This window comes from Maylandia zebra, linkage group LG13 (genome assembly GCF_041146795.1).
Source record: "Maylandia zebra isolate NMK-2024a linkage group LG13, Mzebra_GT3a, whole genome shotgun sequence".
Classification (NCBI taxonomy): domain Eukaryota; kingdom Metazoa; phylum Chordata; class Actinopteri; order Cichliformes; family Cichlidae; genus Maylandia; species Maylandia zebra.
The window spans coordinates 15,544,172-15,688,350 of record NC_135179.1 but is presented as its reverse complement, the minus strand read 5'-3'; the positions used below and the strand labels follow the sequence as shown (position 1 = coordinate 15,688,350).

Below are 144,179 nucleotides of genomic sequence, written 5' to 3'. Positions count from 1 at the left end.
AGGATAAGGAATGAAAATATCACATAAAATAATATTTTAGACTTTTTTCCAGTCTTCACTTTTTATATATGGTATTGTGCAAAAGTCTTGAACTAACGCTCATTTCTTTATATTTTGCTGGAAAAAATGGAAATTAGCAATTAATGTGGAAACATACATAAAAATACGATTTATATGGCAAAATCTAAATTCATAAGTTTATAAGCTTAAAAGTTAATATTCAGTATTACCACCTTTATTTTTCAACACAGCCTGAACTCTCTTAGGTAAGATTTTAGTAATTTAGTGAGTAATAATTCTTCAGGCTTCTTGAAGAACCTTCAAAGCTCTTTTGTTCAATGTCAGTTGCCCTTTGTTTTAAGATGATCATAAACTGCTTACCACTGGGGTCTAGGCTCTGTGAAGGCAAGTATGTGTGTGTTTTTGGCATCACTGCCATGCTGGAAAATTAAAGCCATTTCCAATCAGATGCTGTCCAGATGGTGTTACATCTGGAAAACATAATTTTGACCAGATCCCAACACCAGTGGCTGAAATTCAGCACCAAAACATGACAGAGCTTCCACTGTGTTTTATAGATGGCTGTAAACACTCACTGTCATGCCTCTCTGCTGACCTCGTCCTTAAGTATAGTGTGCGTGAATGATTTGAACCAGATTTTTTCAAATCTAGACTCATCACTCACATCACACCACACTCTTGCTACTGATTTTCAGTCCAGTTCCAGTAATTTGGCATACCTCAGCATTTTCTCTCCGTTTTCCTTCTTTATGAATGGCTTTTTGACAGCCATCCCTCCCCTAAGATCATTTTTGATGAGGCTTTAGTTAACAGTAGATTCATCATCTGAAGGTCCAGATGCCTCTCTCAGATCCTGTGTTGGGTCTTGCTGGATTTTTTTCTATTTTTTAAGGAAATTACTTTCAGATACTCTTCATCTGCTGTAGATAGTTTTCTAGGTCTGTCGCTTCTTCTTTTGTCCTTCTCCTGCCCAGTTTCCTCAATTTTTTAAGGACACAATAGCTCTGTATAAAGCCTTGGCACATAACCTTGGTACCAAACTACCAAACTTCTGTCACACTGTGTTATTGTTGGCATTTTTCAAACATTCAACTAAAGAAATTGGTGCTTTGCAAAGTTATCAGTTATGTCTATAAATAACACTGGTTTATCCCTTGAGTTTCGTGTTTTTCTATGCTTCGATGAGTCATAGGTTAGAGTTAAGCAGCTTAAAAAACAGAAAATATCCCTCTAAAAATGGTCAGGTACTAAAAATGAGTGAAAAAGTAGCCAATGTCCAAAGAGAAACATTGACACACTTTGGAAATCCTTGGAGCACTGTTGCTCAAACCACTTTAAAATATTACAAGTCTGGCTCCTTGGAAGCAAAACATGAAGAAATAAAGAATGGCTCAAGACTTTTGCAAAGTAATGTACATAACTCTTGGTGCTAGCGATGAATACATATATAGCATGCAGCAGGTGTTGATTGCTAACAGGTTTACTTTGGTACATTCAAAATGCAAAACCTAACATCTAGATTTCCTATGCCAACAAGAATTCAGAGGCAGCTGCTCCTGTTGGTGTACCTTTTTATTTGAAAAGAAACATTAAACTAGTTGCACACAGCAGGAACGAAAATGCATCTCACTATATTTCTATTTGCTTCTTTTGTAGCAGTTGAAGTTATTCCGCTGTGTTTTTCTCCTGCCCTTTTCTATATTGTTTACACAGCTGAAACACTTATCGAGTTCTGATGTTGGTGCAGCTCTCCTTGCTTTCATTACTCCAGCTGACAAGTGATGGTATTGTAGAAGCTCTGGCCTTTCCTGATCAATGCTAAATTCATCAAAGCTTTCCCATCGGCTATAACTTGATTAACAGCACTTAAGCGCAATTCATAAACATCCTGTAAACTCCCTGCAGGGCAACACAGAAGCCGGTCATTTTCCTGCTGATCAAATTGGCTCTCACCTTTTCAGTTATGCCTTGCAGCTCATCTGCCTGTTAAGATAACACTGACCTCTTCACATTTCAGCACATTACTGCTTACTGTTTATATTTCCTGTGGAGTGGAGTAAAGTCAAAACTGATTGGAGAGATTTTAAAAGAACTCAGCTGATAATAACTTTTGGAATCCATCTGTGACCCATCAAAGTTTACAAAACTACTCAAAATTAATAATTAACTTCTATGTCTGAGACTTGGGAATTACCACTGAGGCAGTTTTGAGTAGTTTGGCAGGTGCCTACCTATGAATAGATTGTATCAGTCATGCAACTGCGCAAAATATATCATGTTTGTAAACTCGTGAAATACAGAGGCAGGTTATACAAGCAGACAAGTAGCAGTCGTAGGAGTAGTCAGAGCTGTAAGTGTCTCTGACAAGGGATCACAATCAATAAATAACTTTATTATCAGTCTGATGGATAAAAGGTATGGAAAGCTTGTAAGTGTCTGATAATTTATCTGAATGTACTCGAAGTTAATCTGCCAGAGTTCAGCGCTGCAAAATTTCCAAGGATTCACCAGTATTTTTTTTCTTTCATCATTTCTCTTCTTTTAGATTGTGCAAGTTATAAAATTTTAATACATGCCAACGTTATTAAATGTTAATTGTTGTTGACACTCATACACACATAATATTTGATTTTCACAATAAATCAAATACTGTAAAATATTATATTAAAAATGGAAGCAAGACAAAGACGTGACATTGTAATGACTTATAAATATGATGCCTTTTACTTCCTTACACCTTAGTCATTATCTCATGGACTAGAATTCATTTTGGATGAAAGCTATGCATTTAGAAGTCATGTGACGATGCACATAAATATTAAGCCTTTATTGAACCTCATATTATATAAAACCATAAGAAAGATTGGCTCTTTGTTGTAACGTTAAATAACTCTAAGTGCTCTGAAAATGTTTAATTCATTGCGTGTTTTTGGCCTCAAGTGATCCCAGATGTTGTACGCAAATAGCCACAAGATGGCGCCTGGAACTCACAGCTGGGGCTTGACATCTGCCTTTGAAATGACAAGGCAAATGAAGTGATAAAAAAGGTTTCCAATGTGGCTGATAGGGTGGAAATTATACATAATGCAATTCACTGTTATGGTCTCTGGACGTTAGAGGCCCTGCAGCATGACTGGTTATTTATCTTGTGTGGGGTAGTATTTCACTAAGTGAACAAGTGCTGCAAATTTGACCAAAATAGAAATGAAAGTTGTTGTTTAACTTGACAAAGTCACATCTTTTCTCATCTTTTGATGGTTTTTTAATGTCCTTGCATTTTGGTGTATTAAAATTAAGGTTTTTTTTTTGCTTTGCTCTGTATAAATATGGTATATTATTATTGTGTGGATCAGTGGCTTTTTGCTTCCAGCGCCTACCTAATTGGTAAACATTTCTTTTATACTGATCATTTTCTGCTCCCTTCTTTCTGACATGTAGAAAACAACACATCACTCCTATTTTCAGCGAGCAGCGCTTAGGCAGAGAGTAGAAGTCCATCATCATCTCCTCATTTCCTGAAGCTATTTAAGACTGTGCCTCTCCAAAATAGGTGCCCAATGACCGCAGTCAGAGCTATCTGGGGATGTGCTTTCAAAATAATTCAAGGATATTAGGATGTCTCCGTTTTGTTTTGACTTTTCTATACCTTGGTCGGCCGTTGTGTGCGCAAAGCGTGTGCCATCTGATTTAATGCCATTTCAGAAGTCATCTCGAATGCTTTTTGGTTTCCATAACTATATATTGTACATCTTGAGTGCTTTATAATTTCTGTGCTGCACATTGTTATTTTGGAAATGTACTCAAAACCCAAAGTAAGGTTTAACTGACAGACAGGTCACACACACACATACACACAGTGCAGCTCAGTGAGTCCGGTCCTATGACATCCCGCCCAAAGGTTATATTCTCTCTGAAATGTTGGGTGTGTAGTAAAATACATGCTCCACACTGTCTGGCTCTACTAATGAAGGGGTTTATGAGTGGCAGTCCTGTGTTTGTACCATGTATCATGCGCTGCTCTATCACTGGATACAAGGTCAGATCACATCCTATATATGCCAGCTACCTCTGATCAATGTCTATGCCACACTTGGACATCATTCGTGGACACAAAGTAACGATTTAAATGTGTTTTTGATAGATCTTGAGACACAGGAGTGGATTCTAATGCAGTTTGGAGGCTTTTTCTGCTTTTATTGTTGGTATTTCTGGAAAAGGCACATAATGGAGTTTTCACAAAAAAAGTCTCCCTTTTGTTATTGTGAATCAGACGTATTTGAACGTGGCTAAACTTGTCAGACTGCGAGCTTTCAGCACCCACAGTGTTAATGTATAATGTCAACGCAGGAGGGAGCCTTGTTAAAAAGCAATTAAGCCAAAATGATTTAAACATCGTGTGGTTTGGCCACTGGCGAGCCTCGAGGTACACACTGTGTTGTTGTCTTAAAATGAGAATTTCACTGTCTGCTCACACAGAAAACCGCTATTTGTGTGAGTGTAGCTCTAACCACACTTTCCCACACCCGCCAAACCATACCAAACCACAGACTTCAGATCAGCACACACACAGACACACACACACAGACACACACACACACCGAGTATTCACATGAAGAGTAATTGAGGGGTTTGAATAGTTTTTGGTGCATTAAAACAGTAGCTGTCTTAAATGACAGGGGCTGAGACATACTTGCATTGATGTCTGCAAGGCTGGTAAAGATGGCTGATTACTCAAAGAGGACGTGGCATTCAGTAACTCTTGTTATATTCCTTTTTATTCAGTGGAGTTTGACTGAATCGCATCATTTAAGCTGTTCCTGACAGTAATACATTCTTAATCCATGGCTTTCTTGCTCAGTACACTCATTTCTTGAGTGATTTCAGCCACAAGCCTTTCTGCAAACATTGTTATACTTGGTCTTATTTCTGATGATCAAAACATTACTGCTGAGAGTCTTCAGCAGGCATCCATGAGGTATTAAGTTGTTCGCCCTGTTTCCAAAGCAACAGCTCATCCTGTATTCCATGTGATAATTTGCCATTATAAGTGTGTGTCTCCCAGTAAGTCTACCAGAATTACGTAAGCAGCTTCAATTTTAGTTCCAGTGGCCGTTGTCTTAGACAAAGATTAGTGCTAGGACATATTCAGACACATTTTAGCTGTTGGCAGATTGTTAGCTTACACTATGTGTGCAAATGTGCTCATCACAGCCAGACTGCTTGGATGTGGTTTGGAACATCTGTGTGGTCCTCACTCCAGAAGAAGACAGACAGGGGAGAGACAGAGGGAGAGGAAGAGGAGATGGGGAGGGGTTGTGGGACCCCAGGGCTGTTCAGAAAGAAGCCCTCAGTTTTTCCATCACTGCTGTCGCCACCACCATGGTGGTGGTGTTGTCTCTGAGCAGAGCCCGGGGACAGTGTGAGGCAGATGCAAAATGTGTGCGTGGGAGAAGAGGAGAAAGAAAGATGGAGAAGAGAAAGCAAGACGGGGACAAAGCGACTGTGTGGGGAGCTGTCAGTCTAGTCGATGACTTATGAAGTTGAAGGTTACGTCTGGCAATCATGGAGATGCTGGCGGGGGTGGGGGAGAGGGGCATTGAAAAGAGTTCTGGTCCAAACCTGCGGTCAACTCCCCCACTACTAGCAGCAGCAGCACCACAGCTCAGCTCCCTGCCTGTATGCCTGTGGTGTTTATTTACGAGCCCGTTTAACCACGGCGCGGTCCCTGTGGTGGACTGACACAAGATGACAGCAGCCTAAATGTCTTGCCCTTTAAATCCAGCCTAATGGTCGCTTAGTGCTGTGGAGACAGGCACTGGGATAGGCGCCTGGGGTCTTTTCATAGGGGCCCTCTGAGTAACACATCAGCTAACACATCTATGGGCCACCATCCAGAGCCTTATTACTACCTGCTTCTGTGGCTGTGGCGCCACTGATTTAGCTATGGTTGTGTGTGGAGGGACAATGCGAATATGGCACTATCCCCCTATTTCATGCTACTCTAACAATGATTTTGGATGTTGATGTCTTTTTAATATCTGCATATGTCGCCACTGCGCGGCTGGTTATATATAGAGTTAACGAAAACAACTATTTAATATGATGTTTTGGATGTCTGCGTTCCACGGGAGCTGAATTTTATAATTCTAAACCTACAATTGAAATTTTCGGGCACAAAAACTGCAGCGCTGTGTTGCTGTTGTTGTTGTTGTTTTTGCCGTCCAGACTACAACACAAAGCATCAAGCCCTTGTGTTTTTGCCTGAAGTAACTCTGTGGTAAGTTAATAGCAGATGTGAGTGTTATTGGGCAAATTATATGCAATATGAGAGCAAACATACACTTCACATGAAAACGACCTGCGTAAACACACCATTCATAACTGCATACCATTCTGTGTGGGCTTACCAGCCAATGCAATTAGATGCTTTCTGAGAGGAAGAAAAGATTATCATCCAAAACCTTGTGCCTTGCTCAATTCATGTGAAAAAGGGAGAGATGTTTATTGTGAGTCAGATTTTGCCTGTCAATAATCCACAACAGATCTTAGCTAAAGTCATTCTGATCACACCTCTGGGATCTGGGAGAGGAAACAGGCAGAGTGGAAAAAAATTGGCCACAAATCCCATGGGAATCCACTTCTGCAGAAGTGTCTACTGAATCACCTGTTGCCCTGGCTCTCTGTTAGTACACCAACCTCAGTGTGTTGCTCAATGCATACACACACATAGGGAAAGAGAAAGAGAGGGGGGAGAGAGAGGCTTTGAGCTTCAATCTACATGTTTCGGTCCTGTGCAAACATAGACCAGACCATACTCATTGGGCCGTGTCTCTGGCACTCATCAGGCTGTTTGTACTGCAATTTCCTCCCTGCTCTTATCCGTGTTTTGTCCACTGCCATTCCAGCGGGATTATGGGATGCTTTCATCATGCAGGAACATCAACTGAGGCAGTGAGAGAAATGCAAAGAAGGCATGTTGTTTTGTGCCTCTCATCAAGCATAGTGTTATCATCACATGCTGCAGTCTGGAGTTATCCTCGGAGCTAATTATTATTTTGCAGGTGCTCTCCTGTCCATCTAAACAAGTACAGTATTTAAAGGAAAGCGGTTTTCATTCCACTTCTTCAATATTGCAAATATTGCACACAACATATGACTCAAGGGCCAGTATATGTACATCTAATAGATGGTATTATAACAGCTCAATGTGAAATACTGGAATAATATTATAATCTCAATAATCGGGCCTCACTGAAGTTTGTACATAACTTCTAATATTTTGTGGGATTCCAGCGTGCAGGGGTGGAGAAATGCTGAGTAGTTTTTTTAGTTTGTTTTTTCATTACAGTTTTTATCACCCTTACCATATGTCAGTCTATTAACAATTTACTTTTGCTTAGATTAATTATTTAAGTGACACATTAAAGTCAAATGAGTTAATAACAATCTTATATTAATAATAATATATTTTAATAATAAGAATTAATATTAATATCTTCTATACTTTTGTGACTTATTAAATGTAACCACTTTGATGCAGGCCCTTGCTGATTTTGAGGTACAAATTGTTTTAATAAAAGAAGAAAAAAAGAATTAATTATCCAGCATGACCTAGAAATTTGTAATTGTTTGAAAGCAGATGTCATTTATGGAAAATCACTGCGCAGTCGGCTCAGTTGAGAACTTGAGAATCAGCTTTGAGGTCTGTGTAGTTCTGACACATGCCATATCAAAAAGCTTGAGGGTCCTGAGGCACACCTTTAATAGCCACTAGATTTAAAACAACATATAATCTCTGCTGCACGTCTTTTAAATTAACTGCTTGCAGAGCTCAAAGCTGAACGTGTGTAAAAACAAACAAACAACCGTTTTCTTCTGAAAACTGTTCATTTTTATTGTCAACATTTGTTTTTGTTGTCAGATAGTGTTTTTTCCCTACTTGTCTAATATTTTTAACTTTGCGATCCAAATAAACAGTTTTTTCCCCATTCAAACATATGTGTGCCTCTCGGCATTATATACTTATGAAACTACACCCAGTGATGTCAGTACACTCGTTTGCAAGTCCTTAGAATAAGTCATCAGAGTTGATTAAGGCTCTGTCTAGACACAATCTGTGGTTAGTTTAGTGTTTTCTCTTCTTATTAGTTGAGGTTCAGATTATCCTATTGCTTTGAGGCTTCAGCCGCTCGTGGTTCTAATCTGTGGGGGGACACTTTAGTTGATTTAGTCTTTGATGGGGTGGCCTCCGTCTCCAATACTGATGAGCTGTTAGTCGTCACCACTGCCCAGCCTTGCTGATGTGGTCTAGGGCTGCCGCCTCCCTTCCATCCAAGAGCTTCGTTCATCCCAAGACAAACACAGTCATTACAATTAAGCAGCGCTATTAATGGGACAGGCTACTGGCAGATTAAGGCAGGAGAAATGAAGTGGCTTTTTGTGTTATTATAAGCAGTTGACTCATTAATGGCTGGGAGTTAGGGAAGTTTTGTTTGTTGTCCGTGCGTCTTAACATACTTAAAAGCTTGCACATGTAAATGTATGCACAAAGCCACAATACTGAAAAAAAAGAGTTTTTTTTTTTTCGAAGTTAAAATTTCGTCACTTTTGCAGCTTAGTGTCTGAAGAGCAAATGAAAACAAACCAGACACCGAGGGCTCAGACTCAGTCCCTAAGGGGCCTTGAGACTTGAAGGATTAAGATTATGGGGGAGGTACTTCAAATGACTGATAGCACAGAGAGAGCGAGCAAGGCAGGGCAGGACAGGAGTCTGTGTGGCGGACCAGCAGCAGCTTTACTCTTCAATCAGTGAGATGAAAATTGCCACTCGTCTCAAAGTAGAGGTGTTTACTGAAAGGAGGACAAGGGAGAAAAAGAAATGGAGAGAGACCTCTCAAGAGGGAGAGTTTTGCAACCTGTATGGTCCATTTTCCCGTGGAGTACAGCAGCTAAATTTGACCAATCACCCTCTCCAAGTGTACAGGCAGGAACAGCAGAGGCGTGCAGGATTAGGATTTATATTATAAATATTATCTTGAAATTATGGTTAATGATAGGAAACCAAACTGTACATTTCTGAGCTGTAGTTTTTCTGGAAATAAAAGTGAGATTTCAAAGTGTTGGGCAGGTAAAAATTTATTCTGGACGTCTTCGAGAAAGTAATTTTACAAGAAATCGCTGACAGTGGGGTAGAAACAAGTATAATGTCACTCATGGCTTCAGCTCTTTATCAGTTAAAGGAGTTTGAACATAAGTTTGATCCCTTTAGGAGTTGCTTATGGTTTGGTAGCATGGTGGTCTAACAAGTAATTTATGATACAGTAGGACGTTGCAGAAATGTTGCCCACAGTGCATTTTGTACAGTGTCTGTTCAGAATTCACTGATTGCTCCTGAGACGGAGATGCTGTAGTCAGGCCTGTTTTTCAGAGCTGGGATGTCATTGTTAGGGAACTCCAGCGGTGATGATGATTCGCAAAGTTTTACAACCTCAGTGGCCTTTGTGATTTGTTGTTTGTAAAGTATATATTTAAATATGAGTTCCTCTCAAATTTAAGCTTTCCTACTTATTAAAGAATGTTGTGGCGGCCATAATTCAGAGCATTTTGCAATTTGATGTCACCAAGAAAGGCCGCTACATTAAATGCTCATCCATTCTGCTTTTTAGGGAAAGTGGATCAAATTTTTTGCGGAGTGCATTTTGACATCTTCATAAATCAGCTTAATCATAGGGCTGTGGTACACCCCTGCCTTGTTTATGTCTTTGTTAATGCCATGCACATGTGACCAATGACATGCTTGCATAGATAAGTAAGGACAAGCGCACTGTCTGACCCAGTAATGTGCGAGGCTCGTGCCAGACATTGTTTGGATGTGTGGGTTTTGGAATAAAGCATGACATATGGAAGCTTGGAGGAGCAATTTTTCTATAAAATATAGAATGTGTTTACAAAATGTTTTAGTTTATCTCGCATTTGAATCTCTGACAAAGTTGTTTATTTTTTTTAAATGTTACATATCATGCAGTAGCTATATTCATCGTAAGCGTCTGTTGTGTAGATTTTGCTAAATTTATACAGCTGAATGTGAGTACATCCTGATAGAAGAGCTCGAGGAACACCTTTGTTGCAGTAATATATATTTCTAGGAAAGTTTGGACTTGCTTCAGGCTAAACACAGCTGTGCACCACATGCCTCATATCCGCGTTCTCTGAACCATTCAGAGACAAGATATTGCTTCCCACTTAATTTCACTTCACTGAGCAGTCCAGTCCAGACTGCAAGTGTATGGATATTTGCACTTTTTTATTTATTTATTTACTTAACTTTTTGTTGTTTTGGGCATGTGCTTCAGTAAATTCAGTTTGAAAGGCTTTAATAGGAGTAAGTTAATATCAGTACTGATAGAATTGCTTGAAACATATTAGCATTTTTACACACAGTGGTCAAATTGCAAATTAAAATATGCTAGGTTAGTGATTTTGTTCAAAAAGAGGTCACATGTGGCTCGCCGTGTAGTGAGAGTTTCTGTTTAGATTTGACTGTGCCTGGCTGTCATTATGATGAGGTAAAAGGTGACCATGTAAGAGAACAAGATAATAATGAGGTTCATAGTAAAACACAGCTTGGAAAGGGCAAACCACTTTATAGATTGAAGAAAATGAGTCATATGATGACCGAACCAAAATGAATTAACTGGCACTGTTAAGAAGAAGAAGAAGAAAAACAGACTTAACAGAACCTTGGATTATACAGAACAAGCTGCAAACCAGTGATAAGCCCAAAAAACAGAAAGGCCACACAGCAGTTTGCAAAAAACCCCAAAACAAACAAACATAAAAGAAACAGGTGGGGTTCTGCCACCAACTTATGAAAATAGAAATGATGGAAAGAACAAAATATGTGGAAAGGACTGCAGTTTGAGACCCTGAGCACCGCCTCATCTGTCAAATATAGTGGTGATGCTTATGTGTGTGGAACGCTGGCATTTAATGAAGACCTCATTGCGGACAGAAGCAACACAGTGAATGGAGAGATGTGAGCGTGTGCTGAGATTCAGTCAGTTTTGTCAAAAAGACACAGGACACTTCAATGACCAGCAGGACGATGATAAAACAGGAAAGTAACTAGATGAAAATATTTTTGACAGGTTAAGTCAGTCACCTTACCCTAGGACTCGCTGAAAACCAGATGAAGAGGGAGTGATTCCACATGCGGCTGCGGTGAAAGCTTGGTGCAGCATGCCGTATCTTTCTGTCATGAAAGACACAAAGCTTCTGCTGGTGAAAATACGATGACACTTTAATGTGCCATTCTTTTTTTATTGGAATGTGCTTTTCATAAAATGTCAAACAAGTGAAGTGCTTTTATCTAGACAGTATTAGTGCTGCTCACTCTTATCCTGAGACTTACATTAGTATCTGTATCTCCAGGCTGCGACCATCATCAGACGCTGCATTTAAGTTCGACGTCCCTTTAAAGAGATGCATGCTGTCTAAAGTAGAGACAGGCTTTGTTCAGATAGCAGTTGATGAACGCTGGAATGCTTTTGGTCTTATCATGTTGTCATCAAGATCCAACCACAGCAGACCAAGTTCAGGATGTAGGAGCGAGACACACTGTCTTCTTCAATAGTTTACTGTATGTGAAGTCGTCGTGCTGCATATATAAACACTTTATCACATGCAAGAAGCCCTTGTGAGAACAACTAAGTCTTTTTTCTTTTGTAATTGGATGTAGACTCCTGTTGGTTTCCTGGTTCCTGATCCAGTATGTGAGCTACGTATGCATTTAAAATGTCGTGCATTTTAAGGATATAATCAAGGCATTTTTCCTATGACATGCACTCAACATTCAGTCGAATGTTCTAGCATACTGCTTGTATTTCTCCATTTTTTTCTTCAACAGAATTTATTTTTGTATCTGCATTTTATAGGGGATAGTATTATAATTGCTAACCACATAGTATACTAAATAAAACAACAACAAAAGAAAATCCAGTGGGTGGATACACTCGAACACTACAGTCCACCATCAGCCCAGTCCCTGAAGTATGTCTAGTGTTCCTTGCACGCTCAGAGCACTGGCGGCTCAGGCGACAACGGTATGACTGGCTGGCTGTCAACGTTTCCAGCAGTTTGCAGAAGTCTACGGTGAGCGCAGATCTGGTTGTGATTACTATAACGGAGACAGTAAATCATGACGCAGCATGAAACTAATTTGTGGTGGGAAAAAAAAAAGAGAGAACTGGCCGTCCTTTATGGAGTCACAGTCAACTACAAAAGACACATTAACATGTGCAAAAGAACGGTTTAGTAAGCACCAAGGCAAGGCATGAAAATGAAAATGAAAATTTACTATTGTTTGTGTTTATGAAATATGGGCAACAGATTAAGACAAGCAGCTCCATGCGGCGACTCCATTGGGTAGTGTGGTAGTTTAAGATGCAAAATTAGCTTCAGCTTCTATAATTCCTAAAAGACAAATTAGTCTTCTAAAAGGCATTGTCTCACCTTATTTAAATCTGGATCAGTAATTGCTTTAAGGTTTTATCCCCTGTCTGGTGCTGGTGACCACTGTGGTTTAGCCCAGTTTGGGACCTTTGCTACATATACCCTCCTTTATCTCTGATTGTGTCCTGTCTTTTCATTATCATCTATCCAGTGGAGGCACAAAAAAAATCCCAATTGCCTGCACAAATAGTGCAGCTATGTGTTAGAGCTTTAAAAGATGCAGAAATATGACATGAATGTTGGACTTTCTTGTGCATTTGCATCCCTACTAGAAAAGACTGATGGAAGTGAAGACAACATGAGACACTGAAAGGTGCAGTGAAGTGATTCTTTTTTTTTTCCAGACGTCTAACAAGCACCATTTGTTATGTTCCACCACTCATTTATAGTGGAACATAAGCTGTCCTTTAATTTGCTGCAAAAAACCACAATCCATTACTAGACTAAGTCCACTTAATTGCACTACAAGCAACAAGAAAAATTGGAAAAAATGCTGGATGAGTCATTTTTGTTTCTTACCTCACCTGTGTGGCTGTTGTGTCTTTAAACAGCAGTGTTCCTGTTTCCAAAGCATGCCTAATAGCATTCAAGTCAGAATTTTCCATTCTGGTTGGAGACCATGTGAGTCAGCATCAATAACATTTTTAGGGTAATCATGCCCTGTGTGAACCGAACCCCAGGGCTACAAGCAGAAGCCAGATAAAGTGGCATAGCTTTGAATATCATCTTTCCAGGAGAGCCTAGAACGGGTCACTTACTTTTGATTTGTTTGTTTTGGAGCAAAATGAATTTTCTTTTTTTTTTTTAAACCACAAAATGTTTGACATGGCCCAAATGAGCATCCTTCCAGAGAGGCTACAAAGATACCTTTGTAGGTATGAGGGAAACTAATAGTTGTTGTAAAGACTCTTTATTTTTAAAGTCTCTCATGCAAGACAAACAATGTTTAAAAAAGTGCTTGGTCTGTCCCTTAATCTTTGCTGTTGAGATGTTTTTTTTTTCCACTGGCCTGCTTTTCAGTTTAACTCCTTTGAATCTACCTCTCTGGGTCAAATGATTCCCTGGCTTCACAGCAGTTCTGTGGTGGCTCCACTAATGGCGCTGTAATTTTGCATCTCTTTGAAGTCCTCCCCGACCGTTGTGTTACCTGAAGTCTGCACTTCTCTGAGGTTTTGGGATGGGGCAGGCTAGCTACCCTCTGCAGCCTAATTAAATGTAATTGCTCCATTTTGTAGTGGTGCCCGTGTGGAGAGGGGAAGCCTTGTAATAAGGGAGATTGCGTGAAGGGTCCGAGGATCACAGACGCCAAAGAGGAGCCACGAGGAGACGATCGGAGACGCTTCCCCCTCTGCCGCCTCCTCTGTCCTGAGCAGACCTAGTCATTACCCCTCCACTCATCTCACTCTGGCTCTGTCTCTCCTTTTCTCTGTTGCTCTCTTTGCCTCTGTTTCTCCTTTATCCTCTCTGTCATCATCACTCTTCCTTCCATTCATTGTCATGCAATGTGCACAGAAAGAATGTTTTGTGCAATAATCCACTCAGCTTCAAGTGCAATTACTTTCTTTTCACCCCTGATCTTAAATTCTGACATCTGAAGATGAAACTGCGGGAAGATAAGCCATGAGTATGCACAGGAAGTGTCTGGTATGATCTGTATGGCATTCCCTCAGGTAGCGTCACAGTTGTGGGTGCAAATGCTGGAATTCTTGGAATCCTTCAGGCACCTCTGAGAGTCTGTAGCTGAGTCAGACACTGAAATGGGTTGTTTTGCCCCCCGACACTAACTGGTAGAGGAACAGGAGGCACATTCTTTCCGGGAAAGAGGAGAGGAAAAAAAAAGAGGAAATTACAGAGCAGGAGAGAGACAACATGACACACAGAGATGGAGCGCCAGCTTGACCGTGACCCTGCGGGATGACAGGCTGACAGGAGATGTGTGATGATGTGTGTGCTGTGGGTACAAAGGTGACTTAGATCCAGGGATAAGCATCATGCTCCCTCTCTCTTGTGTCTTTGTTTGGGGAGGTGCCAGAAAATCCAGTGGGGATGATGACATTCCTTCCTGCTGCATAAGCTCCATATAGTCCTCCTGCGTCAGACCGTCGGCCGGTTGGCCTCCCTCATCTTCCTCTGAGTCCTCCTCCTCCACCCGTCTTCTCCACTCCGTGGTGCCAGTGCGTCTGCCACACGGCCCGTTAAGGCTAATGCGACACAGGCTCCATATCACATTTCAGCCTCACATGAACAGCCCCCCTTCTTCATTTCCCTTATCCTCGTCCTACACCCCCCATTTCCTCTCCTCAAAGCTGACTAGACTTGGCCCAGGTTATATACATTTGATCGGAGATCACAGATCAATAAAAGCTAAGGATCCCAAAGCCATCATTTGGTGTTTTATGATCCAGGAAAGTGTCCGCTAAATGATTTCTGTGCTTGTTAAAATAGTTGTGTGAAGCTGGAAATGGGCGGCAGTAGCCAAGCTTCTACTTAGATGGAGAAAGAGCAGAGGGAGTGTGTGTGTGTGTGCGTGAGTGTCTGCTCTCACTGACAGTGAGAGTAAGGGTCTCTCATGGAGCAATGATAAAAGTTGAGGAGAGAAACATCAAAAGTGTGGTGGAGAACGAGTGTGGTGGGATCACACACAGCGCCTGGCCTGCTGTCTTTCTCATGACCTCCCTGTCATGTGGCTTCCATGAGAACCAAACATCCAGCCGCAGTTGTTTCCATACAAAACCAAGCTGCTTTGGTGATCCAAATGCTTTCTCTCTCTTTTTTACTACCACAAAGCTAATCGTTTGGATGCTTCTGCAAGCCTGCTTTTTTTCCCTTTTCATCTTTATCACGTGTGAAAGTCTCAGTATCACACAAACAGTGGCAGATGTCACATCCCCATTTGTTTTAAAGGCAAGATCAAATGTCCTCAGTGCAAACAAATCTATCTGTTCAGCCCCTGTAATACACACTACTCACACATATTCTGGTAAATGCAGTTGAAATCTGGCCCCCAAAAAATGCTTCTTCAAAACATCAGTGTTGTGTCGTGCCACTCCATAAATCTGCCAACCTGATCACACTCCCGTTCTAAACAGGGGGCATAACCAATTAACGAGGCCTACACAGTAATTAGCTGTCTGCATGTTGAATAACTCCACACTCCCAGTTCCCATTAGTGGCTTATAGCTGCAGAGGTTCATAATTATACCATGAATTGTATATGCGCTTGATTCATAATTATACCATCTATATAATTATAGATTCATGCTTCCTCTGCGACCTGTTTTGACACATATTTTGTGAACTCTTGTGATCAGAGCTATTGGTGTGTAAATGTTATTGAGTCAGGGATTGCAGCAGATCTTTTGGCAAATGTTTGTGTTGTTTTCAAACATTCTTAAAAACTGTTTTGGTATTAAAAAGTGGAAACCCTTCAATCCCTTGTCTCAGAGGAGACTATCCATGCATGCGATAAAATCTAATAGTTCTCACTCATCAAGAGGCCAATTTGTTTCATGTATTTTGCTATTCTTAACAAGTACATTGTGTTTTTTTCCCTCCTCTGGGCTGATGCAACGTGAAGTATTCATAACATGAAACTGCATATTTTCTAACCAAGTGCCTGCTCTATGATTAGCGCCTTAAAGTATAGTAGGTGCCCTGGAATTAATGTAATTGTTTGAAGTGTAAAGCATCAGATGGTGTTCATCTATGGACTTATCGAATCCAGATGGAGACATATTTTATTCAGCATGATTCAAATATCCATCTCTTTGAGTCTGCTTGCAATTAAACCATTCAGTGAATGTTCAACAGCCTGGGAAAAATCTGGTCTTTTGGAATCAGCGAGACAAAAAGCAGGGTGAGCTGTTAACATCAGGAAAGACCACCCCTGATTTTGACTGTTAATGATATTAAACGTCCGTCAGGGCTCAAATCCTACATCAAAGGAAAGGAAACAATGCAATTGTGACTGGTTTTTGCCCTGTGTGAGAAAATCAGGAGTGTTTTGAGAGCTGAAGACTTAATCTCATCTTTGGATACACAACAAGGATGGCATTCCTCGGGAGATACACTTAAGAAACACGTCCAATCAGGTGAAAAATAGAGATAGAGCTAGAGGACCAATAAAAAGTGCATTATGGGAAACTCCAGATGTTTGGTTAGATCCAGAATAACAAGTCCCTGTCAGAAATTGCCCTCTGGCAACAAGGGGTTGTAATTTCAACCCCATTAAGATGCATTACTGTTAATTTGTTTAAAGACAAGGAGCTGTTGTATTGTGAGAAGAAGGCCTATTGTGTTAAGAATGGGGTGTGGACAGGGCAAATTAGATTTATCTGCAAATGTTGGCAGATGAAAACATCAGTTCATAATGAATGGAAAATATCTGTGCGCAGTTGATTAAAAAAAAAAAAAAAAAAGCAAACACACAGACAGAATTGATTAAAAATGCTGTGGCTAAAGAGAAGGAAAGCAAAGAAATATGTACAATTTCAATATTAAAGAGTAACTAGATGACAGAATGGGGACAGCCTGTGATACAAATGCATGGTTTAACCACATAATGAGATGGTTTAAATGTTTCTTTGGGGAAGACATGGCTAATCCTAATGACAGCAAATCTATTGTGTATCTTTCTCATGAAGTTCAAAAGGTAATGCTCCCGATCAGGTGATAGTTCCCTCGGAAGCCTGCGCTGAAATCTCTCTTTTATTTTCTTTCCATTACTTTATTTACTCTCCCAAAAGTAGGAAAAAAAGGGTAGATTTACTACAGCATGCATGAATGAATGAAAAACTGACAGTGTAATTTTCCTGTTTTTATCCACTGGTATGATTAGAGAGAAAATAATCAAAAATTATGATAACAGAACCATCAGAGATTTGAACACAGAGGACCGGATAGCTTCGCTTCGGTCAAAAGGGCAACGTCTAAATGAAATAAATAAATATAATGCGTTCTGACCTCTTTCATTAGAGTGCAGGCACCGTGCGGACTTCCTGGGTTAATAACTGGGATGAGGTTTGCAGTACTTTGTGTCTCAACAGCAGGAGAGGAACACAACCCTTTAATACAGCAGCTTCAATTACACCACATCAGGAGAATGATGTCCCCTTAGATCCCATTAACAAAAATAATATTCAAGCAGTTGTGCATGTGTGTGCAAGTGTCTGATGCTCTGTGTGCATTCGTGCATGCACGAACTTTAAGTATCTTTTGGAGGGTTGATCTTCTGCTCCTGGATTTATAAATTTGTTAGAAGTGCCCTTTAGTCTGTGCTGGAAAGACTGATGTGTTTAAAAGCTCTAAATGTGCACTAACATCTGTTAAATTGCTGCCATTGATAATCATCACAACTACTGGCAAATTGCTACATCTTATCTGGGCAATTAACAAAATACGGAACTTCTAAAACACCCTCCGGCTGTCTTTTTTCTTCCTGAAACTCTCCTGTTCTTTCTTTGTCCCTCCGTCAGCTGCTCAGACTTATGTGGCCTCATGTCAAGGGATGCTTCTTCTACTGAATGCCCATTGAAGGAAGCTATTTTGTCAAATGCCAAAGCCATTGGGTTGCTTCATATCCTGTCAGATAAGCAACCACAAAGAGGTCCCTTTTTCCCCCCCCGACTTCTAACTGCTCCTAACATCTTGACATCCTTCTCTCTTCCTCCCTGCTCTCTTCCTACTCCTCTTGTTAGTTGATAAAGAGTGTTGTAATGTCAGGAAGGACACACATTCCTGACAATGTCCTCAAGGATCTCTGAGGAGCTGGGGTTCACTTCCTTGCAATTTCTGTGACAGATCAGAGGGAAAGTGAAGCGGAAGAAGAAAAGGAAAAGGCATGGGATGATGAGAGGAACAACTCAACTTTTTCTTTTCTTTTTTTTAAAGGACTGAACCGCAAAATACAAGTGGTAAAATGAGGGACAGAAACTTGAAATATTGGTTTCTGAGGACAGACTTGTATAAATATAAGAGACTGTCCTCCCTTAATAAGAAAGTAAGTTTGACTGAAGCAAACTAGGAAGATTACATGCTTGTATGGGGGAGGTCCGTGTGGATTGATGGGCTGGCAAAACACTGACTTTAACACAAGAGACTATTTTCACAAAAATACACTCCGCTCGCTCCATTTGCAGCTCATCTCAACATATTATTGAAACATTTTTGGAATTTGGCCTCTGTGCACCCTTTGATTTTAAATCAATCAATCAATCAAGATATGACAGAAGTGGAGAGTTAGCTTTAATTCAACAGTTTAACAAAGGTATTGCAGTATTTGTTTAAGAATTGCCGTCATTTTTGTGAACTGGTTTGTAGCTGTTTGCTGAAGCTCTCAGTATGGGATCCAAAGAGCTGCTGATGCAAGTGAAGTTCATCATTAGGCTAAAAGACCAAAATAATCCTATTAGAGAGATAGCTAAAGCTCTCTAATCAAATCAACAGTCTGAAACATTCTTAAAAAGAAGGAATGCACTGCAACTCCAACTTAGCAACACCGGAAGTCCCAGAGGAACGTGTAAGACAATTAAAGTGGATAACGACAGAATTCTTTCCTTGGCCAAAAAAATAAATAAATAAAAAATACCTTTACAACACAACACCAAACTAAGTCAAGAATACTGGTGAGGAGGTAGGTATGTTATTGTCAAAGTCTGCAATCAACACCTTCATGAATTTAAATACCAAGGGTTCACAACAAGGCACAAAACCAGGAGTAGATTCAGGAGTAGGAAGGTCAGATTAGAATGAAAGAATCTAAGAGATCCTGCATACTTCAGGCTTGGATTCATCGTTGGCCAGATTAAACAAAGTTTAACTTATACCTGAATGAAGTGAAAAGGAAAACATGACTTTAAGCACACCACATTGTCTGTCAAACATGGAGGCAATGCTATAGCATGACCATATATGGCTGCAAGCGGAACCAGGTCACTAGTGTTTATTGATAGCGTGACTGCAAATAGAAGCAGCAGGATGAATTCTGAAGTGCACAAAGCTATACGCTGTGCTCAGATTCAGACAAATGCTGCAAAACATGAAGATCAGTCTTCACAGTGCAATAACCCGAAGCATACTACTAAAGCAACTCAAGAGTCTCTAAAGGCACAGAAATGGGGTACTCTTCAACGGCCAAGTCAATCACCTGAACTCAGTCAAAGACAGCATGCTTTTCAGTTACTGGAGACTAAACTGAAGGCAAACAGAGCCACATACAAGCAACAACTGAAGGCAGCTGCAGTAACAGCCTTGCAGAGCATCTCAAGGGAGGAACCTCAGCTTTTGGTGATGTTCATATATAAAATAGATATAAAATGTATGTAATTCTTAAAGAGTTAAGTTAATACTTTTGTTAAATCCCTTATAATTAAAGCTGAAACTTTGCACTTCAATCACACCTTCATTGTTTGTTTAAAATCAGCTGTGGTGATGTAAAGAAGCCAAACTAGAAAAACTGTTTCTTTGTAAAAATATGTGATGTGAACTCGTAGGTCACCTCATTCAGATCAGAGGACTTGATGCAAAGTAAAACGTGAGAAAGGAAATGAAATGAGAATGAACCTTTAGGTGATTGCACTGCAGGAGTCAACAGTAGCAAGTTTTCTTCGTATATCAGCTTGATTGTAAATTACACATACAGCACAACAAAAATGCCTCTCGTCTCCAGCGAGCCAAAGTTTCCACACCTCTCTTGAGGCAAAATTTGGACGCTTCACAAGCAGAAGGCTCAATAAAAAGCAGGCTTGGTACTTGGCCTCAAACCATTAGCAGTGAGCTGAGGCGCTCAACGCAGTACACAGGCGTTAATTGCCTCGTCGCTTGTAACGCTGAATCCTTTTTTTTTTTAATGCTGGTGTTTTTGTAAACAAGGCCGTTTGAAAACGATTGTTAACACCTGTGTGCTGGGAAATATTGTATGGGAGCAGGACACTTGATGCTGAAGAGTCTGTCCTTGGCTGATAAGAGTAATGCTGCCCATGTGTTTGCTCACAGACTGGTGATCTGTGTTATCTCACACAAGCTTGTGGTTCTTAATGTCCATTTGAAGATCTTTCATCACTTAATACTCTTTCATCTTTTTTGCAAGGCTTTGGTTTCTTACTCATCCTCTCATCCAAACTTGAAACTGGTCTGGAAACTCTCTCCAAATGCCCTCAGCTATTGTCAGTGAAAACCGGAAAACTACAGGAAACTGTGTGATAATGATGACAAATATGAAAACAACAAATCTATTATAGTCTCTTCAAGCAGATTAAAAAAGAGCTTTTTCCCCTTTTTTTGCACAAGAAAAATAAAACTTGTTAAGTAGAATTACTTTTTCTAATACTTTAAAGTCCACAACTGAATTGAGTTTATTTTCATTTTATATGCACATTTTCAGCTTGTCAACATGAAATATGTCAATTTAGCTGCCCTGCTGATGCTGCAGAAAATGCTGCTATATGTAGGACGAACAAAAACAGCGTTGCATATGAAGCCATTCCCAGTTTGGCTCCTATCAAAATGGCTGAGATGCTTGTGGCTTTGTGATTAAGCTGCTGCAAGCCACACAGCCCAGGGAGAGTAAACCCAACATTTAAACCAAAACCCAGATACAGGCAGCCTGGGCAACAACAGTGGCATATTAGTAATTACCCCAAGACAAAATGTCCGTCATTTGTGTGTAACCCACATTCAGGCAATTCAGCTTCTCAGCACATGGAATTATGTCTGGGAGGCTTGGAGGGGAGGGTTGAGGTAGTATTATGCAGCCATTTGACAGCCCTGGATTGTCTGGAGGAATTAAGATGACTTGTTGTAAAACATGCTTCTGTGATTAATGTTAGAAGTTCCAGCTGGGTTACTGCAATGACTTTTTCATGTTTTTCTTTGTGTGTGTGTGTGTTTCACTGCTCTCTCTTCCTTTTTACCCATCTGTCGCTCTATCTCTCATCAATGGTCAAATACAGATCACCTGGTAGTTGGACTTCAAAGAGAGCAACAATTGGATATCAACAACACCATTACTTACCGTGTCCCTGTGAATCCCTTTCTGACCAGTGGGACCTTGTCTAGAGGGGAAAAATACCCCATCTGTCCAGCAAATGCTTCCATGTGGACACAAAGAGCGGGGCACATTCTTGTGGAAATGAAAGCAGGTCCTTTAATCTAAGAGACATAATCAATAATTGATAAGGTCTGTAGCTGCAGGGCAAAGTGGTAGTTTGAAGATAACCTAAGACAAGATTAGTGATGGGACAAAATGGGGTGATGGGGTTTATGCTGAATTAAAACATTATGCATGGAGGATTGGCTTTGTAATCATGGGTTCCTATCAGCTCTTTAAATCACTTCCTGCAACCTTAGCTTACTCGTAGTCAAGTGATCATTGTTTAATCTGGAAGGAATGCTAATTAGAGTGGTGGAGAACCAACCCTTGCCGACGTCACCAAAATACACTGTGGTCAGCTTAAATGAGACACAATGAGATGCCTTCACAACAACTATTATGCAAAGGGGTACCAATTCAGAATGCAATATCTGTCCACCAAATATTTACCAACACCCAATGACAAGCGGAAAAACAAGCCAAAGAGACAGCTAGAATGGGAAATGTGCATAGAGAAGGGCTGAAATGTACATTTCAGAAACAGGAGGCTAGACTGAGGCTTCTGAGCACAATTCAAGCCCCTTGGGAATGTGCTGAGTTGGACCTTTGATGCGCAAGATAACCAAAATATTGTGCATTTTCAATCAACATGTCAACCCGAATTTTAGCAGAGTTTCAAAAATAACACCAAGGATAGAGGGAGGTTTTACGCTTGGTTTTGGTTTCACAGTACTACAGACTTGAGAAATGGGATCACATCTGAGTGCCAGGAGAATTTGTTAATCTCTGGAGCTCTTTCTAAGGATATGGAATGACCCAAAAGGGTGCCACTGCTTTTAAAGTCCCTAAAAATAGAGATGCTTATTTGCAATACCGCACGTGGGCCATGTGTACAGAGAGTGGCAAACTGTGACACCAAGCACAGTTTGCCACAGTTGTTTTTTTTTAACATATAAAAACAGAATGCAATGTAAATCTCATAAACCCATATTTTATTCACAGTAGCCCACAGAAAACATATGTTTAAACTAATTTTTAACTAACATTTTGAGTTGATGGCAGCAGCACGTCTCAGAAAAGTCAAGACACAAGCATGTTTACCCCTGTGTAACCTCCCTTGTTCTTGATTCTAGCTGCTCAGACGTACCGGGTCTTCTTTGTTGTATTTTTGCTTCATGATGTGCCAAATGTTGAACGGTCTGGACTGCAGGCGGGTCAGCTCAACACCCAGACTCCTGTACTCTGATGTGCAAGCTCCCATTTGCATAAGCACTAATACATCCTCATACTATCAGAGAGCCAGGTCTTGTCCTTTGTGCACATCTTACAATGACATTATGAGATATTCACATTTTATATTAGGATACATTATTCTGAATTTATTCACAATTTGTAGAACTGGTGTTTGTTGTTGTTGTTGTTTTGTTTTTTTGCTGAATAGTAACCTTTACTTCTCTGCCTTTCCAAAATTATCTTTTTATACCCAATCATGTTACTGACCTGTTACCAATTAACCTAATTAGTTACTAAATGTTCCTCCAGCTATTTCTTTTTAGTACCACTTACATTTCCAGCTCCATTTATTTCTTAAATGGTGCATTTTCTCAGTTTAAGCATTTTATGTTTTCTGTGTTATACGGTGAGTAAAATACCAGGTTGTTTGATCTGTATTTTCTCTTAAATATTCCCTGTTCATCAAATTAGGGAAAAAGATGTCACACATGCTAAATTTAACTCTTCGTCTTTAGCTGCGGCTGGGAGTGGGCGCTAGGGTGTTTGTATGTCTATGATTTATACCTTTCTCTTAAAGTCAGCTGTGAGAGTGACAGTAATATGATGTTTCCCACCCACAACGGAGGAACACACACAGTCAGCAACCTCAACATGGTTGTTTGCTATATCTATAGGGTGTTCCCAATCATTTCCTTGCCCACAACATAGACAATGAGCATGCTGTACTCTTAAGATTTGGTTCTATGAATGGAGGAACCAGGCAGTAAATAACAAAATAAAGCATATTTGAGGCAGGGTGTAAATTATGGAAATTTTAATGTTTCAAATTAACACTGGGTCTTTTTAACTTCTCCACTCTGGACAGTTTTAATAGTAAAACCTTGCAATGTGGAAGGGAAGAGTTGTCACATCTACAGAGTAAAGTGTACTTAACTAGTTTGCTCATTTACATTTGTTTGGTGTTTCCTTTTGTTAGACCATTTAGGTGTCCTTAGATGTTGGTGTAAACAAATCAACATTTAGATAGCGTACTAATGTGCTGCTGAGAAGAGTGTCTGAAGATAACTACCTTTGATATGGCCCCCTGCCATTCACTCTCTCACCAGCTTAGCCCCACCAACAGAGAGGCAAGACAATCCAATCCATTTGCCCCCTAGAGAGATCAAAGTCTGTACCTCCTCCACATCTTTATCTATTACCAGGGACTCCACCTTTGAGAAGTCTCTACACAAATTAAATTGTGCATCGGCCTTTGTCTTTGGTGGGGTTGAAGGCAGAGTTTTTTGAAAGGATGGAGAACAAGCAGGGACGTTAAAGACTTTGGGTGTTGAAGCAAATGAGATTGACTGGGGGAGCCAGGGTGGTATGAAAGGAGGTGGCGAGTGGCAAAAAGCTCTGAGTAAGGCCTGGCGACTGTTAAAGGGACAATGGTTGAACCACTGGGGTCATTATTGTGCCTTTGTCTGATAAGATGCTTCCCCGTTGAGCAAAAGCATGCCATTACAAAACAACCGAGGCTTTTGATGCTCCTGCTTGGGTACAGAGATATTTTTTCAGGACTCATAAAGACATACTGTTCCCTACTTGAAGATTCTTTATGGAATGAACTGAGGGATGAGAGACATCTATTTCCTGCCCCTCATAAATGTCTGTCTGCTGTGCGCATACTGGATTAGACACGGTCACCAGCAGTACCTACAGTTACCCTAGTACTTCGGTATGCCAGTCACTGGTTAAACTATCTCTCCTCAGTACTGTAATTCATTTTTCAAAGTATGGGGTTTCTGTGGTTACCTTCATTCAATCAGCTGTGCTAATTGACTGTGACTCCATAAGCCTGCCATATTTCAGCGTTATATAACTAGATATAATTTTATTCTTCACTGAATGGCAACTCAGTCTGCATTAATTTTCCACCAGCTCACTCAACTGCAATACTTTTTTTTCTGAATTCTTTAAAAACTTTGTAAATAATGAGTAAATTATATGTGTGAAGCAGCTTTGCACAGTGTGGTTGTGACTGAGGCAGACTGTACACAGCAGCCAGGAGCTGAGCCAGCTCTGGCCCTGGCCCTTGTCCTAGTCCCAGCCCCAGGCCGCCAGCAGCAAGCCTCTGGACCAACCATAATGAAGAGTAGGCATTTTTATCCCCAGCTGCAATTCTACCCCCCTCCTGGTGCATCTGTTCACCGCCTGCTTGTCTGGCAAAGTGGGTAGATATTACATATTGGGATATAATTTGTAAAAACAATGGGCAGATTATTTGTTTACACTGAAGTGGTCACAGCTGCGCAAGCTGTGGATATGCTGCGCATGGGGAGAATGGAGAGTGAGAGAATACATCTGAAAGAGACAGGTGGTCGAGGAACCACTGTTCTTTATTAAACAGCCAGTAGCAAGGGGAAAATAAACATGTGCGTAGGTCCAGAAGGCAGTAGAGCCAAGCAAAAACACTGGGTATTGTGGTCAGGTATGTCTCTTCTTGCTTTGATTCTTTCATGTAGTGTTACAGTTACAGACAGCAATGTAACACAGCCACTTGTTTCTGGTTCAGCCCAACACACTTACAGATTTTAGGCCTTTATAGCTGAAGTCAAAGGAGAGAGGTTACCTTCATGTGGTAAATGACGGACTCAAAAGTAGTATGACTTCATCACAGAAGGACCTGAGACCACAGCAGCAGTAGCAGATGGAAGGAACACCAAGATGGATCAAACTAGTCATCCATTAGCCTCCCTGGTGAGTACACTGTCTCTCACAGCAGTAAGAAACAGGCGCCTTGGTGTCACCACATACACTTGCCTACGCAGATCTCTGAATAAAGTAAAAATAAGCATAACAAAGATATTACAAATGAATAATTCAGCTAAAAATATGTCCCTACCCTAAGAGAACCTTGTTTCAAACCAATGTTTCTTTCTGAAAGGCTGCAACTATCTGGTTAGCTTATGTAAGACCAGCATGGGGAAGCATAGTAGGCAGGTATCTAAAAGTAGGCTACATCATGGCAGTGAAGTTGATCTTCTCATCTGCATCATCGGAAGATAGCTAATGAACCTACTTCAAAAAATGTGAAATTATGACTTTTGGTGTAGAGCTAGGATTTAGCCTAGCTTAGCATAAAGACTGAAGGCCTGAGAGGCTAGGGTGAGTTTTAAAATGGCTCAAAAACCTTGATATTTGAGTATTTAACTTTTTATATTTAACAAAACAGCCGTTTGAAATCCTGTGTTCTGCTTTGTTTTTCTCACTGTTATATGCCAACTGTGCAGAACTTTATGAAGTCACCACAATACCAAATTTAGGCCCACAGTGCTTGTTCAAAGACCAGAAAAAAAATCTGTGTTCTATCTGGAAAATTACACTATAGTCTTTAACACTGCCAAGAATAACTGAATGAATAAGCAATTAAAATTTGGATGAACACATAACTGTTCCTACATTTATATATATGTATTAAAAAAAAAGAGAAAAGCTTTCTGCTCTGTAGACAGACACAGGCTAACTGGTTCCCTTGCATCCACGCATGCTACAGTGACTCTAGGGAAAAGAGTAGTTGGAAACGGCAGCACGACCAAAAGTCTTGTGACCATGTGCAAAAAACGTATGATCTTGGTGTCTTCAAAAGGTTTGCTTTGAAGACATGGATAAGGTCTGCAGTACAGTCAGCCTTCACAACAATTTTAGTGGATCAAAACACCAATAAAATGGGAATAAGATGGACTAAGTTTGTGATGGATCTGCTTTGAGTTTGCAATTGAATGGGGAATTGAACTGAATTAAAATAACAAAGAAAAGTAAATCTGCTTGTGTAATAATGTTAATATTTGTAATAAATCTGCAAAAAATTGCAAATCACAACTCCATACACAGAAAACTTCAGTTCAAGTAATACTGAATTGAATTGAAAAATAGGGACATACAAGCTGCAGGACGTGAATTTAACCTAAAAAGACATAGGCACACTGCAACCTTGCTTTTATATAGTAATATAACTAATTAGGAACCAGTTGAGTTGTTGTCTCCTGCTGCAAAGAGAGGCTCATGGATTAAGATTAGGATTGACTGCAACATCCTGGGAATCTGCATTTGGTCTTCAATGGAAAAACAAAAAGTACAGCAACCACCAATTTTTCCTAGTCGTAAGATAGTCAGTGTCTTACTTTTACTCCAGCTGGACTGAGCCATTATACAGACTGAGCAAATCAGATCCTCACTGAACATTAACATAGCAACGTGAGTAATGGTGACCTTTTCATCTCACTCTCTGAAACAATGCTTATGCTTTTAAATTAGGTTCAAATCCATGCCACGGGGAAGATCGGCTAAGAGAGGTGAAACGCAATATATAAATAAGTGAGCGAGAACAATTGTCTCCGGTAAATTACCTGGAACGTAACATGAAACCCAATCAAAGAACAGCATGTCATCAACTCACTCTGTGAAAACCCTTGTTTCCCCTGCTGTGTTGACATCAACTAGGAGTTAAATAAGTGGAACAAACCTGCTCTCCACCTGCATTCACACACTCACCACATTGTGCTGAATGAGTTGTCTTTTGTTTAATTATTATTTCCCAAGGACAGGGAGATTTCCACTTATTGCTCAACTCGGCTGATTGTCATCCCACAAAGATGAATAGTGAGCATTGTGCTTCTCTCCTATGAAGTGATCAGTGCCAGCACCCAGAAGTTTGACACCTCCCTGTGAAATGTTGTTTACATAAGAGCTTGGGTTTGATCCGAATGCTCATTCCAGAAGTATGCCATCTCTTTCATCTGACAAAATAACATGCATTCCGTCTGTGTACTCTGCTTCATTTCTTTACCCTTTCATCTCTTGACGGTTCACTCATGAGTTTGTTAACTCGGGGATGTCTGTCGATGGTGTTTGGCAGCAGAGCTAGAATAACAATGGTTGATATACCAAATACTCAGGCAGATAAAAGCTTTTCATACTTTTTAGATTGTGACGGTAGATAAGCAAATCATTTCTGTTTTTATTGCCCATGAAGTTTTATTAAAAGACTTGAAGAATGTCTATCTGCCTAGATCATGCTCGAGTTCGCTTTATGTTTGGGTTGTGCAAACACACAGGAACGCGTAAACAGAAATGAAAAGTGTTAATCAGTATTTTCATGAATTGCAGCCTGGATTTGTTCTGTTAAGATAAATGTTTACTGTAGTTACTTGTTTCCAGTTTTTGGAAGCATACAGTAGCATGAAAACGCATGCCAGTGGACGTGCTGATTCATTCTTGTGGTATGACAACAGCAAATGTTGTTGGTTAGGATGCCGCGGCGTGGGCGAGTGTGCTGCTACGCCAAACGTCTCACACCCGAAATTTCACCCCTACAAGGTTTTGCGAGTCTGTGTGTACATGTGCGCTGCTGTAAATGTGTACAAACTGTTCAGCTGCATGTGGGGACATGACTGTGTGTGCGTGTGTGTTTGTGTGTGACAGTGTCTCAGTGCTGCTGACGTTGAGTTTGTTTCTCCGGACTCCACTAAATGTTCCTTAGCTGCCTGTGTAAAGTGAACACACACACAAACAAACACACACAACCTGGCCTTCCTTGAGTTAGGGCACATGCCTGTGGCCTGTGTAAGTCTGTGGTTGGTGTAATGATGACAGGCTCACACACATACTCACAGATTCCAGGACCCCCACAAACATGACTTGGCTGAGCCTGCATGGTATATTGTGCTGCTGACAATGCTACCATTATTCTTAATTACTCTCAAGAATGGACGCTAAATTATTTAAATGGAGTGTGTCTCTCTGAAAGTCTGGCTGCCTCTTGGTCAATGTGCCTATCCTCAGCAGTGGTGGAACAAATACCCAGATCCTTTACTTCAGCAAAAATGGCAGCACCACAAAGTTACTATACCCTAATCATAGAAAATGTGAGTAGTGTAGTTAGTAGGTAGGATTATAAACACTGTTCTCGTTATGCTGGGAAAGTGGCTTCTGGCTCTGTTATACTATCTTACTATTATTAATTTCCATCAAAATGAGAGCTTTCTCGTGTTTTCTGATGTTTTTTTAAATACATAAAAAACTGTTTTCCAAAAGGTTGAGGTAAATCTAAATTAAAATTAAAGTAAATAACTAGAGCGAGCCACACAAATACCTTAGTGCAAGATTTGAGCCCATGGTTTTGTTTTTCCACCACTAATCTTCAATGACAGCCAGAGTAAACCTCACCTTGTCTTCTTTGGACAAACTTCAAGCTAATGTCTGTGGATGTAAACAGATGAAGAGGTTATCTGGCTCGGTCAGATATCAAGAGTGTCTTGTGCGTCTTTTGATCTGACAAGAGAATCAAACAAAAAGTATAGTAATTTCCTCACCATCTTCTAATCTAAACATGTCTAATTACAGGTACCAAGGTGTATTTGAGTGGATTCATAGCCTACATATTAGAGCACATCTATTGCGCAACAGCCAGGAAATGGGGTGTGCTGTGCAATTGGAGAGACTGAGAACTTTTTTTGTTGTTGTTGCATCACAGAAAAAGTGCTGTGGTGCACCTCATTTCATGAAGCCTTGTGTAGATTGAGTAAGATGAAATAATTAAAGGCTTTAACTTGGATAGCCAGCTATCTGCTCTGCTGCACATGAAGGCAGGAGCATCATAATTAGAAACTAGCCAACACCAAAGGTGTAGGTGGCAAACACATTCGTCAGGACACAGATACTTAGTTATTACCTCTTTGTAGGCATCATTTGATATGGTGGGTTGCCTTCATCTGATGATATAGCCTTGATTGACCATTCTCTGCTTTCATAGCAGGACCTGACGTGTTGAGGCTCCAGTAGTAACTCATTACAGTTGTATGTTTGTTGTAAGTCTTTTTGGGTCTGTGTATTTCTTCCTGTAACAACTGTGTTTAGTGATCCTGGGCCAGGTTAAGCACCGCAGACATCCTTCAAACAACTTTTGCTTTTCAGAAGGGGACAGTTGTTACTTTTCTGTGTACCAGCTACTATATGAAGACTAAATCATTTATTTTTTAACTTTTGCAAGAAACCTCTACAAATCCTACATAAAGCCTCCCCCCCCCTTTTTTTTTACTGCAGTAGATTCAAATATAAAAAAGAGGAATATAAAGACTGCGTTAAGATTATCACGTGACATTTAATAAAACAAATATATTCAAATTTTCAATAGATAACATTTCTTATAAAACTTTATATATAACACATTTACAATGCATGCAGCACCATGTCTTTATAATACTGGTGTTGACAGAATGTAATAGCTCATTTAAGTGCCACATCCAGGGAAATATGTACAATACAGTAATTTACTGCAATAACCGTGGCATGAAGTTCCATAAAAAGAGAAACAAAACAGCTCTGCCATTACCAATGACATGCATTGATCTTCCTAATACTTCTGAAATGTCACTTCCTAACTTCCGACTCCTCATCTGCTGAAAGGGAATTGATTCAGTCCATCTTGCACTCTTGTATCCCTCTGGGTGTATCACTTTTCCAGGAATCATGTCTACCCTTTCGGCTGATGTGTTTTTGTCAACAACTTTGGCAGGAAAGAAAGTCTTAGGTGTCTGTGTGCATGTGTGTGTGCGTGTGTGTCAGCATCTCTTGTGTATGCAAGTGTTTGTCAGTGTCTGTGACTGAGTTGTGGGTTTTGCTGGGCGTGTGAATGTGCAGGTTTCTCTTTCTGTGTGCGTCCACTCGTTCATGTCAGCGTCTCTGACAGGTGTGTAGGTTCCGGGCTGCAGTCCTGCTGACAGTGTGATCTCGCTCTCCTTTCTCTGGTCGGCAGGCCAGCCCTTCGCCGCAGTCACAACGCTGGAACAGCTCCAAGCCATGGTTGCCTTTCCTGCGGTGGCGCGTACACACCTGGCCCTCTGTCAGAACAGGCTTACAAATGCGAGACCAGAAGTGTCTGGCACAGCAAAGACCCTCGGAGCAGTCTGCAGATCTCAGGCAGGCATCCCCCTCTTGGCCTGAAGATGAGGGGGGGAGAGAACAAAGCGAAAATATGTTACATGGAACAGACCTCCCTGAAAACTTCCTACTGCTGCTACTTGAACCCAACAGATAAGACCAGTGATTTTTAACAGCACACTTACCTTTGACAGCATGAGGCTGGTTGCTATGGGCAGTGGGAGGCTTCTTGGCTCGATGCTCCATGGTACTGTTGTGTGTGTGCCAGCCAGTTGTGAGGGCTACATCTGCGACATCTAAGTCATTTGCCTGGCAAACACCTGAAAAGGTAAAAGAGGAAAATAAATAACTGCATTAAGGGTTTGCAATTAATACTACAGAAAAAAGCCCTTAGTTAATTAAGATATAAATAATAAGTAAAAAGTGAAATTAAAAACAAAAATACAGATACAAGATGACTAAAAGAAAACCAAAAGTCATTACTGATTTGAAATGAGCTCACCGTTGCTGCAGCGGTTTCCTGCACAGCACATCGAGTCCCTTGCGCAACGCTTTCGGTTCTTACGGCAGGGTAGGCAGACGCCTCGAGCATCGTTGCAGAATTCCTCACCTCCGCACTCTTCATCATCCGTGCAAACATTTGAGGTCTATATATGATTAAAAACAAAAATATTATTTCAGGAAGTATATTGCTATGATTTCTGTGACAACGTATACAAGCGAACCACTATTGTGGTGCACAGACTTGACTTTTACGCACGGCTGAGTTAATTACCTGCAAGGTGTCTGCGGGTAATTTGTGTCCCATGCTACCAGAAGGTGATGTTCGAGGACTCGGACTGACACTATCGGTATCTTTAACAATCGGGGCGCCGGGCAGGTTTTTGATCGCGTTGGAGTTCGTCAGGACTGTGCCCGCGTAAACGTCCCCAAGGTATCCAAACAGCGTGAGATACACAGCCAAGAAGCCGCGGACTGAAGGCATCTTCATGATTCCTTTCTTAAATTCTCCGGCAAACACACGATAAGAATGTTCCTTTTGTTTTGAGAAGAAGAGTGACAAAGTCCAAAACGGCCTTGAATCCAGAATCCTAAAGTTTCCAGAGAGTTTCGGAACGATGTTTGAAGGTCTCCTGACTCGCAGTCCTGGGGTGATCTCTCTTTATACATGTGGACCTGTTTGTCTTCCCGCCCCTCGCTGTGCACTACAAAGGCGGAGGGGTGGAATTTCAAACAGAGACCCACTGTACGGAAATGGCCATCTCTGCTCCCTGCACAGGACAACGTTTCAGTGTTTGTGATGATAATGACCTGCAAAGTCTGTCTGAATACCCATCACACAGTGTCGTACACGGGAAATAACCCCACCACCACCAGTCAGTACTTACTCTATCCAGTCAGTATAAAATAAATAAATAAAAACATAAAAAATACAGATGACAAATAATGTTTTCTTTAATATTTTTTCGATGTGTTTTAAAAATATTACTCATAAATTCATCACTCTTTGTTTAAACAATCACTCAACAACATTTGACAAAATAAAAAAATATATTTTAAACACATAAATCACACATCGGGAAGAGTTTTTTTCTCCATTTTATTGATCACTTATTTTAATTTTCGCAATTACTGTGAAGTTATCAAAATAGGCGGGTAGTATATTTTTCAAACTATTATAGGTATACTTTTAGAAAATAAAAACAATGACGTTTTTCTAAATGTGTAGCACATTTGATTTGCTGTTGACAACTTACCTGCGCATCTTTGTAGAAGCCGTTTGCTTATTCCAGTTTCTATGACATCCTTTGGCTGCCCTTTGGCTGTGTGAATACAGCGATTGAAGTTACTTAAGTCGATTAACTACTTCATTTGATCCCTCTGATTGCAAAGGGGGCAATTATCCCCCAACGTGTGCTTGATTACACCAGTTGCGGACATCAATGTGTAGGATATGCAGACCATTAAGGGGTGTGAAAACTTTGCCGAATTAATGGACTTCCGTGGAGAGGCCTTTCAGGGTTGACTGGCACTTTGAGATTAAAGGGGACTCTGATCTACCCTGCTCTTTGACCCTTTAGGCTCCACCACTTCTAGAAGGAGAAATGTATTTGAGAATATTCAAATTAAGTCTCAATGTTGTTTTTCCACGTGAATCTGCTGATAACCCCACGTCGCAGTAGACTTGTCTCCGTGTTTGTCCTTAAGTTGTTATCTCTCGTCCCTTTCCTGAGAGACGTGAGCTCTTATGATTTATTTATTCACCTTAAACCTTTAGTGACACTGATTTCAAAACTTTTTGCACTCTGTGTGTGAATAGTCAGTTTTCGCTGTGCAAGAAGAGCTCCCTTCAGATGCTGAAGTGCGTAATAAAAAACAAGAACTTAAGTTTCTCCTTGTAGATATTTTAGCACTTGGACGTCATCTGCTGGTCACGGAGCCTTTATCCGAAGTTTGAGTGTGAGAATGTGTCTGCGTATGTAGAATAAGCGATGCGCCATAGACACCTGACAAACACACTAGCACTTTGCGCATTTGAATTGCTGCATATCTTTTGAAGTAGAGCTTTTATCTCCACTTTACTGAATGTCAGTACTGGTAAGGTGAGCTCCTTTGATGCACTTTGATCCCCTTTGATCTTACAGAAGTGTCACCCTGTTGTTATGGCTGAAGCCATTTCGCTGTGCCCCAAACAGATTTGTTGTGCGAACAACACGGAGGCCAGAAAAGCTGAATCATCCGCACTTACCACTAAGTGGATGACATTAAACTCTTGGAGTGATTATTAGATATCTGGGAACTTTAAGCGGTTCACATGAGGCTGAGGCACTTGCGTGAAGGGACGTTTTAGTCTTACCATTAGCTCCCCCTTGTGGCAACTAGAGCGAACTCTGCACAGCACAAGTTTGAAAGAACACAGCACACACGACTCAAAAGTATTGTTTTTACTCTATAATTTTAAAAATCGTACACGTGGCACTCTGCAAAATAACTTACAGCAGAAAAATAACAACACAAGGCAAATATCAGGTAACTTTGCAGAAGGCAGTCAATAAAAACTGAAAACCAGTGGTTTGGTAAGATATGACATACATAAGGCTTTGTGAAAACATACCGCCCCACCCTCCCCCGACACAGTAAAACACTTATGGTTTAGAATTAAGATTTCTTCTTGTGTTTAGTTCTCCATCAATAGATTCATATAATATGTATGTTTGGCTTCCTGGGGTGAATGCACATAGGAGAATTTTGCCTTCAGAACTTTCTGCCTAGAAAGGCTTTGCAATACATGTTTAATATCATCAAAAGGATGAATTTTAACTGTTTCTTCAAGCTTTACCACATAGATTTGCTGCCTAGACACAAGCAAACAATGACCGTAAACTACAACGGATAAGAAAGCTTTTGAAAGGCAAACTTCTCCTGCTAGTGGGGTGAAATGTGACTTGAGCTTTTGAGCCAAACAGTGAAAAGAGAATTTGAATCGTGATGAGATATGATTAATGCTGACATTCTGTCAAAGACTGTCAACAGTGATAAAAATATTTCCATATTTGTATTGGCAAAATATTCATAACTGCAAATCATTCTTGCCGTCTCTAAAAGCTCAAATTTACTGACTGAAACAAGTGATGGATGGTCTTTCTGAGCCATGGTTAATGCTCACTGGTGTTTTGTATCAGGCCAGTAGTGATTGACTTCAAAGGATCACATTAGATATGTGGAGAAAAGCATGTCATTGCAGCTATATCAGGTAGGATAGCTTTTAATCATTTTAAATGTTCCCGTGACATAAATCAAAGGCGTAAGCAGGAAATTTATTTCATATATTTTGTCAGCCATCAAATGACTAGAAATTCTTTGTGGTGATTAATGTATTTATTAGATATAAGAAAGGATGAAAAGCAGCCATCTAAGAGGACACATACGTTTTTGAGGTGTATATGTGTTCATGCAGCATCGAAAAGGTCTTGTGATGTAAATTTTATATGCCATTGACTTAAGGCACTTACATTCCTTTTGACTTCATGTTCTGATTTTTGGACGCAAGAGGTGACGAGCTGGGCGAGAGATCATGGTGATCAAAGTTGAGATTTCACAAAATATAACCTTATTTATTTAGCTTCTTTTTGCCTCTAGGAGACACGTCAAGATTCCCACACGATTATGTTAAGTCAAGATAGTCTTATGATAATGCAAATGTGGTAAATCTGAGTTCCAAATAAACAGAAGGATGATTTTTTTTTTCCATGGCTGAACTCAAACTGGTGAAACCTGTTTAAAAACCTCGACAATACCACAAGTGATAAATCATCGATCAAGTTCACAAATTTATACAAGTCTCCAATTTTCTCTAAAGAATGCTGTCAAGTACGTTACAAAGTAATCAAGCACAAAAGAAATCACAATACAAAAACAAAGAACCAGTACTGTCATCTCAACATCGCTTATTATAATTTATCAACAGCACCAAAGACATCAAAACCATGTTCACAGTTATGTCAGTACTATACAGGAGAGGACATCCGGTTTGGGTGGATTCAAGAAGTGACTGAAAAACAAACTGAAGATGGATGTAGGCAGAGAAGCATTCGTATGCATGATTTTTTTTAAAGCCTATTATAGAACAGAAAAGTGTGACCTCGACTTAAGCTTAAAATGAGCTATAACTGTGGATTTTCTCAGTTAATGGTCTTAAGTGCATAAGGACACATTGCTTCATGGAAATACTAGCTGACATTTCACGTGTGCCGGTGTGTGATTCATTAAAATTTTAAGGAGGGCACTTTAAGAGTCACATCTCTTTCCACTGAATGCACTGTGTTTGTGCTTTTCAAGGTAGATTAATCTCACATAAATTGTACTAAGTATTTGATTTCAGCCCGGTAACGTTCATGTGTGACAACAGATCTCGTAAATTCAAATACTATGTACCATTCATATTGTGTTTTTTCAATAAGAAGAAAAATCTGTGACATTCAGATTAGTCGTGAGCACTTGGTACCAGTTGCACTTGCCATCTGTAGTGTGTAGATGTCTACAAAGCATTACAGATTGCAGAAAGCAGCTGCATGTTGATAACCAGGGACCAACTGCAGTATCATCATATCCCCTCCCAGAGTCCACCAAATATTTCACTAACTATAGCGGAAAAATGAATCTATAAAAAAAGAAAAACCAATAACCATCCCCTTCCTCTTTTGAGCGGTTGTCAACATATAGTTCCTTTTTCTAGTCGTCGAAGCAAAACTTCGACAAACTTTAAAACATTCATCCATCCATTAAGCATCTCTTCATGATACATGGGAAAACCTGGCTCCGTTATCAGCCTCTGTTGTATTTGTGTGTGTATGTGTGTGTTTGTATCCCTGCACTTTCTTTGCCTTTTAGACCCAAGTGTAAAACAACACCGGAGAAGTGCTACAGCAGTCCCGTTATAAATGCTTGATCCAGAGCCACAGTGAAATAAAGGCATATCGGTGACCCAGAGGGTTTGCCATCCAACTATTAATCTTCTTTTCCATATCTTCTCTTTCATTTTTAATGCAGTTTTGTTTTTTACAACACAGCCATGTCCTCCATTAATGACCTCCAAACCATTAAAAGCCAACAAAAGAAGAGTTTCTTCTGGTTTCAAGAGAAGAGAAGGACTTCAAAAATCAACGTCCCAGCCGGAGTTGTCATCAGGAGGTGGGTCTTCATTGTCCTCTGGGAAGCTGTCAAAATTACTTGTGTCAACTGCTGATGTGACCTGGTAGAAACACAAAATAATCTTTCACATAAAGAATAAGCAACAACTGAGTGGCTATAAAACAAAACAAAACGGGCACAGCGTGCACTTACATTAGGGATAATAGGTGGTGTCAGTGTCCCCTTCTTCAAACCTTCCCAGTTAAAGCCCTCAAACCATCTAAAAGAAAAAATAGCATTACTTCATCATTGTGCAGTGAGCAAATTAATACAAATGTCTGGACTGAGTAATGCGTTTTCTCACTTGTGCTTTTGGATGTCTTTGACACCGTTTTTCAAGTTTCCCAGTCTTTCAGAAGGATTATCCCTGAAGTAGAAAAAATAATGTATGATTCAGCACGCAGACCACTTAAATGAATTACTATGTATAAATGTCTACAGGCACAAACACTTACCTGCATAGCTTTTTGATTAGGTTGGCAGCATTTTTGGTAATTTTCTTTGGAAACTCAATCATGTCGATTCCTCTCAAGATGATGTTGTAGGTTTTCATAGGATCAGGGCCAGAGAATGGAGGACTACACAACAGAGGCCAACATATTACTTTGAAGTAAAACGTGCTTAAGTGTGGACAATTATGTAATCTGTATAAATTGTGCAATGAGCTGACACATTTTAATTTTCACCAGGTGACTCAACATTTCCAAAAAGTTTTGCACGTATTACCGCAAAAACTTCATAAACAAGTTTGTTAAGGACAAGCCCGGGCCTGTGAGTACCTGCCAGTTAAGAGCTCAAACATAAGGATTCCTAGAGACCAGTAGTCAGCTGAGATGTCGTGGCCCTTGTTCAGAATGATCTCTGGTGCTACATACTCTGGTGTCCCACAGAAGGTCCACGTTTTCTTCCCAAACCCAATCTTCTTGGCAAAGCCAAAGTCCACCTAAAGAAAACAACGATTTTGTTGTCAGATTGTAATAATCAGGCAAAGAAAAATTTGACTTAAAATCCTTCTCGTGGTATTTTGGTTCCTATCAGATCATGTTCACTCTTATGCATACTAATGGTGGAATGAAAATGGTGGAAATAGTGGCATTGGTGGGTTTGGAGCTGAGCTGAGTAGCTGCTGGCTGCTCTGCCAAAAGAGACAAGCTGGTTTCTCCATGATGAGAAAAGGGAATGTTGGTGTACCTCAAAAAACAAAACCTAGCATAGCCTTAGTTATACTTCTCTTCACACTGTGATTACTCTTGTATTTAAAGCCATTGTGTGGCAGTATTCAAAATGATTTTTGACATTTCACATACATCAGAGAAAGATGGCATTTGTCTTTTCTTGCATCATCTCTCAAAAACACACAAACATCCAAGTTAGAGGTTTCTGTGTTTCCATGTTGATCTCTTACCAGTTTGGCATAACCCCTGTGGTCCAATATAAGGTTCTCTGGTTTAAGGTCTCTGTAGATAATGCCTTTGGAATGCAGGTAAGCAAAAGCCTCAACTACACAGGCTGTGTAAAACCTGGTGGTCGAGTCCTCAAATGAACCCCTGTAAACACAGCAGGACAAAAGAAGATGAAAATTGTAACTTACATCAAATAGTAAAATGTGATACACTTCCTATAATGTAGCTATAAAATCACTAGATATGTTGGTCAAAGCGGGACTCAAATATCATTTTACCAGAATTAACTTAACTGCCACACCTTTCTTTGCCATATAATTGTGTGTGTGTGACATTAATCCTTTATGAGTTTACCGATCTCTAAGAATGGTCCACAGTTCTCCGCCTAAACATGCTTCCATCAACATGTAGAGGTATTTGCTGTCCTTGAAGGTTCTGTACAGTCTGAAAACACACAGAAGTGTTTGTTATGACAAACTGCTGTAAAATTCATAACCACACAATTATTATTTGGCAGAAAAAAAAAGCAATGAATTCATCTTCTTAACCAAATATCCTATAATCTATTTTGAACACATGATAATACTGAAATAAAGCAGTCTGTTGTTGGCCAGGGATTTCCTTTGATATAATTCAGTATTTAAACCGTTTGTTAAAATATACATAAATAATTTTAGTAAACCACAATAAACGGTGTACAGCAAAACACTCCCACAGTGTTTAATTGGATTCAAGTGAGGGGACAAACCTCTCCAAACAAAGTGTTTTTTAAATTGTCATGTTGCTAAACGTCTCCCGGGCCACGCATCTCAAGCCTGTGAGTTATCTTGTCATTCAGTATTCCAGCACACAAATTAGCATTCGTCTCTATTAAAACCTTCCTGAACTGTTTGTATCGCCTTATCAGCGCTCTCCCACCTTCATGTTTTATAGCCAGTACCAGGGTGCTCCTGGCCACAAGCACACCAATGAAGCTGGACCGAAATTGGCATAAATAAATGTATTTCATCCAACTAAAGATTGCCCTGCCAGTGTTTGTCATGCTCCTTTTCATGTTTTAACTGTGCAGTCTTGTGCCACATCATCAGAAAAATGACTTCTGAAACACTTCCACAGATAGTCTCTGTGCCAAGTCAGAAGTACTTAATAGAAAGCAAATTGTGCGTGCCCTCATTATTCAAGGGTGACTATTGAACCATCTGTTATTGGTAGTACAGTTTCCCTAAATCTCCTAACTACTGCTGCAGCTGTGTTTTGTTAGCCTGCTGATGCTTGTATCACCCATCTTTATTCTTGTTCAGGCAGTTCTTTATTATTGTTAAGCCACGCCATATTACATACAAACCAAGCCAAAATGAGAAAGCCGTGATGATGACAGGCTCTTTTTGTGGCCACGTTCATTAAATAAGTCTTAATAGGGAATGTCATTTTTAATAACTCTTACTTTGATCACCAGAATTAAACATTTAGTAAGATAAGCAAACTTTATTGAGCATTTGAAGGAAGCTAATGTTAAGAAGCTACCTAACAATGAAGTCCGAGTGGGCCTCTTGCATGATGAGCTTTTCTGAGCGAATGTGCTCTTGCTGTCTCGTGTCGACGATGTGCCGCTTCTTGAGGATTTTCATGGCAAATGTTTTGTTCTCATCACTCTTGAGCTGAACCTGCAGTGATAGGGAAAGAGAGAGATTCAAATAGCAACGTGTGCAGCTTGTCAGACAAGTCCAGAATATTGATGTTAATGTCACACTGCAGCGCTTCATACCAGCTCAACGCGTCCAAAGCCACCAACCCCCAGAGTGTCGATGATGTTAAAGTCAGCTAGGTTTAGATTGAAGAAAAACGCATTCTCTGCTTCATACCTGTGGGGCCAGGAAAAAGGGGAGGAAAGAACGAAGGGGAACAGGATTAGAGATGAGATGAAGGATGAAAGAAAACATAATCCACTTTCAACAACCTGAGACAAAATATCCGTCTCTCCTTGAGCTCATTTGTTTGCAAATCTTAGAGGATTTAACTCATAGTAATCTATCAAGGATGTTGTTGAGGATGTGGAGTATAAATATGAGCACATGAACAGGATGTTTTTGAGTTTAGTCTTCTGGCAAATTACTTTGACCTCTCTTTGATCACAGACTAACTGTCCCCAGCTTGTCCCCATTCTTTATAGGAAAGAACAAAGATGGGACATCCGTGACACAGGCTACTCACTACTCAGTTGGCTCAGAAGACATGCCTTGGCTCTGCCACTGAACTCCACAACATGCCAGCATGCTGGCAGTAGAGATTGTTTCCACGTGTCCACCCCTTATCCCCAGATGCCCCGTGTCTTCTTTGGTTATTGTTTGATCCAGACAGAGTTTCATCAGCTCAGTTTCTGGATCAGTGGGCTTAGGACAGATCCAAGCCTGGATAGGCCTTTCTGGGTCACTCATAACAGACTATCGCCTCGACGTCAGGCCTCTTCTCTCTCAAAAATATTTCAGCTGTATGTTTATGTAGACAGCGTCTTATCAAAAAACACCTCCACAGAAGACGTGTTTAGATAAGTCAGCAGCCTTCTTTCGCAGAGCTGCAGGGATTAAGATTATTTACAAAAATGTAGGTTAAACACTTTCAGAAAAAACTGTTCCAGGTTTGAATGTAATCAGTAAAATGTGAAATTATGTTTGCTTTATGCCATTCTAGCTTATCTGGCTATTCCAAGTGTTAAAAAACCAACCTAACTGTACTTGTTTCAGATCAGTTACACTGGAAACCTTTTCCCTAAGCTACGCAGCAGTGGACACTTTGGTGGCACGTGTTGGCAGGTTACTGAGCACGATGTTTCTCAGAAACACATCAGGTTACCAGGACACTCATGGTTTATTTGTGTATATGTATACACTATCACTATCATGGGAGATTTGCAGGTTATCCTTTCATCTTTTCTCCCCGACCCTGACCTGGATGCAGGCCCAGAAAAACTCCAAATCCTAAAATAAGTGCTGCTTAAGAAAAGGAGACAAGTAACCAAGATTACATGTTTAGTGTGTGTGGTGCAGTATTGTTAACCCTTTAAAGCCTGAAATAGAAAATAATTGCAGGAAAATTACAAATTTTTCAAAATTAAAGAGTTTATTGAACCATCTGACAAATTTGTTTGAAAAATTATTACATTTTAATTTCAGTATATGAATTTTAATTTGTATTGTAGTTGCTTTTTTATCTGGCTTTTTGAAAAATTGCTTAAAAATGTACAATTTATTTAGGTTTTTCAGGTGGGGGGGGATCACTCTGATGATATAGATGTCTCAAAAACCCACAAAAAACTGCACGCATCAAATATGACACACTAGGATGTGTCTGGGTGCAGTTAATTAAGGAGTGTTTTGCAAATTCTGTCAAGATATAGAAGAAATGAGAGTAAGGATATAATTTTACGCTTTAGAATTTTACACTTGCTAAAACGGTTGACTAGTAATAGAAACATACAACCAGCAGATGGCAGTGTTGCTTCATTATAAGGAGTCAGTATCAAAGCGCTGACGAACAAAAACTGTGCTATTCACAGCCGAAGCACAAAACGAGCCCCTTTTCTATTAGATAAGCAATGAAAGAATAAATGTCTCTTCTATTCTCTACAGATGATGAACATTTCTTCAAGCGGGTAACAATACAAAACCATTAAGCTACTTTGCAATGTAATGAATAATTTTGTCACAGGCAAAACACAATGTCTCAATCAAGGACACACAGTCTCTGTAGGAATCAATGAATGGTGGAGATATTCACTAAAGCAGCGACACACAATACAGTTTTTTCAGATAAGCAGAAAACTACACTGTCGCTATAACTGAGCCATGATATGCTGGAAACTGGAATATGATACCAGAGAGAAGATCCAGTGAGACTGAAACCATACATCCACCTTAAATAGATGTCTAAACCATGACCTTGAATAAAAGTGAACACAGAGAGCTTAGCAGCATCTGACACAGTTTCCTGGACAGCATATGCATTATGAGGTTGCAATAAGATGTTACTTATAACTGCTAACATGAAAATCCATTACAAGCTCAGCATTACAAAGTGTTCCTATGCAGGTCAAGTAGCACCCCAGTGGGTGATAATCTGTATCACTGAACGAATGAGGTCATAAAAATGATGCAATCCCCGTGTGTCTAAAGTGTGTGTCAGTATTTGTGTGGGAGTGTGTGTACGATTATCCTCATTTACTTTGCCCCAGTTCTTCTTCATCAGACTGACTCAGGGGAGCAGAAAGAGGAGAAGAAAGCACTTCTGACCTTAAACCAGACTTAAATGTCACTTTTATTTATGGGTGATTCCTGTTTATTGAACATCTACACTCCCAAAAGACACAGGACCCACTGAGTCATAGTGGGTCATATTTTCTCATAGATTTTTAGTTATTCAGGGTTTTTTCACCAGAAGGGCCCAAATTGCTGATTAAAGGTAAGTGAAAATAGCTGCTTGAAAGGGCAATTAGAACATTTTAATAGCAAAGAGTGGGGAATAAAACTGGTGCATTTAAATGACGAATATAATTTTAACGACAAGAAGCAGAAGATTATTTTTAGATGATTTTATTCCTTTAAAAATAAAGGGTAATTTCAGATTTCTCTATAAGACATTTTCTGTTAAGTCTGCATCGCTGGAGAAAATCAGCTTTTTTCTTTTACTTTGTCTTATCTTTAAATTCTCCCCTCACCTCAGAATACATAAAAGTTTTTATGAATGCAGTAGCAGTGTGCAGAATGTAGCATCTCCTTCTCAGAGAAACAAGGCCTTGATCAAAAACAATGTGTGCATATACAGTAGCATGTGACAGGGAGCTAGTCTTTGAAGAAAAGACCTGTCAGCCCCGCAGAGAGCAGCTGTAATTTCCTGTACAGCAACAGCACTACTGAAATATGCTTATCCACTGTGACCAATTAGAGACAGTTTCCATCTCAGAGGGATCCTGACTCAGGCTTTCCTCAACAAGAAGCAAACGTGCTCTGCTGAGTGGGGAGTGCCAGCAAGAGACAACACAGCACGCAGCAGGGAAAGCTGCCCTAATCAGGGTGATGAGACAGATTTGAGAGAGCAGAGAAGGTGAGTGGGTCTAATTTGAGTTAAAGTTCTGGCTCGATGATAAAGTTATAAACATTTGTCATGCAAAAGTACAACTTGTTACTCCTTTGCATAAAATCTAACTTGCTTAAGGAATCTTTTAAGCTGTCTGCAAGTCACACTGTGTGACATAGACCTAATTAACTCGGGTACCTTATCTAGGTGATAGAATGATAATGTAGAACACTGTAATTCTCTCCTATCTTTTTATTTTGCCACACAAGATGCCGTACCCTTCATGGTGGGTCATTGTAAAGGCTTGGATCGTAAAACCAAGGCTTCTGCTAATACAACACAACAATATTTTGTTGATCATCATTTCATGCTGACAGCCACTGGATATTATGTTATCATATTATCATAGATCTACTGGCAGGCCAAACAATCATCAGTGGAGCCATAAAGTAGATCTGGCCAGGGCCGAAAGCCAGAGGTAGGGCACTATACGCCCCCTGTTATACCCATCGGTTTCTTGTTGCCTCTTTCCAACCCGGGTGGTATGTTTTGCTCTTGACTGCTCTGCTGATAACATGCCACTGACTTGCAAAAGATCACTGGCACTCTCAGCTAGAAATCCACAGCACCGGGCAGACGTCTAGTCTGTTTTGTCACCCTCTTGTTCTCTCTGTCTCTCTAAATCTATCTACATATGGGATAAGCTGTTCCTGCTCTCTGGCTCCCTGTAAACTGTCATTACTGGGTTCTTGTTTCTACTCACCTTGACTCTCAACATAGCGCTGAATCAGTGGGGTATCAGATTATGCCAAGAGATGGCTAAAAGAACCTCTAGATTCCCACCTCAATGCCAAAGTGCCTTCTATAGAGCCATTCTCTTATTCCCATAGTGAAGATAAAGTACATATTAATTCCTCCAGAAATAGAGGTGAAGGTTATAGCACATGCTTTCTGTTTCCCACAGAGTGTTGCATTATTATATAACAGAAGTAACGGCATGAAGCATTAACAGCCGGCCAGCATGTCTTTTTGCAAAACACTGCAGGCGCTAGGCAGTCACATTGAGTATAAATGATTTTTTTCTTTGTCTTACTTGGCTTTGGCATCAGCATCCTCATGGCCTTTGCTGGATACATCCTCCAAACTCCCAATCAGGTGCTTGAATGAACTGAAACACAGACAGTAACAGTTAAAACAGCACCTGGTGAAGAATTTTTGACACTGTTTTGCTTGAAAATCTACAGACAATGCAGGTCTAAGTAACAGAGCATAAGTGTAAGGAACAAAGATACATATATTCTGATTCGTTCTATGAGAATATATGAATCTGTTACTGTTAGCTTATGTTACAGGGAACAAAGCACCTTATATCTGTATAAGAAGCTGGCACACAGTATGACCAATCTGCCATACACACTCCCAGTTAGTATTAAATATTCATCAGTCTGCTTTTAGAGACAAGCCTCTAAAAATCGCAGACGAGGAGACAGATGAGAAGACACATCTACCCCAAAGAGGTGTAAAACAGTGTGATAGCAGATGGTGGGTGAGAGAGATTTTTGAGACAAAAGTAGACGCTTTGCATGAATATTTAGAGAATAAATAAAAAATTTAAAATGCACTGTGTTGAGTGATAAAGAAATCATTTGATATTATGCAAGGTAAAACTCCTCCCATGACAATATTTTATATCTTTTTCAGTACTAAATAAATCCGTTATGTGATTTAGGTGATAGAAGCAGAGCAACAACATATTTTTATTCCTCTGTATTTCTAATTATGATAAGAAGAAAAGTGCAAATTCTGAAAGTTAAAGAATAAGTTAGAGCATATTAGATGGATCTACAGAACAATAAGCTTCACAGCATAATAACTTGCTGAAATAAAATCCTCCAAATTTCTTGAGAGGTTTGGTACATGAAAAATAACTCCCGTGTTTCGCCTCATTTCTCCCTGAAGTATGGGTTTCTATGCAAAATAACGATTCCAAACATCCTGGAAGAACAACTAGCTGACACTTTTCAAGCAGGGCTCATCAAGCTGTCAGCTAGAAGATGCACTGCATCTGGTGTTTTCTCCTGTTGAGACCATAATGCCTGCTAGCTAGGGCTGTTTCTGAGCTGAGCTTTTCTCTAAATTTTTTGCTGCTTACAGTGTCTATTGGACTGAGCCAGTAAATCCCTGCTGCTTCTTTTTTTTATTCTCTCTCGCTTTCCCACGGCTCCTGTAATTATCCTTATTTTACCTCTTAGCGTGCACACTGTTTGATTTCTAAGCGTCATACATGCACGGCTATCAAGAAAATAAACAGAAGGGCACAGAATACCAAAAGATTCAAAAACAAATATTCTGCACCAAAACCAGCCTGATTGAGGGACACAAACGCACACACTGAACCACTTTTGTTGTGGGCCGTGGCAGCATTAGCTGCTTGCATGAAAGGCAGCAGTAATCACCTGCACTGGATGACTCACTCACTATCCCCTCTGCTAGCTTTGAGGATGGCCCATTTGTGCCTGCTGTGTTCCCTAAGGCAACAGGGAGCCCCTTGGAAAGCTGATACCATTTCCTCTCCCCACACAGCCTGTCTCTTTTTAATGCAAGAGACAGCGATGCTACTAGACAGGCTGTTTCCTTACAAAGTAAGCGGTTATGAACTTTTTCAGATATACAATAGCTTAATCTTATTATTAAACATTATAAACACTGTAATTAAATGTCAAATTGCATTATTGCAACTGGGGGAAAATAGCAAATGTTTGAGCTCAGACAAACATAGTTGTGCTGTGGGGTGATTAGGTAAAAATCAGTGGAGAAAATAGCAGCTGTTAGTCATTCCTGCATCTAGCATATATTTAAATTCTTGGATTCTGGACACGTTACACCTGATTTTCCAGCATAACTGAACAAAGCAAATGCAAATAAGTTAATTTCTTTGTTCTGTGTGTGGAAAATATTTACATGACAATCAAGCTGAGCCCTGAACATAGAAACTGAACAGGCTTAGATGATGGCGTGATTACATTTTTGTAACTTTTATCATCTCTAAAATTTAATGTAGAGCAGAACTATTTAACATCGGCTGACATGCAGTGCCTGTAGAGACTAAAATCGTACATTTTGGATTGCAGTGTAATGCAATAAAACAAGAAAGGAAGACTCATGAAGTTAGCAATCTTAAGCAATAACATTTGTATTACAGAATACAAATGCTTGCATTATGTAATACCAGCTAACATAAACTGGTCATACCAAACCAAATATGGCTGCAACAGCACACCCTCTGAATATATTAAAGTTTGTAAATGTATAATTTAATGTTTGTCGTTTAAATCCACCTTTTAAGCTCTAAAATATAAAAGAGATACCAATTAGGCTGACTCATGACCTAGTATAGGACCTTTTTACACATTTATTGAATTTATTGAATTTTGGAAAGCCTTGATGTTTTGAGCCAAACACCAACTAAATGTGTCGTGGCCACTTGTAAAGGTTGATACGCCAATTAACTTGAGTCATGACCCAATACACAACCTCTTTCTCAAATTTATTGAATTGTGCATAATGCACCAGAAACACAACCATAAATGTTGATGACGATGTCAGCCGCTTACGGTTACGTCAATTGGCACTGCAAAGATTCATTGCAATCTAAAGTCTAAATCAGTGGTTCTTAACCTTGTTGGAGGTACCGAACCCCACCAGCTTCATATGCGCATTCACTGAACCCCTCTTTACTGAAAATAAAATGTGATTTTTTTACTGGTGCACAAAATGAGCTATGCATGTCATGGTGGAGGCTCTGCCAAACCCCTGAGACCGACTCACTGAACCCCTAGGGTTCGATCGAACCCAGGTTAAGAACCACTGGTCTAAATCAAGCGTACGTCTGCCGTGGTCACTCACAAATGAGGAGAAGTGGCCTCAGATTGATGTTTCAGCAAAATCAAAATTTGTAGGTTTGTTTCATTGCTGCTTCCATTTTTTTATGTAAATGAGTACAGACGGTGTAGAAAAGTCACTAGTTCCCTTGAGGATTGATTTTATTGATACTCACTCTCGATCGATGACTAGACAGGTGACTGCGCCCGCAGCAATGACACTGGCTGTCCTGATGTCCTCCCTGGAGAAAATGAACACACAACACAATCAGGCACAACTTCAAAACTAAAACTTTGATCAAATCCTAAAAAAGTGTGTTGCAGTTATAAAATAATATTTTCATTCATTTTAAAGACCATATCATGGAGGTGATTGAAATCTGTCATATCACTTCATATGCAAACTTGACACATAATAAAAATACATTAAATTCACTGTCAGGAAACATATCACTGCAGAATTTGCATTACTCTTTATCATATTTGACATCAAGCTCATCTTCCTCTGATGACAGTCCTTCTTCGGACGAGTCACCCCAGTCGCACGAATCCTCTGAGTCCGTATCCCAAGACTCCATCCTTTACTGTGAAAATTCTTTTCCACACAGAGCCCCACAGGGATTAGCTCTAAATCTGAACCAGTGCACTGCCCAGGGCACCCCCCTAACAAAGGACACCTGTGTAGTAATTCTGTAAAAGTTTCCAATTTGAGGATAGTGTTATCCACTTCAGTACAAACTAAAAAATGTAAACCAGATGAAAAATTCTTCGGGTGGTTTCCCATAAGCAGATTAGTTCAAACTGTATCCATAAGTAAAAAAAGTAATAAAATAAAATAGAAAGAAGATTTGAAGATTTGGTTATAAGATTGTTATAATATCCCAGAAGGGAGCAAATCAAAAGCCAAAAACTGTCTACTTTCTAGATTTAAAAAGAGTCGATTCATTTTAGCTGGGGCACTAACAGAAGCTAGCCTGGGACAAACACTGTCTGTGCCTGGTCTGAACTCAAAGACATATGGCAACCTATTTCAATGAAGTGAGGTGACAATTCCTCCTCGTGCCATGTGAACTCCCACTGCTGCCTTCCCTCGTCCAAACACACACATCCACAACCCCCCCTCGCCCAACACACATGCTCACGCACATGTTCACACACACTCTGCCTCGCTCTTGCTGCTGACCCGTCTGAATAAAGGTCACAGCTGGTGGAAGAACAAAAAAACACTGAAAGGTGAGGACTACAGAGGAGAAGGGAGGCTAGGGATATATTAACAGACGAGAACTGAGGCTCTCAAGCTAGCTGTGTTACAGAATTTCATTCACCTCTGTTAAGCTCCAAGGACCTCCATCCATGCTCTTAATGCAATACCCTGGCCAACACTTCTCCACCTGTTCTCCTGCTTGCCCCCAACACTTTTCAAAACAATTGACATAGACATACTTGCAGTATTAGCAAGCAGTTTAATGGGTAAAAGAATAGTGGTCTGTAACTCAAACCGCCAATGATTTGAAAACCTTGAAAGTATAATTATTTTCTTCTTCTTCTTCTGTCTGCTCCCTTTAAGGGGTCACCACAGTGGATCATCTGCCACCTCCCCCTATCCCTAGCATCCTCTTCTATCACACCAACCCTCTGCATGTCCTCCTTCATCACATCCATGTATTTCCTGTTTTCTTCCTGCTTGGCACCTCCATATTCAACGAACTTTGTCCATTATATCCAACTTTGTCTTTAAAACATTTGATCTTTCTGTCATAGTGCTACAAAGATTGATGCTAATATTAAACATGACCAAAGTTTCAAATAATGAGGTCAGCGTCTGTGCAAGTAGTCCCTGTGAGCAAGCTCCAGCTTCAAACTTGTCTAAACACAGTTTCTGAACATGTATCCTTAGTATGGCTTTCTCAGTGCTCTCTGCTCTACCTTAGAACACAAAAGCCCCACCCACCTAGTGTTCAAACCTTCTGTTTGAGAAGACGAGCCAATCACAAGCAGTTTAACAAGAGCATGAGCAAAAATGAAGAGAAACCTAAGTGGATGAAGTCAAGGTAAGATAAATGAGGTCAACTCATTAGAATTACACACAATTCAGCAGTTATAACGAGCAACTGTACACAATGTTTTACAAAGGCTTGTCTCATAAAAGGAAGTGTACAATGTATGCGTCATTCACTAACCATGGTGATACAACGAAACAACATAACGCCACGGGCTATATTAAAAAAAAGTGTTTATGTAAGCATGAATCATCCTTCAGAGACCTCAAGGGTTTCATATTAGACGAAGCATTTTACACCTGTCCCCTGCTGCTCGACTATAGCTGAGGAAAACAACTTTGTGCGCCATGGTAGTGATACTGGCAATGTTCTATTTGAAACACAATCCCTAAACAATATCTGTCAGTGTGATTCACACTGCTGAGCCTAAGCTGAGCCTAAGCCAAAGATGGCTCAGTACTTGTTAATTGTGGCACAAGAAGAAATGCACTGGAAAGCAGCCACACACACACATTTCCACAAGTAGTGTCACACTAAAAGCAGCTGCATGCTGTGTCTGGAATGTCCTTTGGACTTACACAAGAGCCTGTGGTGTTGATTTCCAGTAGACAGTTGAAATGAACATGGTAATTGGACAGTGATCTGGTGTCCTGGGAAAGGGGTTATGAAAATAATTTATGGTTGGAGGCATAGAGTGGGGCAGTAGCTATGGGCAGGGTGGGGGAGAATAAAAGCCAGGTTAAGACTGGGTCAAGAATTAGAGGTGACTGTGGAGGATGCAGGCACTGGTTTGTGCTTAACCCTGCAACACCAAATGTTCCAAGTAAGACCTCTACAACATCAGTGTGTGTGTGTTTCTTTTAGTGAAAAACCTGAATAAATGTTTAAACAATAAATTGCACAAAAATACATGTAGTAAAAATGACTTAAATTAAAAGTCATACATGCAGAATAAAATTTAATGCCTTCTCTAAAAGAAAAAAAAAACACTGTCAGAATGTTCAATAAACACTCCAGATTCATAAAATGAGAATTTTGTGACAATTATTTAATGGTTCAGGCTTTAATTTCTGTGGCTGAGGTATTTTTTGAGATATATTTATATATATCTATTTTAATTCAATTCAATTTTATTTTATTTATACAGTGCCAAATCAGTCGCCTCAAGGCGCTTTATATTGTGCAGTACATCCTACAATAATAGATACAGAGAAAAACCCAGCAATCATATGACCCCCTATGAGCGACATATTTTAAACTAATATATATATATATATATATATATATATATATATATATATATATATATATATATGTGTGTGTGTGTGTGTGTGTGTGTGTGTGTGTGTCTATTAAAGTTAAAAAATAGATTTTATTCGAATAATAAAAAGTCTCACTGAGATTAAAGTAGCAACTTCTTTTGCAGAGGAGTCAGGCAGAACAAGTGGCAGGCCAAATACAGCATCTATTTATCCACATACCTCTAATCTGGGGAGAGCAATCTAAGCAGAGATACCTAGACCTCTCTCTCCCCTGCCACCACCTCCAGTTTTTCAGGGGTGTTCCCTGGTGGGTGTGGTCCTGGGGCTTTGACATGCATGAAACACATCACCTTGGAGGCATCCAGGAGGCATCCCAGCCAGGTGCCTAAACCACTTCAGTTGGTTCTTTTGATGTGAAAAGTGTCTCTACCCGAAAGATCAAGCTTGTCACCCTGGAGCAAGTTCCAAAGGGTGTCTGCCAATTATATTGTTAAATCTTATTCTTTTGGTCACCTCCTGCAGTCCATAGTCATAAGTGAGGGGAGGAACGTGGATTGATAAATAAATTGTCAGCCTTTCCTTTGCGCTCAGCTCCCTCTTTACCACAACAGCTGTCTGTACCGATTTAAATTAAAAAGAAACACAAAATCACACAAATACCTGTATCAGTGGTCAGACAGAACATTGTGAATAAATCGAAACATATACATATGAATGTGTCTGCTTCCAAATCAACAACAAATACTGGGCAGAACAAATGCCTGGTTGTATGCCGGGTGTCTCTTTTGATGACTTAAAAATGCTAAATTTAACCTGGATTAAGAAAAAGTTGTAAGTCACTTGCATCTTAAAACATAGTGTGTGTGAAACTCCAAAAGCAATTTTCATTATTCAACACTAAATGAGTCCCACAGTATCTGTGCAGCTACAGTACTTCCCATTAAGTACAAATTGCATAACAAAGACTATACCTACTTTCAATGCATGCCACAACTTTTACATTCATGAATATATTTTCCTAGTATTCCAGGACGCTGCTCCTCAGTTATTGAAATCAAAATATTTCTCTGAAACACTTCCTTATTGGTGCATGAATTGTCTCCTTTGAAGTTATATTTCAGTCATGGGCTACAGTATTCTGTTATTAAAAAAAAAACACGGACCACACACCCCATGTTTGATTATTTTAACAAAGATAATGTGGGAAGTCTCAGATGTCTGAGCTTGCCATAAACACACTCAGAGCTTGTGTTTCTCATACAGAGCATTTATTTTTGAGGCCTGTGCAAAAATAAACCTTTTGTGGTTGGCCTTCTATTTATTATTTCACACTGTCAAATCTCTGCTTGGACACACAGTTTGCCAGACTGGCACATTCTTAAATATTTAGTCATTTTGTTGTCAGTGCAGTGCCGTGCAGGGATCCAGCAGCAACTGAGTGCTTCCTTACCTACACCCAGAACAAAATCTGTGGCCTGTGGGAAATAACAAAAGAAGCAGTACTATTTTTTTTTCTTCGTATCTGCACTGCTACACAACAAAGGGATTTTCCTCCCTAAAATAATGATTTAGAAATAAAAGCAACATGGGATTTGCTTTGATAAAGTGCTTCTGAAGCAGCAGCTACAAAAAAAGTATATAGTATAGTTACCAAAATGTGAAAAATTTGAGAGAACGTAGACAAAGCAATGTAAAATATTCAGAATTGTAGTTAATACTAAATGAATGATAGAAGCTAAAGCGGTGACTCGGGGGAAATCTATTAATAGAATGAGACTTGGAGTGAAGGGAAAGTGATGATTTTGTGCAATAGTGGCAACATATCCACACTATTACAAACTCTCACAGTGAATTATCAGAGCGCTATTGTTGGTCTGAAGGTGTTCTGACACCGATACCAATCAAACTTCTCCCAGTTACATCAGACTTCTTTTTTTAAATAGCACCTTCAGCTGGAACATTCCCACAACCATACCCACACAAAATACACTCAGGAGTTGGAGGTCAGGTCACACATTGTCTATGCAGGTGATGGTCCAACTCCTCCAATGAAAGTTAACACATCACAGTGACATGAGGAATGTGATATCAGATATGTTCTCCTTAAGTACAAACAACATATCACCCTCGAAGTGCGTCTCTTCCCGGAACATCCATCACTGCGAAGAGGTACATATATATTGTAGTCATTCAGGGCCTATAGATGTGCAAGCCCCTTAGAGAATAATTTGATATTTGTTCTACTGCCTTAACGTATACACATCTCACGCCAGCACTCACACAAGCTCTCGCAAACCATTATAGCTGGCAGGGGAACTGACTTTGATTTGTAAATATGTTGTTCTCACAGATCAAAGGCAACGTCTTCAGATGGACAGAGTAGCCTTTGAGTATAGGCTATTGAGTTTCATGAGCAAGGACATGCACAGTTAACTCCTAATTAGAAAGATTAGAAAGCCCAGCAGAAGAGCCCTCTGATCAAAAGCCTAGTTCCAAGATGGCCAGCATCTCCATCATTTCAATTCGCGAGACACCCTTGACCATCAAAGGTATAGTCAAATAAGCTTCTCCAGCTCAAGACACTCTAAGACAAAAGGTGTTTATAACAAGAGACAGTGAGCCGGAGATAGCAGTTTGTTGAACAAAAGTGTTTCTCTTGATTAAACAAAGCACAAGATGCTCTTAAGCATGCTTTGAAGAGCTTTCAAAACTGCACAACATTTCAAAGTATATTGTGATAACCACTGACTATTTATCCTGCTGTATAGTCCATGTGCAAAACCCTCACTCCCAACAAATGAGTGATATGAGTAATGAATCATGGATAATATTAATGCTAAGCATATGCTGCACTTCAATTAAATCCTGTTAAATTAATTTAAAGTTACATCAACAGTCACCTCAAGGTGCTTTATATTGTAAAGTAAAGACCCTATAATAATAGAGAGAAAACCCCAACAATCAGACAGCTCCCTATGAGCAAGCACTTGGTGACAGTGGTGTCACGGCCAGCGGGGGCAGACCGTGTGGAGAGTGTGTGTGGTGGACCCAGGCGCGAACACAGGCGAGGAGACGGGAGTGAACTTAAACTGAAAGCGAGCCTTTATTTGGGCTGATGCAGAATGGAGTAGACAAAACATAACAGGGAGAGACTGCAACTAACCAAAAACCTAAACTGGAAAAACACTAACCTGACTGAAAGGAAAAACTATGACCACCGTGAACAGAACGCTGTGCAGATGCATGGAAACTGTGAACCAAATGGCGTGACGAAAACAGACATGAACATGACCTGCACGGAACCTCATCATGCGGCTGCATGAAAAACAACATAAACCAAATGGCAAACATGAACTGCACAGACTCCTGAAAAACACCTAACTTGACCAGAGGGGAGGTACACAGACGACACGACAACGAACAAAGGAAGACTGAGGACTTAAATACACACATGAGGTGATCAGGGGAAGTGGAGACACATGAGAACACACAGGGGAGAGTAACACTAACTACAATGAACAAAGAACACCAGACTCTTACAAAATAAAACAGGAAACACGGAGACATAGACATGGAGATAAAACATGACATGAACTTAACATAACCACATAGACATGAAACATAGACGCAGGAACCACGGAGACTGAGTACAGGCAGAGATGACAGAAATAACTAAGAAATAAGGTCTGAACAGCAACCTAGAATTTAACTAGATTGAAAATGAATACAAAAAAATAAATAAAACTCAAACACTGGGTCACACGACCCAGTACCGTGACAAGTGGGAAGGAAAAACTTCCTTTTAAAAGGAAAAACTCTCCAACAGAACCAGGATCAGGCAAGCGAAGCCATTGACTGCGACTGTTTGGGGTTGAGGCGAGGAGACGGGACAAAAGACACGCTGTGCCAGAGACCCAGAGATTAATAATAACTAATTATTAAATGGTGAAAATCATCAGGGTGATTAAACTTTTTTTTTCCATTACATAATTTTAGCAGCACTTAAAAGAAGTCGCCGAATTCCTCAAAATCAGAATAGCTGCTACATTCATGATGTGTTAGAGCTTTGTGTTTGATTCTTACTCAACAAACAGCACTTTTAGCTTTAATGCATGTGCGTAAAACATTAAAAAATGTCTACTTCAAAACAACAACAGACGTGTCCCTCCCCTAAGAAATCAAGCTTTCCATGCCTAACATGTCCCACATGCATTTTAATGCTCTGTCATCTTTTATCTTTTAGTCATTAGCTTTTACATTTAGGGAAAGCCCAACCATCTGTGCAATTCAAGCTGCTGTCTGAATATCATCCAGCAGCCAGTGTTCTCAAAGTGCAGCCTGGAGGCCAATGACAACCCTTGTTAACTTGTTATATGTCTAAAAGAAAAGACTTTTCATTTAAATTTAAGTTTACATTAATTTATTCACAGGTCATGTGATACTTTGATAAAGCACGGGATCAAGGCATCTTCAATTTTAACTCCTCTGTTCTAGCCACGATAGAAACAAATGACAAATGTGTGCAGTCAGGAAAACCCCCTTATCTTTATATGTTGGCACACCATCAAAACTCATCAAAACCTGATTGAAATTATTTCTTTTAATAATAAACATTATATTTATTATTTTGACATAAAATCTCTTTTCCACAGCACGCTGCTTTGATTCGGTCTGTGTTTTCAAGTGCCGATGAGTCTGAGCGCTGATTTTTATGTGGCTTTCACATTCAGCAGCCACAAGATGGCGACATCTTCATTATTTTTCTAACTCTGCTGTCTAAGTATGGACACACTCAAATGTGCATGCATGAATGCATATCTTCTCTGTTTCTACCTGACCCTCATAGACATAATACACTTCAGACTATTTTCCATCTCTTCACTCCCTGATGTTAAATAATCCATTGTCCATGGAGAGGTGCAATCCTGACAAGGAAGAGCAAACAGCAGGGTAAAAATATCACTTCAGCACAACGGTCTTGACGCCAGGTTTATAAAATACTGTTATAACATCTAAGTGTCTACAGTGAAAGTATTTGAGCACTTTGAGCAAACCAAATGTTAGAAACAGACATGAATCATTTTTAAATATAGTTACTTAAAACTGACCTGTGGGACATCTTCACAGCTAGAATCCACACTGCTGGTTCAGACTTATAACGTACAAAGTGGTGTAATGTTAGAAGTGTGTAATCTCGTTTTATATCTGTTTGTTCCAAGTCGACATACACTGTGTGAATTACAGCTGCTAATAGCAAATGTTCACGAAAGAGTGCAGAAATTCATTAATACAGCCAAGGACATCATGGAGATATCCTTGATAACAGAATGGAGAGGAAAAGAAGCTAGATAATACTGTTCAAATGAAATGAGACTTGAATTGGTAGTGCATACTTTTGTGACAAACACCACCCTACTCCCAATAAATGATTTTTCCCTGTTGTTTTTCTGAGTGACATCAGTGTGTGCAAAATAGCACAGACAGGCTGTCACTCGGTGTTGTTGTGAGGGATCGCCGCTGTCACTTAAACATACCCCCTTCTCGATTTAGGCAAAAATAGAACTTGAGAAACATGAATGTGCCACAGTCACTGCATGTGCGCTTATTTATACGGTCTTCAAAAAAGGGGCTGGAGGTGAAATAGCTGCATCTGCAGATAGTTGTTGCTGTTTACGCAGATGGGAAAATTATTACATAACCAAAAAAATTAGAATGCTCACAGTAGCAACTGTGGATCAAAACGCGCCTTAATATAGACTGAAATGCATAAAAAAAGACATGTGGATTTAAACTCTTTCTCATATCATATTTAACAAGCTTCCTTCGGTCCAGAGAAATAATTCTTCTTTCATGCGTGGAAAATTTGCCTTGAACAGCTAGAGTAAATCAATTATCATAATATGGCCTAGCTTTAAGCAATTCCAAACATTTGCCAAGTTATCAAGGCTGTTCAAAAGAGTGAGTTGCGGAAAGAAAGGAGATTGATAGGAGTTGGAGGCTAAGTGCCAAGTTAACACTAAGACAAAAGATATAAAAGACAGGTTGGGAGTGAAAATTAGAAGGAAAGCAGTGAAAGAATGGAAGACGGGAGATATAAATTGGAAGCGGCAGAATTATTAGGAACACTCTTACCCTTGCAGTGCTTTCTCTCCAAACCAGTCTCCTTTTCCGAGGCTGCGGAGGTAGACAGGCTCTTCGTTGGGCAAGTCTTCTCTGGTTACATTAACCTAGCAAAACAGAAAGGAAAGTTAAGGAGAAGAATAGTGAAAATGTATGTCATGTAGATGTGTAGCAAGAAAAAAAGATGGATAACATTTTAATTTAAAGACAAGACAGGGAATCATGTCTTAAAATGTCAGGTTCATCACATTGCTACAAACAAAAAGGAAGCACTACTGTAACGCAAGTCTGTTTCAAACAGGTAACTGTCATCACCATGAAGAATCTGGGAAGCGCCACGAGCAAGAAGAAACATGAGTGATGGGGCTCTGCTGGGCCGGAAAACTTTACAAATCAAAGTGATGGCAGCTGAGTAGATTTTAGAGGAAGGGAATGAAGGCGATTGTTTCGTCAATTGAAGGATCTTGTCTTCATCCATTAGTCAGCACAGATGTAGCAGCAAATCCTGCACCGGCGCACTGTCTACACCTGAGTGACAGCGTAATTATTCACGTGGGAGCAGGCACAAAACAAAGAAAGGAAGTACAGGAGGTACAAAGTGTGATTGTGTGCGCGCTGGGTGACGTCCAATCTGGATGAAAGTCCTATAGGTAAAGTAGACTACACAGAGCCAAAGTGAGCGATGTGGAAATAACTAAGCAGAAAGCATTGACAAGGTCAGGTGTGTATGTATGTATGTGAGTTCATTCCTGCACCCACACATCCATGACCATACTGTTGTGCAACGTGACTTTACTGACCTTGTGAAATTTACAGCTTTTGTTTACTGCCAAAGTAAGGTACAAAGAAAAAGGACACAAAACAGGACGGAACAAAAGCACTCACATCTCACATATGTGAACTACTGGAAAATACTAGGATTATAAAGCACTAAAATATTACTAACACATTCTTATTACAGCATTACCCAATTTATAAATGATACAAATGATGTATAGGTGAGATTACAAACCATGTACCATCTACATTTTGTGGATGTAAGGGACCAGACGAAGGAAACATAATTGGATAAAACAAATTCTACCAAATTATTAATCGAACCAAAAAACAAGGTGATAGTAGGGGTTAGAGGACGCGAACTGTTGGATGAGCATTATAAAACCCTGTCAGGTGTCACTGATTGATCAATTTGTGGTCATACCTGCTGAAAACAAACAGCATGCGAGCTTGTGGATGTAACAGACAGGAAACAAGCTGTGAAGGAAGCACAGGAAATGAATGGAGAAGATGAAGACAACAAGCAGAGAGAAAATGAGGAGGGAGACTTGCAGCCATCCTGGCATCAAAACATGTTCACGAAAAGTATGTGAAAGCACTCCAACAGTGTTGAAGCCAGACAGGACAGTGCTCAGTGTGAAACTCAGTGCTGATTACTGAAAAGTGGAGTCAAATGACTCCATTCTCCTTCCAAGATACCCCCGTCGCTGCTGAAAGAGATGATGAAAGAGGCAGCGCTTCTTTCTGACTTCTCCTTTAACCTATGGTGATTGATGACAGCCAACTTCCACCCAAAAATTCCACCCCATTCTATCAAAAAATAGGGGTCTTTTATTCTCCATGTACCACGATGCCCTGCATTGTGATGTCAGCTGATGATTGTTTTGGTGGTAGTCTGGACCGCACTGTCCTTACCTTTCCTTTACTGATGATGAAGAAGGTGTCTCCTCTGGCCCCCTGTCTGATGATGTACTCTCCATCTTCATAATGTGTCTGTCAGAAGAGAAGAGAAGAGAAGAGAAGAGAAGAGAAGAGAAGAGAAGAGAAGAGAAGAGAAGAGAAGAGAAGAGAAGAGAAGAGAAGAGAAGTGAAGTGAAGTGAAGTGAAGTTCAGGTTCAATGTAATTAATTTGTCTCTTTTCTTATACTGGAAGTGAAACACTCTCACCAGAGACAAAAAGTACTCTTCAGAGGAGGAAAACCTGAATTGGGTGCAGTGATATAAATCACAATTAGATATCTTTTTTTCTTGTTAAAAATCACAGATTGGCAAACTATCCAGGGTATTTTGCTTCTTTCCACCCACTACTTGCTTGGATATGCTTGTGGGTTGTGGGTGCTGGAATGGTTGCAGCATGAACTGAGTAGGCTCCATCTCACACATGTAGATAAGGACTTTCACACTCACGTTCATGGCTTGTGTTGAAAACCTCTAGAGGAAGATAATGCTTCTTCTCCAAGGCCAGTTTCTTAGGTTATACTAAATACTTTATATAACAGTTGGCATCATGGAAATAATTGAATATCAAATTATGATGTTTGCTGTATGATCCAGAACAATAACAGAAGGACAATAAACTGTTTCTCCAGCAAAATACACACAATGCTGCACATCTGGCCACAAGTCTAGACAAAAGACAGAGCTCAATAGTTCCTGTTAGATCATAAATAGACTCCACAGTGGGACTGACATTTGCCAGATTTTCATTCTCACACAATTTTACCCAGGAAAGGTGCCTAACGCCTTACACTAAGCAGCGACATTCCTGTCTGCTGTGTATTATTTAAGGAAGAGACATTCCTGTCTGCCGTGTGTGATTTGAAAACAGTTTGTAGTCCGCAGCATGTTGAAGTCGTTATGCGTCGGTTAGTTCAGGTTTATTTATTATTGTTGAGATGAAAAAAAGAAATAGATCCAAATAACCAAAGCTCAGTCATGAACCAAAGCAATCTTTCATAACTAGTCTAAGCGGTAGGGCAGGATAATTGATTTAATCAATATGTGACCCAGTGAAATATGATATTTGCTTTGGCCTGAATGGGCCAAATGAAATATGACACATAATTTAAAATGGTAGCAAGACAGTTTGTGCCTGTTACATAGTTGTGATTTGATCAAAGAGATGGAAAGGTTCTTTGACAAGGCTGCGTGGATCACCAGAGATGTGCCACCTGTCACCACATAGGCTTGGTTTTCAATTTAAATATGGTGTAAATAACTACATTTCAAAATAGTTATTCTTGATCAAATCAAGACTGCTGTCTGTAGCGTTAATCCTAGCAGCATTTCTTTCTGTTTATACACTGTACACTGTAAAAATAAATAAATAAAACACAAAATATTAAGTTGATATGATTCAATAGAATTTCGAGCTTTCTTAACTTGTTGCTAGCTTTGCTTTAGAACCTGATTTTTTTTATTGTTCACCTAAGTACAACATTCCTGCGAGGTTAGCCATAAAATTCTGTATCAACAAGCAGAAACGTCTTTCCATGTGCTTTTTTATTTCCAGCAGCAGGCTGATCTGCATATTTGATTTGGCACATATTTTTACACCAGATGAAACCCTCCCATTTATCCAGGCTTGGGACAGCCTGGGTTGTACACTAGCTTGTTACCCCCTGCACAAAGTTGGCTTTGTGCTTCCTCCCAACTGTGAATCATACCTTTTGCTTATGAGGTGAACATGCTAACCTTTTACACTATGGAAGCACACAATGTTTTTGCCAACTTTCACAGGTTTCCTCACCATTTTATTTATCCAGCATTCCTTAGACAAAAATATAGCAGCATAAATAGACGTGAAAGTTGAATGTATTTTGATAGTTAGAATGTTTAGCTAGCACATAAAAGGTCCCAAGTTCACAAACAGTGTGCTCTGACTGCTGGTGCAGCCCAGATAAATGGATAGCATCAGGAGGGGTGTCTGGTATAAAAATCAGTGCCAAACCTAAAATTTTATTAGCAAAACATTTGTAAAGTCAACAGCTGCAGTCACAAGGAAAGAAAACTCAAAACCGTACTGGACCTTGATATTTTCAATTTTTCCATCTTTTTTTTCTTGTAAACTATAAATTCGTGCAATATTTCTTATTGACTTTGCTGTCGTAGACAAACTGTCTCCTTACTCTTTATTAGAGTTTAATTTATCCCTGCCTTTCATCTTGTGATATTGTTTCGGAGAATCTTTTCCCGTTACTCTCCACATATTTCTGAACCTCCAGAAATGTTTTGTTAGGACTACAATCCATTCAGAGTCATATATCCCACCGGTTTCTTTATTTTGGAAACTGGAGGTTCTTATTATTTATTACATGAATATCTATTTTATGTTTTTTTTATTCATGAGATATATTAAAGTGAAGGAAAATATCACTGATGTTAATGTTAACTCACAGGTGCATTCTCATCTCATCGTCTCTACATCTTTATTTTCCTACATTTCTCACTTGTAGAGGTCAGTTTTAGGTTTAGAGGTTATAAATTCTGGAATGATTTTTATCCCATCTGTTAATATTTGCTTTGTAACTGCTTTGCAGGGCAATGTTGTTCATGTTTCAGCTATAGCAACAAATATCATTTCTACTGAACAGCTATCAGCTGAGATGCATGAACTAATATTTCTGTTATCAACACACATACCTACAAACAGTTATATACTGTATTTTATTTTCGTAATTGTTGCTATATATTTAAAAAATATTAATTATTCTTATTATTCTTAGCTTGTTGTCGCATATATTAAGGCATATTATCTACTGTATGATAATTTTGCGTTTCTGCATAATATTTGCAAACATTTACATTTTAAGTAATAACAACAATGACTATAATTACAAATGAAGTGGAGGCTTCAAAATAAATACAATGCACTGTTTATTTGTTATGTTTGTTATTTTTAGTGAATTTCAAATGGTACGAAACAATAAATTGACACTGATATTAAAAGTAGTTCAGTGTTTGACAGCAATTAAACACGGGTTTAAACAAAAATTAGTCTGTGTGCAGCGCTACATGGATGATTGCTTGTCATGTTGATTGGAACTAATTTCTAGACTTCATAAACAAATGTATAATTGTCAGCTTTTGGATGCTACCCAACTAAAAACTCTACTAAAAACTCCAAAAAATTCTTGCCCATCCCTTTCTGTGCCCCACTCATGTATTGACCCATGTGCCTGTTCATCTTAGCCGCTATGATGCCTGACAGGAGCTTCCACGTGGTGCTGAGGCAGGTTATTGGTCGGTAGTTGGAGGGGACCGGTCCCTTCTTGGGGTCCTTGGGGATCAGGACCGTCCGACCTTCGGTTAGCCATTCTGGGTGTCTCTCGTCAACTAGCAGCTGTTTCATTTGTGCTGCCAGACGCTCGTGGAGTGCAGTCAGCTTCTTCAGCCAGTAGGCATGAACCATGTCCGGGCCTGGTGATGTCCAACTCTTCATATTGGAGACCCTTTCTTGGATATCTGCCACTGTGATGTTTACTGGACCCTGTTCAGGGAGGTTGCTGTGGTCAGCCCTCAGATCCACTAGCCACTGAGCATTGCCGTTATGTGTTGCATCCTTCTCCCAAATGCTGTTCCAGTATTGTTCCGTCTCCCGCCTTGGTGGTGCTGTTCTCATATTGTTCCCCTGCCACTGAGAGTACACCTTTGCTGGTTCTGTGGGAACAGCTGGTTTATTCTCCTGCCTTCTATCTGTCTGTTGTACCTCTTTAAGCGGCTGGCAAAGACTATGAGTCGTTGCTTGGCAGTTTCCAAGGCCTCAGGTATGGACAGTTTCCTGTACTTCTTACACACCTTCTTCATCGCACCTTTCTGCAACTCCAATAGTTGGCGAACCTCCCTCTGTGCTACCTTGATCTTAGCCTCTAGCCTCCCTCTCCATGGAGGGTACTGCCCCTTGTGGCTGTTCAACTTGTAGCCAAGCATCTCACTGATCACTGCTGCCGTATTGTAGATCAACTTGTTAGTCTCGGTAATGGTAGCTGTAGTTATCGTCCGAAGTGCTGCATTAACATCATCTAGCAGACCTTCTGAGGGTACTTCACGTAGTCTTGGTAACCGGCTATGGGGGATCCAGGTTTCAAGCTTGGCCATGATCCTATCCTTCAGGTCAGCTCCTCTCGCACTCAACGATCCTTGGATCCTCCTATCCTTCTCATATATATATATGTCTTCATGTGAGAAGACTGAAATGGTTTCTACTGGACTGATTTCCAGAAATTCCTCCCCTAGTAAGTGAAAAATTTAGATAGTCATCTCACACCGAGCAGGTACCAAAGAGCAGCAGTACTCTGAAGTCCCAGCTGTGTACAGGTTGTCCCACCTAGCACCCAAAATAATCTCTATTGTGCACATCCTCTAGAATCATTTTCACCTCCCCCCCTCTCACCACAATAGGAGAGTCTGAATGTATGAAAATCATTTGACATGTCAGAAGTAGGCTGCAGATGTCACACACAACAAGGTACTTACCTCCTCAAGGACATCAGCGAGCTTGCTCAGAATATCTTCCTGTAGGCCGTGGAATGAGGGGACGCTGCAGAAGAAAAAAGAAGGGCTTTTATATGAGAGAATACACAGCTTCACGCATAGTGAATATTACTAATTAGCCCTCTGTTTTTTTCTAGATAAAAAAAAAAGTTGTAGGAAGCAGTGTAGCTGGAGGCTTAGTATAAAGCTGAGGGAAGAAAGCATATCCTTTTGGAAGCTGTGAGCAAAAATAAATAATAAATTTGAAAAATCTTGATCCTCTGAAAAAAAACCCCCTGAAACATAAAGTTGTCATTTTCATATTTTACATGTCTTTTAAAAAAGCAAGAACTCAAAAATTTCATGAAACATTTGACAGGTTTGTTGGTTGCATGTGCCTACAATCACAATGAGTCTGCATAAATTTGCATTAACATAAATAACATTAGAGAGAAAAGTCACTTTAACTTAATGTTCCTGAAAGGTTTATTCGGGCTCATTCAGACATACCTACACAGTCAGGAAGAGCACCTGGGATCTCCTATAAGAGCAATATTTGCTAAATGTACAAAAGACAACTTGCACTTGGGGCCTTGAAAATCTCTTACTTTTATCACAAGCTACAAAGAATTTGAACAATGACGTTTTTAGTGAGCTGTGCAACTCATATTCATCATTTAAGGTGATTATGTGCTGTTCAGACATGCTGAAAGGGACACAAAGTGTGAAAAAGTTGAACTGCTCTCCTGACTTTTACAGAAAAGTGGCCAGGGTGCTCATTCAGACATGAAGGTGACACATTCATATGCTGTAAGGGGATTGAAAAAGAGTGCAGGTGTTTGGGTACAGTGGATACGTGTCATGCAGCCCTAGAATGTTCACAGAGAAAAGCTGTCTATCATCTTTCAAGCACAGTGTTGAAATTGTTATGATTTGCTTTGCTGCTCCAGGGATTGATTCACTGATTCAGTTTTGCATCAAATGAAAGAGTGCTTTAAGATAATGTGCTAGGCCATCTGTCCAAAAGTTGAAGCTGAAACTGCCCTTTTCAAGAGGATGCTTATCCTAAGCACGCTAGCATATTCACCAAAGAAAAGGTGAGTTATGGAGAGCCTCAGTGAAAGATCAATTGTGGGTGTCTTGATTCTGGTGCATGCACACAAAAAAACGCCTACTTAAATGAGTTATTTCTGTTTAAGAAGAAACTATTGTAATACTTCTTAGGCCAAGGGTGTACTTCCTTGGCCACAGTATTACAAATTATAAATATGACTTGTTGCCAAAGCTAAATGTTCTATTAGTGTTAAGTATTTCATTTTATCTGTAGGCTCCTTGTCAAATGTTTGTTCTCCAAATATGTCATATTGTTTCAACAGTGGATATCAACAAAAGTTCACCAGAAATAGAGGATTTGAGTGGGAGTACTTCCAGGATTCAGACTGTTTTTGTTTGAGGTGCCCTTTGGATAGGATACACATAAGCAATCAAAGAGCTCAGAGACACTCTCTTTCAACTAAGCATCAAAATGTCTTCATTCTCATGGCATGATTCGGTTTAACCTAGAAAAACAAAAATAAAAATCCATCTTGTTATACAAGCCATCAACTAGATGTTAGTTTTCCTGGAAAGAATTGCTTTTATTTCTGCTAGTTTTTCCACCACTTTAAGCAGAACATAAAACAGCTGCATTGGTCCAACACAAAACATGCACTCAAATAAAGGCTCTAAAATTGTTAGTTGTCAGCATATTTTTTAATGTTTTATTCTATTGGCTAAATGCTATCATGTGACTGTCAAGTTTTTGCTTTTTATTGCTTCCTGTGTGGTATCATTATTTTTTTTCATCCTATTTTTAGACATACTTTGTTCAATCACAGCATGACTTTGATCTGAGAACCAACAAACAAATTCAGATATAGGCAGCAGGAACACTCAAAATCTGTATTTTTCTATTGTATGGCCTGTATTTTAGTACTATTTTCCAGCATAAATGGGCAGCATGAGTAGTTACACAGCTGGGCATCACATCCTACGGTTGAATACGCCAGTATGAGCCCGTAGTGTTTGTTCCATTACTTCCTGGCAGCCTGAATGAATGCTGCCTGCTATCAACCCTGCTAAATAAAACTAGCCTAATGTTTATCAAGGAGGAGAGAAAATAACCCCGCGTTGGTGAACAAAGGGCTTATCTCCCCGTATCGTCTCACTCTCTCGCTCTGCCTCTCTGTTTCTCCATCTCCCCTCCCCCTTAATTTTCCATGCTTTATTACAGTAATCTAAACCATCTTGTCACGGCCACTGTGCTGATCCTTGTGTTACTGCTTCCCCGACAAAGGCACTAGTTAACCAGCTCAGCAATGAACACATGACACTTACTGTACATGCAACAGAGAGAGTTTCAATCCCCCGAGCTGAGAAGCTGTTGACACAAACAAAAGGCGTCTGTCGCAGTAAATTTCTGATTCAACAGCTTAATTATGTTACAGCTGAGTAATTACACAAGGCCTGTGGGGAAGCGTGGATCTGCCATGCTTTAGGGACTGTGCAGTTATAAAGCATACCATTTTAAACAATTTTCTATTAGAATCCTGTAAACACCTACAAATAGGTACTGTTTTCCTGATAGCTGGACTTTTATCTGAAGTGAAAGGGGACAGAGATCTCAATAAAAGCCCACAATACATCAGTTCATAGAAATGTGCATTTTCTAAAGCTGGGCGAGTTTTTCAAAAAAGCTAAGCTTTGAAATTACTTTTCCTGGAGCGACTCAATAAGAAACTTAAAACACAGGCAGGTAACGAATTAAAGGACAAACTCACTTAGGTTGAGAAATACAAAAACACTAAATGGTTTGATGGGAATAAAAATAATTAATGTACTATGCACTTCATAGTTACCAGACTATCCACAGAGACTAATATGTTAGACAATGCTCTCTATAGCATTATTATTAAAACATCAAAAGGAATTATCTTCTGAAAAAATGCAGCTCATCCCTTCAGTAAAGTACCAGAGATTCAGAGTTGTTCAGAATCATTATCAATGCAGATTTAAGCTTTTGGCTCATCATCTTACTTAAACATATGTCACCTGTCTGTACATGTAAAGAAAAAATAATAAAACAATCTTCACAAGCGCGCTCAATTCCCCCGTGCACAACGTGGGGCTTTCTTTGCCCGTTTTTCTTCTTCTCTGTTTGTCGGAATAATTCTATAATTTCACAGCAGTTAAACGGGTGGGCACAAAACTCACGGTGACCAATATGTGTTTATTACTTTCATTAGATCTGTTTCTAGGAAATTAAACAGGAACATAATTATCTGTGTGCTGTGAGTTTGCAAACACTGTTATAAATCTCAGATTTCTCCCCCCAGGTATCCCTTTACAAACCAAACACACCAAGGGATCCCAAAACAACCAGTACGTACACCTATTAAATATTTACTTAGTCTATCAGTTGGACTGTTACATAAGTCCTCCTGACAGGCAAGAGCTGTTATACTGAACAGTGTGTGCTAATATACTCAGCAGAGGGACTGCAAATGTTTGCGGTCTTTATTAGTAAACGATATCACTAAAATAGATACATCTTAGATGAAATATTAATAGGGCTCCATATGTGGTTAAAATAGATTCTTGGTTGTGTTTGTCTTAAAGTCTGGCTTTATCATGAAACTGCACTCCAGATAAGAAATGAATTTATTCTGAGTGACCAGCGGGAGACTGTCCTTAAAAAAAGAAAAAAAGTCATGCTGTTCAAAAGCTTTGCTGACTTGCAATATCTTTGTGACTGCAGGGATACTGACTGTCCTATTTTAAGCAGGGAAAAAAAGCAGTCGTTACAGTTAAGCTGCAAAATGTTTTTGGTTTAACTGAAACTATCAAAGAGACTTCCTGTTCAAAAATTACATTTTAAACTAAAATTTAAAAAAAGATTTCTTCAAATAATTATTCACTGAGGAAAATATGCTTTAAATAACCTGAATGTATACCAGCATTGTGTCTATGTTGCAAAATTTGCATCTAATTAAATTTGTTAAAGACAACATTTTCTACCTTTTTAAAAAAAAAAAAAAAAATTTGTTTGTTTTTATCCAAAACATTGAGCCTTAGCTAAAGATTATATTTAAAGTAACTATACTTCCATTACTGTACACTGTGAAGTTGCACAGTCATAGTTGAGTAAATTCTACAATAGCAGAATTGATTGTTTTGGAACATACTGACATACAACTTGCTTTGCACTTGTTAGAAATACCTTGTAAAAAGCTTCCTTCCTGTGCACTGTGCCCAATACTTAAAATAGCTCGTACTGCATCTCTCTCAGGACTGACAGAACCTGATCATGATCACAGTGATTCACAAGGTTTCCTCGGGAGAAAAGTCTTTTAGAGAGAACATGTGCCTTCGTGATTTGGAAGATTTATACAAAATTGTGGCAGAGTGAATGGATGAGAGGACACAGATCAAATACCGACTCTGCCAAAAAAGTCATGATAAAAAAACAAAAAATAGTGTGGGGTGCACGCAGCAGAGTGAAGGTATGATATAATTTTAATAACTGGGTTGATGAAGCTCAAAGTGGATGACAGTAAAAAAGAAGCTGAATGCAGAGAGAGTGAGAGATATTTAAAAGGCAATTGCATCTCATGCATTTTGATCATTGGCTGTCTTTTGATGCCTCTTCCTTTTATCCTATACCTCATGCAGAACCCGGAAAAAGCATGCGCAGGTCTTTCAAGTGTTAATAGGTTTGGCAATAGAGAAGTGATTATTGGTCAGGGCCCTCTGATACAGATAAGTACTGAAAACGATGATGGTGATACAGTTACAAGATATTTTTGTAGTATGTTGAATGACATTCCCTATGCTGCACTAGAAATTGCTGAGTTATATAATTATTGGCAAAATGGAGGAGTAAGGGATCATCTGCGAAACAGCTCACACACATTTTCCTGAATTCATTTTGGTAATTCATTCATTGCTTTGCAGATCAAAGACCTGTTCCACTCTTCTGCTGCTGCTGGAAAATTTGCCTTGCTTCCTTACCTTTTCAGAAACTCCATATACTCTGTGTGCTTGATTAAACCCGTCCTCATCATGATCGTCTGAAAACATTGTCGGTCAATGGCCCACAATTTCACATTTGTTAGAGCTGGAAAGAAGAACACACATGATTAAAATGAACATTAGCAATGTCGTGGCAGACAGTTTTCGTCCTCCAGCAATTAGAATAATAAAACAGCACACATAATGCAAGGCCTGCAAAAGCTTCATGCTCTGTGCGTGCAACATGATTATCACAAATGTTGTATTCACTTGAAATGAGGAAGGAAATGTAGGTGTGTTGAGGTATGTGTTGGTAAATTTTAACTAGCTATAGCAATTTATCGGTTGTTAAGCTTAGTTACCTTAGTGGAAATAATCTTCATCCAAATGTTTTATCTAACCTCTAATCTAGAAACAGCAAATAGCAGCTATTCTGCACAATTACTCTTTACTCAGCAATTTGGAGTTAATTGGTATTTTTGGAATGCCTCACATGCATGGCTTGCTTGAGGTCATGCTGCAGGAATTTAATTGGTTTAAGGTCAGGAATGTGAATGCCCTTTTTTTTTTTTTTTTTTTTTTTTTACTTTAAGAGTTACTGATTGCTCTTTGTGTTAAGGGCAATTATCAAACTGTAAAACAAAAGTTACAACTTTGAAATTACAAGCAGCTATCCCAATACCCTTCCTACCGAAACAGTTTAGACTCAATTAATTGTTTCCGAAATGATTGCAATATGCGCAAGCCCTGAGGCTTCAATGCATGGAGTGAAGGTGACATGTTGGCATGCAGTTTTTTCTTAAAAACTTTAGAAATATGCCTCATTTGACCACAGAGCTCTGTTCCACAGAGAATCCAGCTCTTCTGAGACTAGGATAAGGTGAGCTAAGATGATTTGTCTTTGGATGGCAGTGGTTTCAGCTGTTTTATCTTTCCATGGGTACTCTGATGTGTGTAAGAGATGGCACAAATGCAGTACAATGCAATGCTTTTTGACACTTTTTTGAATAATACATGCAACTTGACAGAACTTTTGCAGAATATCTAGACCTTCAAAAAGCAAAAGTAGCATCAAATTGAATTTTTCTCCACTTTTTCCATGTTTATTCCTGGCCGTTGATTGATTGAGGCCTGGGTCTTTCACCATTCCTGTCATTGACATTTTCAGTGCTTTGAGCTTCAACGTTTCTTTCTCTGAAGTCCTTTGTAGACACTTTTGATCTGAATATGTTTTACTTCAACAGATCCCTGTCATGAAGAGGAGTCTCTGTTGAAAACCAGGCCATGAGGGATTTCATCACAGCAATGGACCTCTAACCCAATGAATGTCATTATATTTTACCATTCAGACCCGTTTCACAGAAGAAATGAATTGTTGGGCCAGAAAATTAATAACAAAAACTAAAAAAAAAAAACCCCAAAAAACACAGATTTCATCTAGCTTGGCCACATTGTGCAGTCACTCTCAGGATTCAATACTTCATTTTGTAAATAGCAGTTCCTGATAATTATTTCACAACTGGTTTCTCATGATTGCAAGTATCATTATCTTCTGCAAGAAAAGACTTCAGTGCTTCAATTGTGCAGCCGTGCAATTGATTATGAGCACTACAGAGAAAGAAATCCACAATCTGGCCCATCCAGAAATAGTGTAAATCTCCAGGGAGCCCTCCGGCCACAGGGACATGTGGTAACATTAGAAAAGAATACATCAGATAACAATCGGCTTAGTATTTTATCAGTGTGTATGTGTGTGCCTGAAAATGCAGTGTGACCCTTCTGTGCAGAGATTTAAAGATATAAGATCAAGTTTTGTTAATAACGGTGTTGTGTTTATTGATTAGAGACAAAATACTTTTCACTTACTGGCACTAACAGAGAAGTCAGTGTGCAGGCTTAGCTGCAGAACAGCGCGTCTGCAGCTAATAAGGATTCAACGTGTCACTGCAGGAGTAGTTTAACACGTACAGTGTATGTGTGACACTTAATAAATGTGATATGCATTCACTCACACACACAGTCACACAGACACACACACACACACAGGAAACTAACGTTTTGTGTCAACAAAACAGTGTGCTTTTTTAGGGGAATATTTTATAGATTTTAGTGTTTTTATATGAGGAAAATTGCTAGGGTACACATCACAAGTTAGGCAAGAACTGCTGAGAATGGCTGAGATTATTAGGATGATGAAAAAAAGTGACTTCAGTACAAAGGCACTTGCAGCAATACAACATCAATCTTTGCACTGCTGTTGAACTGTAAGTGATAAAAACATGTAAGTTTATGAATTTACTGACCCAAATTCAGATTTTTATACCCACATTCGAGCTAGCATACTGGACTTCTCTAACAAATTAGAAATTAATAAAGCATAACCTTTAACTAAAATTAATTTGTCTGTTCAAGAATGGAAGAAAATCACTGTCAATTTACATATTAATCAAAAAATAATAATGTATTAACTGTTTTTTCTGCTTTTTTTAATGAATAGCAACAATGACGATGTTTTTGCATCAAAAATATAATTTCAATTAAAGAGCTCACTGGTGGATTAACCATTAGGGAAAGATGAAAAATAATTTGGGTAATAATCAATAATGTTACTTTAGTTAGGGCATCTCTTTGTGTGTGTGTGTGTGTGTGTGTGTGTGTGTGTGTGTGTGTACTTGTGGGGACCAACAGCGTTATGGGGACAAAATGCCTCTCCCCATGAGTTTGAAGGCATTTGTGGGACTCACAGTGGGGTTTTAGTGTCAGACTTACAATTAGGTTATGGTTAGGTTTAGGCCAAGGGTTAGCATCAGGCATTCATTTTTATTTTTGAGGGGAAGCAGCTTGGGAAAGCATTATGTCGATTAGATGTCTCTACTAAGAAATTAAAACACGATTGTGTGTGTGTGTGTGTGTGTGTGAGAGAGAGAGAGAGAGAGAGAGAGTTGACTGCTCCTCACACCTTAATTTCTCTCATTAACATTAGACACCAATTGAGAGGTCACTAGTTTGATCCCTGGCCCATCCAGTCTGCATTTCAAAATGTCCTTCGGCAAGATGCTGAACCCCAGGTCGTCCCTGATCCATCCATCAGATCAGAGTGTGAATGTTACACAAAGCTCTCAAAGGCATAGAATAAAAAGCCTGTCTTCATTTGTGTGCCAACGGGCGACCAAGTTGTGTAATGGAAAGTGATTTGACTGCTCTGCTAGAGAGGCAAGTCAATATGTAAGTATCTGTCCATTTATTATTTACCATATATACACAAATGTATAAACTCTCACATTCACCACCAATCTGCAAACCAGGAGTTTAGCAGCCATTTAAAATCGGGCCAAACCACAGGAGAGGTGCCCTCATTACAGAGCCTGACACTGTTTTACTTCGAGACTTAGAAACTGTTTCTACAAGTAGAACCCTCCTAAACACACAGCGTGAAATAAAAAAAATATATATAGAAACACATGTCTATAATTATGTAACCATACTGTGCAAGAACAGATTAAACCTAAGATGTATATACTCAAAGAAACACACAGGTATGTCTATTTATTAATACACATACACAAATGCAGTACTGTTCACATAGATGCAAACACACTCACATAAACACGTACACTTCGATAAATTTTTGGCATCGTGGATTTAATCCTTGATGGCAAAATATAAACAGAATTTTTTCACAGCACTGCGATTCTTCTTGTAAGAAGAAAGGTGTCACTATATAACATTTTAACCATATTTGGAAGAAACTGTGTCTTATCCAGATGGTAATGTGCTCATGAGGTGGGGACAAATGCCTCCAAAGCAGACCGCAAACGGGTCAAATCTGGCATATGGAAATAGGTCAAAAGAGAAATTATTAGAATAGCCTTCTAATCTGACCCATAAGCAGCAGCAAGAGTGGGAAGTCTGAAATCATTGCCCACTGTGCAATAGAGTGGTTTTGCAGTAAGTGGGAGTATAGGGCACTGGGAAATAAGATATGTAAGAGGCCCGCAGCAGACTGCAGTAGGTAAACTTATTATTTGAAGGCTTGGCTAAATTGCGGTGAGACTGAGGGAGCTAGTTATCCTGTACTCAGGGTGAAGATGAATGTCTTAATGCTCATGGGTTGTCGACCATTAGCTTCACCGCTTTCTGGATGCACAAAGCTCCCCAGGCTGTACTGGAGACATGCAAGGATGATATCTGGGAATTGTTTAGAGGAGTTTAGCCGCAGCTCACCATGGCTTCAGCAGTGTTTATTCAAGAGGTGGACAGCTGAATTCAATTCAGTTCTCTGACCTGACAAAAATGACTGCCTATAGGTAAATTTAGACTGTACATCATAAAAGCCTGTTGCTACAGTCAATGCATTGCTGTTATGTCATCTGGCCCACTTATTGTGATCATAGTCTTGGATTATATCAACATCTGTGAAATCCCCGTCTGTTCTCTTCTAGTTTGCAGTGGATATAGTTCTGAGAAGTTTAAAATATGGTGTCTAAGCATCCAAAAAAAAGCACTGAAAACATTGTCTTCAATACACCACAAAGGCGGTGTTTGTGGACTATTTCATGTGTGTCAATTGACACCCAGAGCACACATGCTGTCATGCAGACAGTGGAGGCACAGTTTCCAGGATATGCGGATGTGGGGATCAAGTGTGGTAAAATTGCTGCTTTTGTGAAAAACTGAGTCCTGTCAACACTGTGGAAGTGGCCTCTCAACATGCACAAACCTGCAATCTGCCAGTGTGTGGGTTTACACAGGGGGGAAAAAGACATATTTGCTGGTGCAGATCACATATATGTAATATACAGCTGATTTGTGTTGCACTGTATCTAAAATTATACAGTAGCTGGCTTTTGTATGTATTGATAATTTTTTGAATTAAAAGATTTTAGATTCTATATTTTTTATTATTAAACTAAACTGCTAACCTCAGTATAACATACTGTTGAATATTGCTGAACACATATCTCCCTTTGCCCTTCAAAGCTCTTCTAAGCTGAATGCAATCCGACCTCAGAATAAAGGATGACCATTTACGCCCCTCCTGGCCCACAGCTGAGGACGTTATCATCCGATCATGCTCCTCCTTTCCTTCCTGTTCTTTGATGGAGTGATTGTAATCCCACACCCTTCAATTATTTGTGATAACAGATGAACAGTTTTGATTGTGAAGATTTGCAAAACTGGCTAACTACCTCCTCTGGCATGCATAATCCCAAAAAGGTGGATCTGTGCTTGAAAACTCTGAGAAACAACACATGTATGGATACCGCCAGTAAGATAGAAGAGAAAGCACATAAGCAGTGGAGAGACTCATTCACTTGGCATAGCCATAATTCAATGTAACTGAATTTCAGCCTGGGGCATTATGCAAATGCTCCATGTGTGTTTGTTTGGGTAATCTTTTTTTTTTTTTTGCCTCATTAAATTATACATAAACATATGATGAGAAATCTGGTCATGAATCTGACCAATCCATAGCCAGACAGTCTAGGGTTTGGGAAAATCAGAACTCTCCATTTCTATGAATGTAGTCTTGAATTGTTTTAGTATCAAGTATAAAGCATTAGCTATTGGCACTGCAGAAAATCCACATTCCTGTCCAAAAGCACCTCAGGACTATAAGAAAGTGGTACTTAAAGATTAGACCAGAGTTTCAAGCAGTGAAGTGTGACAGGAAATATATCTGCAGAAAGCACTGCTCAATGTAAAGGGCCATGTAAACAGCACTGGACAGAAAAAGAGCTAAAATTAGCTTTCTTTCTTTCTTTCTCTTTCTGTCTTTCTATTTCTTTCTTTTTTGTGTTAAATCTGCATTTATAATCTACACTTTCTAGCCATATTAAGATCAGGACAGATGATGATGATGTGTATTTTGACACAACGCTCATGTATACACAGACACAGATTTGTTTGCTTGTCCTTCTTGCAGTTTCACATCGCTACCATACCTATAATCAATTTATTGTCACACTGCAAAGAAACTGTGTTGGAAAACCTGGGAGATAATAATCATAATATGGTTTTGCTTCCATGTGGGATATTAGGGCGTGCTCGCCTGCGATGTGTCATTTTAGCACTTGTAGATAATCAACCTGGGGTTATACCGCTCTGAGAGAATAAGCGGTGTCTCTAAACTAATTAGCGAGAGCACCCACCATAAGAATTTCCACGCAGCAATGCTGTGGTAATGTTTGGGTTTGAGGGCAATCGAATTGGTTTTCACCATGACTCTAAAAATGCTTCTGTCATTGACATTTTCTCCTTAACTCCCTGTCTTTGCGTACCCAAACATGCAGATTAATGATTTTCTTTTCACTGACTCACACGTAGTCACAGGCACAGTTAAAATCCCAACATGACGTAAGGTCTACTGCTTATGTCTTCCTACAAGTCTTACGAGAGTAATGCTGTTAAGGCTTCAGGGTGGAAGAGTGTAATCTCTTTCCCCCCCAAGTCATTAATAACATCAGCCGAGTCTGATTACATCTAGATGAGCTCTTTAGAGCGTGAGAAAACAGGACAGGTCATTTATGCCAGACAATGTCACTGAGCCTAGGGAATAAGAAAATATTAGAGGAATTCTACTCATAATTATGGTTAAAATCCTAGTTATCACTACAGTGGCATAAAGGAACACAGCAGTGCAGGAGAAGCAGGAGTACTGTGTGTCTGTACTGCAGGCTGACACTGTGTTTTCAATGAATCTCAACACAGAAAACTGACTGGCTTGGCGACCTCCAGCTGCCAATTCTGCCAATAGTCGCGTCATGTGGGAGTCTATAGACTTGGAGCAGCAGCTGCTTGAGAAATATTGAGCTCATTCCACCTGCCATCCACCCACAATGTTCACTCACCCCATGCTGTATAGAAACCAGAGGAGAGCAAATCTTTTTTTTTTTTTTTTGTTCTTTTTAAAAGAACGATACATTTATTTTCTGCTATCTCTGTCTTTTATTAAGATAAAAAGTACGTCTGGCACCTAAACATGTGGGAGTCATGATATTGAAGAGGAGTATTCTTAAAAGCGTGACTTTATCTTTCTCTGTTTTACAGAGAAAACATTTACCACTTCATCTTCATAACAAACCTCACCTCCAAGCTTTAATCCTCAGGCACAACTGATCACGTTTGTTTATCATTTAAATTAAAATGACTGGCGTTTCTTCACTTTAAGTATTCTGTTATATCATTTTAAAGTTGTCTCTCTTTTTGCAGGCTTCTTGGTATTTGTGCCTGAAGCGAAGCAGTAAACCTTCTGGTACATACACTAAAAACTTTGACATCTTAAACTGGAAGCCTGTGATCTCATCACCTCATCATACTCTTTGAAAGACGTATTACAGCTTCTAGATGGGCTGTGCTGTATATGTGGACAGTCAGTCATGACGGATGACACTGTCATTCCTTACTATTTCCAAACCATGTTTAGATTAATCAGAGGAAAAGAAGTCTATATTTGTTCCAAGAGCTCTGTGAGCACTTGGCATTTTGTTCTGCCCATCTAGCAGCTATAATGTTTCACTGATTTTGAGGGTATTTGGTAATAGAGCATAGTATTGGCCAATATAAACCTTAACCACGCGATAGCTCTAGATAAAAAGTTGAGAGAAAAGGTTACTACTTCCTCGTCAGAAACAAAGGCAGAACAACTTCCAAAGCTGTCAAGATAATATTTCCATTAATGCATAAATGTTTGTAATAAGGAAAAGGTCAGGGATCACTGAAGGCTTTGGAACATAACTGCTAGTAGCTATACCTGAATTTGTGTCTTTCCTTATGGTTGACTTTTGAATTTTCTAAATATTTAACAAGTTAATGAAGAAACTTTCTCTCTGACTACAGAACCACAGTCCACAGACATGCAAGTGAGTTTAACTGGTCACCGTAAATTGGTGAAAGTGAATGTGAATGGTTGTCTGTCTCTCTGTATGAGCCTTGCAATGGACTGGCAATGGATTGACGGATGGAAGTCAGATCATCACAGAGATGCTGGAACTACTTAAAGGGCTACCTGCATATACTAGACAAAGTGAGAGGATTTTAGAGGAGCTTACTATGGGATGAAAGTGATGATATGAGTCATATGCTTGAGCTGTGCTGACAAACATCACTGGTGGCAGGTGTGCACGGTGGAGGCCGAACAAACATGCAGTAACCTTAAGCCTGCAGTGAGGAGGAAGCAGTGCCTTCAGAAAATGCAAAAATGAAGTATCTCACATAAGAGATGAAAAACCCCATCAAATTTAAGATCTGTCTGCTGTCTCATACACATTCTTTAAAATAACTTCATCGCCTCTTTTCTACACAGATTTCTCATGATGACACAAGTGCTGTTACATAAGTTGCAGATGTCACTGCATACATATTTATTTTCATTCCCTCACTCTGAACTCCGATAAAAGGAAACAACCTTTTCTGTGTAAATTGCTTTTTCGTTCGTTCGCGATATAAATTTTAATTGTTTGTTGCCTTCGTCATTACAGACAATCAACCATAAATTATTCGCCGCAGAGGAAATCAGTTTGAATAACCTGATAAATTTCAGTCGGCCCCGCTGCAGAAAATCAAATGGAGGAAGTGAAGTGTGTTTGCTATTCATCAGCAAGTTATTTTTAGGCAGTTGTCCAGGTTGTATCAGACACTTTTCTCTATATAGCTAGTTCTCTGAACTGCACAATGGAATATCATTTTTTTTTCCAGGCAGCAAAATATCCTGAGAGAAAGACATAACAATAACTATTTTAGTCATTTTACAACACAGTATAATTTCCCACTGAATGAGTTACAATTTTAGAATGTACACAAAAATTATTACATTAGCTCTGACAACAACAAGGAATTCATAAGGCTTTCTGTCAGTCGAGCCTGATGTTTTGCATCCCACTGAGGCAGGAACATCAACTCCCTGCACCCAAAAATATCAATCGAAAAAAATACCAAGTGATAATCCCCCCACCCCTCTCAAAACCCACCCCTCCTTCTTTGACTGAATGTTGTGATGAGTACTTGGATGTGTTTGTGTGTGAGAGACTGCCTGAATGGCAGAAAGTGTGTGCGCAGTCTGCCTTGTGTATTTGTGAAACCATTCGTCCTCCTTTTTTTTCTGGATGAAACTGCAATTATTTTGATAAGCAGAGTCTTTACTCTGCAGGAGTCCTGCTCACGTCCTGTAAAATCTCTGAAGAAGTTGTTCATTATAGGGGGAAAAGTATAATCATACAAACATTAGCCAAACTAATGAGCTGCCTTAAGATTATAAATGTCTTTCTCTGTTTGGGCAGCCTATCTGAAAAAAACAAAAACAATTATCGTTGTTTTAACTGTTATAACATCTAAACATTTAAATGACAGCTTTACTCTCTACAACTCTGTGTGTGTAATTATCTTGCCCTCAGTCCTTTGCACACTCCATTTGCGCTGCTATTTCAAACATACTGGTAAACTCATAAGATGTATTATCCCTCTGGTTAGGTTTATTGCGATGCTAGTAGCAGCCAGGGCAGCTTTAGTTCTTACACTGTTTTGTTGTATTTCTGATTAATCGCCCTCTTTAAATGCACTTGTTTACCTGCCATTGAAAAAAAAAACCCAGTAAGCTCTGTTATAGAGAGATAGATATCTGTAGTAGTAAAGAATGGATGGATGTATGTATGGATGGATTATTAGCAGCACTTTTCACATGAAATATATTTGGGCCAAATGAGCCAAATTTCCAACTAAATGTTAATCATTACATAACATACATAATCATTTGCCTAATTAGAAAAGATATAAAATTCCTTAAAATATAAATTGATTGAAGCTTGCTGGAGAAGACATGTTGGCTATGCCTGTTTACATGGAATAAAATCTAATGAGCAAATTAAGCTTATGGGTGAAGAAATGTATAGTCTTCATGTCCTTTATTATTATTATTACTATTATTATTTGTTTGGCTCTATGATTGACAAGTACATTTGCTACAAACCTCCGCTCACCCTTCTTCCATTTGTCATTATAACCTATGAATTGTTTTTAAAAATGTAAACGGTACATACTTTTCAGTTTAATATTTAATTCTCATCTTCTACCTCTTCTACAAATTTTTGAATATCTTCCAACCAGAGACTAATTTTCATGCATAGATAAAGAACTTCAACTTTGGTTCAATAATTCAAAAATGCCTAATAATGTTTTTACTGTCCATCCATTTTTTTTTACTGCTATCATGGGGCGGAAACAGCCCGTGTAAGCCCAGAGGGCGATAGGTGGGGAACATCCCAGACAAGCTGGCAGTCCATCACAGGGTTAACACAGAGAGAAACACACCTACACCCAATTAAGAATCATCAGTTAGTCTTTGGACTGTGGGAGGATAATGCATCACCCAGGGGAAACCCATATAGCTTAACTCCACAGGTTGGCAGCACACGGGGGCAACAGATGCATCCTCTCTTTTTGATGGTTGTGTTTAATCTGGGCAGATACATATATTCAAATTTAGGTCATTCACTTTGTCATTTCCAAAATGTTTTTCCCTCTCTGCATAAATCACCTTTAAAAGCAGAATTTTTGCTCCACACTGGTCGGCTTTTATTTTGTAGACCGCATTTATTATTTTCTTTTAAAATTTATTTTCCATAGACAACATGCTCATAGAACTACTTAGACCATAACATAAGCAAGGGCATGAGTCATATGCTTTGGTTTGCTCTGAGAACAATTAGCTTTTAGGTTTCCCTAAGTTTTGTGCAGAGAAATAAAAGCAGCAGCTTATAAATCTGATCTGTGCTGTGATTTTCTGTGCTGATAATCCATCTGAAGAAACTTTTCAAAATGCCATTTTTAGAACTTACACTGTCATGCAACTTCAGCAGCAAATAACTAATTTGGTAAATCAAATTAGTTCTTTGTATAATAAAGAGAAGTGATGCAAATGTGACCTGGATAACGCAAAACAAGTAGAAGCTGTCCTCAATCAGCCAAAATTCCCTGGAAGCAACACTGACGCCGCCTGCCTATAATGTCACAGGAGACTATTAGGATAAAAATGTTCAAGAAAAGCAGCTGTCTGAAGTCACACCTGCAGAGCTGTTTTCTTTCTGACTAAATGCTGCTGTCTGAGGTTTCCTCTCTGGGCGTTTTAACCTTTTAAGCCATCTAGAACCCAAGAAGAGCATCTAGCTCCGGGCTCACACCTGCGCTCCAACAGAGAGTCAGGAAAACAACACCAGCAGGGGCCCATAATCAAAACACACATAAAAACAACCACAAACTCCGGGCGTCCATTAACACACTGTACGTCAAAATTCAGAGGGCTTCATTCAACTGAAAGAAGTCACGCTGTCAAGTTTTGGATACAGACGTCAGGGTAAAACTGCACACAGCGCCCATCGCAGCAACTGTGATCTCAAACAGGTAGGCGGGGACTTCCCAGCCAGCCTCACCATTTCACCATCACGTTTCTTGCTGCACTCTGGCAACAGTGTTACCATGGCAGCCATGGAAACAGAGAAGATTTTTCCCCACACAGTCCCACAGGAATTTTATCTGCCAAAGCCATTCTTTCCATCTTCTTCTCAGTGTGCCCATTTCTTCCTTTTCTTTCATTTATCCAATGAAATGCTTTATCCCAGCACAGTGTGGTCTGCATACATTGCCATGAGATGATAGCGCCTTAACTTTTACAGAAAAAATAATTTGCTTGACGTTATTATGAACATGTCAGTCTTACCCCCTTTCATTTCATTATTAATTGCCAGTCACAATTATTTGTGTTACGTTTTTCTGCCTGTCTAATTGCTTTCCACATGCCTGCATAAATTATACCGGTCATTTACCATTTCTTTTTACATTTCACGTTTTTATTTTGATTTATATGCCTTTGTCAATGGATGCACCTTTAATTAGTACTCTGAAGCACAGAAGACAGGAAAAACAGCAGCACAATAGATGGCACTTCTGCGTTCCTTGTTAAGAACGTGCTCACTTGCTGTCCTGATTCAAAGGACCCTTGTTATCCATCCTTCTCTTTCCAGCCATGCCTAATGATGGTGCTCAGGCTCAACACCCTCCCCGTTTGTTGTTCCTCTTAAGAGGTGTAGCAATTCTTCATGTTATAGATTGAATGCATATAAACATACTTCTATTGCTCTCTGAGGTCACCTCTGTATTCAACGCAGCGTGTAGCATCTTCAGCAAATGTGTGTCTCTCCTCACTTTCCAATTTCAAATACTAAAGTGTGAAATAACTTGGCAGTGGACCAGGTCCATATTTTACCCCATATTTCGGTGCACTATAGGATACATAACCTCAAAGCGACACTCTGCCTCAGAAAACAATGTGGAGCAACATATTTTAACAAACTTTACATCACAATCTATTTTTAAAAAAATCCCAAGAGCCTCTTCAAAACAAGATAACAGGTCATATTTAACTAATTCAACAGTATCCTCATGTTCCGTCAAATACATTATATTGCCAAAAGTATTCAATCGTCTTTTGAACTTGACTGACACTGCGTTCTTAAGTCATAGGGTTTAATAAGATGTTGGCTGACCCTTTGTAGTTAAAACAGCTTCAACTCTTCTGCGAAGGCTTTCCACAGGGTTTAGGAGTGTGTCTATGGGGTTTTTCAGTGTTCTTCTACAAGTGCATTTGTGAGGTCAAACACTGATGTTGGATGAAAAGGCCTGGCTTGCAGTTTCCACTCTAACTCATCCCAAAGTTATTTTCTCAGGTTGAGGCCAGGACTGTGCAGGCCAGTCAATTTTTCCCACAACAAATTCGTTCATCCATGTCTTTATGGACATTGCTTTGTGCAGCGGTGCAGAGTCATGCTGGAACAGGAAGGGGCCATCCCCAAACTGTTCCCACAAAGTTAGGAGCATGAAATTGTCCAAAATGTCTTGGTATGCTGAAGCACTAAGAGTTCCTTTCACTGCAACTAAGGGCCCTGCCCAAGTCCTAAAGAACAAGCTTACACTATAACCCTACCTCCACCAAACTTTACACTTGTCACAGTGTCGACTTCTCCATCAGGTTGCCATCACGTCTGCTCCAGAGTCCAGTGGCGGCATGCTTTACGCTCTGCATTGCACTTGATGATGTAAGGCTTGGATACAGCGGCTCAGCCATGGAAACCTATTCCATAAAGCTCTATATGAACTGTTCTTGAGCAAATCTGAAGGCCACATGAAGTTTGGAGGTCTGTAGCAATTGACTCTGCAGAAAGTCGGTGACCTCTGCACATTATGCGTCTCAACATCGCCTAACCTTGCTGAGGTGTAGTGTATATATTGTGTGTGCTTATATTAAACATAACCAAAGCCCGAAATACTGAGGTCAGCTTATATATGCTCAATCCCTGGGAGCCAAAAGCTGAATTTTTATACTAAACACTTTAAACACTCTCTTCCAAATTTTTTTTCTACTCTCAGTTCTGTTTGATGCACATATGAACCAGCTATGGCTATGAGCAATGCAACCCATCCCACATGCTGTTCAAACCTTCAATTTCAGAAAGTTGCCTCAAAGGGAAATGTGTCCTTAAAGGGGGAGAAGCTAAAACAGCTTGTTTCAGACAGTGGATAAATGGAGGGGTTGCACCAAGGCCCAGCATAAGAGAAAGGATTATTTCAAACTTTTATCATGAAAAGTTGTTGAAGCAGAGGCCACGGATAAAAGTGTGAAGCTGGAAGTGATTAAAGCTTCATGTTTAGTTTCCTAATGCGTGCCACCACATAAACATGCAGAGGATGCCTGTCCTCCTGCAATAAATCCACAAACCCCATTAACATCTTCATCATTTCCTCCTGCCTGGCAGCTCCATCTTCAACTTCCTTTAACAAATATATCCACTATCCCTCCTTCAACATCCAAACCATCTCAATCTTGTGTCTTTTTAATTCTGGCTCCAAACTCCTCAACCTGAGTGGTCCCTCTGATGCCACACTCATGTGTAATTTTGTCCATCCCAATGAAAATCAAAGAAACTTCAGCTCTGCCTCCTGCCTTTTTGTTATTGCCAACCTCCCCAAACCACACATCATAGGCAGGTCTCACCAACATCTTCCTTTTCACTCACGCTGTGACCCTTCTGTCACAAACCGCCCCCGACACTCATCTCCACCCTGCCCGCACTCTCTTCTTCACCTCTCTTGCACACTGTTGCTTTGGATGTTTTGACCCAGGTATTTAAACTCATCCACGTTCACTTCCTCTGCTTCTTGCATCTTCTGAGCTTTATTGCAACTAATCTATTATCATATTTGGAAATTATATTTAAACCATAATGATATGTCAAATTTAAAATCATGGCTACATAAGACAAACATTTTAAGAGAAAAAAAACCAAACACTTAGCCCTCTCAGTTAACTGTGTTTCTTTATCTCACACAACAGAATCATAACCTCACTGGTTACTAGATACAAGCAACTACTAAAAATAGGCAGCCTCGATAGCAAAGACTATAACAGCTAGCTGTGTCTAAACATCCGCACAGATGAATGAGGTTATAGTTTGTCCTGCATCGAAACCTGTCTAGCTCACTACGGAGAACAGAGTAGCACTTACATCTGCCTTATAAACATTTGGGAAAGGGAATAAGAGAGAAGCTATGTGCTACTACTTCTAAAAACTAATGACTATGCTTGTAATATATCCCCAGAAAGACAAAGCTATTCACTTAGATGCCAAATATGGCTAATGCTGTTAACATTTGTAAGAATTATTGAAAAGCCAACGCTAACACTTGGTCCAACATAATCTTTGTATTAGCATGCAAACATACTTGCCGAGTCGACTGATCACAGCTGTGTCAGTGTTTTAGAATTAAACAGGACTTATAGAAAAATTACCATACATGAAAGCACTCTCACTCTTGCTCTCAAAATGCACACCAGTAACGATTTCTGTTGCACGGGTGCTTTTAAATCCTGCCTCCAGTTGATTTTAATCACAACGAAAACACACTGAATAAAGACGAAATGAAAACAAGTGATGCCACGCTTAATATTCCGTGCCATGTGGGAAATGTTTAAATGCAGCGAAAGCATTGTTGGTATTTCTCTGTGGTGCACAAAAAGAAATGGTGTGGAAATATGAGACGAAAAACACAGGAAACAATTACAGAAGAAGTCAAAATACTCACACACTGTAAGCTATCTCATTCTGCCAAAACAAGAATCACTCACCTTGGAGAGGGTGATTCCTGAGACTGTGCAGGCACAGTCTAATAAACACACACACTCACATGCAGACTGATTAGAAGGACAACTGTTTGCTCACTCGAGGCGGAAGGAAGGGCTGTTATACAGCTAAGCTATCACTCTTTCACAAGATTCTCAGAAGTCTCTAGAAAATTGCCCCCTAATATTTTATATGTAATTCCATTATCATGTGCTGTTTTTAGCACTACACATAAAACGGGTACAAAAATCGCTAATTATTAATCCCCTGCTGACTGTCTTGTTTCGTCTGTATTGTGTGCAGACAGTTTGACCTCTAACACAGCAACTGTAAAAATGCACACTAGAATTTGAACACCACTGAGTACACTGTTAGGCAACTCTGTGCTTTTTTATGTGTTTAAAGTGGCTTTCAGGTCTGCACACAGAGATGAACCCCACAGAGTATAATTCATCCACTTGTTGCTGAAAAATAAAATGATCAAGGACATGTAAACAGGCTTAAACACCTAGCAGTAAGATCACTGGAGTTCTACATTCAGAAGTTATTGGTGAGAAAAAAACAATCAAAGACCCACAAACCCAACACACAGACATGTGAAAACTGAGCCTTTAATCTTAAAGGACAGATTCAGGCTTGGCTGTCATTCATGAGGAATGAAAATCTTTTATCATATTATGATTTGTGCTTTTATTTTTATTTTTTCATATCCACATTAGCCGGGAAGAGGAAAAAATCAGCTAATGAAGATTAAGTGACAAGAAATGTCACTTTGAGATGAATATCTAAAGCCCGGCATATAATCTACACATATGCATGTAATACATTTATACATTAGAAAGGCAGAGTGCATCAGTGGTTATTAATCCTTTTACTCTAATGCCACAGCTGCTTCAGATGAGCCTTTCAGTATAAGTCTTCATTATGTGTTCTTTTGAAATGATAATAAGCAGTCTTATTTTAAAGTGGCTGGATTTTCTTGTAATGGTGTTTGTAAAATATAGATGAGCAAAGGAATAACGTTGGAATACTTAAAGTATGAATAAATTAAACCAGAATAAAATACTCAGGTTTTAAGTCTAAAGGTACTCTGCCTGGTGGGCAGGAGGGACAATTATATTTCTATAGGGTTGATACCCCCCTGTGCCCCCCTTTTGGATCTGCCCCTGCTTGGGCACATTTTAACAGCACTTAATATAGTATTTAAATAACTATAGCCAACATCAGTACATTAAATGTCAGTCACGCCTACATAAGCACATAATAACTAAGGTCTCTTCCTCTTCAAAGACAGTTTAGCTAAGTGCTTGCTCATAAGGGATTGTCTTATCGTTGGGGTTTTCGCTCTAATATTGCAGCTCTTTAACTTACAATATAAAGCTCCTTGCTGTTTAATTCAATTGAAACGACAGGATTGAGTCACCAAAAGACAGCAATTTTACCTAGAGGGGTTTGTCAGACAGAAAGAAAAAAAAATAACAACACATCCATTTCATGTGTCATCCCTGAAGGTAGTGATGTCTCAGCCTGGTCACCTCTATAAAAAATGTCAGGCTACAACTCTGCCCGGAGTTACTGATGTCCATGCTCTGTTTCAAATTAGAGCTTAAACTACAAGCACTTGAAGCGGTAGCAGTTGAGTATTTCAAAAGTGTATCCTCTTTCTTATGAATGTCTATTTTTAACTTTTTGCACGCCTATTTTAATATGTAGTTCACCATGTAGATGTAATAATAATAATGGATACTTTATTGATCCCCATGGGGAAATTACTTGTTTTTCTTTGCATTTGACCCATTCACTCAGTGAAGCAGTGGGCAGCCCACTAAGCAGGTGCCCGGGGAGCAGTGTGTAGGGACGGTACCTTGCTCAGGGGTACCTCAGGGTAGCCGTTAAGTGGATTCGAACCGCCGACCTTCCGATCATGGGGCGACCACTTTACCTACTGAGCTATCCCTGCCCCTTTATCGGGGGCAGGGATAGCTTGGCCCCTTTATGTATCGGGCCAAAGCTCTGACACTTTATCATGGCTGCTAGTTAGTGATGTGCGACACCACTGATTTCCTTTCCGATCCGATACCAAGTAAAATTCAGAGTGGTATTGACGATATTGATCCGATAGCGATACTCTGTACAAAAACTTAATGTTTCATTGTATTTGTATATAATTGTATTATGTAATCGTAATAATATAGCTTCATAATGATTACAGGACATCAGACTACTTGTTCATATTGCTTAATAATGTAGAATTATCATGTAGAAATTAAAAAAAAACGGTCATATGACTCACATGACTCCGTTCACACTCAGCCATTGTTGTGAGTGCGCATGCCAGGGGCTGCGACACATTTATACATTTATATTTCGCATATGAATGTGAAAGGCGTAAGAGGAAGTAGTTCCTTCCAATTTAGATCCGAATGATATAGTTTCTTTCCACGGTGTTTCTGTTAATGAAAAACTACAAATTTACCCCAAAGTACTAAAATATTTATATTTTAATATGAGAGTCAATTCTAGAACATAAATTACTGGTATCGGAAGAATCAATATTTCAATATCGATCCGCACACCAGTACTGCTAGTTACTCTGTTATTGTGGATATATATACAGTCACATTACTCTGTTTGTTTTTAAATTTTCTAAGCATTAGTTTAAACATTAAAGTACTGTCTTGTAACTGTGAAAGTATCCACTGGGGTACACAGCAAATCCAGCATGTCCAAATTAACACTGTCGGATTTGATTTCAACACTATTAAAGTGTCTATATGGGTCCACACCAGAGAGTGTTAATTTAACTCTTTTTGGAGAGTTGGTATGTTAACTCTGATTTAGTGTTAAACACCAAATCTGTCTGGAGTTGATAATTTAACACTTGGTGTTAAGAGTTTATATATTAACTCTCAAAGAGTATTTTAGTTTAACTACGTAAGAGTTATCTTCTAATTCATTCTAAAAAGCGGGAATTTTACTGTTCTGAACTTCTAGTAATTTCTTTTGGAAATAAACATTTACTAAAAAGATGCAATGGTTTTTGAAAAACATTTATTCTGAACTGTGCACCACAATTTCAAAACATTTTCTGAAAGACGTAACAGTATACATGTTCTCACTTTCATTAGAATTTTGTTTATCAAAAGGTCTGACATGGTAAATGCAAATAACAGCATTCTCAACACTTATTTCTTCAATACAATATGCATGTCCTTCATTCATCACTTTGTGGAACTTCAACGCACTTCTGCTCTCCCCCATATTCCATCTTCACAAGCATATCCTGTGCGGAGATCGAATAAAAATTAGTTGAGACTAATTAATGGCACAAATAATCCAGTAAACAATTGCAGCACAGTAAAAAAAAAAAGGAATCCTCTTTGAGCCATTACTTGTGTAAAGTATTTTCCCAAAAGACAAGGACACAGGCAACAGGTAATACTGAACTAAATGTAAAACCTCAACCTTTTTAATTTTTACCTAAACCGTGTGCACAAAACTCTGGAGGGATCTATGCTAACGTAGAATCCAGTCAGGACATCTGCTACTGCTGTTTGCTCGTTTTTTTTTATTTTATGGGCGATCGTTTTCATTATACCAACATTTCACATTCTAGACATTGTTTTAGGTGTATTTGACCAAAGATTTGACTGACAATTCACATGCAAGCTTTTTTTCAAGGCTGTGGTATTTGCCCGCAAACAATACCTTTCAGCTAGCTAAAACAGAATATTATGCTATCAGCGAGCAACATGGCTAATGCCTTTCACATAGCTTTGTCTCAACTCCAAAGAGCCACAGAAGTAAAAGCTAATAACAATTGAAACAATCTTTGAAAAAATGACTTACCAAGCATGGCAAACAACTCAAATATGTAGAGTAAATGTTCTGAAACGGCTTCACTTCAGCTTCGATTGGAGCCGTGCTGAGGGCAGAGTCTGCGAATTTACTCTGTTGGTGTCATAGCCCCTCTAGGAGTTCAGAGTTAAGAGGTCAAGAGTTAATGTTTCCATTTTAACACCTCCAGATTTGACAGAGAAACACTCATTTTTAACACTCGATTTTAACTACTATCATTTTACACCTCAGAGTTACATTAAAAGAATGTGACTCTACTTAGAGTAAAATTAACTCTACTTTTGCAAGGAGACTATTAACACCAAAAAATTTAACACTTTTGAATTTGCTGTGTACAGTTACCCGCTTGATGGCAAACATGAGGCCTATATATTTAGTCTTTAAATTTATTTAGTTCAGCCTCACTGGGAAAGTCTATGCCAAGGTGTTGGAAAAGACAGTTCGTCCGTTAGTCGAACCTCAGATAAAGGAGGAACAATGCAGATTTTGTCCTGGTCATGAAATACTGGACCAGCTCTTTACCCTCTCAAGGATACTTGAGGGTGTATGGGAGTTTGCTCAACAGTCCACATGTGTTTTGTGGAATTGGAGAAGGCATTTGACCGTATCCCTCGGAGTGTCCTGTAGGAGGTGCTCCGGGCCCCAATCGGGTGTTTGGCCCATTGCTACGGGCCATTCGATCCTTATACAACAGTTGCAAGAGCTTGCCGAAAGTAGAGCAGGGCAATATGACCAAAAATATTTATCACGATATACATTTGAAAATTTGCGATAACGATATAACTGACGATATAATTGACACTAGACAAAATACTTTACAACTCCACAACTTTATTAGTGCAAAAAAAAAACATCAACGTATTTTCACTTAAACAGTTTTTTATGTGCATTAAAGTTATATAAAGATTTAACAGTGCAAATGCAAATTCCTTGCTGACAGTTTAACCACAACGCGTTTCCAGCGGAAATTGGCCGACATATCCTCAGCATAACCATGTATAATATCCACAAAACGTAAAAAGAGGTTATACTGTCATGCGCCGCGGCGCGCGCGCACAAAAGGATCCAAACGCAGACTCAAGTGTTAGCAGAAAATGACACTTTATTATAACAACAAAAGGCGACCCGGGAAAATCACGGACCATGACATATACACACACACAATACTGTAATACTATGCTGAAGCACAGTACATATCACTCCGCGAGGCTCCTGACTATGGTAGCCGTAATGCTCTGACAATCCATCAAGCGGTGCAGGTTCGTAGCTTAGCAAAGTCGTACTAAAACATTTGACAGATTTTCGAGCGCTGTGTACCACATAAAATCATTTCAAGGTCAGAAAACATAACCAGAATTCATACATAAGGCACACGGGATTATAAGGGGCACTGTCGATTTTCAGAAAAATCAAAGGATTGATTTTAAGTGTGCCATATTTTCCAATAAACACGGTAATAACGATGGCCCGCTAGCATGCGCTACCAAAAATAGTGCTTTGTTGTGTATCTGACGGACGAAAGCTAAACCAGTTCCACACCACTAAAGCATTTTTACAAACCAATTCTGGTTCATCTGTTTCATTCAACGATCCACTTTCTCTCTTCTCATTCTCTGTCGCTGGCACGCTTTTTCCACCATGTGCGTATGAAAACAAAGGCACTGCGCATGCGCGTTTTACCCATGTTCTATCGCGATATTTCATTTTCTTATCGTTGCCCAACATTATGATATGGCCCAGCCCTAGTCAAAAGCAATAAGTTGGACTTGTTCCTCGTGGGTGATGGGCTTTGCCAGGAGTGCCCTTTGTCCCCGATTCTGTTCATAATTTTTATGTACAGAATTTCTAGGCACAGCCAAGTGACAGAAGGCTTTCACTTCAGTGGTCTCAGAATCTCATCTCTCCTTTTCATGGATGATGTGGTTCTGTTGGCTTAATCAGGCGATGGCCTCCAGCTCTCACCGGAATGGCTCGCAGCAGAGTGTGAAGCAGTGGAAATGAGAATCAGCACCTCCAAATGTGAGGCCATGGTTTTGCCCCAAGTGGGGGAGGTTAAGTATCTTGGGGTCTTGTTCATGAGTGACGGAAGAAGGAAGCGAGAGATCGACAGACGGATTGGTGCTGCCTCCTGGGCGCCTCCTGGGTGAGGTGTTCCGGGCATGTCCCACTGGGAGGAGGCCCCGGGGCAGACCCAGGACACGCTGAAGAAATTATATCTCTCGGCTGGCCTGGGAACGCCTTGGTGTTCCCCCAGGACAAGCTGGAGGAGGTGGCTGGGGAGAGGGAGGTCTGGGCTTCTCTGCTTAGGCTGCTGCCCCCGCGTCCCGGGCCCGGATAAGTGTAAGAAGATGGATTGATGGAATTTATTTAGTTGTATCTTTAAATTATTATTTCTCAAACATTAAGAAGAAGCAAAAAGGAAGGCAGGGCCAATGTAAAAATGGCAGTGCCATGTTTGAGATATTATTTATATTTAATATTTATATTAATTATATTTGCATGAGGTATTTTAGAAAGACATATACTATGGCGGCAAATACGCACCACTGTACGTATCGTTCCTTGCACACATGCATTGTTCTGCACCCTTTAAATGATTTATGCACCCTGATACTTCTCAAAATTAGTTATTATATAACTGTTATTTGAAAAGAATGATATTATCCAGTGTTATGCAAAAGCATTCATGTGCGTTATAACTGTAAGTGGAGAGCACAGCTGAGTCTTTGAGATGACGTCTGATACGGCCTTTTCCACCAGTGTCATTAAGATGGAGCATACAGATAATCAGTCACACTGATTATGTTAGTAGTGACCTCACTCTTTCAGATGACTGGTCTGAATCAATTTCAAGATTCCCAATAGTCTTTTAGAGCCTGAATATAGAGCACTTTTGGCTTTTTTTTCTACTGAAAATCAACAACACAACAAATAAACTTTAACTAAGCTATTCCTGAAATCATGCTAAACAGAATGTAAAAACTCCTGTGAAAATCTGAAGCTTTTTTTTGTTTCATATCATCGTAAACTGAATTTTTGGGGTTGCAAACAGCAAAACATTCGATGTCACCTTGAACTCTGCAATCAGTTGAGAAAGATTGAGACATATTAATCAATACTAAGCATAGCTTTTTGTTGCAGTCTTATTATCAAAATATTTTGACATCGTTTTCAGGCATCCAGTTTTGAATATTACAGATTAATTACGCATTTTCATTTATCTGAGAATCATAACAATTTTCCTCCTGAGTTTGCCTCCTCTTCTTTTCAGTGCTGTACTGTTGAGCTCTGCAATTTGCTCAATTGTTTTATGCCAAACCATGGTGAATGGTGTCCTGTTATGCTGTCTTCAAGAAACACTTACATTGTTATGCTATAAACATTTTTTTCCAATTCCTCTCTCCTGTCTGCAGACACAAGATGAGAATTTGTCTAGCCTCCTTGAAGTGGTTCCCTCATTTTACTGTCACTGCTGCCCTGCGTTTATCACCTGTCTATTCTCTCACTCCTAACCCTTTCTTCCTCTATTTCTTTGTCAGCCAGCCTTGGCCCAGCTGCTGTTATATATATATATATATATAATTTTTTTTTTTTATGTGATATAGAGTTGATTGCAAGAGGACTGTTTCATAAAAAAATTCTCAGGCAACATTTTTTCTCTCAGGCTGCATGTGAAATCCCACCTCATTTGTCCTGACTGGCAGAGCCAAACCCCAAATGTGGCCATAGCTCCACACATAAGTGTCTGTATCCTGAAAGTATACATAACATATTGATTTTAGCAGTTCATTGGGGCACTACAAAGCCTGGGAGTAAGTGCTACTTGAAATGCTCAGTTTACAGGATCCATTTTTTATTTTTTATTTTTTTGTAGGGGTGGGTGAGAGTGCCACTGAGTGATCAGAAATGAAATCACCTAAAGATGCAGGAGGACTGATGGAAATGTCCTCATTGGCCCTTCCGGGAATATGTAATCATGATCATACAGCAATAAAAACAAAATAAACAATGCTATTACTTGGATACGCTTACAATATTGTCCAGATTTAGCAATAGATCCATATAATTATCCATAACTGCACAAATGGCTGCCAATTAACGTCACTTCCCCTCATATTTTTATATATTTTTTTCTTTAAATAAAAGGCAATGAATAAAACCTGTCCCATTGATTTTACTGAGTATTACTGATTTGCTCCTATGAGTGTATGTAAATAGGCTTAAGAAAAAAGCCCAAAAGGTATTTTGAAGTTTTATTCTCAATTCCGAATTGAAATTCAAGTGAAATTTAAACACGTGTCAGTTTTATTGGAAACTCATGCAAAACTAAATGCAGCTAAATTCCTGAATAAAACATGTGCAATAATTTATTATGTCAGCGATCTTAAGCAATCCTTGGGTTTATCTTGACAAGTCTGACTGTGATGAAAGAACTGTCATAATTGCACACATTTTCTGTAAACGAATCATTGCACCTAATGGCTCTTAATTGTTTCTGAAATTCTTAATAGGTGCCAGACTCTGGGAATCTCTTCATTATCACAGTTGGCAATGGTGTCATTATTTTGTGAGTTAGCAGTAACAGTAAAAGGAAAGAGGTGTAGACAGTTCATGGATGAGCTCCCATGAGTCAACATTAACAGGTTCCTCAGATAAATTCTGTTAAGAAGTATTTAATCATGCATATGACTTAGGAGACCAAGCAACGTAAACTGAAATTGCTTCAAGGATTTATCCTCCTACTGGGTTCCATGCAATGATGAAATTAAATCTGCTGATTGGAAGCGGGATCTCCATGCGCACTAGCAGGTGCACGATTTCCAGTCGAGTCTGTCGGCTCTAATAGCCAGTGTGGCAGCTGAATTCCTCACTACATTCATGCGTAGCGACATATATTAAAACAAAGACAGCAACTCTCAGAGACAGTACCAATGACCCTGTTAGACTGTAAACACACTTCTGTCTATGTAGACAATTACATCATTTGTTCCATGTGTGAGTTTTTATTGAGCAGCACTGACGTACATCTCTTAAGATCGTGGCAGGAAGTACAGTCCGGTGGGCAAGAGAATATATACAAAAGGAAAAAAAGCAGACACTCTGTCGCCAGCAGGAAGGGGAATATTTTAACCCGTAAGAGATGGCTCATCTTGCTATGGGCACTTGTTCCCATAGCAACAGGAGCTGGGAGTTTCATCAGGTTGGCTGGTTAGAAATAGGGGATCACGGGACATAAGAGGGGTCAGCACAGGGCGTGCAACCTAGTAGCCACCATCGTCAACCTTCTTTCCTTCACACTTGAACTCTCAAGTACAAGCCTGAGTAAACCCTTGTATTCATTCATTCATTCTTAAATAAATGCACAGGGAAACATCAGCGAGCCTGCAATTACTACAATTACTGCATTTTCAAGGTAAATAAAATGATTTACCATATCTGAGCAATAATACACTATATTCCTTTTTGCTAGATAAAGCAACTATACACTGTCTTACATTTATTTATTTAAATTTAAACCGTCTTTATGTGGACGCTAACTTTAACTACCAGGCCCATAAACGGTAAATACAGTTAGGTTCGTTTGGAAACTTGTAATTTTGCTTCCACCATTATGGCTTTTAAATCAAACTTTCAGGATCTGATTGAAGTGTAGACCTTCAGCTTTAATTCAAGGGGTTTAATAAAATTGTCGTGTTAACCGCTTAAGAATTACAGACATTTTTATGCATAGTCCCGTATTTTCAGAGGCTCAAAGGTAATTGCAAAATTGACTGACAAGCAGTTTCATGGCTAAGTGAAGCCTGTTCCCTTATTATTCCATGACAAATTAAGCTCTTTATCAGCCTGTTTCCTTTGCCTTGAGAAACTCTTGGGTTGCTTTTAGAATGTGCCTTGGGTCATTAACCATATCTGCTGTGAAGCAAAGTCTGATCAGTTTTGCAGCTATATCTGAAAAGAGAGTATAGTCCTGTACACTTCAAAATTACCCTGCTACTTCAGTCATATCATCAATAAATGCTAGTCATCAGCTTCCACTACCAGCCATACATAACATAACATGGTCTTCGCCAGTTTTGACAGAAAACGTGATATGCTTTAAATCAGGAGTTGTTTCTCTCTCTCCTTTTTTCTTCCCATCAGCCTGATACAAGTTAAAAATGGTTTCAGCTATCCAAAGTTTTTCCAGAACTATGTAGGCTCTTTAAGATGTTTTCTGGAAAAGTCTTCTTCTAAACCTTGTATATTTCCATTCATGTGCATGTTTTAGTTGTAGTCTTTGACACTAAAAGACCTCCATGCTCCAGAATATGCTTCACTTGGCTCAATGTTTTGAGCGAATTTCCTTAACCATAGAAAGAATTCTGTGATCCTCCACTTTAATTGTCTTCTGGGTATTCTAGACTTTAGTGTAACTGTGCTGCCAGGTGCATTTATTCTTTTTAAGATTATATTGATTTGGCCACTCCTAACATTTTACTCTCTCACTGTGATAGGCTTATCTGAGCAGCTGGATAGAGTAGTGGTAAGACAAATGATAAAGCTTATTTGTTGTTTGTTGGGGTTTTCAGTCTCCTTCACTTGGATTGACATCTTATTGGACCTCATATCATATAAATTAAGAATTCCAGGGGACAGATACAAAATACAAGTTCAACACTTGGAATAAACTCCCGAATCTTTTATCTTCTTGATTTGTCTTGTAATAATCAGGGAACAGGTCTCACCAGGCCATTAAACTGCTTGCCAGTCGATTTAGTTTTGGGCCTCTGAAATTGGAGGACTGTGCATAGGAACAGCTCATGAGTAAGAAGTGAAGAAGTGACTCAGAAACTGAGAACACTGCATGCTCATGTAGTAGCACCTTGTCAAAGTTAAGAAAACATGCCTGACAGCATACACTACTTTATTGCCTGTTTTAGTCTAGGCTTTAAACTGTTTCTGAGAAACTCATTAGGAAACTGTTTACTGAGGTCATAGACTAAGTGAGCAGATGGGTTGTTTTCTCAAATGTACTTTTTCACTTCAGCTCTGCACATTGTTGGGAGAATCAAGTTTGGGCACTATCCAAAGTTACCCTTTTGTACCAAGAAGATACACCCCCTGCTGGCCATGAGAAAGAATCAAGGTTTAAGGAATTCCTGGAATGGGTTCATTTTTCAGCCTCAGAGGCTACGTCCATCATTCAAATACAACTTATAACAACATCTCAAATCAAATTTTAATAATCTATAATAATCTGTTTCCTACCCTACTTAAACACACAATTCATCCTGACACACTTTTATAACACACTAATTCTCAAATGTGATTAAACCATCTATCCTGTCTTCTCTCAGACACCAGTCTTTACTCTTTTAAACTGAAATTTCAATCACGAGTCTGATAGACCACCTACTCACCCCCTGTGCATCCCTCATAGCTGGAGCTTTGACACATGAAAGAGCAGGCTCGGTAAACCCTGACATTTCACTTCACCTGCTTCACAAGAAACTTCACTGGAGTATTGTGAAAAAAACCCACTGCTGATATTTCACTGTAAACAAGGCACAATGCTGTTGCTGTGTTCCAAACATTCATTCATATCGTGACAGTGTGATACCTGTCTATATTTCAACAGAGGAATGACAGCTGGAAGCAGAAAGACCCCTAACCCTCTAGAACAAGCAAACAGATTTCAGTGGATGTGTGTAGATGCGTGTATTTGTGTGAGAACACGGGATATTATCTGTCACCTGGGCAACAGGTGTACACTGAACACAGACACGTTCAAGCACTTTGGCTGTTTTTACGGGTGTCTGTGGAGACTCACTCTTGACAGTAGCAGTCCTGGTGCAGTTGTACAGAATAGCCAGCTCTCCAAACACCTTTCCTGGCCCCATGGTGCAGAGCTTCAGGCTCTCCTTCGTCACCTCCACCTTCCCATCTGAAACATGCACAAAAATGGAAATAAACCATTAGTAACAATGATATTCAAATTTGACACTTATTTTCTTGCCTGACTACCCAAATCTGTAAGTCCAATACTACATTAAATATGTGCTGCAAATAGCGATTCAGTGATGAAATGGAGTGGCTGATAGATGTCTAAGGGTTTTTATCACATTTTTTAGGGGCAACCAGGCTGAATGCTCACTCGGCTAGAAAAAAAATATGATTATTTTGCAGTGCATGCATCTCAAACTACTCCCGGACTCATGCCAGAGCCTGTGGATGAACAAAAACAAAAAACTCTACAAACCTGTCAGCTTATGTTACCACCACTAACAGAATCACAAATAATCCTGTATGTAAGGATTAGTATGATCATTGTCCAAATCTGACCTCTCATCTAGTAGGATTAATGGTTAATTAAACAATGGTTGCATGGTTGGCTACAAAGCTTTCTGTTTTTCTATTAAATTTTAGGTGTATACTGTATCTCATCCTGTAGTTTTGCTTAGTACTGTGTTCTGTGAACAAGTGTTCTGCCAGAGCAAAGGAAATTAATCAACAAACATGATGTTACTGCTAATCACACTATTGTCTCATTCTCCAGCATGTTAAAGATTGACCATGAACATGATTCTATCAAGTTCATTTCAAATGCAGAGGTTTGGTTAAACTGTTGCAATAAAAATTGATTTCAGTTTCCTGAATTCCTTTTGATCTGTTTACACTAAGGTTTGCTAAATGTAGCTCTGCTTCCTACTATTTGCATTGATTTGTTTTAGTAATAATGAGAAAAATGCTTGCTGGCTGCATGCAAAAAAAATTTGGATTTGGTAGTTTTCTGTGAACACATACTTTTCTACATGAGTGGCACAGGCTTCATGGAAAGACCCACAAAGTCACTTCACTATCACAGTTCACAGGACAAAAAGACCAAAACACAAGGACTCAAAAACAGGCAAGATAATGGCGGTTAATTGTAGTACAAAAGAGTTCAAAGAGTACAAAGATTGTAAGGCAAAATAACAGAGAAATTGCAGGTTCGCACAAGAATGACAGAGTCGCTCAGAAAAAAGCAAAGTCGGGCTATTTAATACACACATGAGGCAATAAAAGGAAGTGGAATCATCAGGGTAACAAGACACTGCTGAAAAAAATCAAGAACAAGACAGGAGGAGAAAAACTAAATACTAGACACAAGAGAGTGGTAAAATAACACAGGAAGTAACATAAAAGGGAAACTTTCTATACCTAACACTTACACAAAGAGTAGGTGACAAGATACAAGGAGGCTAGATTAACTCTGAGTAAAAAGAAACATAAATAACAACAAAACTCAGGATACAAAAGTAACAAGGCAAAGCATAGAGGCATATTATGTATACAAAAGAAAAGACACCCCTAAAAACCAGGAATTCCAAACATTAACTAATAGAGTACAACCAAAATATAAAATGGTAATAATAAACCAAAATTCAGAGGCAAGAAAACACCCCACAAAACATTGGGTCCAAAACACAGGAACACTACATTTCCAATGTCCAAGACATTTTTCATGGTGTATAAACAGCATTATTTAAGTGTCAGCACTCTGATCTACACCATTACTCCATGACCCAACCCTTCACTCAGTAGCTCCTTAGTAGGTCCTGTTTAAGAGACCAGTTCGAGTGACACCAGTGAGCTTCAGATTTTTCTAGCCACTTAATTTAAAAAAGTATTGTTGGGGAAGGTAAAAGTGCAAAACCGTATGTCCACATTTGAAGAAAGTCTGAAAATATGAAAAAACTATACATATTAATTCACAAAGAACACTCATAAACTTGTAGCTAACTGGAACATTCAACTGCACATGATAAAAAGCGAAGCAGGGGAGTATATATGCACAGAGCAATGACTGAATTGTCATGCATTTTAAAATAAAACAGGAAGTAACTTACACAAAATGCCAAATGCTGTATATTACAAAACAAATGCATGTTTTAAACTAACATTATCATGAAAATTAATAGCACCCTATTGCTTTAACTGTATCAAATAAAGATTTCTAGACAACAGGAGACATAACTACCAGCTTCAGATAAGTGAACACATTTTTCTTTCGCACTGTAAGAGCCTCTGTGCCTCTGTGACTGGAGGGGTTTGCTCCTGCTTCTGTGTTTAGACAAGCCTCATCAAGGATGTATGTTTTCCTGAAAAAACTCAGCATTCCAGCAGGACCATAACTCTGATTCACAGAGCAAAAGCCCAGAGAAAACATCTAAAGTCTGCTCTAGGCAACTGATGAAATACAGCATGACGATGAGAGCAAGCACAAAGATAACCATTTGACACGTTATCTTGTTAGCGGGCCATGACCGCATTTGACAAAAGGCCTCAAAAAACACCTCTCATTATTCCAGGGCTCATTCTTTTTTTCATTTTGTACTTATTCCTGTCTTATTGGTACTATAGCACACATTTTCACTATGGCTAACAATACATTAACCATTAACACCCAGCATGAAACTACACGGAGAGAAAATCTTTAGCTCTTAAAATGTGTCACCATCTTAATGCCTGCTCCCCTGCTATTTCCAGTGTCCCTGTTTAACAGCCTTATTTTTTCAGTCAGAGCTTGCAGTAGCACCCTCCTTGTTTTCCATTCAAAAGAAGAAACAGCTCGAAATGGGGGGAAAAAAATGACATCTTGCTTTTAAAGCCACATTTATATTTTTTAACAGTGCAATGCTTCATTATAAGCAGCTTAAGAATTCATAAGAGGATTCTTAGACTGACTGAAAAACAAATGTGCAGAGTTTCTTTTTCAGAGTGAATTCATGATCTACTTCCTGTACTTCTCATTTTCCTAAATGTATAAACTGTGAATTTCACAGAGAGTAGCAGGCACAATGTTTGATATTAAGCCGACTGCCTGATCAAAAAATTGCTTGGATTTGCTTAAAAATGTTTTGTACAAATGGTGTCAAAGTAATGTTGCTCACTGCCAGACTTTTGAAATCTGATTCTCAGCACACATCTACTCATTTCCTTAGCTACCTATCTAAATTCAGGGTCACGGAGCGGCTGGCGCCTATTCCAGCTGACATGGGCAAGAGGTGAGATACAGAAACACACAATCAACCTAGCATGCATGTGTTTGGACTGGAGCACCAAGAGAGAGAATAAAAAACCTGTTTTGACCCCAGAATCTCCTTTTTGTGAGAGTGTGAAGTGACAGTGATAGTGATAACTGTGCTCCCCAGTTAGCACACATGAAAGAAACGACTGCTTCTAAAGTACTGTGCAAAACTCTAGAGCCACTGCTCGTTTCTTTATATTTTAGTAGGAAAACAGGAAATAGCTGTAGCGATTTACTCAAACACTGGCAAAATCTGAGTTTGTGCGATTCTAACAAGCTCGAAAGAAAAGTATTTGGTATCACAACCTTTATTCTTCAACCAGTCTGAATTCCATTAGGTAAGTGTTTTTCACAGGCAAGTGAAATTTCTTACAAAGTCTTCAGGAATAGTACTCAAGGCTTCTTAAAGGACATTCAGAGCTCTTCTTTCGATGTTGGCTGCCATTTATTCTGTTCCCAATAAAGATGATCCCACACTTCTTCAATAATACTGAGGCCTGGGCTTTGGGAAAGCCAATCCATGACTGACCTCAGGAATTCGCATGATAAGGTGGGGCCAGGTTTCACAAAGAGCTCACCTGAAACCCTGGCTGATTGGGACCCACACCCAGTTTCACACCATCAGGGGGTCCTTTTGTCCCTCTGTGGGGGGACACTCCCACTAGGTTTAAATCTGGGACTCCCCACCATTTGACCTTAGAACTGAAGAAGCTTCTTGGATGAGAGGTGAAACATCTTCAAGCAACTTAAAGAAGTCCAGACGCTTTTCTTTGCAAGCTCCTTTGACCCCAATCCATGACTGATAGTGTTGTGTGTTTTTTCTATCCAGGTATGCACTTACTGCAGGGGCAGTGTGTTTGGGATCACTGTCATACTTGTAAATGAAGCCATTTCCAGATAGTATTGCATGGCAGATCCAAATTCTGATGGTACTTTTCTACACAACTCGATAATTTTTGACAAAATGCAGCCCAGAGCTGACATACAGCATTGCATTTTACAGATGCTTTACACACTCACTGTTGTACCTTTCTTCTGAAAATGTTCAAATTTGGATTTGTCACTCCATCAGACCTGCTGCCACTGATTTCAGTCCAGTTCTTATGTAACTGGGCAAACCTCATCCTGCTCTCTCTGTTTCCTTAAGAACATCTTACTGACAGCCAGACTCAATTTTTTCCCCCTATTTCTTAAGGACATGAAATACAGCTACTTTTAATTTGTTGTAGAGTTTTAGGTCTGTAGTGTTTAGGTCTCCCATTGCTTCTTTTGTCCTCCACTTGTCCAATTTCCTTACATTTGTTGAGGACATACTGCACACCATGCCAAGTTTTTGTCTAATATCTCAAGAAATGGTACAAAAATAGTTTATGTCAGTCATACTGTGCTATATTTGGCATTTTTTTAAATTAACCTAAAGAACTGGAAAGAAAATGCATAAAGATACATTTTTTTCTGTTATGCGTCATCACAGCAATAGTTTACCCTCAATTTAAGTGCCTTTCTAATGCCTGAATGAGTCATAGGTCGGTGTTAAGTGGCTTGAAAAACGTAAAACATTCCTCTGAAAATGGTCACTTATAGGGACTGGGCTAAAAATGAGTGCAAAAGCAGCCAATGGCCGAAGAAAAACTTTGAAAGACCTTCAAAAAAAAACCCTGGAGAATTGAGGATTCATCCCACGAACTTAGAAACTCGCAGTAAACATTTATTAACTTAATTTGGCTGAAATAAGTGTTTGTAGTGTCAATCTAGCCCTACAAAGTCTATAAAGACCACAAATAATGTGCTTGTTTCTGTGTAAGAGTTACGTCTGGAATAAAGCCACTGAGGATCAACCGAGCTTAACAAAACTGTGCCAGACTAATCAGTGAACTGTGCTGAGGTAACGATGACTTGTCACCTCTCAAAACTCCTAAGCCCTTATTATACCTGGGTGTCAGAGATAAGAAAATGGAAGAGGAATACTTTAGAAGAAAACTGCTAATAGTTTCACAGCAGCTGCCATGTCTTTCGAATTTGAGAAACGTAAGGGAAGACCAAAGGCAACACTGTGTTTGTTACCTCTATCTTATCATATGTAGAAACAGCTTATCTTGGTCTCTGAGCGAAGGAGGGATCTGTCTGTTATTAACCGCACACACCTTTTAAAGTATCTATTGAGCCTTGCCACACGACAATACGTGAAGAAAAATCCCCTGGTTTTTGATCCATCAGCAGTAGAGGAGGCTAATGGAGTTCAGTGGGAAGACACTCTGTGCTGGAGTGCAAACAAAGAAAGTGTCTGCAGACGTGTATAGGGAGAAAATGATGTAATAGGTGCACCTGTACAGATAACTAGTGCTCTGAATAAAAGGATGTAAGACACAGAACTTTATTAAGTGCAAATATGGGCAATCTGTGTGCACGTCTTTTATTGAGTAGTGCATGTAAGGACAAAGACAAGTATACGTCAGGTAGCAAAACCTCCACTAAGGATAAATCTAATAATTTCCTGTGAAGAACCATGTAATTAATTCCTGAGAAGGATGAGCAGTGAAACACAGCGTTTATTTTGGACAGCTCAATAAGTGAGGCTGTGAGGGACTTGCTACAAAATTAAGTAATTCAATTATTCATTTATTGGAAATACACAAATGATTTATTCTAAGAAACCTTTCGTTCCAAGGGGCCCCTTGCATCCCAGTGTGCACAGACAAGCACACTGTCCAGCTAACTCCCTGCATTTGTGCGTAGTAAAAACTTGTCTTATCACACTGCTCTTTCACAGCAGCTCCAAATACACTTGAAATTCACCTTTCTCATGCAAGTGCTACTCAAACCTCAATCAAATAACACCACATGAAAATACACTCTCCCACCAGACTGGCAATATCATATCAATGTGGTACTCCACAATGTCAACATACTTGTTGACATTCATTGATCAAGTGTGCTGTGTGGAAAGGCAATCAAATATGGCATGAGTGGACAATGAGTTAACTATCATTAGGTTTCCCCCGAGTGTTGTCTGTGCTTTCTTATCTGCATCTCCATTTATTTATGTTTATGTTGTGTCTCTCTCTCTCTGTTACAGTAACTTCCTGTTTGAGCTTGTTAACCAGTTTCTGTGTGTGTGTGTTTTTATTTATATCCTCTTTTTCCTTGTTAGACGTCAGCAAGTCTGCTTTTCAGCCTCCTTCCATGCATGTCTCTTCGTGTCCCTTTGCACATCGCAGAAGTTTTTTTTTATCATTAATTTTGCTGTTTTTACATCTGTTGGACATTTGCTTGACTTTTCTTACTTGAACTATGCGACTGAAACCATTGACTTCGAGTCAGCTGTTTACATGGGAGCTGATTTAATACGGTCTGGCATTTACACGTGCTAACGAAATTAATCGGAGCAGCACAGCGCGTAAAAGTGGCAAATATGTGCTTCGCCCGTCTTCTTCAACAGATCTCTGTTTCTGTTTGGCACAAGTTTAATCAGCTTCCTGCAAATTGATATCTTGTTGTCTTTTTGTCTCGCTCTTAATTATGTTTATTACAAAGAAACTCTCTGCAGCAGAGGACCTGTTTGGCTTGGAAGCTGCCAATTTTGGAACGACCAGTGCAATTAGGGAAGGCTGAATCCAGAGTGCAATTTTTCTTTTGATCGGTTTACGAAAACTCTGCTTTCCAAACCCTAAACTAGTTCAGCTTGGACATGTTTATTCAGTCTGGGGTGTTTATGTGCATATTTTTCTTTTTTCTTCTGGCAAATCTGGACATTTTTTATTTCAGCCCTTTTTTTCTTACCTTCTTGTCTCAGATCAGCATTTGGATCATCATTTTAAACTTACTTTGAGCACAACAATCGATTTATCGCAGCATGTCTTCTTCCCTTAAGGCTCTGTAGCTGTGGTAATGGTTGTTCATTTGAATGCACACAGCAGTGCGCTCCACATAGCAGGGCATGAGGACAGACCTAGGAGCACACTTCCCTCTGGCTCAAGATCAGATGGGATTCTGGCTGCTTTTCAAATTAAAAAAGGTGCCCCATCTTTTAGACTGACTTTATCTCACTCTGGTGACGAAGACCTCACAGATAAAAAAAGAAAAAAAAACACAGCATGAATGTGCTCCTACGAACCCTCTAACAGGAGTGATTTAAATTGTCCCCTGTGGTCTGCAAAAATATCTGACCAAATTATAGACCATTTATATTAAGAAATGTGTCTTTTGGCGAAAGATAAATGCATTTCTGTAATAAGCTGACTTGCCTGTGCACCTGTAGAAAATACATCGCACACACTTCTCTATTACAGCATTTACTCGAGGACACTGAAGAAAATGAACATGTGATTGTTTTCACATGGAGTTTTTCACACCGAGGACAAAAATAACGTTGAGTTTCAGGGGTCAGGCGCAGGATACCGCTTGACTTTTTTTTTTTTCAAGCCACGCAGAGCGGACATTAAGAAACAGGATGTGAGGGAGTTCAAATCCCAGTGAAAACAGCATACAACCACCATCCTGTCATGATGGGCCTTGTTCTTCCGGCTTTGCTTATGGGTCAAATTACACAGTGCTTGCCTGTCCATTAGAGCAATGGAGGAGCACTAAGACTAGTTTCAGGTGGTACAACACTCAAGTTGTCACTTCGGTCTTCAGCTGGGCAATAATGAAAAACAGCCACCATGTGCCTGACGGTTTTAATGGTCTGGTAAAGAAACAGCCGCGGGAGAAACAGGACTAAAGCGAAAAGCTCTCTTTTTTGGTCAAGCTTGGGATGTATTCAACAGAGAATGAAAGAGGTTTAGAAAATTCCAGGTTTTTAAAAGACATCACCATCTGCTTTCTATTTGGAAAAAGTTCATAATTTGCAGTTCACTGAAACGGCCTGAAATGGTAGCCTTTAGTAGTGCGTCAGCTCTGAGTTATTTATTTTCACCTTGGTTTTTTTATTTATTTATTTTACTTTAAGCCCGTATCCTGAAATCTTAAAAAAAAAAAAAAACCAAATGCCTTCTTGTGAAAAATAAGACAAAAAAATCAATCGGAAAATAGAGAAATGCAAGAAATGGACTTCATTACTAAAGCTCTGTTCCAAGAGAAAAAGCTACAAGTTAAAGTTATTGTGTTTGCTTTAAAAGCTAATTAATAGCAGGCCTAATTAAAAGTAAATTCCTCCTGATTACCGAGCTGAATAATGCAGTCAGGTTCAGTAATTTTTGACTAGCTGTTCTGCAGCAGTCGTGTCAAGTCATGCATTATTTTTCTCCCCCAGTTAAAAAATAAAATAGAATGAAATATGGATGTAAGCCAAGAGCGAAAACAAACAAAGCCAGGCGAAGAGAAAAAGAAGAGCAAGAGCTGTGTTAATAATTTGAGAGGAAGGCTCAGAAAGAAAGAAAAAAACTAGTTTCATGCTCAAAAGAAATAACAAGCGTAAGCTTTGTTTCGGAAAATCGCTGCGTGTATAACTGTCGCTGAAAGAATACAAGCAACGGGATGATACAGAGCGAGTGCCAAAAACAACAATGCAGGAGGTAGAAAGAAAGATGCTGTTTTTGTAAATGTTAAGATGTTTTTCAAAAAATGAGTGGTTAACTGTGCCTTCCACCTGGTGATGTTGTAGTGCTGTATTCTGATTAATGAGCAAGCTGCAACCACAGGTTCCACAATGCTGGAAAATGTTTGGATGCTACTTTGTCAGGTACATCCACCTGTCAGCCTTGTTGCATACCAGAACAGCCTCATGCCAAACACATTTCCTGATGGCAGCAGCCTCACCCGGCAGGACAATGTGACTAGAGAAACACGATAAAAGGCTCCAGCTGTTCATCCATCAAATTCATGAGATCCCAATCCAGCCGATAATCTGCAGAATGGACCAGCTCAAGCCTGATTCAGCCCACAACCCATCGAACCCAAAAGAACCGGTGCCATCACCTCGTTGCCAGACACCACAGGACATACTCAGATATCCTGTGTCAGTGCCAGCTGTTTTGGCAGCAGGAGGTAGGCAGGTGGGTTTAACACTGTGGCTTATCTGTAGATACAGAGTGTACAAGAGGTCTGCGCACACCCCTGTACAATATATCCTAAAAATGAAATTCCAGTACTGTTTATCAGTTAAAACAGCTTAGACATATTAAACACATGATTCACAGTAGAAAATCAGCACTCCAAAGGTTTTTTTTTTTTATTATTCACTACTGTGCATGATCAGCTTTTTCTTTTCTGATGACAGACTCATACCTCCTCGGCACAGAGGACACCACAGACTTCTGGAAGGATGTTCTGCCATTTTTTTCAGCTGCTTTCCTTTGGATGGGGTTTGTTACTCTACTATTTCTTTTTAAAATACCAAAGAGTGCTCTATTAGATTCAGCCAGCCGGCACACTTGCCAGGTCCTATTTTTCACTTTTTTTCCTCCTTGTTTGATTTTGGCAGTCTTGTGTTTTTGGATCGCTATCAGGCTCCAATATTACTCTCCTGCCAGGCTTCTGGAGACTGCGACTCAGTTTGTTTGCCAGTATTTTGGAACATCCACAAGCATTCATGCTGCCCTCTATCAATTTCATCTCCCCAGCACCTTTCCCTCTCATGCAGCCCCGTATCATCACACACAAACCTCCGTGGTTCACTTTAAAGACGATGCATTTACTGTGGTAGTCTCAGCCAGGTTTATGCCAAACATGTTTGACCTATGTGAAAGCAATGATCCACTTAACATTCTGCTTCCTTTCATGTTCTTTTGCAGCTTTGTGCCGAAGAGCAAGGTTTTTGTTGTTTTTTTTTCTTGGATGCCATCAATAGAAGCTGACGTTCTGTATGTCCTTCACACTGTTTGAGTTATCCAAGAAACTCCATTTCCATTGATAACTAGTCTACAGCCCTTGCTTGTCAGTTTATTAAAGCTATTTTGTGAAAGTAGCACACTGTGTTGACTTATTCTAAGAGGACACCACTGTGACTTTGATTTACTGGAATATGGCTCGTTCTATATCTCCCAACCCAAGCCTGTTTTCACTTATTTTTAGCTAGTAACCACAATCTTAGTGGACTCCTCATTGTTTTTGTTATTTTTCCCAGTAATTTACTTCCATCTGTGCCTGTGATACAGATATGCATGTAAGCAAAGTCCACATGAAAAGTCCAAATTTCATAATTATATTCATGCACTTAGCCTAACTGCAAATAACAGTATTCAAATTTGTTTCATTTCATACCGTATGTGTCGCGGGTGTTTTTACTTTTCTTACATTGAGTTTCTACTATAGGGCTTCAAGCCCTATAGAAACCTTTTTCTGGTTGGAATCAGGACCTATTCAATTTGAGTAGTGGAGAGAAGTAGGGGATTGACACTTTAAACTGGTCAGGTAGCCCAGTTCTATCTTTTACCCTGGTAAAAAATACATAAATAAATAAAAATTTAATCTCTCCATTATTGCCAACTAGGCCTTCTTGCTCATATGGTGACATGTGGATTGTTATTTCTCTAGCCACTTGTCAAGTGATGACACATCAACCCTGTTTCTGGATCCAAAAATCTGATGATTGAGACTGTTTTAATGTTTTTTTTAATCCTCTGTGTGTTGTTTATGTGTTGTTTTCAGAATAAATAATAATAGAATTTATCTGCACTGTTCATTTGTGACACATCCTTAAGTAAAGTTTTTAAAGGCCTGTTGTTGACTATAGCACATGTACTCACAGTGTCCTGGATACAAAATATTTATTTGATGTCTTCAGAAAAGAACACTTCACTTCGACATTAAGCTTGGGATCAAAACCTACATGCTAATGTATTTATATTAGCCTAACCACAGGAAAGACGTTTACTTACTACAACAGCCCTCCAAACATTGCTGTTTATTAGCCTTTCATCTTTCTTTATGTCAGTCATAGTAGAGCTGTACATTTTAGTTTTGCTTTTGCTTTTTTTACAAATTCTTCCGTCAGAACATTTTTTATCATTCTAAGTCAAAACTAGCTTAGCTAAATTAGCTAAACTAGCTAATTTCCTGCTGATTTGTAACTTTGCTAAATGTAAATATTTTTTTTCACGCATGCCTGGACATTAAACTTTATTGTAACACGTGAGATAACAGCCACACTGGTCATTGTACTGGAGGTGAAACAATTTCTAGGTAGTGCCTCAGAGTTTGTTTGATTTTAAAAAGTGATAGGAGTTTTGGACTCGGAAATAGCTAACAATGTCAAACTGTATGGTTTCTCTTTTTGTTGTTGAGATCTGGTGCTACATAAATAAATCTAAATTGGAAAATAACTCAACTGAAATTGGTTTGAATCCAGTATGAGAATAAACAAACATTTAAAAAAACATAAAAAGAAATAATAATATTAGAATGGTCTGAAGAGTTGATAGTCCAGCTTTGAAAAGTACAACATAATTTTGGTAAACAGAGAATTCATTAAACATGCTAACAAGCATCAAAATTCTCTCTGCCTATTCCACTCACAAAAGATAACAACTGTCATTACATCACAACTGATCTAATGAAAACATGCGAAAGGAAAGGGGAAAAAAAAGGCTTGTCAATCAGACCAGTCCCATCCCCACATATGCCCCTCTTTAGGGCCTAATATTTACCTAATTATGAAAATTTACTCAATACTAATGCCATCACATAGACAGGGAGTGGATTTATCTAATGATATCACAACCACCTGTGGAAACGTATTAAAATAAGTATGTAATGAGAGAAGATTGCAAAGCACTTGTTGTGTCCTTGGGCAAGACACTTCACCCGTTGCCTACTGGTGGTGGTCAGAGGGCCCGGTGGCGCCAGTGTCCGGCAGCCTCGCCTCTGTCAGTGCGCCCCAGGGTGGCTGTGGCTACATGTAGCTTGCCATCACCAGTGTATGAATGTGTGCGTGAATGGGTGGATGACTGGATATGTAAAGCGCTTTGGGGTCCTTAGGGACTAGTAAAGCGCTATATAAATACAGGCCATTTACCATTTACCATTTACCACTTAGCGATCCTCAGTGGTATTTATAGGGGTCCAGACTCTATGCCTTGTTTTTTGCAGCTTGGCTGAAGCTTTATGCTTGACCTTACTAACATGTGGCCAAATAGATCCTGCTGGGATCCACTCCAATCGCATCCTGAAGCTAAATAAAAGAGGTTGTAGCTGAAGAAACTGTGAATGGCTGGCAGTATAAGGGTATCAGGACAGCTAAAATATCTTATACGCTGAAGAAATGTTCAGTACTTTGGAAGTATTTCAAACCTGCTACACCATCAGCTTTTGGTTGTATGTTGGCAAAGGGTTTTTTTTTCTTAACCACAAACTGCGGGCAATTTAGAGATAAAGTTTTCCCTTTCTTTTTCTTGCTTGCTCACTTGTCTACTTTCATTCCTCATGCTGGTCAGAGAGGCATTATATAAGATAGTTGTTCAGGGTCAAGGTGGGGATCAAACCTATCCCAGCTGTCATAGTGCGAGAGGTGGGGTATACCCTAAAGAGGTCACCAGTATTTCAGAGAGCTAACATAGAGAGGCGGTCACACTGGCGACAAATTTAGAATCACCAAGAATCTAAAATCCATGTGTTTGAACTGTGAAAGAGTGAAAGATACTCTGAGTATCTGCGGGGAACCCACACATGAGAACCAACCTGCCATCACACCACACCACTGTGCCACCATTTCAAACATTTTGACTCTTGGATGTATATTTCTTTCCGATTTTATTCTACAGATTTCAAAAAGCAATATTAAAGTCAAGCATGACGCCTTACATGAGGAATACAGCTTATTAAATATTGCTAGAATTTCTTTCTACCATGCTGTAAGCTAGAAATGTGCAGTAAATCTTTAATACAGTTCAACTCTGACAACACCTTTAAACAGCCTGTCAACTGCCCTCTCTCTGTCATTGCCTCCAGCTGTCACGTCTAAAAAGCTTGCCCTGAATCCTACAGCCTTCTTTGGAAACTACATCATCGACACAAACGACGCGTGTTGATTATTATCAGCCTTCTTTCAGCAAACTCGTGCTGCGGTTTCCTTCTGCAGCTTTGGAAGCCTTAGCTTTGAAAGCGGAGGGTGGAGATTGCAGATAGCAATCCACTAATGCTGTTGTTGTAGGAGGTGATGCCAAAATCAGCCCTGATTTGAGACGCTTTGAAAATCACAAATCTAGTTGCATAAGGTGTTTTACTTCAAGACTTCCTTGTTCTCTGTTCTCTTGAAATTAGCTAAATAGGTAAAAAGAAATTTCAAGTAAAGTTAAATCAAAGCTCTGCTGACTAACTCGCAGCTGTTGAGGCTGAAGTACACTCAGTTCACCTTCATTTTTATTCATCACCTTCATGATGCATTAGTTAACAGCTTTGCACTGCTATTTGGATCATATTTGGGTACAACCTACTAGAGATGGCACGATACCACTTTTTTATGTCCGATACCGATACCGATATCATAAATTTGGATATCTGCCGATACCGATATGAATCCGATATAGTGTTTTTTAATCAACAAAACTGTTTTTTTTAAATATCTTGCTGCATTTTGTATAAGTTCATACTCAAGTTTAAAACAACAACTACACTAAAGCTATTCTGTTATACCTGTATGCAAAAAAAAATATTTCATAGTTCAGCAATACTGATCAATCTAATAAACTTAAACCTACACCATCCTCCCTATTCTGGTATTTTAAAGAGTACTTAGCATAAATATTAAGCAGCCTAACTAATAGGGTTCCAACTCCCAGCAACAACAAAAATAAATAAATAAAAAATAGGGAACCACCCCTCACGCTCCACCTCATGATGCTTAATCGACGTAACCAACCTTAATTTGATGCAGTGGGAAAAGAAAATGCACAGAAATCAATTATTTTTCAAGAAATATTAAATAGATTCAACATCTTTCTTCAACAAAATTGCAGACTGCACAGATGGTACCTTCCCAAAGGAAAAAGTACTATAGCTTACTAGGGTATATCTATTAGACTTAATAGTTACTATATACAGTAATGGACTTCTATTTATTTTGCATCAAATTAAAACTTTGGGTGTCAGATAATTATTTATTAAAAGCTAGACATTTTAAATGAGAATAAGAAAGAAAAGTATGTCTTTGTGCCCCCTTTTCCCTGTTAATGCCCTATCGGCCCCCCTGGCTAAACTTTGCTAGATCCGCCCCTGCACAGTTACCAGCGTCAGCTACGTAGAAAAAGATCCTCGAGTAGAAAGTAATATTAAATAAATTCTAACAACAGCTGATCAAGCTTAAACGTGCTGCTGTTGTTCAGCCGCTGGTTTCCTCTTTCTGGTGCAAAGTGGGCCAAAAACAAACCAGAGAGACGGACTCGCGACAGAAAAGCCGATCAGCTGATCGTTAAGCAGTTTCATGATTGAAGTAGCAGCAAGAAGAGGCAGTCGCTCCATATATCGTTTGTTAAGCTTAATGCAGGAATGCTTTACAAACATTCAGAGATGGACTTACACACTTGCTTTACTTCTCTCGGGATAACTTTGTCGGAGATGAAATGCCGGGTTGCTAGCGAAGCTCCAAATGCTATCCAGACCACCGACAGGTCCCGCATGCCACAGCCGCTCTATCACGTGATGCATACTGCCCCGACGTGCTAACGTTCTGAGGCGAGTTACGGCGTGTTGCAAGTTTTGTGAGGTGCTTTCGTGATATTTAATGGATCGGATTACATTTTTTATTTTTCTCCGATATCCGATCCAGTAATTTAGGTCAGTATCGGACCGATACCGATACGTAATATCGGATCGGTCCATCTCTACAACCTACACGATTTTTGCAACAAGAAGAACAAAAGGAAATGACAAATGGAGAGGGGGGAGCAGAGAGAGTTGGTTGAGAATGTAAGAAGGCAAACACAAAGAAAGCAGGAGAAAACAGAGGCACAGCAGGGGAGAAAGACTGGCACTAGGTGGGGGGTTGTTTCTCTAAAAATATGAAAACATAAGGTATGTTTTTGAACATACAGAAATCTTTGAACATGAGCAGGAACCTAAAAGTTTTTAAAACATTTCAGACCTTCTACCCCAAGTGAAAGATCCCCCAGTCACCAGTGCTGAATCCTGCTTATTCTGTGTTACCTACATTTAAGGACCAGTTGGATGCTTTTGAGTATATTATAGTTACTGAATCACATGAGGATATTGCACCTCAAGCATTCGGAAGAAGTACATTGTAAATGTCAGGACATAACAATATAATTTGGAGTGCATTCAGTATTTTTTGCTGAAAATTACACTGCAATTTTATATTCGACTAAGAGGCCTAAAGCCACTAAAAAGTGTGTTGCCAGCATGACATGGAGGACAGTTGGTTTCACCCTTTTTACATCATTTTACCTTGGAGACGGAGATTCTGCAAGAACATACTGTAATGCCACATGTCTACTTTCTTAATCTTGCAGTCTCACACTGAAAGTTACTTTTATTCAGCGGTAATAATGGGAAATGTGAGCTCAGATATGACAGTTAAATCCACTTGTCTGGAGCCCCCTTCTGTGTTTTCATTAAAACATAATAGCCCTGGTTCCATCCCTGCTACTCTTCTACTCATCAAACTGAGATTATTGCAACTATGTTGACAAGCTGATTGAAAGCAGGGGTTAGTGACAATGATCATTCTATATTCACACACCAAATCACCGCCTTGTAATTAGCAGTTAGCATCCTTGCCGTGTGAATATACTGTAGCATTTCTTTTATGCAGACTGGACCTAATTAGACAGCTCTGACAGCGGAATACAGATTAATATGGCATGCAAACTGCTACAATACTGGGCCCTTTTCATTTCCACGGTATGCTCTCATTTCAGTAGCTTGCCGTTTCACCAGACAGGAGACACAAGCTATTTAATGTGGATTCATTGTAAGTCTCATTTGGGTGTTAGACACACAAATGCTTAACCAAATTACACATACTGTATCGCCACATGTACACGTGCATAAAAACCTGAGACCTGACATGGGTGATGGTACAAAGATAAATATGCTTTATTTTACAAAGACCCCATGTCTTTTGCCACAGATAAATTGTCAGGGGCTGCATTTTGTGTTAGTTTGTATTGTTGATTTCTCATGTTAATATTATGTTAAATTCATGTGGTATTCTTAAGGTGAGGGCATAGTTGAGTTATTTTGTATTGTGTATTACTTATGTGATAATGTTAAGTTCTGCTATTTGGGTGACCGTGGCTTAGGGGGTTGGGAAGCGCATCTGTAACCAGAAGGTTGCCGGTTCAATCCCCGGGCTTGACATCCTGGTTGTTGTGTCCTTGGGCAAGACACTTTACCCTACTGCCTACTGGTAGGCTCGTCTGTGCTTCTGTCAGTCTGCCCCAGGGCAGCTGTGGCTACAACCGTAGCTCCACCAGTGTGTGAATGCGAGAGTGAATGAATAGTTGAGTTTGGTTTATGTTTCTTCTATGCCTCCTTGTTTTTGTAGGTTCCCCTTGTGTCTCTCTCCTCTATGTTCCTCTCCCTCTCTCCCTCCCTCCCTCCCTCCCTCTGTCTGTCTCTTGTGTCAAACTTGTGTTGTCATGTCTACCTTCCATTATGTTTCCTGTTTTATTTTGAAAGGTCTTGCGTTCCTTGTTCAGTGTGTTTAGTTGTACTTCCCCTGTGGCGTTAAGGTTTATTTGTATCAGCTCTTTTTCCCCAGGTGTTTTCACTTCCCTCATTACCGTTCTGTATATTTAAGTCCTCTGTCTCCCTCAGTTCAGTGTCAGGTCGTCTGTTCATCTCATGTTCCATGGATGTCATGTTTTTCTCGTCTCAGTTTTCTCATGTTCTGGTCATGTTTAGGTTTATCAACAGAGTTTTTCCATATCCTGCGTTAGTTTTTCCCCAGTTTAGGTTAATCAGAATCAGAATCAGAATCAGAATACTTTATTGATCCCTGGGGGAAATTATTTTTTGTTACAGTGCTCCATTTTAAACCAACATTAAGACAAGACAGACAATACGCTAACTAAGAATAGTACAATATATACATATATATACATACATACATACATAAGTCACTTATAAATAAATATTTGGAAAAGAAACATGTGTAGTTGTAGCAGCAAACAGTGTGTTAAGTGGATGCATTGTACAGGGAGATGGCCACAGGCAGGAATGATTTCCTGTGTCGTTCAGTGGTGCTTTTCGGTAATCTCAGTCTCTCACTGAACGAGCTCCTGTGACTGACCAACATGTCATGGAGTGGGTGGGAGGTGTTATCCAACATTGTCTTTATCTTGGACAGCATCCGCCTCTCCGACACCACCTTGAGGGAGTCCAGCTCCATCCCCACAACATTGCTGGCCTTACGGATCAGTTTATTGAGTCTGTTGGCATCTGCGACCCTCAGCCTGCTCCCCCAGCATGCAACAGCATAGAGGATCGCACTGGCCACAACAGACTCATAGAAAATCCTCAGCATTTTCTGGCAGATGTTGAAGGACCTCAGTCGCCTCAAAAAATAGAGACGACTCTGGCCCTTCCTGTAAAGTGCTGTGGTGTTTTTAGCCCAGTCCAGTTTATTGTCAATGTGTACTCCAAGGTATTTATAGTCCTCCACAATGTCAACACTGACCCCCTGGATTGAAACAGGGGTCAAGTGTTTCCTAATGTTTAGTTTTTCACCTTTGTTCGTCTGTGCTTTTGTTTTTGGGCTAGTTATCAGCCAAAATAAACAGCTTGCTTTTTGTTAAACTTTAGTCCTCGTGTATGTGCTTTTGGGTCCATGCTCCTCAAACATTCCAGCCGTGACATAAACTTTGCTGTTTTGCAAAACACCTGAAGTTTCAAAAAAGTTGGAACATGGGGCTTGTCTCTTCCTTGAACAAATTTCTGCCAGCATTTAGAATCTGAGGACACCAATCAGTGTAGCCTTGAAAAAAAATGTTTTCCCATTGCTGCTTTATGTGATCCTATTTTTCTGGTGCCATGGTGCACCAAAGGTTTTTTCAGTGGATAACAGATGGAGGCCTTTATGTGTTGTAAAATTTATGACCAAATCCAAAAACCACCATTACTGAGAGAGAAAGAAAATAACTGACTCAATAGCATCAATTTCATGGCTCACTGCTATTCAGAATTTAATGTTAATTAACAAGTTGTCGAATCAAAACTCAGCCTGAGTAACATAAGTAGTTTTCTCCACTCTGCCTGGCTGTGACGTATTCCCTATGTCTGTTGTTTAACTCTTTTGTTAGAAAACTGCATAAGTAATACACACCTTTTCTTTTAGCTGTTCCCTTTAGGGTTTGCCACAGCAGATCGTCTCCATCTCACCCTATCCTTAGCATCGTCCTCTGTCACACCAACCTCCACATGTTCTTCTTCACTACATCCATGAATCGTCTTTAGGGTCTTCCTCTTTTTCTCCCGCCTGGCAGCACACTTCTGAAATCAACCTAAATGTCCGGTTCTTAAACTGTGACTGGTTAAAAACATGAAACCACTTTTATTTTTGCCTGACCTGGAACCTGTAGGGAATGCAAATCTTGGTCTTTATCAGTCTATTCAAACCTAGTCTTTCTTGGTTTTGCATGACTGATGAAGACCTCTGTTATCTGTCTGGACTGCTGTGTGGCCAGTTTACAGAGAGTATTTTATTACAGTAAAAAATGCAGTTAAAATTTGTACAAACAGGAGATGGAGCACATGCGACTCCATTGTTCAGCATTAATGGTGACTTTGCAGATGTGCGGATAACTCGTTCTTGTGTTCCCATGTGCTCCTCTTGTTAGCCAAGTTGGAGGCGCTCTCTGTAATTTTTCAGACAGTTTAAATATGCAGAACAAAGCCCAGTTTATTACTGCTAGAGCTCAAAGCAGATCAGGGCCAGTGAAGGTGGCTTGAATTCTGGATGTTGATCAGGTGGATTCAGTGATTGTGTTCAATGACAATAGTTTTTAGAAGTGTTCCAGAGCCCGTGCATTGATTTTCACTTCAAAATCATTTCTGTTTTTATTGCAGTGCTGCCTGAAGGTCATGGCTGTTCAGTGTTGTATTTCAGCTTTGGACCTTGTGTGCAGAGATTTCTCCATATTCTGTCCCTAGTAAAGACTCAGCCTCTCCAGGAGACTATTTTTACTCTTAATATCCAGTCATGTTACGAATTAAAGTGCTTTTTTTGTATTCTATGTTTTTATTACATAATTTTAACAGCCTTTTGCACCCCAGTCAGAGTTTCTTCAAACAAATTACTGATATCACAGCCACATATTCGCCAGCATTCGATGTAATTGGTTGATTGTGGGGTTTAAAATATTTTGCAGATCATTGGATTCTGTTTGTATTTACACTTTTAGATGGTGCCTGTTGTCTGTTGGGTGGCACTTACTAAGATTTTTCTCGACCAAAGTGGTGGACGAACAGATTTTTATCTGGTTATTAAAAGATTAAATGGCATTTGATGAGCTGTGAATTGTCTAATCTCCTTGGCTGATAAAATACTTTGAAAACATCTTAGATAATCTACAAAAATGCTTTGTATTCAAGTTTAAAACTAGGCTTTTTTTTGAGAAACTGCCATTTGCTTCTATCGTACAGAACATTAAAGCTCACAAACAGACAGAATACACACAAAGCTGGTTTGTAACACTGCTTTGTACCTTGCAGAAAACCACTGGGAATTCCCACGTCGAGGCAGAGGGTAATTGGCAAAAGCAATCAAAGATCAAAAGGAGAACAAAGAAATAAATTTTAACTCAGGGGAATCAATAAAAAAAAGTTTGCAGTGAACCAAAATTTTAATAAACCCTTTACTCTAAGTCCTCTGAACCTTGACTCCACCAATACCGACTGATGAATCTGCCTTTCCTAAACTCACAGGCTTCTTCATGTAGGTGAGTTAACAATGACACACTAGAGAGTGATACAATCCACAGGTGGCAATATGGTTGACAGTCGGAGAGAGCCTTTTCTATATACTGCTTCAGTGTGGATGTGTGTGTACTCACAGAGACACCCATGTGTGTGCATGTGTTAGTCTCAGGGTGATGGAAGGATTACTCTGTCACTGTAGCAGAGCAGATTACTGGTGCCCCATTTTGTAACCTGATTCTGAACCTCGACAAACACAGCTTATCCTGTCACACTCAGCATTACTCCAAGACCACCAGCGGTGAAATGTAACTAAATACATTTACTTGAGTACGGTACATAAATAAAAACTCTGATGTAGTCATATTTAAAGTTTTCCACGTTATGCCAATGTGTTCTTCTACTAAAACGTCTTACTAAATCCTCAATATTATTATTGAAGCTACCCATAAGTATATGAAGTGATTAAAATTAGCTCTATCAGTAACACTGAACTGATATCAATAATCCAAAACAGTTGTGTTGATTGATTTCATCCATAAAATGTCTAAAAATCTAAACTGCTTTCTTTATGGTTTACTTCTGGACTTGCAACTCCTACAAACTGAATTCTGTGTTGGTGAAGATAGTCGGAGAGAGCCAACTCGAGTAAGTGGGTGGAAATCGATGATTGCTTTGTCAGCCCAAAAAACTTCACTGTGAGTGAGCACAAGCGATGGAATAAGAATCTGCATCACAAGTAAGGTTTGCAGCAAATATTCTTTCTGAGAAGCCGAAGAACATTACAGTAGTATTGTACTCTGTCAATCTATAAATCCATTTTCCTAACCTTTTATCCACGGCTGCAACAAGACTGGATCATGTCTCCGCTTTTGCAGTGTGAGGGGTCATATACACCTTGGACAGCTCACCAAGCTTACCCTGGAGACAAATTCATAATGTGCAATGCCAAAGTAAAAAAAAACCCACCAACAACGACTACTACAAGTAATCTTCAGATTTCACTCCTTTAGGCAGGGACGAAACAGGCTTTCATATTGAAGAATGCTGTTTGATCTACTGTTTGCTGTGTGGGAGACCTGGATCTTAACACCAGTGATAAACCCTCCACATCAAGTCTGGGAAAGTTTGACACATAAGTTAATATTTCTCTCTGTTAGCTCTTTTATAGCTGTAGTAAAAAGGCAAATCAACTACTGCAATTAGTCAGAAAAGGGCTTCCAGGAAACAATCCAGACAGAAGCAGTCCAGAGGTGCACAGGGACACAGCCCTGAAAGGGGTAGCAGTTATTCAATCAGTCCATCAATCCGTCAATCAATCTATCATCCATCCATCCATCCATCCATCCATCCATCCATCCATCTATTTGAATGGCTGGAATTCACATGCCTTGGGAGGCATTCCCAAGCCACCTGAAATAAAATCTCTATAGCATGTCCTGGTCTGCCACAGTAGAACATGCCCTGAAGACTTCATTTAGGAAGCACCCAGGAAACATCTTAGTCAGATGTCTCCTACCAATGTGGAGGAGAGCCACAGCTATTAAATAAAGCAAGGTTTTTGCTTTTTGTGGCAACGTTTTGGAACTTTTAGACTGAGATGGTAAAATTATAAGAAAACCATGATTATGCAGGCAAACGTTCAAACTTTATAAATGTTAATAACCATCTCAATAAAGTTTAAATAACTATTAAAGTCTTACTTGAAGTACTTGATGGTAATACGTTTGCTTAAATCGCAGTACTTCTGCTCTCACTTTTATTTAAAGCTCCACATGCTTCTTCCATCATTGATGACCACCACCTCCCCATGCACTCTCAAACATGGACATCCTTTTACAGCAACAAGTTTACAGTACTCTGCCTTCCTTTTCCCAACATGAATGTAATTTCAAGCACTTGCATAATATTCATCTCATCGGAGGCTTTCAAGCCCTTTTTCCTCCCTGTCTCTGTCAGTACCACCTGGTTCCTTCTCTGCTTCTCTTATGTCACACACAGACTCTGCTTTCATCGTCTTTCCAGATGAGGAACACTCGAAGCGGGGTTGGCCACAAAGGGGATAAAGGCTCAGAGATCATCCACAAATTATTCACTAATTCTTTCTCTGAGCTGGATTCATCGGCCTCAGCGGAGTTAAAATGAGGATCAATTCCTATTCTAAGTAGGGAGAAAAAAACAAAGGCTTTTACAGACTAATCGGAAAGATAACAAAAAACCCAGAGAATATAGAGGGAATGGCTGAATGAAAATAAGGTAAGATGGACAGAAGGGGTGAAGAGTAGCAGGGAGAAAAAACAGTACAGGAAAAAGAAGCTGTGGACAAGTGGAGAGGCGTAGTGACAAGTGGACAGATTGGGGTCAAAGTTGGTAAAATGTGAGAAGGAGTGATAGAAGGAAATGTGCATGTGTCTGGTCTCTTGTAGGAGCATTTGAATAGATAACTTTTAGCAGTGTGTCTGTGTCTCTGTGAGAACACGTGAGAATGAAAGAAAGTGGCAAAGGGAACCACTTAGATGCAGGGAGGGCAAATGAGAAAAGACACTTGCCAGAGAAAGAATATTTTCATTTGGTGTTCAGGGCAGATGGTGCTCAGCTCAGCGTAGATGAGATTATTAGTCTGTAACACACTCAATCGCACTATTTGCACATAAATTACACATTAGCCAGAGTTATATTCTTCTTGATAGACGTATTTCAGATCATTAATCTATTGTATGTTAGTAGATAGACACCGTCCTGAAAAATCAGCAAGCCATCTGAATTTTGTGCAGTTTTTTAAACCCACATCCGTGCCTCTTTGCCCTCTCCTTTCACTGCTTTTCATTTACAGTGTTGCGCTGCTGTATAGCAAGTTTTGAATCTGCTTTATTCACCATTAAAATGTCAGCTTTTAAATTATGAATAAAATGATGTTTGGAAGAGGAATACTTTTCTGAAGGCTCTTTCACAGGACTTGATTTTTCATGCCTCGCTATTGCATCAGCAATGCCATCCGTGAAGTGAAGAAGCAAAATAATACATAATAACACAGCAGTCGCAAAGAATATTGTTATTACACATATATCGTGCAGCATACTTGACTACACTTACTTCTATGCCTGTATTGATAGGCGGGGGGATTTGGGGGATGGTTTAAATGTGCAGGTACAAAGCTACAGGACTGACAGTTCTTTTGGACATTATTGCAAGTACAAATCTCTAACCTTTTCCCCAGATGACGCCTTATTAAACCTCCACTGAGAGCCTCATTAAAGTTATCATGAGAGCTGATAGCACATATGTGCAACTCAGTCTCCTGTCAGTGATTGCATTGCACGTCGTGCTACAAAAGGAGGGTGCACATACACCCAAATGGTTGAATATTGAGTTTTGAAAGACGCCTTTTCAGGCTGTGCACGAGCCTCAGCAGTGTGTTATGTTTGATTATTAACCTACTACTGGCTGCTTTTCAGTGTAGCAGTTGTTGCATCAAATATTAGCTTCATGCTGTATTCTCAGGGGGCAATCAAACCAAAATTTGTGCTCCTCCACATTTTACTTGGCTGAGCTGCCCTCCCTCAAGATGCACTGACAGCAACAGCGGCAACAATTTTAAGTCTGCATTATTTAAGTTGCCAGGCAACAGTGCAGTGCAATGGCTTTGTGCACTTGTGTTTCTGTGACCAAATGCATTTGGTATTTTCACATTACGTCATTAATATGCAAATAATTAAAATGACCAGAAGTAGCCTCTTTAGTCATTACTGAAGGTATTGGCAGTTGTAGGGAAAGCACTGAAAGCAGTGGTAATACTGAAAGTATTTGCCCTAGATCTTGTGTCCTCTCACACCTGTGACACTGAGTCACACTCAGGTGCCCCTGGTGATTACGTCTCTAAGCCCTGCTCAAAATGAAAGAGGAGTCCATCTCCCTCATCTCTGCCTCATTGGTCAGTTAGAACAGAGAGCAGCTCTTTGAGGACCGCTGGCTATCGCGCAGCATAAAGTCACCTAAACCGTAACATCTGTCTAACTTTCAGACAGCAATAATAATTAATTGAGAGTCCTACAGAAATTGGCCAGCATGTTACTTGGTTAGCTGGTACGCTGGTTGTTTCTTACGTCCATTCATTTTTGCTTGACTTGCTTGAGGAGACTTGTTTACATTGCTTCTCACAACAGATGTGCTTTTTTTCTTGTTCTTTTTCTTGTTGGTCATTATTATTACTCTTGTTTACGTTTAACTTATCTTTAGCCCAATTTTGCTTCAATTTGGTCATGCTGTTTCTTCTGCTTGCCTGCCAAAGCACTTCAATCAATTATTATCATTTTGACTTGTGGTTAATTAGTCAGCTAAATAGTTCATTAAAGACGATTATTAGGTTAACAGGCACACGTGATGCTATGATTTTACGAGTTATGAAACAGATGTTGGAGTGATATGTTTTCACGTCGTGTTTCAAAAACACAGCATGTGAGCTAGTGTGCCAGAGAGGCGATAAGGTGTCAGTAGAAGCTGAAGGGAGGATAAAATATGCCATAAAATTAAAATGCAGACAGAAACCTGTGTCTCTCATTTTTCTATGCTGCTAATGTTTCATTAACGCTACATGCAAACAGATCGATTTCCAATGTCACGTCATAAGGAGTGATAAAGCATCAGATGCTTCTACTGTAGAGAGAAACTAGTGTCTCGCCATAGCAGTAAACATTTCTGTTCATTGTTATTCTGAGGTATAGCTCAGTAAAAGCAGAAGAAAAAGAAGTGACTGTCAGAAGTGGTTCGGTATAAGCTTCAAAACAGCACATTGTTCATTTCTGTCTTATTCAGGCTTTCAAGTATGCCACTTAAACACATTCTTTTTTTCTTGATCTGTCAGGATATTCTACTTGCCTCGCCTAACAGCAGGTCAAATAAAATAATTGGGAGCGTAACGTATTTGTGTAGAGAAAATGTCAAATCCTGGGTGCGCTGTGAAATCCCCTGAACACATCCACCTGAATAAAATGGCACACGGTGCATCAAGTGCTGCCTTGACTATGTTAGCTTGTCAAAGTAGCTGTCAGCGTACCATGAGCACTCCAGGTTTGGAGCTGAGTCTACTGTAACGTTACCTCTCCCCTCACTTTCCTCACTTTTCTGTCTGCGATCCATGAACACTCAGTAAAACTAATAAAATATACAGCAAGGGCAGTCATCTAGTTGTACCTAAAAGATGACAGATAGAGGAAAAAAAATACATAATTCAGATTCTTTGCCACGTATGTTTCAATGTTTCTTCGTTCTCTTTTTTCATTTTTTTTCCTTGGATGCGCTTGTTTCTCAGACAGGGTGAAAGATGCAAGACCAAGAAGGAATGTTAAGTAATATTCAAATATAAATGCAAAGTTGGCAAGATGAAACGTAGTAAGGAGAGGTTGAATATATTTTGTTGTCTTAATAAAAGCTGCCAAGTGGAGGAAACTTGTTCTGGTTTGTAATTCAATTCAAATAGTAATTATGTGCAATCACAGAAGAAAAACACAATTCTTTACCATTCCATTAAGCACCAAACCATTAAATGTAACCATGTTAAGACTTATATCTAAACTAGCGCACCTGTTCAACAGAGATCTGCAACAAATTTGATAATTAATGTCTTCTTTTAGCTATTCTTTGCAAGTCTACAGATTTTTGGACCAGTGGTGAGATTGGACTTTATGTCACCTTTTGTGGCCCGAATGACAGATTGAGACCAGATCTGACAGGTTAGTCAATAAATGAAAAAAAAAATCATTACTTGCAGCCCTGAAAATATCTTTAATCTTAGAAACCACAGGTAACCTTCAGATTTGGCAGGTTTGCAACTTCTCGTGATTCATGTGTGACCTTTGGTGAACAACACAAAACCATTTACTATGTCACTTTGAAGAATCCCTCACCTGGCAGCTGAAGTAATCAATATTCACATTGTAAGCCAGTCATGTGATCTTAATAGTCTTTGCTTTAGTTTTGCTGTGGCCCACTATTCAACTGTTTAATTTAACAATTGTATTCTCGAAATTGTACAAAATGTCACTTTTTTAAAGTTTTTGGTGATGTAGATTTCATCTTGTCTTTTAGCAATCCTTGTAAAGGACCCATTGGAGTTATATTTAGACACGTCCCACAAAAGCATCATTTGTCAGTATGCCAGAACCACATTTTAACCCCAAAAATTACACAACAAAGCAAAAACAACACAAGTCTTTTTTTGTGCCCAGTCTCAATCAAAGTTAGACTACGAAACATGCGCTGGAGTGTTCTTGGTCCCTTAAAAGAGGGCCGTCACCTCGCCCACCATCTGACAGTATCTGATAATGTGGGAATAAAATGCTTTTAATGATTCAATCTCTATTCTGGAAACTAGAGACTAGACTCTGTTCCATTTTGCATTAGGCGATACTTGAAGTCCTTGATCTGCACCTGTTTAAAAGTTTCCACGTCTCCACCTAATAAAAAGACAGACAAAACGGCAATGCAAGAACCTACTTAACACTGCTTCCTACTGCAGCAAACACATAGTCATTAGATTAAGATGAATGAAATCTATGAAAGAACTCAAATGGCTTTTTTTTCCCCCTCTCAAGTAAATACTTCATAGTAATTGGACGTGATTGTGCGAGTTATTATCATTACAATCCACCTGTGTGGGTCTTTGCGGGTGACACAGCCAATCAAAAATCTATCCCATCTCCATGGAAACACGAGCTTTTGTCTCTGTTGCAATCACTGTTTTTAAAAGAGAACTGATGTCAATTATAGCCCGGTAGATGTGAGCTGAGCGCAACAAACATTCATGAAGGCAGCCATTGCTAAGCAGGCAGACTCATCATAGAGGCAAGCCAATGCCAGGATTCATTCTGTGTCTGCAGCTCTTATTATTTTCGTCTCATCTCAAATTATCAGGTGCATCTGCAACAACAGATAACTGTCCTGTTGTTGTTTCAGCTGGGAAGCTGTGAAACTGTCTGCAATTTCAATCTATAACTAGTAGGCGAAACAAGTTATGCGCCCTCATAGTTAAAGCAACTATAAACTAGGAGTGACGTTTAAATGCATCATTCATATTACCACTGTTATTATTGTTATTATTGGCATAAGAGTTGTTTACTTGTGCCTCATATCCCTATATGATGCATAATGGATATGTCAGCCCTGTGGCAAAACATTAACGACTACCCTGCCAACTTTCAATAATAAATGACACAACTGCCTGAGCGGCGAACACTTCATTTGCCAGGAAAATGACGAACAGCGCTGAGTGGATGCAGCTATGTGTTTGACATAAGACACCGACATCCCGTCAGCGTGGATTAAAATGTCACCAACCGTTACGGGCTTCTACAGACCTTGGTACAAAGTCGTCCGCCTTGAGCTATTGGTTTCAACATTTGCTTTTATGCAAAATAGATCAAGGACAGGGACAGTCGGGGTGAAAGCTGCTGGCAAAGGACTCGCTGGGACACGAGAGAGGGGAACAGAAAGGCGATCATAGAGCAGAACGGAAGTCAGAGAGAGTCAGTAATGTTCACTAAAGATAAATATGTTGAGCCTACCCTAAGGATTCAAAAATGCAAAATAATTTAATTAATTAATTAAATAACATGTAATATTAGTGTGACACCGCTGAACTGAAGCCCTTCTACCAATTACATCGCAGCTTTCGCCTCTATCGCTGTCAAAGAGGAACCCACAAAGCCCCTTACAGATTTGTATCTTTCTTTTTTTTTTTCAGTTGTGCTCGACAGGAACCTATTCATCAAGTCAGTGTGGCGCTTGCTCATTTGTGACCTCACACCTTTGGCACGCAGCATTCGTCAGGGACAGAGTGAAATCTACTGACTGTGACCGCAGACTTTTGTAGACCTGTGTTCAGCAAGGCCACAGTGGTTTATCACACATATAGTTTCTTTTATTAAAGGTAAGAGAGATGAAAAAATACAATTCCTAATGTTGTTACAGCAACCCAGCCCTTTCCCAGCACCACTGTTATTTCTGGTTACCAGTGTATAGTCCACTGTTGGGTTTTGCATATGTTTTGTATGACTCTTTACATATCAGAGATACAGATAAGGGCAACAAGTGGTGTTTTTTTTCTCATGACGGGGGTGTGAGCTAGGATAGAGGAAGTACTCCGATCATTTATGTAAGCTCGGCATCAGTGAAAAAATACTCTATTTTATGTTGAAGTCACCATATAAAACTTTGGACAGTACACAGCTATTATCAGAATCATATACAAAGAGAATCAGTTTAGTTTAGGTTGAATGAAGTAAGTAGGGTTTTATTTGTGGGAAACAGAAGGAAAGTTCTGTAAAAGCTGAGGTATTTCTTCCTGACATGACAAATCCCACCTGCCTGAGTTTTGAGACAAACAAGCAGAATTATAGATTTGTGGCATAATTGAATTCTTTTCCATAATTCCTTCTTTGAAATACCGCCTTCTTATTTTAGTCCTCCTTTCCCACAAATCTATTTTTAACAATGTTTGGCCGAATGGGGATCCGGGAAATGTTTCTCTAGCACAATTATAAAAGTCGGTGGCCCACAATAGAGCAAACAATCAATTTTCTAGATTCATTCTTCATAGTTAAATATTATCCTTTAAATGCCACAGTCCGCACAAGCCCACAAGACTCATGCTCACTGCCTCTTGGTTACTGCCTCGCTTCTCACTACTCAGCCGAGTTTTAAAGTGAAGTTACAAGGAGTCGAGCGGTTAAATACTAATATATTCATTCTATAGTTCAGCCTTTGAATGTCCAGATTTACCTCTGCATTGGAATGAATTATATTGGGCAGGCACTAACTGAGGCCGTTTTCCCTGAGGTCAACTCTATTGTAAAGGATGATGGCTCCCTGAACGTTTCACCGCTGAATCGCTTGCCCTTTCACAAATCCCATCTGCGCCACAGTGGACGCTGTGTTGCTGTTGTTGTCACCAACTCTTAGTTTTATGAAAGAAAAAAAAGAACCACATGCTGGTCAGTACTACTAAAAAGAACCTAATTAAACGGACTCGGCAAGCACACCAGAGCACACAAAATGACATCGATGTGACATGAGTGAATCATGCAACATAAGTCCCTTTCATTTATCCTCTGTGAATGCTATAATGGTTTATAAGATGTACACTTCTTCATAGATTAGGCAAAGTTTTATAATAACGGTCTTTTTAGAATCATTGTACCTGTGGTTTCACAGTATTTTAAGAATACCCGTTTTAGCAGCGTGCATGTGTGCGTTTACCTTCCATGACGTACACCAGCGAGCCTACATCGCCCTCCTTAATGATGCAGCTGTCCTTCCCGTACTCGACAGGATACATGCAGTCCACGATCTCTTGGATCTGCGACAGCTCCAGGTTCTTCATGAAGTCATTGTCCAAGATGGCCTCCTTTATCAGTTCCTTGGACCTGGAGGCAAAGCCAAGCAATGTGAGACAGTCACTGTACAAGCACTGACTTGTGCATTCTTCATTGCAGAAGGACAAAATGAGACACAATAAGAGGTTTTGCAGGCGCACATCTCAAATAAAAACTGTTCAGCATGTCTCTTATTTCCAAGGCTATTTCATTCTAGCTTTAACGGCTCAGCGCCTTTTCAAAAACATACCCTCAATTCAAATATGTCAAGGTGAAACCATCTCACCCGCCTCCCTCCCCTGAAAATTCTGAGGAAAGTCAATAAATAGCAAAATCAATGCCTAATGGATGCAGATTATTTCCATTCAGGGATTTACTTCTGAAAGCCAACTCGGCTTTCGGTTTGCAGAGTCATTAAGGGCATTCCGCAGGTAAATAGTTTCTGCATTAACTATGCAACTGTCGGGAGAAAAGGTAATAAAGTGCAAAGCTAACGCGTGGTTGTCAAGGTGCAAGAGTGCTTGTCAGGTGGGCTGAAAGGAAACACAGGGCAAACGGAGAGGCAGGCGACATTATGAAAGGAGACCTGATAAATTATCTTCTAAATCTAGCAGCATGCAGTGGATGCAGCGCCAGAGGAGAGTAGAGATATTTGTTCAACAGGTGATAGCAAATCTGAAACCTGAAAGCAAGCATCAGTGTGACTGTCTGAGAAAGGTAGACGCGTTGAAAGAAGTCTGACGCGGGCCAGATCGCGAACAACGAGTCAAGATCACTCATTCACCGAAGCATCGCCACAGTTCCATTTGCTCAGCTGCACGCTGTGTATGTGCTTCTCTGGCAGCTAAATGAATGAGGTTATGTACCAGGGTTAAACCATTAAAGAGACCTCTCACACTGAGAAGAGAGGCCAATATCCTAATTCATAAAAAAAATCCACAAAAGCAGCCCACTATGCCCCGCAAGTAGTATTCAAAGGCACTGGGGAACTGCCTCTTGCCTTTTTTTGCTCAGTGCCCTTTTCAGAAACGGATTTCTTAGTGCATTGTTGATCACCTGGAGAGCTCATTGCTAAAAGGGCAAATAACCTAGAAGGCATTTATGAATCAGTGCTCCCACAACACGCAGGCTTCTCTTCTCCACTGCCAGCCTGCAGCAAAGTCCTCGCCAAGGAACAAAAGTGCATAAACAAAACTTCAAATTACAACATCAACAGTGCCCTTTTTTTTTACTTCTTTCAGATTTATGTTTTTCAACCTGTCTGTTATTTTGGAACAGCAAACTCTACAAACCTCCTCTGCAGATTCAAGTGTATATGAGGCCATGTTTCACTGCACAATGAGTGTTTTATTTCTCTTTATGCTGAACTTTTAAGGTCACTCAAACGCTTCTTCAATAAATCCTCAAACACATTATTGAGTCTGGGATGAGACAGTGGTGCTGTTTCAAATTTCTTTTCTTTTTTTAAATGCCAAAACACTTAAAAGAGCGATGCCAGTCTCTTCTCAGAAGCAGCTACCATTTGAGCTTTCACCAACATCTGCACATTTTATTGCACTGTTTTTACACCAGCTGAATTATTAGCGGGGCTCTAATAAATTGTGCTTTTCATTCATGACCATGAATACCAAATTAGGGTCTGAAGCCTGTGGATTCCGACCAGCGATGCTTTTCACACTCGCATATAAACGTGAGAAACTAAATTACCAGAGAACAACATAAGCTACGTGTCGTATTTCACTGGAAAACCCAAATAACGTTTTGGGGTTTTTTGAAAGCACACAAAAGAACCTTAATTCTCACATGTGGCCTCTGGATTTCTATAATCTTAAAGACAAAGATCATGTATGTGCATTCCTATAGATGTTCCACGATCCCTATACGTGTCATCTCTTCTCAAATTTTAGATCATTTACAGAATAACAAGAGCAACCAACCAACGCGAGAGGCTTCAGGCTAACAAGCTTCCAAATCCACTGGATTTTTTAATAGACTTGAATCGTAAATGGAGCTGCTCTAACTGAGCAACCTGGATTATAAAGAAGTTGTTTCTGCCCTTGAGAGTCTAAACATGCTGCTGTGCGAATTTTAAACAGGGAGGATTGAGGTGTTGCACTTATTTTTTATTCCCACTCCACAATCTATGTTCAGATCTGACTCCTTGCTCCTTGAGTTGTAATTTTTTTGGGGGGGAGTTGTCTGCAGGAAGAGAAGATCTCATTAGTTTGAAAGGAGCATAGTAATGGTGTGAAGCGCAGTTTTTTTGGACTGATATTTCATAATAGATTTCATTTTATGAAAAGACAGCACACTTTACGCATAATTAACTCGAGGCATTTTCACAGACTAACTTAAACAATTTTAGGAGAATCGAGCCAGGATATTGTCCAGCTCACGTGTAGCGTGCAACAGAAGATGATCTGCTTCTCAGAGCTGGCAGCACTCCTTTGTATTAGGTGAGGATGCTGCATGAGTAGGGTGCGCAGGTGGCAGGACATATGACAAATGACAGTGGTTTCACTATGACCTGAGCTATTCTCACCTGGGAGCAATTAGACGCTACATGGCCTTTGTGAGCTGGTAGAGACCACTTGAGGTCTGAATCTGACATTTTCACTCACACATACAACTGCACTTACCTGTCAAAAGTTTGGACACACTTTCTCATTTACTACTTTCTACATTGTAGATAGATGCTGAAGACATAAACATATGAGGCAAAATACAGTATATGGAATTATGTAGCATACAAAAAATGATAAATAATTGTAAATATGTCTTATATTTTAGATTCCTCAAAGTAGCCACTCTTTGCTTTGTTGACAGCACTGCAAACCCTTGGCCTTCTCTCAATGAGCTTCATGGTGCAGTCACCTGAAATGGTTTTCACTTCACAGGTGAGCTTTGTCAGGGTTCATTATTGGAATTTCCTTCCTTGTTAATGGGGTTGGGACCATCAGTTGTGTTGTGCAGAAGTCAGGTTAGTACACAGCTAACAACTGTTAGAATTCATAGTATGGCAAGAACCAATCAGCTAAGTAAAGACAGACAACAGTTCATCATTACTTGAAGAACTGAAGGTCAGTCAATCTGAAAACTGAGGATAAATTCATGGAGTCAACAGCCTCAGAAATACCAAGTTAACAGCACCTCAGATGAGAGGCTAGATAAATGTCACACAAAGTTCCATTAGCAGACACATCTGTACATCAGCTGTTCAGAGGAGGCCTTTATGGTCAAATAGCTGCTACAAAACCACGACTAAGAAAAAGCAACAGCAGAAGAGATTTGTTTGGGCCAAGAAACACAAGGAATGGACATTAGACAAGTGGAAATCTGAGCTTTGGTTTGATGAGTCCACACTGAACCAGCATGGCTACCACAGCATCCTGCAGCGAGATGCCATCCCATTCGGTTTGCTTTTAGTTGGACCATCATTTATTTTTCAACAGGACAGTGACCCCAAACACACCTCCAGGCTGTGTAAGGGCTATTTGACGATGAAGGAAAGTGATGGAGTGCTGCGCCAGATGACCTGGCCTCCACAGTAACCTGACCTAAACCCAATCGAGATGGTTGGGGATGAGATGGACCTCAGAGTAAAGGCAAAAGGGCCAACAAGTTCTCAGCATCTCAAGGAACTCCTTCAAGACTGTTGGAAAACCATTTCAGGTGACTACCTCATGAAGCTCATCGAGAGAATGCCAAGAACGTGCAAAGTAGTAATCAAAATAAAGGGTGGCTATTTTGAAGAATCTAACATATAAAACATGTTTTGAGTTATTTCACACTTTTTTGTTTGCTACATAACTGCATATGTATTCATTCATAGTTTTGATGCCTTCAGTGAGAATCTACACCATAAATCATCATTAAAATAAAGAACCATTATATGAGAAGGTGTGTCCAAACTTTTAACTTGTAGTGTATGTCAGTTACATTTACCATTTAAAAAAGTCCAGGCCTGCAGTACATGTGTGAAAAAGGCTCAACAGGAACTAGCTGGAAATCTTTTTTTTTTCCAAGGCTGACCTCCAGCCCACTGGAAATGTGCCTCATTGACCCTATTTCTGTTCGATTTACACCCAGGAGATTTAGGGCAGACATGATCGTGGCCATTCTTGAGCAACATCTTCCAAATCCAACCCTTATGAAAACATCTGCCTCCGTCTCCTTTGTGAGAGCGATATATTTTCTTTCATCCACTACAGAAGTTTAGACTGAGCAAGTTCAGTCTTCCTTAAAAGGAGAAACTATGCTCTTTAAGGAGGAAAAAAAAGGCATGGCAGAAAAGTGGGAGAGGCCAGGAGAAATAAAAGTCAGAAAGAGGGAAAAGAATGGATAGCATACGAGTAAAGAGTGCTCTATGGGCCTTGTAAAGAAGATAAAGAGAGGGGAGAATGAAAGAAAAACACAAACACTTAGCCAGATCTAACAGATATTATCAGTAAACTTCAGTAACAAAGGAAAATAAAGAGTTAGTGAACTTGTTTTAGCCCACAGTATAAATTAACATGCACAAAAAAACAACAACAACAAACTCAATCTAAATGAACTGCTTTTCTACAGAAAAATATCAACTTCTCCAAATTACTCAGGCAAAGATGTCCAACCAGTTTGGACATCTTTGCCTGAGTAAGATAAGAACAGTGCTCAACTAATAAGAGAACAAGCGCAAAAACACACTACAGTCATTTGCATTCAACACTGGCTGTTTTTCAATTATTATTTTTTTCATCTCTATGCTTATTAGAAGAGCAATATTAGAGAAAATGCCATTCTCTAACAAATGAGGAGTGTGAAAAGGTGTGGCAGACGTTTAATGGAAAATTGAAGCTGTCGCTGAGAGAGGCTTGATGGAAGTTCAAACAGCCTCATTGTAATGAGTTAATTTTTAGCTTTCCTTTGAGGATCATCATCAGAAATTATTTAAGAAACCGCTGCCACTCATTTTTTCTTTCTTTTGAAATCTTGAAATAGTCTTTTCCCATCATAATTGATATTTTCTTAACTGGAGATTCTCTCTGATCTGTTCCAATATTAAATCACGGGGTAATCAACCACTTTTTGAAGTAAAGTGCTAAAAGTCTTGACAAGAGTCTCAAGAAAATCACTTAATGAAGTCTCAGAATTACGCCAGTTATTAAAAGAATTGGTCACTCTGGTGTTTTCCTCAGCTAACCTTCCAAACCAGTGTTCAGGATCTCAGACAAACAAAAAAATACACATAAGAAAAGAGCGTTTTGTGTGCTTTCACAAACCCAGGGAGCTGACAGGTATAACAAAGACTAATGGCTTTTTGCTGCTCAGATAAATAAATCCCTTCATTTTTTTGAATCTTCTTTGATGAAATCTTTGTTGTTGAGTTTGTTTGCGTGTCAGTCGAATAATGACATTCGTATCTGACGTGACTGATCTCACTGTAAAATCTGAAGGCTGTAATCTTTTTTCCTCTTAGGCTTAAAAAATCAATATGAGAATAGAAAAAGATAACTTAGCTCCAGGACTCGTAATATTCCAATCACTTCCATAGGAATGATCCCTTTTATTTATTTTTGGGAACTCGAGTATCCCGCTAAGCATTTAGGGCAATATTTTCTTTTCATTAAATTCAATATGTGCAGTTTTTAATATGTTTAAAGAAATGTTAGGTAAATATTCTCCCTGTCAACCAGGGGAGTGTTGATTCATAATAGCTCAACCTTTAAACCAACAGAGAGATGGATTACTTCACAACAGAAGGCAAATTTAGTGCCAGCCTACATTTAAGATCCAGACCTCCTGTTTCAGACCACGTCGAGCAGGAGAGCCGTATTTGCGTAAGAGTTTGGAAAGACAGAGGGAGTGAGAAAGACAGAAATCATAAGGTAAACATGCACAGAGAGCCTGTTAAGACTGCCTGTCACAGGATCACAGCTTGTATAAAACAGGCACTGATACATTACACAGAGTCCCCACCACCAGTTCTCCAAACCGGGATGGCATGCAAATTCTCCCTCATATTTGACTATGATCAAGTTTATGTACAGTCAACTTTTGATCGTTATGTTGCTCATAATCCTGCTCATGGGCGTCACTAGGGACAGCTTCACGGATTCTTGAGGTTTTAATATTTGTCTCATTTTGATAGTTGAAGATATCGTGTCATTGCAAAAACATCCGCTGTGTGTGTGTGTGTGTGTGTGTGTGTGTGGGGGGGGGGGGGGTTCTTGGTGCGCGCGCATGAGTACGTGGAGAGCACTGCCTCATTATCCCAGTGTGCGCTACAGGTGAAGTACCTGCTGCGCCACACGCATCATTACGCACAAGAATCGAAAAGGTGACAAAGACTGAATCAATTCAGACGGAAGCATGACAGTGAATGCAAAAATATCGAGCATATTAAATATAAAGACTGTGGGTAGAATTTGAACACCTACTGCTGGCTTTTGGGGTAGAACGGTAGGGTGACATGGCTAAGATCCTGGATGTCGAAGGCAGTGGGTTCGGCCGAAATTGCCTGCCTCTTCGTTCGCTGCTGCTCTTGCAAGTCGTTCGGCTTGTGGACCTGCTGGGTCGCCGGTTTGATGACGGAGCGGTATTTGTCCAGCTCGTTCTGTAGTCTCTGTATAAGCTCGTCTTTCTGGTCGAGCTCCAGCTCCAGCTCGTCGATGAGGGCATCCCTTTGGCGCAGCTCCTCAATCTTCTCCTGGAGCGCGTACTGGAGGTCGCGCAAGGTGCCCATTTTAATCGGCGACAATGAGCGACTTCCCAGGAAGTTTATCTCAAGGTATGCAGCCGAGTCTTTATCCTTTCTGCTCTGCCACGCGGCTCACAAACTTTATTCGTCATGAAAAGCTTGAGAGGAAGGAACCCCTGTCTCTGCTGTGGCTGATTCTGTCTGTCAGAAGCAGATGTTTGGGGATTAAAAAGAACGTGGCACGCGATCGTCAAGGTAAGCACAGAAAGCGTCTCAGCCACAATCATGCAAAGTTTACTCTCTCCCTCTCTCTCGCTCACTCCCTCCCTCCCACGGTGCTGTGACAGCGGAGGACCGTCCTCCCCGAGTGCGTCAGGCTGCGACCCGGTGAGAGCGCATGGCGAGAAGGGCGCCTACAGGAATCTGAAGCACAGTGCAGTCTGCCACTCCAGAGAGAGAGAGAGAGTCTCCCATGAAGCCACTGCTCTAAGAACCATGTCATCATACCTCGGCATCTCACCCTGAGGCTGCGTGTAACAAATAGATGAGCACAGGAGCCTTAATAGAAGTTGAAGGTGATGGAAAACTTAATGAACCTCGGTGTAAAAATATGAATGAAGATGTTTTCAATATTTCATTTGAACCTGAATGTTGTTTTTCATGTTGTGTTGGGTGTGAAGAAAATTAAACTTTCCCCAAACCCTTTTCTGAATTAAATTTTGTTGCAAAATGAAGTCAGTTTGCTAAATTTCATATTTTTAAAAAAGTGTCAAACAGCAGCAGCAGAGACACACAAAAAAATGTCAGAGCTAATGAGGCGCAGCTCCGCGTTTCTCATCTAATCTGGTGTTGTATGCACTCCGAGCGCCGCTGGTGCCTGTCCACATTATCCCAATGACTCATCCGAAGCTCAGCGAACAGCATTTGGCCTCCTGCTCTCTGGACAAATTCAGAAGAGGATAAAGTGCCAAGAACAATCTGATAGGATGAGGACTTACTGAGGCTGAAATCGCAATTACTGTGCTGAGAGGATGAAGCGTCACCGGCTGACAGTGAGGACAAAAGCGAGGAGATTTCTCGGACTGCAGAGATAGGTGTTTTTGGTGCGGTGGTTTAAGACATATTTTTCCCGACAAAAAACATGTAAACAAACCGAAATGGAGACAGATGGTCTAATAAAAAGATCTCAGCTGCCCTCTTGTGGCGGCTTAAAGGATCAACGCAGACAATCAAGAATGAGGCATGGCACTGCTCTCCAGGCTGAGGATGATTGTGGACATTAAATCAGCATGTAGTGAGTGATACTGGATCATGAGAGCATTAAAATGTAGGATTTGGGGGATGTATGCGATTAATCGGAGGAATTAATATTAGTAATATCACTCAAAGTAATAACATGTAGGTCTGTGATTTTTAATGGGTAATCGGGGTTTACAAAGATCAAATGAAAATGTATTGAAACTGCATAGTAGCATGAAAAATGTTCTTCAGACTGTGCTTAAATTGCTAAACAGAGGCTGTTAAACTCGCCTGCCATGGAGAGCAACTTTGGGTCTCGTGCCTTGTAAAAGCACGAGACCCAAGCATAGTCTGGATGCTCGATATGAAAAGCCATGGAGTGAACCGTGAACCCTGCTCTTCCTGCTCTACTACCTGAACCGCAAGCTACAAAGCACAACAGAGGTAATCTGTGAAAGTTGAACATGAGAGGAAGACCTGCTCAACAACCAGCAAACCCAACTTTCTGTTTAAGTCATTCATTGAACCACAACAAAAGAAAACCATACAAATAATCCAATGTAGCGCAGTATTCTCTGAGCTAATTAAAAAAAAAAACATGGTTTATATTATCTTTGTTAAGGGATGGGGGCAGACCACAGAGCTTAAGCAGCAGCAAAGTTTGCTTCATAGCACCTGAAACTGCAGACGTCCGGAGATTTCAGGTTCGATGTTGGAGCCCCGCATCTTCCCATCAACAAAAAGCCCTCCCACTGTCCTTCAAAGCACCTCTGCGCTTTAAATTTCACCTCTCTAGCCATTCAAGTGAGCCCCTTTCCTATGCGGATCAATAGAAATAGGATCCGGAGCTCCATGCTGCAGTAATCTGAGGAGCGGGGCGGGCCGCCGCCTGGTGCCACGTCCTGATTCAGTGGGGTGCGCGTGTGTGGTGGTGGTGGATGAGGGGGGTCACACCGTCTCCTACTCCTCTGCGGCGCACAGAGGGGTCAGAGACCCCCAGCAGCTCATGTGGGCGCCTTCCACCAGACCCCGGCAGCACAAAGACTTCATGTCACTGCCGTTTTGCACGTTTTCTAGGTTTACTTCCGGTTTATCCTCAGAGCGCATGGGCACATTCCCGTCTGTCAACTCCTGCAGCCTTACTGTGGCACTTACTGTTACTCAGCAGCTGAAAATAAACTCATAATTTGATCACTTTGAGACCGAGCCATGCTTCCACTGGAAGGCTGACAATTTGATGGAGATACTTTATTTTTAACTTTAATGTAGCTCGTTTGCAACTTTTTCATCCCTCTAAAGTTGGGCTGTCTTGTGTTTGTTTGTCTGGGGGCTCTCCCTGCGGTTGTTTGCCTTTGAAAGCGCAGCGAGCATCCGTTGATGACTGCAAATGAGGACTTTCCTGCCTGCAGTTTATTAATGCAAATGAAGATTGGAAATAGTCTAGCCATGTTAATATTATTAACCCCATTGTCTCTTGCACTAAGCGAGTCAACAGGCTGATGTCTGCTTGTGCGTGTGTGTGATGTCAGTGTAATAAGTAATTTATTCTGATGGGGTTCTGATGATAGAAAATGAGGTGAGAATAAATTAAAAGAAACAGTTCTTTGGCTAACTTTTTGGTTTTTCGAGTAAACACAGCAAAACCAAACTAAGCAGAGTAGGACTAAATAAAAATGCAGTTTCTTTTATCTATACAGACATCATACCTCAGATGAAATCCTCAAAATAAGGATTGTGAACCTAAAACGAGCACCTGAAGGTGATGAAGGAAGCATATGGCCAAACAAAGCGTTTTCTAATGGAGTATTAAATATCCTCAGACATGCACTTCGGGTCCTCAGCGTCCAGCTACTAAAAGCCAATAATGCATCGCACTTCCTCCTGTCTGTGTCCCGTGGGGCTGCCATGATGGATCTGATCAATTAGGAGCTCTTTCTAAAGCTTGCCTTGGAGCTGCGTCATCGGCCCGCAAGAATGGAAGTGCTCGTCCATTCATGGCAAAACTCTGAGTCTCCCATTTAGAAAAAAAGATCATAAAGAGACAGAAACACTATGTGGAGACAAAGCACAGAGGAGCCTCAGTGAGCCGTGTGTGTCTGAGCCTCTAGTTTTTGTTTTTTGTCGCCACATGTATTCTCCTCTCGAAACAGAGTTGTACATCCTCGTAACGAAATGCTGATGAATAGTTTTTATGACCAGAAAAAATAAACTCAGAAGAAAAACACCCAGAAAATCGTTTAAGACGGGACACAAAGCAGACACATGGGCGCAATAACAGAGCAATAAAGTACGACCGCCTGCGTAAACTGTCTTACCAGTCGGACTTGGCATATTTTCGAAACGCCTGCCTTGACAGGTCCTGGTGCGTTTGAGGTTCCGCGGAGATGCCCTGCGCCCTGCGGGTCCTGGGTCCAATAAGTTGAGCGCTTGGCAGAACAGACTGACATTTGTGTAATTTTCTCTTCAGTTCTTGAATCTCGTCTTCCCGATCGGCAAGCCGCCTCTCCAAGTCCCTTATTCTCTCCTCCTTTAGCAGCAGGATCTTGGCAAAGTCGTCCTCCAGATCACTCATGGCGAAAATCTGCGTTAAACTTTGTCGATATTCTCCCCGAGGTGGACAGAACGATTAACTCCCAATACTCGTTTAGCAGGTTTGGGGGAGGAAAAAAAGAGATCACAAAAGATCCCCGTCTAAAGCGCGCAGGGTGATGATGCTCCGACAGTCCCCTTCACTGCGCACTTGTTTATTTCAGAAGAAAAGAGCAAAGCAGCGTTCAAATCCGGGAAACGGACGATTGATGGAGCAGCGCTGCGCTACAGTCCACCAAGCCTCCGGGGAGCTGCTGATGATCCTTCATTGAGAAACCAATTACAGCAGCTCTTCCTCTCAGAGGACGCAGAACTGGGCACTGGAGAGCCAAGACAACTCCTGTATAGTTCAGCCCGCTCACCCTGCAAACACACCACAGAGGAAGCCCAGTGCTGCTGCTGGCTGCTGTCAAATATTTGTTTACCATCTGTCTGCACAACCCCGACCCTCCCTTTGCGCGACAAAAGCGCACACATCACCTCCTTGACCTAACCTATTTCAAAAATCAATTGTCCCACACTCGCTTCACGGGGCAGTGGACCCGGTATGATCTATCTATCTATCTATCTATCTATCTATCTATCTATCTATCTATCTATCTATCTATCTATCTATCTATCTATCTATCTATCTATCTATCTATCTATCTATCTATCTATCTATCTATCTATCTATCTATCTATCTATCTATCTATCTATCTATCTATCTAAATAGCAATTGATTCAATGTTAGATATGAATAAAGGCTTTTTAAAGAGTTTGCACCTAAATTAAAGTTAATTACAACACACATTCCAAAGTGGGTTGCTCTAATGATGAGAGTAATCTGTAATTACACACTGTGGCACCACTGCTTATCACTTTTATCCTGGTTGCACTGTGAAGACTGGGAGTTCAATAATAGATCATCACTTCTCTCACTCTAATATTAATCACTGAAGCTGGACAGCCATTTCTAAGCATAATTTTTCATCTTACTGCCTGAGCGTGTTTCAACTGAATGGATTCATTGAGTGGGAAAGAAGAGGGGAGCTCATGGGTGCTAGGGGGTTGTTTCATTAAGATTCTGAGTTAAAAATAGCGCGAACAGATCTTCACTTTGCCGGCGCAGTTCAACATGTCTCACCCTTGACTATTGCTTGCCTTCTTATTATTCCAAACGGCTCTTAGGGGCTATAGCAGAGTGCTTGTTGCTGGAAAGTGTGGCTCTGCAGAACCTTTTGAGGAGTTTTATTATTCAAAAATTACTTTCCCATCTAAGCTGCAGCTCTTCAAAGGAGTCTTGGAGCGGAATAACAACCACATTAACATGTTGCAAACCCTCATGTATCCATATGAGAGTTGTGATAAACCGCGTAAGACCTGCCTGGCTTGATAACTATCCTGAGAGTTATCGGGCCCGATTGCAGTGGTTCTAACCACGAAGCACATATGATGCACTTCTGATTCTGAAGCTCTGTGAGTGTGTCACATGTTTCACAGTAATTGTGAGCAGCAAAGACGAGATGAGAACCAGGGTCATGCTGTTATCAATGTGGAAAACAGTGATCGATTAATTATGTATGCAGCAGATACTGTGTCCATTATAATAGTGGTAAAATAAGTGTTACCTTCCGTGCCCCTGAATGGAGAATATGACTGCACTGAAAGACTGCTACTGACCTCCTATTCACAAAAAATGACATTCATGCATTTGAAAATAAAGAAATATGCAGAGCATCATCATTTAGTTTTTAATTAAAGTGTCTTTGATCTCATACTGCTACCATAACCTAATGTGTATAGACATCATCAGCCTGAACTGTGTAGGTTTTCTTGTTTGTCCCAACGCCACTTTTTCCATGTTTACATGGAGGGGAGCAATGCTGCATTACCAGTTTCAGCTTGTGTTGTCTGAGCACTACATGGGTCATCTCTCTTGGATGCTGTGGCTTAGGTAATGGAGGCCAAGTTGACCTTAAGGCACTCGGAGATGGATGCTCTTACGGCACACAAGAACGGCCGCTCATGGGCGTCACTGAGTTCATGAGTGCTGAGTGTGCCCGCGCAGTAATAAAGGGTTCATGTGCTTCTGTCTTTGCAGCGTTTCTATAGCGTCTCTTGGAAGAGAAAATCCGGTGCCCTCTTGTCCGCCTCAGGGACAGATCAGCTTACGGAAGAGAAGAGGGCAGACATTAGTCACTGTTTTCCTGTAATACACTCGTGTGCGCGCGCACACACACACACACACACACACACACACACACACACACACACACAGTTTGCACATTGAAGAATACGAGAGAAGAGGCATCTTGGGTATATCCAGACATATGCTTTCACATCATTATCACCCGCACACACACGTTTGCACAAAAAGATTGATGTAACTATTCACAAAGCTAAAATCCCTGCAGACACACAAAAGTGATCATGCCAGCAGCCTGTATGGAAACCTTAGAAGTGATTACTAAGTGCAATGGTAGGCGCAGTGTGTTGTTACATGGAGTGTCTTCCCCCTTGAGCCCCTTATGCTGTTCGTGTCTCTGCTGGTGGTCCCAGTGAGCCTCCACCAGCTGGCCGCCTGCCTGGGTCTGCGGTCCCGTGAGAGGTGGCACAGGCTCAGGGAGAGGATAAAAGACAGTGAGACATCATGGGCCGAGGACAGGAGAGATGCTCTAGCCCGGAGCAATCTTTCTCTGAGCATCTCCAGGCCTGTAAAATACCCCGCCAAATATACACTTCAGCAGCAATATGGCAACTTCATGTTGTATTCAACGTAGTATCGCAATGTAACATGATATCATGTCCAGAGCTGCAGATTGATCGCACGGCTCACACTGGAAATGGACTGAACCAGAGCGCAGGAAATTGACTTAGCAAACGCAATAGTGATACTTCCTTCCTGCCTTCTTGCATTAGTACTGTCAAAATCAGATAGGTGAGAAGGTGTGTTTCTTGTGTGTTTTTGTATCATTGCTAGGTCTGTAAATAAGGACTACTTTTAATATTGATCAGTGTGTCAGTGTATACTCAGTCAGGTGCAGTGATTTGTTTAAGAAATTCTTAAAGATGTTACAGTCAGTACTTGATATTTACAGTGGATCACATGACTACTTGCATGTGATCAACCCACAGAGAAATAGCACAAGACAAGAGCATTTTACATTTGCTTCCTAACACAAAAGGAAGCAACCAAAACGGCAGATATGACCAGCCAGAGTTTACAGAGAGTTAAAGCCAGGCTTATATTCTGTGTGTGCACAGAGAGACAGCTATAATGGGGTGCTAGTGTTGAATAAGTGTGCCTTATCATTGTTTGAAAATAGCCTTATAGGTAAAGATAGTTCATGTTGTGTCTACAGCTTCTTTTCAGTGCAGAGATGAAAAAAACAGTTACTTGTTTAAGTAGTCCAATGACTTCTGACATCAACCTGTCAGTCAAATAATAGTGTAGTTAATCTTTTAAAGTACACTATGTTGCTAAAAGTATTCATTCGCCCATCCAAATCATTGAATTCAGATGTTCCAATCACTTCTATAGCCACAGGTCTAAAAAATTAAACACCTTGGCATGCAGACTTTTTCCAGATACATTTGTGAAAGAGCGGTCACTCTCAGGAGCTCAGAGGATTCCAGCCTGGTACCGTGATAGGATGCCACCTGTGCAACAAGTCCAGTTGTGAAATTTCCTCACTACTTAATATTTAATATTATTTAATACAGAGTTTGTACAATACTTACCAGCCTGGAAGTCAATATTTGGTAATGCCACCTTTATTGTTCAACACAGCTTGAACTATCTTAAATTTCTTTCTTTAAGTAGTCTTCAGGAATAGTTCTCCAGGCTTCTCGAAGGACATTCGAAGCTCTTCTTTAGATGTGGGCGGTTTCTTCATTTATTCTCAGTCAAGATGATCCCACACCACTTTAATAATGTCAAATCCATGACTGATGGTGCTCAATTGTGTGCTTTTCAATCCAGGTATGCTTTTTACTGCATTGGCAGTGTGTTTGGGATCATTGTCATCCTGGCAAATGAAGCTGTTGCCAATCAGAAGCTTTCCAGATGGTATTGCATTTTAGATCAAAATCTGACGCTACTTTTCTGTCTTCATAACTCAAGCAGTTTTGAGAAGACCGCCAACACCACTGGCTGCAATACAGGCCCAAACTATGACAGAGCTTCCAGCACGTTTTACAGATGGCTGTAGACGCTCACCGTTGTACCTCCCCTAACCTCCCTTTTACACTTTTACAACCAAAATGTTCAAATTTGGCTTCATCACTCCATCAGAACTGTTAACTCCAATTTTCAGTCCAGTTCTTGTGTAATTTGGCATTTCCCTTCTTCCAGAATGGCTTTTGGATAGGCACCCTTCCACTGAGATGAGGTGTCAGTGCACAATAGATAGGGCCAGAGGGATCTCTCGGTTCCTATGTCAGGTCTTAGCCAGATATTTCTTAAGGACATGACTTTGGCATACATTTCACCTGCTGATAGTTTCTTTTAATTTGTTTATGCCAACACGTTTTTTGTTCTCCACTTTTCCTCAAATTAAGGACAGACTGTCACACCATGCTAAGATCCGCCAAGCTTTCTGTTAATAGCTCTTTGGAAATCACCTTGTTTGTGCAAAAATACAATTTTATGCCCATCAAAATGTGTTATATTTGACATTTTTCATATATCCAACTAAAGAAATGAGAACAAGTCATCTGTCTTTGCAACCAGCTTTTAGTAACAAAGTACAATTTAAAATGTAAATAATTCTTTAAGTTGTCTTCTCATTATGTGTAGACGCAGCACCGGTTCATCCCTTGAGTTAGGTGTCTTTTTTATGCTTGAATGATTCATAGGTCAGTCTAAATGACTTAACAGAAGGAAAAAAAACATTCCCAGAAAATGGACGATCCAAGGACTAGCTCCTTGTAATTAACATAAATAAAGCAACGAGGGGTGGTTCAAAACATCCGCACATACTGTAGATTCTTACGCTTGTCAGTTTGTTTCTGATCTCTCTACCAATAAAGTTTGAAAACTGTTAAAAACAGGTAACTGTAGTGCTGACATGAAGACAGTCACAATGCGCTGGGTGTGAAAAGACAGAAAAAAATGTGTACGAGAGGTGAACAGCAGGTCAGGAGTTATTGGCTGGAATGCTGCATTCCCAAGATCTACCAGGTGTGCTGGGTGACTAACACTGTAAATACTGATGACCCCAGACACATTTATGATGACTCTAAGAGTTTAAAAGCACTGTCCAAACAGACAGATGAAGAAAACATAATTTCCAGTTTGATATTGCAGAGAAGAAGCTCAGGAGGGAAAAGAACAGCTGTAAGTAGTAAAACACAAGAGAGAAAAGCAATCACACGTGCTGCATAACACTGAGTAACCCACTGAGGTCCTAAAATAATCAGAGGCAGTCTCATTTGTTTTTAAATGTTGGCCCCACGTGTCACTGAAACATAAACGTATGTTTATAATCGCAAAGACAGACAGTTAAGTTAAACTTAACAAAGTACCAAAACATTTCAGGAAGATAAATACATAATTTTGCTGCTGCGAAGGAAAAAAAAAAATCAATTACTAGCAGTGATTTGTAACAGTTTTGTCATACAGGAGCAAGATAAAAAAGCACTTCTGTGTAGTGTTTTCAAGGTCATGAAGGAAAAAAGTTACCACAGAAATAACACACTCAGCAGCTACAGTGTAACAAATGTGTTTTGCTACACACATATTTGCTTTCTTGTTGTTGAGGCCAATCGGGCACCATTGCTGATTCTATCCTAAACCTCTTGACAGTGGAGCATCATCTATGAGAAGTGGTACTAGCAAACATCAAGCTAAAAATAATAATAATTTCTTCTGGTTACAATCTCTTACTGTCTGTTAGGTTTTCTAGTTGTGATAAATAAGTGGCTCTACAAGTGTTCACTTGAGCAGAGTGGGCAGACGGTACGAGGAGAAGACATACAACTATACAGACAGCTATTGTCACCGGTCCATTTCACCAAATCCACTTGAAATGACTCCTTTGTCAGCCTCTCTTTGCTGTGCTGCTCTGCTAACTCAGTCAAAACACGATTATTTTCTGCTTCTCCAATAATTCCCACTTGTAGCACTGACATGTCTCTATTTGAAAAGAAAAAGAAGGAAAAAAACACGAGACTTATGAATGTGGCTCCTTTTGCATTTTTCTCATACAACGTAAATGAGCCTTAAGTATAGTCGAGAGCTGCTTTCATGAGTAAATCATACAATGTGACATATAAGCACCATAAAACAAAGATATTTACTACTTGAGTTAGTTTTATTGCGTCTTTCTCATATTGCTCTTTATGCCAGTCTGACTTTAACATTAAGCAGCAGTGATAACAGTTCTTGTCATTACAGAAAAACTGACTGTGTACTTTTGAGTTTCTTCTTCTTCTTCTGTCTGCATCGAGGCATGTGGTGGTTTAGAAAGCAGATACGCAGGTTTTATCTGTTTAATGTGGAGCAAATGAAACAATTTATTATTGTTTTAAGGTCATCGCTATAAAACCAGAAGGACTGAATCCATGCACTCATCACATTACTGATATCCATCTAGAGTAATGGCCAATGAACTTGCCTGTTAGTGAGTAAAAGGAGACATATTACGTAAGCTGCTGTTTATGTCTTTGGCTTTAAAACAACCAATGTCCATCATTTCTCCTCGCACTAAAGCAAAATACAAAAAAAGAAAACCTAATATAATTGCAGAGGTGGGATGTAATTAATGGCTCTGTGTGAAATGAAATGACCCTACTGACATCCCCAGCTTAATTCGCATACAGAAATTCTGCTTCACTCTCTTTGCCTTTGCCTGTCTTTCTGAGTGTTTGTTTGAGTTGGTGTTTAAAAATGTCGTCACCTGCGTCACATTTGAGGTTGATGAATGCCTAAGCGGTAGACTTGCTATGACTTTTCCTTGGAGCTCGAAACATGTTTTACAAAGCGCAGTAGTTTGTCTCCAGAGAAGCTTCTTTCTCTTGTAGAGTAAGCTGTAAACACACCTGAGTGATGAGTCACAACGCTGGAGAGCTGGGACCTACTAGTGCCATTATCAGGCTGTTTGCAAGGAATGCGCTTAATGGAAACTAGTTTGAGAGACAACACGTTCTGACCTGAGTGTAAACCATAACATATGGGGGGCTTTATGTCAGGCTTTGGGCCAAACCATCTCTGTTATCCTCTTCGAGGGTCAGGAGAGAAGTCTGCAGCTGTGTGGACAAAGCTTTCACAAGCGCTGAGCTGAATTTACTGTGAAATACCAGAGATTTAAAGCATTGACTTATCCCCTTAATAGTCCTTTCAACCATTTCTTAGAGTATATTTGAAGCTGTGAGAGCTTGTTGAAAAATGAGGCACATTTTACCCAGATTAACCAGATTGATCATCTCTGCAGCAGCAAAATCAACACTCTGTATGTTTGTATATAAAAAATAATAAAATAATTACACAATTCTGTAATTTCACAACCTCCCAAAAAATCTGGCTACTTTGTAAAGAAATGTCATCTGCATCTCCATTAAGACAAAAAAACACTACTGCTTATAAACACATGTCAGCATGACACATGTAATAGTATCTGGAGGCAAAAGAGCAAAGCTTCACAGTGTCAGGTCCCATTCTCCACCTCTTTGTGTCTTTTTTTTAATCACACCTCTGAGAAAAAAAGGCAGTATTTTTTTCTTCCTTTGATCCTAATCATACTTTAAGAAAAAAATAAGTCCGATTACTAACAAAAAAATTTAATTCCAGGGGGAAAAGTCATAATTCTGAGACTGAAGTCAGGAAAAGTGTTCATAAATTGAATTGAACTGAATTTGTTTGCCTCAAAATTCAGAAAAAACGTCATAATCCAAACATTGACTTTTTTGTTCAGTGGCCCACGGACATGCTTTTGATTAGATCAGTTAGATCAGGTATAATGGTTAGTTGGTGCACTGCCTTGCTCTTGTTGTGTTGTTGCTATTTTAGAAATCACCACAGAGGCGGTACTTATCTCGTCTAAAATGCAGAAAGTGATATATGTAGTTCCTATAAGGCCAAATTACTAGTTACCCATATTCAAATGACTACCTGTTACATAATTTCTAAATTGATATTTTATTGTGTATTTATTAGCATGAACTACTACTGTATTAGAAGTAGATTGTGTATAAAAACAGTCTACTTCTAATATATGAACAGGAGGCTGATCTCTGTACACTGACAGCATCAGAAAGAGTGTCTCACATGTTTTTAGTGAGATAAAAGGTTTTCTGTGCTCCTATAGATCCTTCTTGCTCTGAAAACATTACTGCACTACTTCAAAGCTTCCAGAGCAGCGTGAATACTTTCTCAGAATATTTATTAATCCTGACCTGACATGAGCTTGAAAGCAAACGTCCTCTGTGATTACAAGAGGGTTGCATCAGCATGTTGATACCTTGTATTATGTTTAGATTAGCATGTGAAGAAGGCAAAGGTGTCGGTAGCTACCGTTGGTAGTCGGTAGAGTTATCATTTTTAAAATGTTGTAATGATTTGGTGAACTATTTCATACCAAAATTTTTTTTTTAATTATTTATTTATTGTTTAATCACTGATTCAATTTTTGGTTTGCGGTCAGTGGTGTGAAAAATGGCCATCACCCAATCTACAGCCAAAGTGATACCTTCAAATTGTATTCTTGTCAAACCAAATACCCAAACTACAATTCTATTGTTTATTTTAATGAAATACAAGATAAAAAGTTCAACAACAAATAAATAAATAAATATACTATAAGCTCATCATGTCTTGTGAGAAATATCCTTGTCTTTAAGCTGCATTAACCAGACCTGTCAAAGAAATGTGAAGTAACACTTGCAATATTTCTCTTCTGATTTGAATTTTGCATATATTTGATTTGTACAATTAAGTAATCAAGTACAAATACTCACATAGAGCACGTGGCATAAGTACATTTTGCCCCACTGAGTAGAATAGTAGCACTTGTGGCCTATGGTAGTCTTAAAGACAGAGTTTCTGAAACCTTAAATTCCTCTGGCGCATGCCTATCTCTGCAGGGTACCCAGAAAACTAAACAAACTTCAGACTAACCTAAGGAAGGAGATAACGTGAAATCATGACGGCAGTTAACAGTGTCCCGGCATGCCTTCACTTCAACATGCTCATAAAATTCAGGGCGGCTAAAGATAGACACAGACAATCGCATTGACAGCAAAAAATCGGTAGGAGACCCCCGGGGGGCCTTATGAGAAAGGGTCCTCAGATGGTATAGCTTAGCCTGCTTCCATTATGTTGATCCTCAGTCTGTCATTGAGTTAAACCCCTCTTGTGACATGTTCTGTGACCTACAGACCTGGCTGTGTAGTATTTTGCTTTGCAGTCTGAGGCTCTAATGCAGACTATATTCCTTTGATGCTCTAGTCTAGACAATGATTTGTCATAGCTGTCTTGTAGTGCTACTATTAGTCAGAGAACCCCTCCACTGCCTGCATGGGCAATCCTGGCTGCTTTGCGCCCAAAGGGCCTCCACATTCCTGGCTCAGCTGGACATTCAGCAGGCCACCACCTGCAGCATGTCAACACACTACACAGACTTAACAACTCCCCCACCCCCCTTAAAACCATTTACTCTCACCCCTAACTGGAAGGTGCTGTAAAAATAGTGCCTGAAATTACTTATGGGACTTGTTGATGGGGCATTAAGAAATATATTGGAAAAACAGAAGGACAGAAAATGTGAAGGTAGAGCTGTTTTATGATCTTCTTAAAATTCACCAGAGGTACGAGTTAAACAAGCACATTTTATATGTAATTTGCATATTTAACATATATTTTGTCGTCAAAGCTTTCCATTTGGAAGTGTCAGAAAATTGCATTCAAAAGAAAAATACTCATTAGCTTGGCTTCCTGGTGGGT

General features: G+C 39.8%; 2 protein-coding genes and 1 long non-coding RNA gene across 5 annotated transcripts; all 3 read right to left on the bottom strand.

The window, feature by feature from the left end:
• Positions 1–29,973: 29,973 nt before the first annotated feature.
• Positions 29,974–31,935, bottom strand: LOC101466985 (dickkopf-related protein 1). Its single transcript, XM_004551573.3, has 4 exons — positions 31,548–31,935; positions 31,275–31,419; positions 30,958–31,092; positions 29,974–30,831 (listed from the first exon to the last, which is right to left on the bottom strand). Exons 1-4 carry the CDS (start codon positions 31,761–31,763, stop codon positions 30,566–30,568), a joined length of 762 nt encoding a protein of 253 aa, XP_004551630.1. The 5' UTR covers positions 31,764–31,935; the 3' UTR covers positions 29,974–30,565.
• A 1,767-nt stretch (positions 31,936–33,702) lies between these two features.
• Positions 33,703–134,618, bottom strand: LOC101466538 (cGMP-dependent protein kinase 1). Of its 3 annotated transcripts, none has more exons than XM_004551572.4 (18): positions 133,983–134,618; positions 123,634–123,800; positions 94,333–94,446; positions 67,498–67,603; positions 62,452–62,515; positions 57,892–57,969; positions 56,212–56,306; positions 46,994–47,059; positions 44,030–44,104; positions 39,632–39,728; positions 39,391–39,530; positions 38,221–38,310; positions 37,869–38,010; positions 37,243–37,406; positions 36,919–37,041; positions 36,768–36,830; positions 36,617–36,683; positions 33,703–36,524 (listed from the first exon to the last, which is right to left on the bottom strand). In XM_004551572.4, the coding sequence occupies exons 1-18, from the start codon at positions 134,237–134,239 to the stop codon at positions 36,426–36,428; spliced, it is 2,007 nt and encodes a 668-aa protein (XP_004551629.2). In that variant the 5' UTR covers positions 134,240–134,618; the 3' UTR covers positions 33,703–36,425. The 3 variants fall into 3 exon arrangements, with proteins under 3 accessions (XP_004551629.2, XP_012774746.2, XP_004551628.2); XM_012919292.4 differs by lacking the exon at positions 133,983–134,618 and adding an exon at positions 132,343–132,700; XM_004551571.5 differs by lacking the exon at positions 133,983–134,618 and adding an exon at positions 130,169–130,788.
• Positions 85,699–86,849, bottom strand: LOC143421783 (uncharacterized). The gene is made up of 2 exons (XR_013101360.1): positions 86,514–86,849; positions 85,699–85,947 (listed from the first exon to the last, which is right to left on the bottom strand). It is a non-coding gene; the product is annotated as an uncharacterized LOC143421783 (long non-coding RNA).
• Positions 134,619–144,179: the final 9,561 nt, after the last annotated feature.

Coding starts and splice junctions, on each gene's coding strand:
- LOC101466985 (XM_004551573.3), bottom strand. CDS start 31,763: ATGAAGATGCCTTCAGTCCGCGGCTTCTTGGCTGTGTATCTCACGCTG. Junction 31,420..31,547: donor TACCCGCAGACACCTTGCAG/GTAATTAACTCA, acceptor AATCATATATAG/ACCTCAAATGTTTGCACGGA. Junction 30,832..30,957: donor CCAGCCTCATGCTGTCAAAG/GTAAGTGTGCTG, acceptor CCTCATCTTCAG/GCCAAGAGGGGGATGCCTGC.
- LOC101466538 (XM_004551571.5), bottom strand. CDS start 130,473: ATGGGCACCTTGCGCGACCTCCAGTACGCGCTCCAGGAGAAGATTGAG. Junction 67,604..94,332: donor CAGGACTGCTACTGTCAAGA/GTGAGTCTCCAC, acceptor TCTTCTTTCCAG/CTCTAACAAATGTGAAATTG. Junction 44,105..46,993: donor TGTCTAGTCATCGATCGAGA/GTGAGTATCAAT, acceptor TCTGTGTTTCAG/TTCATTCAAGCACCTGATTG.